General features: G+C 31.8%; 7 protein-coding genes and 2 long non-coding RNA genes across 10 annotated transcripts in view; 6 read left to right on the top strand and 3 right to left on the bottom strand.

Moving 5' to 3' along the window:
- Window positions 1–4,971, bottom strand: part of LOC123653849 (endoplasmic reticulum resident protein 44) — a 5,765-nt gene extending 794 nt beyond the window's left edge. The window contains exons 1-5 of the mRNA XM_045589828.1: window positions 4,962–4,971; window positions 4,641–4,883; window positions 3,258–3,500; window positions 2,207–2,473; window positions 1,576–1,774 (exon numbers count right to left, since the gene is read on the bottom strand). Coding sequence (XP_045445784.1) covers window positions 1,576–1,774; window positions 2,207–2,473; window positions 3,258–3,500; window positions 4,641–4,883; window positions 4,962–4,971 — 962 coding nt within the window. The remainder of the gene's footprint in view (window positions 1–1,575; window positions 1,775–2,206; window positions 2,474–3,257; window positions 3,501–4,640; window positions 4,884–4,961) is intronic.
- Window positions 4,972–7,178: 2,207 nt separating this feature from the next.
- LOC123653608 lies at window positions 7,179–8,575 on the top strand. Its single transcript, XM_045589603.1, has 3 exons — window positions 7,179–7,353; window positions 7,446–7,744; window positions 8,123–8,575. Exons 1-3 carry the CDS (start codon window positions 7,296–7,298, stop codon window positions 8,207–8,209), a joined length of 444 nt encoding a protein of 147 aa, XP_045445559.1. The 5' UTR covers window positions 7,179–7,295; the 3' UTR covers window positions 8,210–8,575.
- A 2,169-nt stretch (window positions 8,576–10,744) lies between these two features.
- On the top strand, window positions 10,745–12,598 carry LOC123653607 (pleckstrin homology domain-containing family A member 3-like). The gene is made up of 5 exons (XM_045589602.1): window positions 10,745–10,888; window positions 10,967–11,083; window positions 11,222–11,371; window positions 11,444–11,568; window positions 11,909–12,598. The coding sequence occupies exons 1-5, from the start codon at window positions 10,849–10,851 to the stop codon at window positions 12,107–12,109; spliced, it is 633 nt and encodes a 210-aa protein (XP_045445558.1). The 5' UTR covers window positions 10,745–10,848; the 3' UTR covers window positions 12,110–12,598.
- Window positions 12,587–15,948, bottom strand: LOC123653606 (DNA polymerase delta catalytic subunit). The gene has a single exon (XM_045589601.1). It carries the CDS (start codon window positions 15,896–15,898, stop codon window positions 12,650–12,652), a length of 3,249 nt encoding a protein of 1,082 aa, XP_045445557.1. The 5' UTR covers window positions 15,899–15,948; the 3' UTR covers window positions 12,587–12,649.
- A 36,780-nt stretch (window positions 15,949–52,728) lies between these two features.
- On the top strand, window positions 52,729–84,191 carry LOC123653604. Its single transcript, XR_006743127.1, has 4 exons — window positions 52,729–53,031; window positions 55,592–55,661; window positions 66,503–66,746; window positions 84,174–84,191. It is a non-coding gene; the product is annotated as an uncharacterized LOC123653604 (long non-coding RNA).
- A 14,360-nt stretch (window positions 84,192–98,551) lies between these two features.
- Window positions 98,552–112,072, top strand: LOC123653848 (BMP-binding endothelial regulator protein; the record flags this gene model as incomplete). The annotated part of the gene is made up of 5 exons (XM_045589826.1): window positions 98,552–98,800; window positions 103,954–104,224; window positions 109,780–109,989; window positions 110,224–110,474; window positions 111,311–112,072. Coding segments are annotated over exons 1-5 (1,743 nt in total), but the record flags the coding sequence as incomplete, so codon positions are not given.
- Window positions 112,073–112,674, top strand: LOC123653605. Its single transcript, XR_006743128.1, has 2 exons — window positions 112,073–112,458; window positions 112,555–112,674. It is a non-coding gene; the product is annotated as an uncharacterized LOC123653605 (long non-coding RNA).
- A 2,184-nt stretch (window positions 112,675–114,858) lies between these two features.
- LOC123653603 (troponin C, isoallergen Bla g 6.0301-like) lies at window positions 114,859–124,799 on the bottom strand. Of its 2 annotated transcripts, XM_045589599.1 has the most exons (6): window positions 124,667–124,799; window positions 122,277–122,307; window positions 116,155–116,298; window positions 115,624–115,743; window positions 115,272–115,403; window positions 114,859–115,130 (listed from the first exon to the last, which is right to left on the bottom strand). In XM_045589599.1, exons 1-6 carry the CDS (start codon window positions 124,688–124,690, stop codon window positions 115,102–115,104), a joined length of 480 nt encoding a protein of 159 aa, XP_045445555.1. In that variant the 5' UTR covers window positions 124,691–124,799; the 3' UTR covers window positions 114,859–115,101. The 2 variants fall into 2 exon arrangements, with proteins under 2 accessions (XP_045445555.1, XP_045445556.1); XM_045589600.1 differs by lacking the exons at window positions 122,277–122,307; window positions 124,667–124,799 and adding an exon at window positions 116,389–116,526.
- Window positions 124,800–136,759: 11,960 nt separating this feature from the next.
- The window catches only part of LOC123653602 (serine/threonine-protein kinase fused), a 17,872-nt gene continuing 10,452 nt past the window's right edge, over window positions 136,760–144,179 (top strand). Inside the window, exons 1-6 of the mRNA XM_045589598.1 lie at window positions 136,760–136,870; window positions 136,951–137,210; window positions 137,475–137,643; window positions 142,289–142,444; window positions 142,718–142,917; window positions 143,783–144,179. The exon at window positions 143,783–144,179 is cut by the window's right edge and continues 445 nt beyond it. Of these exons, the coding sequence (XP_045445554.1) occupies window positions 136,760–136,870; window positions 136,951–137,210; window positions 137,475–137,643; window positions 142,289–142,444; window positions 142,718–142,917; window positions 143,783–144,179 (1,293 nt within the window). The remainder of the gene's footprint in view (window positions 136,871–136,950; window positions 137,211–137,474; window positions 137,644–142,288; window positions 142,445–142,717; window positions 142,918–143,782) is intronic.

The raw sequence follows: 144,179 nt of genomic DNA, 5'->3' as shown, positions 1-144,179 counted from the left end.
GGGTAATATATTATAAATTATAAAAATATTATACAAAATTAAATTAATTTTAAAAAATAAATATATTCTCAGATAATTTAAAAAAAACCCCAGTACAGCCAAAATTTCAAATCTTGTACATTTTTCTGTTACTACAATTCAATTTGAATTATCTTTATTACTGATACTTTATTGAAGAACATTACCATTACAGCCTCTTAAAATTTTTATCTATGTATCAAAATTGTAGATCTATGCAGGATAATACATTTTTATAAAAAAACGTGAACTCATGTGTGTTGCCCATAGTCACCACGCTGGGCAGGCGGATTGGTGACCGTAGGGCTGGCTTTGTCGCTCCTGAGATGCTGCTGCCCGTCTTCGGCCTGTGTGTTTCAAATCTAGCGGTTAGATGGTTATCCCGCCATCGGTCGGCTTCTTAACTTCCAAGTTGGTAGTGGAGCCTTGCTATCCCTTAGTCGCCTCTTACGACACCCACGGGAAGAGAGGGAGTGGCTATATTCTTTGGTGCCGTAGCCACACATGAGTTCACGCATTTTTGGCGCGAACTTCTGGAGGCCTATTTCCAGCAGTGGACTGTAATAGGCTGGAATGATGATGATGATAAAAAAATATTTCATTACAATTCTCTCGATTTTCATAGTCATTTTAATGAACATTTCATTACTCATTAATAAATACAAATTATAATTACAACAACCTCCAAGTATTTAAGATTGTCAAGATAACAGTCACTTATTATACCGCATTACCTATTTTATAAATTAAATATAAATATATGCGCATACTAATTGTTATATAGCTGATATATAACAAAACAGGATTTGGCAAAGATTCAATTATAATTATTTACATATATTCAGTATGTAAATTATATTACTATTATTATTTCTTTGTAAATACAACAAAGGAGTCATTAAATAATGATTGTTATTTACTTTTTTTACTATTTAAATGAAAGTCATGAATATGATTCAGTAAATAGTTTATAACTATCTAATGCCACAAAGAGGATATCTACAATTATGAAATAAACTATGTAAGAAAATGTATCTCTATATTTAATTCTTCAAAAGTAAAACGCAACTATAACTAATTTTAATTAAAAGATGATTATGTTTTCATACAAAATTTCAATCTACATTCAAATTTTCTAATATTATTATGGCTGCAGTCAAGTTTTAATAGAATAGATTTGGCCCCAATGAATCAAATCAATCAGTTATATTACATGTTATGTCCATAGACATACAGATGTTGTAATCTAATTTTGATTCTTATTTTGTATTATAAAATAATATTGTGATAATAATATTGGGGTCTTTACCACATTAATTAGAAGTAAAGACAATAGAAATTTGATAAATTTGACTGATAAAACATCTGTAATGAATACAATGTTCAAAATTAACCCAGAATTTAAGAAACATTTTTTAACTTATTTGTCCAGTTTTGTGCAATGCATTACATAAATGTCTCTAACAGATATCTTTATAAAATATAATATGAAATTAAAAAGTTTTATATTTATATATTATTTTAAATTAAATATTAAATAATAAAAGTTATGGGTACCTGTGTAATTTGCCTGAATAGAGGTCATTTAAAAATTGTTTTAATTTTCCGGGTACTTCCATATCATTATAGTCAGGGAAGAGATACATGTGCCTGAAGGAGTCAATGGCAATCAACGGTAGATCGGACACAGATTTTCCGAGATGATGCAATGGGTGTTCAAAACGTAAACCGTCAGCAGTGAGGAAGTTTATTTTATCTAAAAAATAATTAAGTTAACATTTAAAAAGTAGACAAAGTTTTGTTAAATCTCAATATATTTAGGACTGACTGATTACTGTTCATGCTGCTACAATTTTCAATGACATTTACATTTTTTATTTTAATAAGCTGGAATACCATCACAGTTTCACACATGCTAAATTTTGCTATTTTTTATTTGGTTAAAGGCAATTATAGTGTGTTTAGTATTAATAACTTTAACAAATGTTAAGGTTACAAAAATCTTATGAATTTGTTAGATCATTTTTATATTAAATTATTGCATTTTTTTATTATTACATAGACAAAGATAGACTATGGATGTGGTAATTATGAAAACCTTTGCCTACAATATTAACTTTATTTTCTAGGAACTAAAATGTGTTATAAAAAACTGAGAAATTATTATAAGTTGAGCAGTAAACATTACCTTTCTCATCCACTAACTCTCTGTTAATAATTTCTTTGTACTTTTTCACACTTTCTGTGTCAGTTGGGTGATGGAACAGGATAAGGAATGGCAATCCTTCTTCTGTCAGTTCTTCTGCATTTTCAAATGTTATCTCTCTAACTAGAGGGATACACTTCTGTTGAACCCAATGATATAGCTGATCAAAGTTTAACAAACTTCCAAGGTATGTTTCATCAGGTTCAACAGAAGTCTTCGTGTCAGCTCTAAATACAACTACAGGTTGGCCTGCAATTAAAGAAATAAAAATAAATGTAATAATTGCTCTAACTGTTATACCATATGTTGGCAAATTAGCATGTTATGCTAGTAATTGTTTGAATCCCACCATCAACAAATTGTTTTATCGACAATACTTAAATATGTTTGTTGTGGGGCAGTTGTATGTGGTTCCAGATCTTTGCCCTTTACACAGACAAGGAACAGTAATTAAAACATTTATTATAGAATTATGACTAAATGGTCTCACATTGACTGTTCTAAAATTCACTATTCTCTTATTTTATTTTATTTGTCATAATATTGATAGACATTAGTGAAAAATGTTCATTTTCTGGTTTTAGAATATGCTTTAGAACCACCAAAATATGAAATTTTTAAAATTAGTTAAAAACAAACTGAAGTGCGTTAATAAAAACATTCAACAATTCTTTATACAACAAACAATCCTTCAGTTTTGTAATAATAGTCACTTATGTTACCCAAAAGATCATCATCAAATTTTGTTTTGAATTTAGCCAACAAGACACTGTTAGTGTGCAAATACACTTCATAATATATTCCTTGCCCTATCTTTAACTTTATTGAGGTACAGATAAACAACTACTATATGGTATTTTTTGTTACAGTGGCATGAAGGAAATACTTCAAAACTAAATGTACAATGTATAAGCAAAAAGGTTTTTTACTACTAATTTATGTACTATTAATAAATAATTTTTACATTCATTTTAGAAATTTTTAAGTTTCGAATTTGATGGCACAGATTCTTTATGGATGTTTTTACTCATACCCGGAGGATGCATTTGCTGGGATGCATCACCAAAACCAGCGTGGAATATACATTCATCCTTAAGACTAGCTGCAACTTTTCGAAGCATCTCATATTCAGGTTGATCACGTCTATCCATGTATCCAATAATATGTCTCTTGTCTTCACTCAGTTTCTGTAGCTCCTTCAGAGAGGAAAATGTAATAACTGGGTCAGTTAACTGCTTTTTGATAAATTCAGCAAAGGCTTCTACTGACCGTTGTCCTGAAAAAACATTATAATTAAGTTTATTAATTTTAGTTAGTATATTTTTGCTCTATACTTGAACTAAAATTTTAAACATCAGGCAATGCTGTTCATGAAAGATGTTTAGAAAAATTTAACTATATTGGTATTAAAAAAGGTATGTCCATTTGTTTTTTCTGGAATTTCACTAATCTAAACAAATAAATAAAATTGGAGTGTGTTTGTAATATTAAAATGACCGGTTTTTACTAAATGCATATGGATGTATGCAAGTTTCATATACCAAAACAACATTTTTTACAATTTTTGTCTGTCTATGTTTTTTCAGGCTAATCGCTGAAACGGCTGAAACGATTTTGATGGGACTTTCACTGGCACATAGCTGATGTAATAAGGAGTAACTTAGGCTACTTTTATTTAGAAATTTATTTATTTTATAACTCTGCGATCTGGACACTAACTTTTTTATTAAATTCCACGCGGACGAAATCGGGGGCACAATTATACTACATAAATCAAAATTCAGAGTTCATGATTCCAGCTTTACTAAATTCTGACTTAAAAACTTATGACAGTTTCATCTTTATATACCATTTAAAAATAGCATTATAATTAGCAGAGACATGAACAAAATCTCAAACATCTGTTAAGAGCTATTATTTTGTTTTTATCCCTAGACTAGCTGATCCAACAGAAGTTGTCCTGCTTTGAGAACTGTCAAATACATGTTACAGTTCAAAAATCTCTCAATTTTCTACAAGTTTTAACAATAAGCTAATAGAAAAAAAAAATAGCCAAATTGGTTGAGTCACTTTTGAGTTTTGTGCTTAGTAACACACTTAGCAATTAATTTTTATTTACAGAGAAAATATTAAATATTTATGATGGTTTATTGAAGAATAATTTTAAAAGAAATGGTATTTTTTTCACAATTTGAAACAGTATTGTACTACAATAATATACTTAATTAATAAAAAAACAATCTACATTTAAAAAAGAAAGTATTAGCCTATTGTACAAACACAAAAACTATGGTCAACAAATATATACACATGTATATGGAAAAACTGAATTGCAAATATATTACAAACTAGTTTTTTAATTTACTTTCTGTTTAAAAGTAACAACATATTTCTTATAGAAAATTGTAAAATTTACCTCTATACTCCTTTTTAGCTGGTAAACCATTTCGGAACAATTTAAGAGTGGGATACTTTGAAATATGAAATCTTGTTGCTATGGTAGTTTCTTTGTCACAGTCTACTTTACCCATTACCACTTTACCAGTATCATACCCGGCTTTAGTCACTTCCTCGGCCGCATCATCAAATATAGGCATAAGCATATTGCTGAATTTACACCACTCAGCATAAAAATTTATAAACACAACTTCATTGGAGGCTGTGGGGTAAATATTTATTTTAATATACATAGTGACGAAATAACCCACTTACCAAAAAGAAAACGAAAGCATCTTACCGAGAACCATGTCTATATTACTCTGTGTTATTTGTACAGCACCGCTATCGGTTGGTTTGTAAAAACAATGGCAAATCTATAACAAGGCAAAGGTAAATCAATTTATTACTTTTAACAAGCCATAAAATTATCAAACAGTACGTACGTGTACTGATTGGCTCAAAAATACATTTCTCACGTACCAAAATGATTAATGATATTATTCTGTAACTAAACATGTTTACTAAAATTTTTTTAGCTTCTCATTTAAAATATTTCCTACCACTCAATACTGAGAGATAGCAAAGTTTATATAAATAATAATGCGGTTTAATTTTGAACAAGCTGAATTGTATAATGAAGTACCGCACTAATTCTGACTCGATTTGACGAAGTCAAGGCAGACCACAGAGTACTTTGTATGTGAGAATTGAGGCAGACCATAACTATGGCAGAGACTAGGATTGCCAGCTGCTAAGTGCTCCCGCACCATAGAGCAACACGGAGGGGAGTAGCCATTGCGTTTGTTACCGATACAAAACTGTCTGTCATTTTTTGCGGGGGGAAATTACACACATGTACACTTTATCTAATTCAAACACAAAAATAATCGTCTGCCACTACGAAACTCACACATACTAAATTAAAACACACTTACATTTTTCACACACACATAGATACATTCTGTGTCATTACAGTACAATGATACGCCGCAACTACACTGACAAGTTGCTTACAGCCGTGGTTGTAACAACTGTCGATATGCATTATCGATAAATACAAGTACTCGGTTAGGGAAATAAGTTTTTAAAGTGATACAAAGGTAAGATGTTATTATAAAAATAGACTTAATTTATTATATACTACAAATCAAACATCTTCATGTAAAATAAACGATTATAAAGAGTAAAGATTTGATTGTTTGTTTGTTAGCATTGAATAGGCTCCGAAACTACTGGACCGGTTCAAAAAATTATTTCACCGTTGAAAAACAACACTATCCTTGAGCGACATAGGTTAATACTATATTTTCAAAAATATTAGGGATCCTTACTAAAACTCCAATAATGTAACCCAAGGGATAAAAAAATAACCCAAAAAATTCCTTACATTGCGTGCGCTGCAAAAACTAATGATAATAGAAATATATAATTTAGTAAGACTTTGTAGAACACATCATTATCTACAATAATTATATTTGCTCGCAAACGAAAAAAAAAACCGACTTCAATTCAATCGACAAGTAATACAATATACTTAATATATACGCGTTATCAAAGGTTACTCAAAAAGTTGGTATCAGATCTCGATGAAATTTGAACGCGACCACATGATAAACATCAGCTTTCTATTAAATTAAAAATTATCAAAATCGGTACACCCAGTAAAAAGTTATTGCGGATATTCAAGAGTTTCTTTCGATTTCTCTGGGATCCCTTCATCAGATCCTGATTTCCTTATACTACTAACTAAACTAGGGATATCTCCTTTCCAACAAAAAAATAATTATCAAAATCGGTACATCCAGTAGAAAGTTATGCGGTATAATACAATGTAGGTCGACGAAAAAAGCGTCAAGTAAAAACGCATTATTAGATATAACTCGAAAAATAGTTGTTAGATCTCAAATAAATTTAAATGGGACCAATTGGCACACACCACCTTTCGATTAAAAAAAAATTGTCGAAATCTGTCCACACGGTCAAAAGTTCTGATGTAAAATATATTTAAAAAAAAATATATGTAGTCGAATTACGAACCTCCTCCTTTTTTGGAATTCGGTTAAAAATACAGTCGAATTGCCCCACGACACAGGGAATCCTAGTGTGGGGACCAGAGACATACTGTTCTTCTTGTGACTAAATATAACTGATGTAATATGTGTTAATGTTATGTACTAACGTTTGAAGAAATAAAGATTATTATTATTATTATATTATTATCATTATTATAATTAAGAACCTCCTCCCTTCTTGTTTTTTTGCACCCCGAGACCAGTATGGAGCTGTTCCCCATTTGATTTCCGTTAAACATACACTCTGATAGTATTCACAAGTTTTTATTATTTTAATGCATTTTTCTGAATTGTCCTCTTGAGAATCACAAACGTAGCATTCGAGAGTTCTTACTGAAAAGTATAGATGTAATTGTACAATTACAATCGTTGCGGGGATTTATTAAACGCCGTTAAGTGGAACGTACCCTAAAATATGACTTTGGCGTTGTTGTCAATTCACTTATAAGTTTAAAATTTGTGGATATACTTTACTTTGCCACACCCGCTAGCGCTACTTGTTTAATAAATTTTTGAACTTTTTATTTACGTACTTTATTGTTTTACTTAAGGTAGTCATAATGTTTAAGAAATTCACGTTAATATTAGGATTCTTATTAGTTACCAATGTTTTTCAAGGTATGATCTAGTTTATAAATATTGACTGTTATTTAAAATTTAACTAATATTTAAAAGAAAAGGTATTTTAAACCTTAATTTATACTTTTCAGTAAGAACTCTCGAATGCTACGTTTGTGATTCTCAAGAGGACAATTCAGAAAAATGCATTAAAACAATAAAAACTTGTGAATACTATCAGAGTGTATGTTTAACGGAAATCAAATGGGGAACAGCTCCATACTGGTCTCAGGGTGCAAAAAAACAATATTACATTACAAAGAAATGTTCCAATAAGACAGAATGTGTTAGTACTAGACAGCGAAACATGCCTCTTTGTACTCATATTTGGTACCAAGACTGGGTGTGTTCTGACTGCTGCCAAGGAGACAGATGCAACTATTACATTATAGTAAGCAATTTTTTTACTATCTTGACAATAAATTAATTTTTAAAAATGTTTGCAATATTTGCTTGTCATAATATAATCATTACATAGTATAGAACAGTCACTGCCTGCTGTCTGTATGCTTAGATCTTTAAAACTATGCAACGGAATTTCATGCGGTTTTCTTTAGTAAATAGAGTGGTTCCAGAGGAAGGTATATAGATATAATACATGGATAATATAGTAGAGGAACACTGATGGTTTTAGCAACCGTGCGAAGCCGGGGCAAATCACAAGTTACAAATAAATTGTATTTGTTTATTCTCTCTTCTTTTATAGTTCTGTTTTATATTAATTTTTTTTTTGTTTTCAGACTAAAATTGTTTTATATTTTTTTTACAGAGTGGAATTGGAACAAAAAAACCAGTCTTTGGTATCTTATTAGCAGCTGTCCTATTGCCTATTGTAAGAATTAAGTTTACATATTGAATATATGGATAATATTTTTTGTATTTAGAAATCTGCCAGAATGATAGATTTAAAAAAAAATATCAGAACTTTGTCCTATTTACACTAAAAAATTTATGGTGCAAAATGTACAAATCTTGATATTCATGTTATTTTAAATGACACAGACTTAATGGCATTTTTTTTTTTCATTTAAAATTGCTGTCTTAAAATGATACCGTCCATAACTTACTTCATGCTAATTTTATTTCAATATTTATTTTTTATCAATATTGTTATGACATAGTATAAAGATCTGAATTATTTATGAATATCATTAAGAAGTTATAACTATTTGTTCTTTGACTAGAATTTTTTTATGATTAAAAATAGCAATAGTTAAATATATATTTTTATAGTATAATTTTAGGTTTTATACTGTCTAATGAATTCATATAGCAACTAATAAGTGATGACAACTAAACATGTGAACTAATTTATATACTAAAAAGAACTGAATATAATTTTGAATTTTACATGGCTAATTCAAATAGCAATTCATTTGTAATTCATAGTGGTGTAAAAAGATGAAAGCTTTTTAGAATGCAAGCTTAATAAAAATATTATATAGTTTTAATTGTTAAACATGGTATTATATCAATTATAATTTTACATGTCCAGAATACAAGACAAAACAACTTCAATATTAATTTATTTTAATTGAAGTTTATCATATAAGCAAAATGAACTTTCTTAACATATTTTCGGAGGACTGACTATAATTATACATAGTAGTTTTTATCATTGATATTGTGATTAATAATTGGTTATAATTATTAATTTTGAATCGAGTTTCAAATCCGTCCATATTTTAAGCTTTATATGTATTACATATTAAAAAAAAAAAATTTATAATAAAAATATATTTCAAATAATGTTTTATTTTTTCACATGCCTGTGTTTATAGAAATTTTATCTTATTTATTTATATTCTAAATAGTTTATAAAACTGGCGACTTCTCCCAACTTAGCAGGAGTAATACCTATATTATGTATCTTAGTGACAGAGACGGGCGCAAGGTGATGGTATTTGTATTGGTATCATGCAACCGCGATCATTGATCGTGGTAGCGAGCAACGCGATTTATTTATGCGCGCGTAAATTTGATTATATAACCCTCCATAAGATATTAATTTAAATTATATAGTATAAAGGTATTTTTTTTTTTCTTGTGTACTACGATCTGTCGCCATGCTGGGCATTAATTACATTAAGCAGTGAGTTATTTGATGCAAGTGATTTTTTACTTTAGATAAGGGCATAAGTATGTCCTGGGGCAGTCTCCATTTTAGTCCGCGAATTTCGTGGATTTCTACCGTCAAAACTTTCGCCAAGCTGTTTAGATGGTTAGTGACCCTTTTATTCTAGGAATTAATATAGTGAAAGATTTCCTGCCTGAGAGTATTAACCTGTTGCTGTTCATTTGTGATATCCAAAGAGTGTTAGTCACCATCCTCAGAATTTTATTCTGAAATCTTGGATAATTTCAATATTAGAGCAAGACGCTGTCCCACACAACTGAATGCCGTAGGTCCAGATTAGTTTTAGTATAGCTTTATATAGGTTTACTGCTTAGTGATGTTTGAGGCCTTCGGCCTATGAACCAATAGTTTTCGTGTTTGTAGCGCCAGTGGCTTGCGTTTCCCTCTTATCCACATGTATGCCTGAGTATCTGACAAGGTCTGGTTGGGAATCTCGAGGTTTTTGAGCTTTGCCAGTGGGCATTTACCTTATTCAATGTAAAGGTAACACTGGTAACATTGGCTGATTTCGTTTACGTCATTTTATTACATAGCCTTCAGTCAGACTGAGATGTCATTAAGTCCGCTTTGTAGCATTTTAGATGCCTTTGTTGGTGTTTTATTATGTGCGTATTATGCTGTGTGGTTACAGCATCAAAGAATATAGCCACCCCCTCTTTTCCCGTGGGTGTCGTAAGAGGCGACTAGGGGATAACAAAGTTCCACTACTACCTTGGAACTTAAAAAGCCGACCGATGGCGGGATAACCATCCAACTGCTGGCTTTGAAATACACAGGCTGAAGACGGGCAGCAGCGTCTTCGGTGCGACAAAGCCAGCCCTGCGTCACCAACCCGCCTACCCAGCGTGGTGACCGCGTGAAATTTGGAGTTCCACCGATAAATCGGTAACTTTTACATCACTGGCTCATGGCATGGACGATTACGAAAATAATAAAAATTAAAGACTACGTAATCAATTTTTATCAATACATGTGGGATTCCTCCAACAGCTTTCCCTCGGGAATAATTAATCGAAAGCGATAGTAAAGTCCATTCGATGAAAAGAAAAATACCCCACATTTTTTCGAGAGGTTTGCCATATGAAAAAGAAGGACCAGAATGGTTGAAAAGCGTGAATTCTACCAAAATATACCAAATAATTTTTACCTACTAGATAGTGTTACCGATACCTCGAAATCTACCAAAAAAGTAGAAATCTACTAAATCTGGTCACGCTGGGTGTCAACTAATCAACTGTCAATTGTCACATTACCAATAAACCAATAATGCATTAAATTACAAGAGATTTTAAAAATTTATTCAGTATTAATAACATTGCTTCAATTTACATTTCAAAGGCATATCGTTAAACAACCATATGGAAGGTGTATTATGGAAATGGACTAATTACTGGAATGGTAAAAAAAAAACGGAAATATTTTGTAATGTAAGAAATCGTAATATGTTTAATGTTATGATGTAATTTCTTGTTGTAGGTTGGCAAACCAGATGGTTTGTTTTAGAAAATGGAATATTATCTTATTATAAGTCGCAGGAAGAAGTTAATCAGGGATGCAAAGGTTCTGTAAAGGTGTCAGTCTGTCAGATAAATGGTATTGTTTTTCAAATTATTTTTTATTTGATTAATTAATTATTTAACGTAGTATCTATTACACGTGTTAGTTAAAATAAAATGCAATACTTGATTGTAATAATTAATATAACATTTATAATGAAAGCTTTTGTTACAGTAAATAACATAGACAATACTCGTTTAGATTTAGTTATACCTGGTCAACAACACATGTATTTGAGAGCTCCTTCCCCTCAAGATAGACAGAAGTGGCTTGTAGCATTAGGTAGTGCTAAAGCTTGTGTTGACTCAGTATTGGATTCTAAAGGTATATTACTTTAGATTTTAAGTTTTACTTATAAGATTTTGCATCAACTTTATCTAATGTTTGTTTGAAAAGGATCTGGAATTGAAGACTCTCTAACACATAAGAAATCTGAATTACATTTGTATTGTGATTTACTTATGCAACAAGTGCATGCAATGAAAAGTGCAGCTAACTCTGAAGGAGGTCCAGAGATTCAGGTATAAATGATCATAATTAATTTAAAATATGTAGCTTAAGTTATAATAATAATTAACTAATTTATTATTCTTATTAAAAATATTCCCTTTTTTTATCAATGCAATTAATGTTAAATTGGCGAAAAAGCCTATAGCAACTGTGTTCAAGTTTTTTATTTACTTTTAATTAAATGCAAAAAGCTAAACATTGCACTTGTTCAATTTCTATTACACTGATTATGCTTCAAGAAATGAAAATTTAGTGTTTCTTAAAAAAAAAAAAAAAAACATTTAGTGCTGACATATCCTTTTTTCGAAGTTGTATGCAAACTCTTGATGTTATTTGTTTACACAATTGCAGAAAATTGAAGATGCATCTAGTCTACTGACTGCAACATGTGACACCTTTATAAGAACCCTTGAAGATATAATGAAACTCACTTTAACTACAGGAATCAATCCCACTGTCTATGAAATGCCAGTTCCTAATCTAACAATGACTAAAAATAATTCGAACAAACCAAAGCCAGTTAATAGGTCCTTATCACAAGAAAATAGATAAGGGACAATTGTTACAACTAGAATTTTTATGTTTAATACTGTACTTAAACTCACTTCGATTTGTAAAAAGCTGAAACATTTTTAAGACATGTAAATAGTGAAGTAATATATTAGAATATACGAAATTAATATTTTGTGCAATAATATGAAATTTAAATTAAAAATTTTACTAATATAATTTTACATCAGATGTAAAAATGTAATTTTAAAATAATTGCTTTTGGTTTTCTCTATTATATAGGTAATTGTATCTTATTTTTTTTTAGTTTTAAATTTGAGAAAATATTCTAAAATTTACATAAACTGTATTACTAATAAGATCTGCTTGTTAAAAGAAACCATTCAAGTCTGATAAAATTTGCACTTAATAGCATATTATAAAATTTTACTTTATAAATTGTCAAGTACATTCCAATTTATTCTCTATTTACTATTTTCATTTATCGTATTTGTACTTTTGTGCAGAAAATAAATGTACTATAATATGAAATAATTTTATTATTAATAAAATATTAACACTCATTCATTCAAACAAAATGGATTACCACATTGGCTCTCCAAAACGTGAGACAGTTTTTTCTTGGGAATCTAATTCCATTCCTACTTTTTTTCTCATGTAAAAAATGGTACAATCTCTGTTAGTGCATAATACTTCTTCATGTAGACTTCCCTGACATCTTTGACATTCAGTCCAAAGCCTTGAAAATTTTTCTTGAAGTTGCCTTACTTTAAATACTTCCGCTATATAAAGTTGACCTTCTTTTTCTAAACAGTGGTTACATAATGCTTTTTTCGTGTTGTCAGGCATTACTGTTTTACATCCAATACATTTCTCTTTCTTTTTTGTAAAAGCAGCTAATGCACCAACTTTAGATGTCACCATAGCCTTTGTCCTTGTATGTTCTCCTTTAAGAAGCAGAGATTCTGCCTTCTCTCCAAGAATTGGTTCAAAAATTCTTAGTAAAGGTTTGGACAACTGGTTTTCTAAATAATAGTTAAAGTCAATAGGCACACTATTTTCTAACACATATATAGGATCTTCGGCTTTCATATAGGCAGGTGTATTTTTTGCTGCACAGCATATTACATAAGGCACTCTATCACCTAGCTTTGGAGCTGTACCAGCATCACGTTTTTTCATCTTATTTGCTAGTTCAACGTGAGCTTGCTTAGCAGCATAATCATTTTTTGTAAGTTCTTTAGTGATAACTAGTTGAGATATATCAATTCGATTGCACAGTAAATCAGATATAACTTGTTTAGCATAATTTACTGCTCCATCAGGATCTCTATCTATAAGTAGCTTCTGTAAACAAGTACTCATCATGTTTGAAACTAAGGGACAATTATCACGTCTAACAGTCTCAATACCTTTACAATCCATTTTATCATATTTATCAGGCTTTGTAAAATAGAGGCCTGCATATCTTTTTTTATTAATAAGTAAATATGGGTAATACACTTTCTCAAATTCCAATTTTATTGGCTTAACAAATTTTGAAGTCACATAATTAGCTGCTTCTTTTCCTAATTCCATACTTTCTTCCAAAGTCTTAACACCAAATTTAACCATTACCGAATCAGTATCACCATAAACAACAACAGCATCTTCTTTATAACCATTAGACTTAGTGAATTTTTTTTCTACTTCAGATTTGGTAAATTCTATCATGGTTCGTCCATAGGCGGTGACACTACCAGATATTTCTAAACAGGGAAGCTTTCCCACTTGAGCTCCTGTGAATCCATACACAGAATTTGCACTAATTTTTAATGCTAACTGTCTACCATCAAGTACAGAACGTTTCAAGGGGTCTTTTTCATCTTTTAAATCAGCCTTCGCTTTTTTTCTAGCAGCAAGTAAGGATTCTAAAATTTCTGGTAACAACCCCTTCCGTACATTTGCTTTTACAAATGTATTATTTGAAGGTGTTGTTGTAACATCATGTGGATTTAAATTAAGTTCTTTTTGTAAATTTTGTGGTACTAAAGTTGTATAACATAAATTATGAGCCATCATAATACTTGGATACAAGGAAGCAAAATCTAGAGTTGAAATAGGATCTGCATAATACCCCTTTCTTGGTTCAATTACTGTAGCTCCTTCAAATTGATCATCTGAACCTTGACCATGGTAAGCAGGCATTAAATAACCAGCATCTTTTGCTTTTCGTAATAGTTGACTTACTACTTTTATTTGCTGCCCTCTGGTAAGTAAGCATGATAAAGGTACACCAGTCACCCTAGCCATTTCCATATAATTTATGATACACATTAACTTATTTAAAAGCTTTAGAGGTAAATATGCATCTTTTAGACAATACATGGCTAATCTTCTTCTTGTTTGTTCATTTTCATTTTGTAAGTCAGTTATTATACTGTGATGAACATCTTCTTTTTGTTCTTGAAGAAAATGATAACTCACAGCATTCAATGTATATGACCGTAATTTGTAATCTCTAACTAGAACAAGTAACAGATCAAAGGGGACTCTACCTTCAAAATTTATACTTTTATTCTCTCTTCTACCCATTTGTTTTGATTGTAACACAGAATCCTTAATAACAGATCTAATATTTCTGATACGACCCAGAAAATCAAAGTTATCTACTTTTAAATGTTTTGACCGGTTGATGAGGTAGGGCCAATCAAAATTATTTATATTATAGCCAGTTATTATATCTGGATCTAACTCTCGGAAAAAGTCTGACCATTTACTTAACATTTCTGATTCTGATTGAAAGCTAAAAACTTGTGAGCCTACAATAGGTGCACATGTATTTAATGTAAAAACATTTCTCAGGTATGGCTCAGTCTCACCCTGTCTTATAACCATTGAAGCAATTTGAATGACTGGATCTTTATCTGGTTCTGGAAAAACTCCTTTTCTTCCAGCACACTCAATATCAAAACTTAATATCCTAAAGGGCGCCACTTTAAGCCAGTCTCCTTCAGGTTGATGTGCAATGAATTCATTCCAAGCGACATCGACTTCAATCTGACATCTAGTTTCAGGTTTAATAGCACTATTTTTGGTTCTAATTGACCACTTTCCAGCAGGTAATTCAATCCAGCTACAACCAACAACAGATGTATCAACCATAAAACGAATATCAAAATCAATGTTAGTTTCATAAAAGGATGGATCCATTAAACCAAAAGATGATGGCTGTCTTTCAATAAGTCGCTTTGAAGCTGCTATTAGCTTTGGTAAGGCGACAGATACCCGAGCAAAAGTTATTTCATTGTCCCCTTTGTAATACATAATAGACTTTGCTTTCACTAATTTTACTTCTAAAACTGTTTCTCGTAGATTATCTTTATTTGAGCGGAGATCTTCAAGGATAGCTTTGTTTAAATTGGTTTTCAGTTCATGACATGAAGATTGATTAAAATTTAGTGGTACAGTGACATAAAAATAAGGCGTAAACCCATGCACATGACAGCACACTGAGTTTCCATCCAAAGTAACACCATACATTCTCATAATGGGAACAGGACCTAATTGTGATCCTGGCATACCTCGTAAAGGTTGGCCATTATAATGATCAATATCTATTTGTTGAAAGGTTAAGACATGATTATCGGGTTTTAAATCAGGCGGATTTGGTCGTGACCATTTAGTATCCGTTGTTTGATTTTCAGGGCCTTCTCCGAAAATTTGTATAGACTCCCATTCCATTCCTGCAAGCTGTTCTTCGAAACTGGATGGTACTTCATTTTCATCATCGTCATCGTTCGATTTAAACCTTTTTGTCGGTGGTCCTTTATACTGATTTTTCTTTTCCATTTTAAATGTCTATTAAATTTAGATACAACGTAAGGCACTATGTTATGACAAGACACAAGCCACTTAACTTTCGCGCCAACTTTAGTATATTCTTAGCAGATTATTAATTTTTTTCAATTATAAAAAAGGAAAAAATCTGAATTATAAGTTAAAATAATATTTTTATAGAAAAAGTGATTTAATCTTTAATCTTTTTTATTTTCGAATTGTAAGCTAGTTATAAATTTATGTAGGTAGATTTTCATTGTGTCAGAGCGTGACGAATGAATGAGTGAATTATTCAATTATAGTGTTATAGTAAGATAAAAAGCCATTAAACCAAACAATCAATCAACCCATAATAAGATAATGGTATAAAAGAAAAAAAAGGCTCTCAACTCTTCTATCTTTAATATAATGAAATGCAAAATAATGCTCCCTATTTCGAATTTTTTTAATTGTGCTCACTGCTCAGGCTTGCCAGAAAGTTTTGATTCAAGTCGCTCCATCTATGATCGAAAGTCGCAAAATATTCTTAGCAGTCGCCCAATGAAAGTTTGAAAATACACTATATAGCATCTATACTCCATGCTAGCATCTGTCTGTCAGTTTTTTATGACAGTCTATCATAACAGACTCGAAATAGAAATTATTTAAATATAATATTACTCACATTAAGTACCTACCCCACCCTAGCCCGCAAAATAATGATATTTGTAATAAAAAAAATACTAATTGATAGATTTTGAATTGCTCAATTCAACTACGTTGTCCTTTTAAATTGCTCACCTCAAATTATATAATTAAAAAAAAAAACAAATATTTTCAAACTCCTATATCTTTCGATGTATACAATATTTTAAATTGATCAAAGTGTTAAAAAACTGCTCAAGTTGCATTTATAATTGCTCAAGTATAGTTTGGAACAGATCCACTTCCCTTAATTTTTAAATAAATATAAATAGTTTGCACAAATAAAATATTGATATTTGTAAAAAAAAAAAATACTAATCGATACATTTTCAATAGCTCAATTCGACTACGTTGTCCTTTTAAATTGCTCACCTCAAATTATTGAATTATAAATTAAAAAAGTCGTTGATAAATATTCTTTTATCAATATTTTCAAACTCCTGTATCTTTTGATGTATACAATATTTTAAATTGCTCAACGTGTTAAAACCCTGCTGAAGTTGCATTTATAATTGCTCAAGTACAGATTTGAACAGCTCCACTTTCCTTAATTTTTAAATAAATATATAAAGTTGGAACAAATTTAACGTTTATATCGATAAAGTGAGCGCTGCAGATGCGCATAGACAATGATGGGAAGCCAAAAAAATTGCGGATACTCGTAATTAAAAGATGCTAATCGTTCGATTTTCAATAGCTCAATTCAACTACGTTGGCCTTTTAAATTGCTCACTTCAAATTATTTAATTAAAAATCAAAAAAGTCGTTGAAAAAAATTCATTTATCAATATTTTCAAACTCCTATATCTTTTGATGTATACAATATTTTAAATTGCTCAACGTGTTAAAACCCTGCTGAAGTTGCATTTATAATTGCTCAAGTACAGATTTGAACAGCTCCACTTTCCTTAATTTTTAAATATATATAAATTGTTTGAACAAATAAATTAATGATATTTGTAAAAAAAAATACTAATCGAAACATTTTCAATAGCTCAATTCAACTACGTTATCCTCTTAAATTGCTCACCTCAAATTATTTAATTATAAATCAAAAAAGTCGTTGAAAAAATTCATTTATCAATATTTTCAAACTCCTGTATCTTTTGATGTATACAATATTTTAAATTGCTCAACGTGTTAAAACCCTGCTGAAGTTGCATTTATAATTGCTCAAATACAGTTTTGAACAACTCCGCTTTCCTTAATTTTTAAAAAAATATAAATAGTTTGAACAAACTTATCGTTTATATCATAAGACAGGTGTATATACGCTGCGCGTGCGCATAGACAATGATGGGAAGCCAAAAAATTGCAGATATTCGTAATAAAAAAGATACTAATCGATAGATTTTCAATAGCTCAATTCAACTACGTTGTCCTTTTAAATTGCTCACCTCAAATTATTTAATTATAAATTAAAAAAGTCGTTGAAAAATATTCATTTATCAATATTTTCAAACTCCTGTATCTTTTGATGTATACAATATTTTAAATTGCTCAACGTGTTAAAACCCTGCTGAAGTTGCATTTATAATTGCTCAAGTACAGATTTGAATAGCTCCACTTTCCTTAATTTTTAAGTATATATTTATTTAAAAATTATATATATTTATATTTATTTAAAAATTAAGTAAAGTGGGGCTGTTTCAAACTGAACTTGAGCAATTATAAATGCAACTTGAGCAGTTCTTTAACACTTTGAGCAATTTAAAATATTGTATACATCAAAAAATATAGGAGTTTGAAAATATTGATAAATGAATTTTTTTCAACGACTTTTGATTTTTCATTAAATAATTTGAAGTGAGCAATTTAAAAGGCCAACGTGGTTGAATTGAGCTATTGAAAATCGAACGATTAGCATCTTTTAATTACGAATATCCGCAATTTTTTTGGCTTCCCATCATTGTCTATGCGCATCTGCAGCGCTCACTTTATCGATATAAACGTTAAATTTGTTCCAACTTTATATATTTATTTAAAAATTAAGGAAAGTGGAGCTGTTCAAATCTGTACTTGAGCAATTATAAATGCAACTTCAGCAGGGTTTTAACACGTTGAGCAATTTAAAATATTGTATACATCAAAAGATACAGGAGTTTGAAAATATTGATAAAAGAATATTTTTCAACGACTTTTTTAATTTATAATTAAATAATTTGAGGTGAGCAATTTAAAAGGACAACGTAGTCGAATTGAGCTATTGAAAATGTATCGATTAGTATTTTTTTTTTACAAATATCAATATTTTATTTGTGCAAACTATTTATATTTATTTAAAAATTAAGGGAAGTGGATCTGTTCCAAACTATACTTGAGCAATTATAAATGCAACTTGAGCAGTTTTTTAACACTTTGATCAATTTAAAATATTGTATACATCGAAAGATTGATTGATTGATTGATTGGTTTAATGGCTTTCAGTTGTGCCAAAGTAGCACGGTTGATTCCGCCAATGTCACGTAGAGTGGAGAACACACGAAGGAGATTAATTGGTCGGTGCAGTTGAGATAACAGTCTCTATTTAATTTTGAAAACAGTCAAAATAGTCAGACTTTCATTGTTACACCATAACCTAAAACAACACAAACATTTAATGTTAAACTAAGACTACAGCTGTTAGTAACTAAACTATTACAAAATAATTACACTAGGACAGACACATGATTTATTTACAACTTAATTTTATTTATTTCAAAATATTTACACAAAAATCTACAATAGGGACTAAACACCAACATTAACAAACATTGAACATTTATAGGGCGGGGAATATCATGGGGAAGGATGTCGTATATAGGACGGATGAGTTTGGGACAGGAAAAAAGGATATGGGAAACCGTGCCTTCGTCAAGGCCACATTCACACAATGAGTGGTCACGAACTCTGATTTTGGCCAGATGAACAGGTGTACACGCATGGCCAAGACGTAAGCGACATATGCTAGATGTTACCCAACGACGAGCATGTCTATGAAGAGAAAACCAAGGGCGTCTTGGGATGTCTGGTTGTATATTTGAGTAAAATTTACCCTTTACCAATTTTGATGAACTCCAAGATAAATTCCAGGACTTGTCCATATGGATTTTGGCTAGGGAACGAAGGTCTTGGCAGGAGTTTTTGTAGTGATCAAGGATACCAGTTTGGATTGCAGCTTTAGCACACGAATCTGCTGTCTCATTGCCTGCAATGCCTGAATGGCCTGGAATCCAGACGAGCAGAATATGCAGACCCTTTTGACTGCAAGAGAGCAAAGCCTCTCTAATCTTAAAAACAATAGAAATTTTCAATTTGCTACGAAAGGGATTTTCCTTAATGGCTAAGAGACAACTTAGTGAGTCAGTGAAAATTACTGTCGGTCCTAAGTCATGGGAGAGGGCAAAGAGGATGGCTTCCAGTATAGCAATAGCTTCACCGGTAAACACAGATGTTTCAGGGGGACACTTAAATTGGAGAATGATTTTAAATTTAGGGATCCAGCAGGCAGCACCAACACAGCTGGACGGGGAAAGTTTAGATGCATCGGTATATATATGATGATGATTTAACCAATTTTGATGAAGAATTTCTTGAAATTTTAACTTTATACCAGGATCTCCTTTTTTCAGACCCAAATCTGTGACGATGGGAACATTGAAGGTAAGGGCTTTGAAGGAAGTAGAGAATAAGGGATTGATACAAAAGGTTGAGAGAGGATTTGGGAGGTTTGAAAATTTGGAGTAGCTGATTAAAATGTAGGAACGTGGCCGGTTTGGGTTGCAGAGTTGGGAGAGCTTGTTGAGTTTAGGCCAAAGAGGATGGGAAGACAGCTGTAATGATTTTATGACAAAACGATCGCTTAAAAATTGTCTTCTGATTTGCAAAGGAGGGTCAACACACTCAACCTGTAGGGCATTAGTAGGCGACGATTTCATGGCACCTAGGATAATCCGTAGGCTTTTGTATTGGATTTTATTTAACTTTTGTGATAGTGACTTACTAATAGGGTCTAAAACAAACAGACAATAATCCATATGACTACGTACAAGGGCATGATAAATTATACATCGAAAGATATAAGAGTTTGAAAATATTTGTTTTTTTTTTTTAATTTTTGATTTTTAATTATATAATTTGAGGTGAGCAATTTAAAAGGACAACGTAGTTGAATTGAGCAATTCAAAATCTATCAATTAGTATTTTTTTTATTACAAATATCATTATTTTGCGGGCTGGGGTGGGGTAGGTACATTAAGTCCCAAGATACAAAAGATAAAATAAAAGATACAGATAAAATATATTGACTCAATTTCAAAATTAAAGGAAGCTTATTGGGACATTAAAAAAAACAATATTTTTTTGTAACGGTTTTTGTACTTTTAACTTGTTGCCAACGCTGAGGATTAAAAAGAGCCTTATTTGCGACTTGTCGCCCAAACTTAAAAAAAGGAGCGTATCCATGAAAAAAAATCGCCTAATTCACGACAAATCACCCCATCTGGCAACACTGATTGTGCTTGTCAGAGTTGGAAAACAGAGATAGCTGTGTATCAGATACTTACCCATAGACCCAGAAGATGGCGTTGGAGAGCAGGTATTAAAATTAGTGAAGTTAATGACGTAGATAATTAATACTTATACTTGAAAATATTAAATATATATTGAAAAGAATTTTACTCTGAAAAAGATTTTAATGGCTAACAGAGTGTTTAGTGCGTCGTTTTCGATACATTTTATGTATTTTATAAATGACTAGCATACCCGTCAGATGTCATGTCTTTACTATGAATATTAAATTCGAATTGGTATAATTAAGTAAATTAAAAGATACGGTCACTTGGGGTAACTTTGATTGACAAGGTAACTTTGACAGTCAAACCACAAAATTATTTTTTATTTTTTACGTGGTCCACATTTAGTGCGTGAAATTAAATTTATAAAATTTGTTTACTTAACAAACTTCGTTAATCAACTTTCTGAAAAACAAGAAGCTTTCAAACGAAGTTAATGTCAAAAACATTGCTAAAAGTTCTGCGCGCAATTTTTGTATTTTCTTCAGTGGTAAACTTTTTAGTCGACTGGAAAATTTTGCTACCATCAATATATGTAAAAACATAATACACCCTTTAATATTTTCTACGTGACATTGGCGAAATCATCTGTACTTATTTGGCACTATTGAAAGCCATTAACCCTTAAGAGGAAGGAAGAGGAACCTTTAATATGTATCTTAAAATCTCATCTGTGTCAAAGTTACTAATAAAGGGGTTATAACTTTGACACACAACAAAATGCCAGTTTTTGATGCATATTATGATTTTTATAGACGTTAATTGATAACTTGAGAGTATGAAAACCAACCTGAGAGCACATATTAAATTAACTCTTGTGTCTCATATTTAATATTGTCAAAGTTAGCTAATAAAATATAGTGTTGATCTGAAAAAAGTTACCCCGATTGACTGTAAATATTTTAAAAAATAATAGTACATAAGTATATAAGGTTAGCTACATTAAAAAGTTTATATTTTCCAAAGCGGTTAGCGGTGGTTCTTAAATTTTCCGCGTAGTTTTCGCGATTTTATCTTTCATGAGAACCTTCTCCTAACAATAACAACCACAACAAAATAAAAATAATTAGCGATCGGTCCAGCCGTTCACGCGTCACAAAGGGAAATAGGGATATAAATTAGATAAAAATAAAGAATTACTTCCAAAAATATAATGGTAAATGAGAGTGTTCTATAAAAACCAGCTCGCAATATATGGATGTTGTTTTTGTATCTGATGCATCCTGTACCAGACCAGGACTTTCTATTACGCAAGGATTAAATTTTAAAGGTCTAAAAAATTAGAAAGTTCGACACACCAGCACTGTAAGGCATTTGTAGGTATAGTTTATTTATTTATTGCCATAAATATACTACCGTTACAGGGTTATTACCTAATGCGATAGTACATATAATACTAAAATATTGTAACCAAAACAACCACTAACTATAACATAATAAATAAAGCAGCTCTTGTGAATTCATCTATAGTACAATAGAATATGTCCACCTGATCTGACAGCTGATTCAGAAGGTGTGTGGCGCGAGTGAGAGGCGCCTCTCGCAGCAAGTTAGTGCGCGCGCGGGGCTTCACTTGCAGTTGCGGCCGCCGCCCCCTCTCCACGTAGCGGTCCGGCACATTGAAGGATATCCTTCCGAGCACCTCTGGGTTATTTAGCTGGCCCCTAATAAGATGACACATATAAACAGTTAGGGCCAATTGTCTTCTAACCCTGAGTTCGTTATATCCCATCATACCCAGAATTAACAATGTCGGATACTTTAACGGGTAGAACGGGTACACTCCATACTCACATACATAAGGTACAAATATCTAGTAAATTTATTTTGTATCCGTTCCAACATGAGGCTGTACTTGATCTCATGCGGTGCCCATACGCTTGCGTTGCATTCTAGGTGGCTTCTCACTAATGTATTATACAATGCTATAACTGCCCCTACGTTTTTAAATCCATGTACTCTGCGCAAGATGAAACCCAAATTACGATACGCCTTCTTGCATATTTTTTCGACATGTTCCTTAAAAGATAGTCTTGAAGTGGGTTGAACCCCCAAATCTCTATGTTTACATACTCTGATCATTGAAACTTCTGTAACCTTGTAATTTTTAATTATGGGCTGGTGTGTTCGCGAGAATGTAATCGTAACACATTTAGAGGTATTAAACTGTAAGCCATTGCCATCACTCCTCTATCTATATCTCCCTGCAATTTTTTATAATCCTCTTGATTTCTGACTTCCAAATACAGCTTAAGGTCATCCGCGAACAACAGACATTTTGCTTCTTTCACTACCTATGGTAGATCGTTTATCATCAAAATAAATTCGAAAGGTCCAATTACTGCCTTGACTTACACCCGACCTAGTGTAATATGGTTCTGATACGTAACTAGCATACTCAAGAAACTGCTGCTTGTCTCTCATATAGCTCGCAAAAAATTGTAAATAGTTTTCTTTGTATATGTAGGTAGGTATAGTATAATTCTTAGGTCAAGCAGATATTATTGGATTTTCGCTAATTTTTTCTTTAACTCAGCAGAAGAGACGTTTATTTTTCATTTGACCCTTAGGGACCTATAAATATTAGTCATGATCCAAAAACCATAAGACGCAGTAATATAGAATTTATTGGAAATGTTAAATAAGTGTATGTTATCCACGGAATTTGGTGTTCGGTACAAAACAACGAACATTATTGCACAATAGCTTATTGTAGAATGTTATAGATATTTACGAGTATTATATATAATGTGATAGATAATCGAGATAATATTATATATTTATGATATTAAATATTTCCAATAAATAAAAATATAAAATATCCTGCTAAAAATTTGGAGCAGCCGTCTGGGGAAAGTTCCTTAAGCAGTTAACCGCACAGAAGATCACAGCTAAATATCATTGATCGAGTAATGTTGTGTTCTTGCGATGAGTACTAAGGTAGCAAACTAGCCAGCAACACCACAGAAGCTATGCGCTTGTAATGCTTCTGTGGTGTTGTAGGTATCTATATGCTACGGTAACCGCTTACCCTTAAGTGGTTTCATACATTAGTTATAACTTTTTTGGATTTTACTCCTTAAGAAACAATTATAATATTTGTACCGTCGTCGTATGCACGCTATCTGAAAAAAAAATTAGTATTGAAATCGTGTAAAATAACGGAACAGTGACGCCGCTTTACAGTACTTTTACTGTAGCAAGATATGTATGCGTACAATATTTATCAGCATTTACTACGTCGATACGAATAGCAAGCGTCAATTTTTTGTTTTGATTTTAGAGCTTTTAATTTTAATTAATTATAATTTAATTAATTTAATAGACTATTAATTTTTAAATATTATTAAGGTAATCGTTCTTATGTAAAATTCAATCGCATGTCGTCGGAGCTGACACACACACTTTGTTTTTGTTATAAAAATATACATTTGTATGGATGACGAATTATTAGTTACGATTTGCGGTGACTGTCACGTCTAAGAAGAGATATGAAGGCGCCAGTCGTCCTAAGCTCATTTGAACTTTGTCCGGTGTGCTGAATGTTTATTTTGAAGAAATTCGATTAATTTTTATCATAACTTTTTGCAATTCTTTATTTGATTAATATTTATTTCATTTTAATTTTTTTCCTTTTAGTTTATTGATGTTGACTTTGATGTTTCGCCTTACTTTATATTTTATTTCCCCCTTATTATTTATTCTATTTCTCTCTTTTTTTGTTTTATGCGTAAGTAAATATCTATAAAAAAGGAGAATGAAACATGCATATTAAAACACAAATATTATAAATTTTGCTATGGATTAAGATTTATTTTTGACTACGTACATCTAGTGAATAAGATTAATGACTAAAGGCTATCGTATCGTTTTGGCAAAAATTACGGGAGAAAAAATGAAATAGCTGATCGGTCACCTGGAATAATTCTTGGGCTATCTGACTTAAGGAATAAAATTTTGCTATAATTTATGTATTTTTTTTTATCTATTTTTAAATTGTGAATTATACTATGTTTCTAAGAATTTTTATAATGAGCTTGTGTCATTAATTTTGTGTCTTTATCTTTGTATAAGAATACTAAACAAGAAATATCCACGTTGAGTTAAATTTAAAATTCTGCTTTTAAAAAAATGCACAAAAGCGTTATTCGTTCTTTTTGTAACTTTAAGGAGGTTGTAATTGTTATTAGTTGCCGTTTTGTAATAATGCTGTTTATCCTGGTGCAAGGGGCGCATGTGAATCTCGTCTCTCTTAGTTTTACAAGGTGAAATTCTACTGGATTACACCATGCGTGATTTGCTATTTTTTTTTAATTACTCGAAACAAATAGACATTATACTTACCTATCTATAGAATCATCATCATCATTACAGCCTATACAGTCCACTGCTGGACATAGGCCTCCACAAGTTCACGCCAAAAATAACGTGAACTCATGTGTGTTGCCCATAGTCACCACGCTGGGCAGGCGGGTTGGTGACCGCAGGGCTGGCTTTGTCGCACCGAAGACGCTGCTGCCCGTCTTCGGCCTGTGTATTTCAAAGCCAGCAGTTGGATGGCTATCTCGCCATCGGTCGGCTTCTTAAGTTCCAAGGTGGTTGTGGAACCTTGTTATCCCTTAGTCGCCTCTTACGACACCCACTTATCTATAGAATATAAGACCCATAATATTTACTAAGAAACTTTACGTAGCTATTAGTGCATTCGGCTTGTTCTGTAGCTGCGAATAACGTCTGGCCCAATTTCCGATGATTAGTGTAATAATTAAAGTATGAGCATACGAGTACATATCAAATAAGCGCACTTTAATATACCATACGTAATAAAATTATGGGATCTATGATTGAAAATTCTTCGACACCTACAAAACAAAGACGTGCTCCACAAATCAATCCCTGTTTGAATACCTTTTTGACCAACTGTAAACTTCGAATAGGTGGGACATGCTCAGGATCCTCGCAAAAGTAGTAATGTCGTCTATAACGATAAATATAATAAGTGGTTTCTAAATCTTAGAACAGCTCGTTAACATTCCTCAACAACAACGTAGGATTTTAGCTCTACAATGGTGTGTTTGTAGTCTTTTTCTTTCAATAGTCGAACTACCCCGTACCTGCACTACACCTCGAACTTAATTTCCTCGTAAATTTTGTCCGAAATTGATAATTTTTCTAAAGGTATTTTCAAACATCGTTTACGTATACATTTTACATCAACCGTAGGTAAGGAGGAGGCAAACCGTAGGCAAATCCTCGAGCACAGCCTCAAAATGGCGATCCATAAGCGTGATAAATATTAATGTAATGTATAAAGCATGTAGTGTGTTATAAACAGTAATGCATAGAGCATGTAAGCATGAAAAAAAAACCATAGTCGTTAATACTTATCTTAATTATTAACCTACATATATATATATATATATATATATATATAGGTATATATATCTCTATATTTCTCTATAGTTTGTTATAAAATATATCTGCTTCGTGAGAAATTTTCGTTCAAAGTATAAATTTTTTAAAGTAGCAAATTGAAACTAATCAGCTATGTAATCGTAATTTGTGTTTTTTAACAATGTACAAAAATTGTGCAAACAAAAACGAATTATCTTTTTTAATGTTAATTTTACACTACCTGAAGAATTTAGAAGAAACCAAAATAAATGGAAATCTGAGGGAAAGATCGGTAGGTACATTAGGACTTCCCAGTCGAACACAGAATTTTTATTGAGTGACTAAAGAGGTATGTGGTAGGACGTTGTCGTGATGAAAGATCACACCATATCTTTTGATCAATTCTGGCCGCTTATTCTATATTTCTTGCCTTTTATGTCTCATCAGCTGTTGACAGTAGAAATCTGAATCGATGGTTTTGCTTGGTGGTAAAAGCTCATAATAAATTATACCCTAACAACCCGGGTTTTGCGATAATCTGTGCAGGTTGATCGATTTTGACTACGATCTCTTTCGTACCTACATTCTTATCGTATAGTATCGTGATCCACTTTTCGTCACCAGTGGTCAATGTCTTCAAAAATAGTTCGGCATAATTACGTCTTAAAAGAGAATCGCAAATCAGACAATACACACATTACGGTCCATTAGGTTTCTTTTAATCAGCTCACGTGGCACCCCTATGTCGAGCCTTTTTGTATAGCTAGCCAGAGCTAGCCTTTTTCGAATGGGTCACAACTGTTTTATGGTCAATTTTCAGATCTCAATGTGATGATTACTCAAATGTCAATCTATCTCCACTTTTTAACCGACTTTAAAAAAAGGAGGAGGTTACTCAATTCGACCGTATATATATATATATATATATATATATATATATATATATATATATATATATATATATATATATATATATATATATATATATATGTATGTCGGGGATAACTCCGTCGATTATGAACCGATTTTGATAATTATTCATTTTTTGTTGGAAAGCAAATATCCCTAGTTGGGTACCAAAACAAGGAAACTAGGATCTGATGCTGGGATCACAGAGAAATCGAGGGAAACTCTCGAAAATCCGCATTACTTTTTACTGGGTGTACCGATTTTAATGATTTTTAATTTAATCGAAAACCGATGTTTATCATGTGGTCACATTTAAATTTCATCGAGATCTGATTACAAATTTTGGAGTAATCTTTGATAATGCGTATTTACTTGACTATTTTTTTCGTCTACCTACGTTGTATTACTTGTCGATATAATTGAAGTCGGTTATTCTTCGTTTGCCTGCAAACACAATTATTCAAAAATGTCATCACATTTATCTGTAACTGGGCGACCAAAGCAAAATTTATATTTGACATGAAAATTTCTTGACTGAAAATGCTTAAACCAATTTTGTGGCACTCTTACTGACATTACATTATCACAAATTATTTCATGGCTCGAGTCAAATTTTTCCCTATTTTAAAGTTAAACTTTAAATATACCGATTTTCTTCGTTGAATTCACCCGTTTTGGCGGACAGAAAAAAAAATCAAATGAAAAGTGGCGGGAAACTGTTTTTTGATTTTTTAAATTGCATTTTTAAAATGTCACCTTATCATGGTATCATAAACCAACCAGTTATAAACAATACAAACAAAAAGATTTTATTGCAACTTTTTCTAGAAAATATTTATCTCCATGTATGTATGTGGAAACGTCAAGTAAAATTCGATTCATGTAGTCGTATTTTAAATTGAACAATCTTTACAATTTATTTAACAGTTTTGACGTAATGCCAAGATATAGCTCATAATGAGAGACGAGAAAAACTAAAAAGTTCATTTTTGACTTCAGTTTCGATTAAGGGAGGAGAAAGTCCCTTCCATTTTTTTTTTCACTTAATAAAACATACTTTTCTTCTCAAAGCCAATTTCTACGTGTTTGGTTGCTTCCTAATACACAAAAGTAGGGTTGTTGCGGATATTCGTTTCCGCGGATGTGAGCCTTATCCGCAACTATACCCTTTCACCACTGTAGTACAAACTAGTAAGAGGAGGCCGGGGTTCAAAGTTTCAATTTTGGAGTAGGACACAATATTAATGTAATAGAAAGACTTATATTATATAGTTTCAAATTTTATTGTCAAATTCATTGAAATAAAAATATATTTTGACTCAGGATAATTATTTTGTAACGTTCAGAGGTGAAATTAAATGCGAGTAATTTGAATGACATTAAGTGTTTGCTAGCTTTTATATCATTCTTAGGCTTTATCAGTAACAATAGTGGAAAATTTCCATTTTATAAATGCCAATACTGTTTGTTATTATTTGTGCAGAAAATTTCAACAACAAAAATGCTGCAGTACGTATGAGAAACTTTTATAAATCGGTTATAATTGACCTTACATACTCGTAAATACAATTTTACGACACACAATAAAACTGTTGTTCGAAAAAAATATTGCATTTTGCGACGGTTGCCAACGAACTGCTTGTATAAATTATTATATTCATAAGTAAGATAATCAAATATAAAAGATACTACTACTGCTATTACTAAAGATACTACTCTATACTCTACTTATTTGAACGAAATCAAAAGAAGCGGTTCACTGTTTGCATTCTCTGTAGAACTACTAATCCGATGTGGTTTTCGCTATGATTTATTTTTTTGTAAGAATTTTAGCGGTTAAGAATTCACTAACTGTTAAACTACACTATAGCAGGTAGTTAGTGTCTCATGAATGGTGCTAATATCAGGCTATTTTTAAATTCTGCTATCCATTCATATTACGTTCATTTGTCTGCAGTAGCGGCGTTAGAGTAGGGCGCGGATAAGGGGGCGCCACTGGCTCTGACTGATAGGTAGGTAGATAACTGTTGAAGAATCTTGGATAAAGTTTCCAAAAGTTGTGTTACTATGAAGAATGCTATTATTATATATTTTACTAAACAGTTATGTAATTACATCCATTGCTTTTTTTAAATATGGGATTCAATTCTAATCAGGACGCGCTGTTGAAATCTCGCCCAGAGCGACGATTGTACTAAACTGACACTGTTTGTCTGTCACAGACTATATCTTTACACAGTAAAATATTTTAAGACGAGAATATTTGGGACAAATAGACTCTAATTATGTGTGGATATATATTATTTTGTAACGGTTTCACTGAACTTATTAAAGAACCTTTTCATTATAAATAATTAATAAAACTATAACTTATAGTGAAATAAATAATTCCACGTGAACCCTCGACATAAATCGACTTCTGGTAGTAACGCGTATCTATCAATTTCTCGCAATTAGTAGGAATAAGCTAGACAGGGTCAATTGATTGGCGACAAAAACCCCTCAATTAGTTGATTCACTTTGAACCACTTTAGCACTCATACCCACAAATGATAAATGACTCGAATTAATCATACTGCTACGAGCTTCTTATTTTTGAAAGTATTAAGTTAGTTTGAAAGTATATAGTTATCGGCTGTACGAGATAACCGGAAATGAATGACCGAAGATAACCGTAAAAGAGCTGACTCTAAATATAAATAGAAAAGATTAATAACAGATTTCAAAGATTTTCGTTAAATAATATTTCGATAAAGACTGATTGATAATTATCGTATTAAATCTTTAAAATAATCGATGTTTATAGAAATTTAAGAGTTTTCATACTTTTGCATAAAAATAATAGAAATTATACTAACTCCCTTAGACTAAGTCTAAGAAATTAGACAAAGTCCCGTTTCCGTGTTGCGGCGTATTTATAGTTTGACAGTGGGAGCGAGTAATTTCGGGAATCTTACCTCGTCATTTTTTATTTATCGCTCGCGCAACAAATTATTTGTTTTTCAGATTATAATAGTTAATAATTATAGAATAAAATATAGAAATAAGCTTGATAACTTTCGTAAATAGGGAAATTTTACTAAATAAAGTTATCGGGGGTGGAGCAAGGGTCCGCTGGCCAGCTAAACTGTCCTAAATAAAATTGTGTTTGCTCGCAAACGAAAAAAGAGCTGACTTGAATTACATCGACAAGTAATACGACGTAAGTAGATGAAAAGTAGTAAAGTAAATATGCGTTATAAAAGATTACTCAAAAAGTAGGGAATATTGGGACTTCGAAACAACCATCAGCTTTTGATCAAAACAAAGCTCATCAAACTCGGTATAACCAGTAAAAAGTTCTAAGATAACATACATAAAAAACCATCTGGTGTCCTGGGAAACCAGATAGGTACGAAGTTCCGTGTTATAAAATATCATTATTATTTAATAAAACTAGGTTGATAAAATGTACGTACCGATACCTCGAACAAGAAAGTTCCCGTTTTAACCTAAAGGGCGTGTTTTTAAAGATATAAGGGCTTTTCCAACCCTTCAACTTGGAAATTAAGTGTAGTGGCGCCATCTGTTGTCGAGTATTTGAACTTCATTCAGAACAACGATCATTTGGGTTGCATTTCGAAAGGCGCTGCGAACAATTGCAGCATGTGTAGTAATGGCTCAAAATTTAAAATTCCAATTTCAATAAAGTCTTAAATTACATTTGTTACTATAATAAAGTTATTAATTTTTATGTATATAAACAGCAGTAACAACACAAAGTAATTTCTGAGAAAACTTTTTTAGTCTGAAGTTGATAGTTTTTAATAAATTTAATTGCTTAACGCGTTGGCGCAACGTTAACAGCACTGGTTTGTGGCTGTTGCGCTGACAGATGACAGTCGACCACATGACAAGCATTTGTACCATACTGATGTTTGCCGTGATCTGGGTGTTTGTGCAGTCCTTGTGGGTCTTCCCACCGTGCCTCGGAGAGCACGTTAAGCTATCGGTCCCGGTTGCTATCATGTACTCCTTATAGCAATCGTTATTCATAGTAGGAAATTTATCCACCAATCCAAATTAGAACAGCGTGGTGGAGTAAGCTCTGCTTCTCCTACATGGGGAAAGAGGCTAATGTCCGACAGTGGGATATTACAGGCTGGAGCGTTAATTACGTAAGCTATTATACAATTAAACAATATCTTGCGCAAAAGGCGGACTTAAAGCCAACAGCATTATGTACTTTAAATATACAAAAGTTAAAATAGTATTAAGATAGATGTATACAGTAAAAATATCTATAGCAATAAAAAAAAACCAAGTCAATTGAAAAAACACCGGTGAAAGTATGGGTCAAACTGATAACTACCTAGTCAATTTTCGTCAGTTAAAATTTGTATTCCCTATCAGACACAAGATAAGGGACAATAATACAGAAAAGAACCATTTTATGAAATGTGTGATTTACAGCTAAACTAATCTAGGGTTATCCTTGCACGTATAACTAACTACGTAAATCATTCATCTCTGCGACATTGGTTCTTAGTATCGATAATTGAATAAACTCATTCATTATTATAGAGTGTATAATAAAACCAGCAGCACAAGCGATTTGATTGTGTCGTTTTACGAGTTCGACCAGCTGCATTACAGCTATCTTTATTAGTTGCAATGACCACTGATGTAAGATAAAAGTATTCATTGACCCGGGTGCAAAGACATCAAGAAGAAATGTCCGGATGACAAACGTCATAAAACGGGCTACCGAAGGTGGGCTTAAATAAATAAACTCCATTTTTATGAATTAAAGTCAAAAGTTGCAGTATCGCTCTCATAAAGAGAATAAAATAATATAATGTGTGCATTTCATGACAGGATGTTAGAGGTAAACAACGAAGGTGAGTAATTCGATTGCAATGCGGGTATCTTATCTGGGGAATGTGTCATCCCTCGTAGAACTCGGTAGGTCGCCACTTAGCGCGACACTACAAAGGGAAATAAAAGAAACTTTTGTAACACAAAATCAATATAACTTATCTTACACGTTTTGTTTGTTTAACGGTTATGGTCCTGTCAAAAGTTTCTGACTCATTAATCGTGTAATTTTAAGGTGTAGATATTGGTTTTGCGAACTGTTAAAGGGAATAGGATGAATTCTGTCATACATGATTTTTGCGAAACTTTAACTGTTTACGCAGCGTACGCAGCGGAAGCTCTCAAAAGGAATAAAAAACTTCCCGATTTTTTTACATTCTTCATTGGTGCTCCACTCCTGTAGGTCTTAAATGAGTTATATAACACTGAAAGAGTTTTTCAAATAGGACTAGTAGTTCCTGAGATTAGCGCTTTCAAACAAACAAACAAACAAACTCTTCAGCTTTATAATATTAGTATAGATATTGCTAGACAGTTCGATGAAGCCGTTTTTTTTTTTTTACAATATTTAACATTTACTTTTTGTGTTGTCAGTATAATTGTGAATTACAAAATAAAAAAAAGTAAATGTATGTTATTGGTTTATTATAAACGATTTGAATGGGTCAAATCTATAAGTGTCTAGCAAAGATTGCGTCAACTGGCGCCACTCGCAGATAAGTTCTAACAGCCTCATTGGCAATATATGTTCTGTGAAACTAAAGAGCAAAGGTCGATAAATAAAGGGAATCCTACTTTACCCTTGATACTATAAAATTATTTCTTGCTTAAGCGGAGTTATAAAGTATGTTTATTACAGTTAATATGTTTAGTACTTTTATAAGTTGTTTATTTTAATGACATTATTTTTTTTTTATATTGTAACAAGCACTCTGTGAGACCCTAAATGCTTAAGTAGATTTTGTTAATTTCTCAAAGCCTACGTCAAACTTGAAAACATACGAGTCTTGTAAATATTTTTTTTTTACCGTAGGTTAATTTAGAACAATTTATTCGTTTGTGTAATTTATCAAATGCAGTGGGTTTCTGCATTTATTTTGGTAGAAAATTTTATAACTAATAAATACAAATGATTAATAGCAACGAACGTAAATCGATCTTAGGAGAAGTGGTTATTTATGATGCATTGTTATGTAAATGTAGCGTTTTTACTATCGAGTAGTTGACCTATAGAAATATAAGCATACGGAAACTCATTATTATATTTTAATATTATTTTATTATTTAAACGGAGCGCATGTTATATCAACATATATAATTATTGTAAGTGTTAACTCAACATAATTGCGATTTATGGTAATTTTAATGACGAAAGAGTTATGTTTATTTAATATGGTGCAATAATGTTTTTCATCTTCTTCTATATATTAATACGTGAAGCAAAAACTTTGTACCCCTTTTTACGAAAATTGCGCGAGTATTGCGAGCGTTGCCAGAGAGAAGGAGTGCAGACTGCAAATATATATATATATATATTTAAATTATGCATAAAAATATATTAAATCAATAAAAAACATTACACACAATACCATGTATTTGACACACACGCATATTAACTCTTTTGTTGATTGTCATCATCATCATCATTTCAGCCTATCGGAGTTCACTGCTGGATATAGGCTTCTAGAAGTTCGCGCCAAAAATGCCGTGAACTCATGTGTGTTGCCCATAGTCACCACGCTGGCCAGGCGGGTTGGTGACCGCAGCGCTGGCGTTGTCGCACCGAAGAAGCGGCTGCCCGTCTTAAGCCTGTGTATTTCAAAGCCCGCAATTGGATGGTTATCCCGCTATCGGTCAGCTTTTTAAGTTCCAAGGTGGTAGTGGAACTACAACGGGAAGAGAAGGAGGGGGTGGCTACATTCTTTCATGCCGTAACGACACAGCAGGAGTTGATTGCCAGTTTGTAGTCAAATTGAAAAATTAAAAAAAGGATCTACACCGCGAACACGTCGTGCGCCAGCTCGACCGCCTGCTGCTGCCCGACAAGCTGCAAGTGGGCTCTGTGCTCCGTGCTCTAGCTCCGTGACGTCGCGCTCTACACCACGAACACGTCGTGCACCAGGTTGACCGCCTGCTGCTGCCCCACGAGCTGCACGTGGGCTCCATGCTCTAGCTCCGTCACGTCGTGCTCTACACCGTGAACACGTCGTGCGCCAGCTCGACCGCCTGCTACTGCCCCACGAGCTGCACGTGGGCTCCGTGCTCTAGCTCCGTCACGTCATGCTCTACACCGCGAACACGTCGTGCGCCAGCTCGACCGCCTGCTACTGCCCCACGAGCTGCACGTGGTCTCCGTGCTCTAGCTCCGTCACGTCGTGCTCTACACCGCGAACACGTCGTGCGCCAGCTCGATTGCCTGCTGCTGCCTCACGAGATGCACGTGGACTCCGTGCTCTAGCTCCGTCACGTCGTGCTCTACACCGCGAACACGTCGTGCGCCAGCTCGACCGCCTGCTACTGCCCCACGAGCTGCACGTGGGCTCCGTGCTCTAGCTCCGTCACGGTTTATTTTAAGATTTTTTTTGTAATTTAAAATATTAATTATGGTCGAATTTCGACTACTGGGCAACTGGCTACTTTTAATATATAATACTATTCGTTTTGTGTTTTGATGTAAAGATCGTAACGGTAGCAAAGGTTTCGATAAGCCTCAGTATCTACTGATAGCTTTTATAATTTGCCGGATGTGTCAATATAATAAATATGTACACTACTAATTTACTAAATATTGTAAGAACTAGATAATTGTAACGCTCTGAGTGTTCCAAGTATTGTAAGTCATTCATAAAAAAAAACAACGTCACACATTCCATATATATTTATTATACGTATCAAACTATTAAAATATGACTGATATTAGTACTTGCCGTTTCAAGTCGTAAGGTCATGTTTTAATACATATTTATTTTATGATTTATTTTATCACGTGTACTTATATTGTAACAGTAAATTACTCAATGGGTCTTAAAAACACAGTACGAGCAGATTCTTTACTTGCAGCTTCAATACTTTAAAAAAGAAATAAAATGAAGTTAAAGCTAGAATAGTATTTGGTCTAATTGATTGAAAATCATTTGGGTTTAATTTTCGACTGTGAAGTTTGAACATCGGTAAAACTACAAAATATATATTTCTCAAGGAGGAAAATTGACTTGTGGGTAGTGTATCTCAAGATATTGAGTAAGGTTTAATGGTTTAAAACATTAACTTAAAGTACCAAAAGTACATATTAACGTACAATAAGTTCGATGGCCTTTATACCACGAAACGGATCTAAAGGAAGTGAACGATACTTAACTGACTTATCGAGTCACGACGAGCGGTGACAGAAAAGTCAATGTGACATATCTACTAACATTTGGCCTCTGTATCTTTATTTATTCATTCAAATATTAATTAAACAAAACAATAACTTGTAAAAAAGTAATCATATTATATATATGTTATTCGCATTTTGATGAGTTTTCACATTTACCGTTCGTAATGTATGTATAATTACAATTATTTTGTTTGAAAAAGAGTGCTTTTCGTTTTATTTACTTATTTTTTATAGTTTTGATGCAAAGTACTACCTTATTTTTTCCATTAGGATATTTTTACAAATTGCAAATGCCTCTCATTTAAGCAGTTAATAAATAAACAAACGCCTCATTCTCAAAGGCTCTCAGTGAAATTCATTCTTATGTCAGAGATCTAGAAATACACACAACTCTTATCACAAACGTCTAGAGTCTAGGCCAAGACAAACATCTGCACTGTCTCTTCAAATGTTTGTCATATATAGGAAACGAGCCCGTGACCGCTAGTGCCAAAGCCAGTGCTGTGACCGCTGCGCAAACAAGTTACTACGGATTAAGAGAATAGCCTAATTAAGCAAATAAAACCAAAACTTTATTTTCAGTTTTATGAAAAAGCTTATCATTAAAAATATATAATTTTGCTAGCTGACCCCGCAATTAACCCTCTTAATCCCTTATAACTTAGGAGTATGAAAAATAGATGTTAGCCGATTCTCAGACCTACCCGAGAGGCACACAACATTTTATAAAAATCAGTCCACCCGTTTCAAGTATGGTAACCCAACAAACATTTTTGTCATATAATCAAACAATTATATGACTTTGAGTCTTATTAAAGTTATATTACAGTATTTTTTTTAACTATACGTCATGTAATGGTGCATTATGTGTCCAAATAGACATATAGATTTTTTGTCGTATAACATTGTCGTATAGACGTTATTTCGACATTTCTTTACAATCGTCATATAATAGCGTCTATGAAGACATCTATAAAACTTACATATACAACTTTTCGTCGTGTAAACGTTTTTGTAGTGTAAACGTCATAATACTATTAATTTTGTCATATTACCTTTTAAACGTCTGCTAAACGAATAGTAATTGTTTACACGTAGTACTTGTAACCATTATATATAAGTCGAATAAGTGTACTAGTGTAACTTGTATACATCCTAAAGTATTACAAAAATGATAATGACCACGGCCATTTCAAATGTGCGCATATCATTTCGATGAAGTCCATCTTCGATAAAAACTTATCAACATCCACATAAATATGGATCATAATTTTGGGGTTTACCTAAAAAAAAAAGTATTATTCAGACTTAACTAAGTTATATGTCTCGTAAATTCTTCTGTTCTGAAAATATAAATTATTTGAAATAAGTTAGCTAGGCGTTTTATTATTTTATTATTGATCCCTAAATCAACTGTCATGGCGTACACATTTACAATATGTACGCAGTATATACGTCGGGAAGTTATATAGTTGTCATATAACGCAGTCACTTAATAAATTATTAATAAAAATATACGAAAACATTAAAATTTTAAAAGCGCATGAAAAATTTGTTACAAAGTTACCTCACATTAATCAGTAAATTTGATTGCACAATGGTTTGTAACTGATGAAATGGTTTTATCACCTCAACAAAGTAAAAAATACAATATTTTAACTCAGCTGTCAAAAAAACTGCCAAATTCAATTAGTGTGTATTATGTTTATAATCTGTTACAATTTTTCATTCGTTCAATATAAAAGTATCATCTTTAAATGACAATAATACAACGAATACGTTAGATGAACGTCATATTGTGTGCTATTACTCGACACGAAGTCGAATACACGCCGCGACAGCTATCATTACATGACATGTAGTCAAATCGCCAACGTGTATATGACTCCTATGCGACTATATAGGTATTTATATGACTGTTACACGAAACTCTTAGCGCCTTAAGTTGAATAAAATGGGCCCTAATGCCGTCGAGTAAACGTTCTAATGTCGTTTATACGATTATACTAAATAACATTAAGTTGTCACCAAAACGTCTACTCAACGTCGTAAATGTTTGTTGGGAACTAACACTGTGACACGAGAATTTTATATATAAGATATCTATCACTACACGAGAAATACAAGTAGATGTATGACTACGTCAAAAGCTTGTTATAGATACGGGTTTATCTAAATCACTAGGGAAATTAATAAAGCTTAAATTGTCATCAAAAAAATATTAGATGATGTCTAAAAATGGTTCATGTTTATAAAAGATAGGGATTAATGTTTTTGAAGTGTGTAATAAAAATGTGTGGGCTTGATCGTGCGTCAATTCGCTGTGCAAACTTTCGTCATTGCCCTCAACCGATCTAAGGAATCGTACAAATGTCAAATGCGTTAATAAAAAAAAATGAAAATAAAATAGAATTCGTATATTATGTATGTAAAAATTAGTCACTGAAACGTATAAAAGTGAAGTATTATAGAATTATATCGAAATCATTAAAAGAAATGTATTATATATTTATTTTATATTTCTTGTGAACTGGTGCATAGCTTCGGGAATCTACTATTTTGCAATCTCTTAAAAATTTAATTAATAAGTGTAGTATTTTAAATGGTATAGAGAGGGTATGTAGATGCATATAATAATAATAGATTTCAATTATCATAAACTTAAATTAATTTTTAACGATACGTCGGTCGTAAGTCTTCCGTTTATAACAGCCCTTTACAACTTTTATGTATTATGAGTTCCTTCCATTAAAATTGTTATTTAGTGTGTAGGCTTGGAATTAAGTCTGCGTAATTTTGATTAGTGCTCGATCTATTAAAATTGACTTATTCATTGAACTATAATATTTTTCATGTTTAATGTTTTTTAAGTTAACCATAAATATTCATTATATTTTACCTATAGCGAGTGGCGACAGCTTGATTACTTTTAATATCGCTAAGGTGTCGGTCTACATGTTTTTAAAATATATAAACCAACAAGTTCACCTTGAAAAGTAATTAAATATCAATTATTTAGTAAAACCAAGTATTTAATTATTTAGCGTAGTTTAGAATAACATCAAGATAACAGCTAGATAACGAAATATATGCATAGAAAAGGAATACGACGAAACTTCTTATTAAAACTATTGTGTCTGAGACATGTCATAACTGTAACATTACTAAGCACCGTAAAGTGGTGCCAGACAATTGAAACGTATCAAGGCTTCTCCTCAATTATTATAGGCAGACTGACAAGATCAAGGGGTTAATAAGACCAATCAGCCCTTCATTTTGGTGCGTTGATTACTAACAAGAAGTTTTAATTCTCTATATTTACATACTGATTAATGAACTGCAAAAACACAGTGGTGTGGTTAATTTTAAAAGTGATCATAACGTAGGTTAGGGAAAAATAAATTTATTCTGGCTTGGATACTCATATCGCTTTACTACTCCTATCGCTTTACTTACTCCCTTTCTATTAGTCATATCATGCTGAACAATAAAATGCCACGTTCTTCAATAATCTTGGCTCTCTAGTGTAATATATAATCAGAACAGTCTAGTAGACATATTTTGAGAAAATAGAATCAATGCAAGTGCTTTCAATTTATTTATATTTTATATTAAGACCAAAATGGCATTATACACATTAAAAATAGTTTTAAGATAATTACAGATTATGTAGTATAATGGGCGGACTTATGCCTATTTAGCCATTAGTCATAGTCCATGTTGTATAAGGTCTGTTTTTTTGGAATTGTCCTAATTGGTAAACAAATATGGCGTACTTATGACCACAGACAATTAGAGTATAGTGTAGCTTAGTGAAGTGACACAAAGAGCAAATGAATGAACAATATCAATAAGCCATAGACAAAGTAAAATTAATTTTACATTGAAATATTTAATGATACCATATTGCTGAAATTATTTCAAAAACTAATAATATATTGAATATTTTTGCTAAGAATTAGTAGAGGTACAGAATTACGAAAAAAAATATTAATCGAGCATCGAGCATAAAAGGCAACAAAGGGGACTGTCCATTTTGGCCCAAGGTGAACAGAATTCATACAAAAAAACAAATATACCAATAATTTTCATAAATTAAATCATGTTTATTCGTGAATTGCAGTTTTATCAATATAAACTGATGAAAAGTTTATTTAATAAGTATTTTAATTCATTAATTATATACTTCTAGTTTATTTTCGGTTGGTGATTTGATTACAACACGTTGCCAGTCTTAAACAAACAATTATTATTAACGAACAATCGATTTTAAAATATTTTTAAATCAATTATTTGTTAAAATCGATTAAAAGTATTGTTAAATCGAATTAATAAGAAAAAGTCTAAAAAAAGTCTATAAAAGTGTATTTAGTAAAAAAACATTTAACTTTGGTGAAAAATAAACTATTTTAGAAACATTGTTATTGACTAAATAAAAATCAAGCAATTAATTATATTAAATTCGATTATCGATTTAATCGATTTATTTGTTTATTGAAAATATTATTTATTATGGCAACCCTAAACTACAGACTTTTGCTTCATACATTCATTTGACTTCGATGTTGCTTTCATGGTGATATAGCAACCTACTGTAAGGTTTTCCGTCAACCGAGAATTCATCACGACTGCGACGTAAAATACACAGTAGGCATATTCATAAGTAGGAAAATATATTTTGTATTTATTTTATATGTAAACAATAAAGGTCAGGCAGAGAAGCCATAAAAAAATATTATTGCAACTGCATGGTTGGTCGACGGACCGTAGGTTGTTGTGGCCATGTCATGAAATTATTTGGTTTTTGGGCTGAAAAAGGTTTCAAAATTTTATAAATCTACCTGCCTAGTTTTTAGATAACATTCTGTTAACGTACGAATCCGATTAGTAAAACAAAAATAACAAAACAATGATTTTTTAATTCAGAAACCTTCTTGTAATTATCCACAAAAAAACAAAAAATGAAACACCTGGATACAAAACTATATCATTTTTCTAATTCATACTTGTTAGTACTACTAACTTAATATATAATTATTATTCTCAGTGACTGTCCACTCGGGGCCGAAACCCCCATACAAAGTGGACAGTCCCCTATATATTTCGTTTATGTGATATGGTCGGTAAAAAAAAAGCCAAAAATAAAATTTACAACAAAATAAAGAGGCCGCCTGTGTCTAAAAAAAGTCGACCCTATTAATATTATTGTCACATTATTTGTATTTACTATGAATAAAAAACCTTGCGCCGGCGGCACACTCTCTCTAACATCTAAAAAAAGGACTAATAACATTGTACTCCACGAAGCTCTCATTGGGTAATCTTAAGTCTCATCCTAAAGTCTCAAATTTTTTTCCTGTGAACTACAGTAAACGTTTATGCCGTTGCTATGTGGTATACTTTAATATTATATGGGATAGCATTAAAAATGTTCAGGATGAAATTGATATTCAGAAATATTCATAATATAAAATAAAACCTTTACAATGAACACTTTACCATAAATGATTGACATTTGCAATATTTTGTAAGCATTTTTTTTGTGCGCTCAACATAAAAAAAAAGAAAAAAAAATAATTAATAACAAAATACAAATAAATAACAAATCGCTTTACTGTAATATTATTTAACAAGTTATAATTCGTGAAATTTTAAAATATAGTTAAAGAACATGGCCTATTTTATCGCTCATGCTGTTCATTCACTTATACTCATTCACTTCTAAAAATATTATGACCACATCCCTATTTGCCTTATAAAAAAAGATATTGAAATGTCATATTCGAAAATATTAGTTATCTGTACTCTCGGAATTCGTATTTTGTAGTTTTTATGTGTTTAAAATGATAAATTGATATTTGTTTTTAGTGAAATAAATAGTAAATGGAGTTTTACAAATGTCCGTAAGCTAATATGTTGTGAAAGTGAGTGATAAATGCGGTAAAAACGTGAATTACGATTGACAGCGGTTTGTTTACCAATTAGGACTCTTCCAAAAAAACAAGATATAAAGTAAAAATTGACTAGCCCGTTGGCGCAGTTTGTAGTGACCCTGCTTTCTGCTCCGAGGGTTGTGGGTTCGATTCCCACCCCGAGTCTGGGTGTATTATAAATATTTATTTATATATTTATGTATGTATTATTTATAAGTATGTTTATCGAAAAAAAAAAAATATGTAGCTATATACCAGTCGGCTGTTACCTATAACACAAGCATTAAGTTGCTTACTTTAGGAACAGACGACCGTGTGTGTATTGTGTAGATATTTATTTATTTATTTATTTATTTATTTATTTTGAATTTAGTATTCTGTAATACCTTATTTTACCATTTTCCTGTTGCGTTCCGTTACCTGTAAGTACTTGTAGGTACACCTATACGACGTGAAGTCACCTGTAACATTTTTCTTGATTCACTAAGCATAAAAACTTTGATATATTGACGGCTTATTTGTCGATGTGTGACGACACGTACATAGCAGAGTTATAAGGCAAATACATCTTGTCTTTCTTTTCCCAAAATGGCGTTTACTTTATCGAGAAGTCCTTAAACAACTAAACTACGGAAGTGTTTAATTATTGAGTGTTTTAAGTTTATTGTAAACGAAATTGTATATGTAAAAACTCTTATTATAAGAGTTTGAAAGTAATTGTTACAACCTATATCATTTCTGCCTGTTTTTTTTTTTCTTAAATTATTTCTAACGTTTGTAAAATGATTTTTAGGATTCTGTTATATCACCATCATCACTTCAGCCTATCGCAGTTCACTGCTGGACATAGACCTCCATAAGTTCGCACCGAAATGGCGTGACCTCAAGTGTTTTCCCGTAGTCACCTCACTGGGCAGGCGGGTTGGTGACCGCAGGGCTAGCTTTGTCGCACCGACGTCGCTGTTGCATGTCTTTGGCCTGTGTATTTCAAAGCCAGCTGTTGGATGGTTATCCCGCCATCGGTCGGCTTTTAAGTTCCAAGATGGTAGTGAAATTGTGTTATGCCATAATGGCCTCTTACGACACCCACGGGAAGAGAGAGGATGGCTATATTCCTTACTGCCGTAACCACACAGCAGTTGTATATATTTGTGTATGTTATATACAATAGATTAGAAAGGAAAAACATTCAGTAAAAATTTCCTTGTCGTGTTTATACTGCGTTTATTACTATTTAGGCAAAAATAAACGATATCTTTGTGAATGTACAAGCTCGCAACATAAAAGTTCGTGCTCTCTTGAAGCATGAATCTAGAATGTTGCGAGCTTTTTTTAAATATAAATACGGTCAATATCTGTAGCGGACTAGTTCGCACGAAATCGCGAAAAATGAATAATCAAAATAAAACAAATGTAATATGCTTTAATTTACCAATTGTTGTATAAAATACATATTACGCAAGTGCCTTATAAATACTGACTGGATGGTCACACACTTTTCTCAATTTAATTAGAGATAGTATGGCCATGATAAATAATGTTCAAAATAAATGCAAAAAATAAAACCTAACAACTTTAAAAATACACGCGACCTACATCCACAGCCGCACTTCATCTCGACCTAGTAAAAAAGATTGAATCACAGAAAAACTACGGAGTTAAAGCCGTGGGCATGACAAATTTATTCTGAGATTAATTTTGCCCTATCTTTGACGCCATTCTGTCGCGAAGCCTCCGTCATTATAGGAGCAACATCAAACAAATGAATAAAACAGAGGGACGCCCACGCTTTGCGCACACAATGAAACAAAAGCTCGTATGTTGTACCTACATACCTACTTCAAATCCATTATGGTATTGTCGCTAAAGAGGGACGTCAGTTGAAAAGATAATAAATTGCACATCTATATCCGGAAATTAAGTAAACACACAATAAAATATAACTGTTTATGGACAAAGAGATAATGAAACTTGGTAGTTGATTTACTGCAATTTTGATATATTGTGCATTGTGAAATTATAGATATGCTATAATTTATCACTCATTTTATTTACTTTTTATGTCATTATTTACTTTCATTGAAATGGGTTATCAATAAAAAAACTCATATCAAAAATTTAATAATAATCTTCTTCAATTTGACTTTAAACATTTTAACACTGTTAATGAAAAAACAAATACCTGCATCTGTGCATGAAAGCTTAGCTCTATATATTTTATGAGAATTTATCGAAGCCTTTCCGTCTTGGTCCTGGTTATAGTCTTACTGGGTAAGTATCTGTCTTACAGAACATAACAGCCAAAGAATACTACTATTAAGTAGTGTGGTGACTGTTGGTGTGTAAGATAGAGAAGTTTAAAAGGGAATTTTATCGATAACAGAGGTAAAGTCGGCAACGCGCATGCGATGCATGAGGTAACCGCTTATAGTCAGGAGGACGCGCGCGCTTGTTTGGTATAAAAAACTTGGTAGCATTTTGCGCATGAGGGTAAAATTTTTACGAATGAAACGGCAACGTTTTTGTAGATGGCGCTGGAAAGGAAATCTAAAGCCTTAGATTTGTATAAATATAAACGAGACATAAAAATTAGTTTGCCAAAGAAGTTTCACTTCTGACACGTGTACGCACGCACTTTTTTTAATGTTAATTTTTGTCGTGAACATTTCAGTTTTACTTCTTTAACTTTATATTTACACATTGATACTTTTCATATTTTTAAAAATCTAAATTAAATTAAATGAACATTGTTTACTTATATTTCCTCTATAATCTTTTTTCAGCCAGACTTAAAAAAAGTTATTTTTGTAATTATTTAATTTAATTAATTTCCCCGCACTCTTCTAAATATGTATAGTCGACTTTTAGAAATTTTAAGACTAGTTATTAAGGCTTCTAGATTCTAAAGTTGCGGTAAGTTCCGATGCATGTTAAAAAATAATAATAATAATAATATATGGAATAACAAAAGCACGGGCATAATAAGCCTGTGGATATATCACATAATTAAAAAAAATATGTATAGTATTTAAAAAAAAACGTGTGCGCTTTAGACAATACGAAACGTAACCCTCTCTCTTTCTATCTACACTAATTTATATCTCCCTCTCAACTTCCGTTCACCTCGCCCGATCACACTTTTCATAACGCTCTTGTCATGCATTCACTAGCTTACTCCCCAAGTCAAGCGTGCCTAAAGAAGTTTACTTTATCAACTGTACCCATGTTTTACTGTTACATAAACACCATTTATTCCGACACCCGTGACCCGTTACATTGCCTTGTATGGAATCTCAGTATTTAGTTTACGATATATTGCAGTTAATTGGTGTACTTATTGAATTGTTTCTTTGCTCGAGCGAGATTTGCGAACTCGCACGTCCGCTCTATCATCAGTGAACGTGAGTTCGTCTCTCTTGAATGTGACATGAATATTTCAAAAAAAAAATCGGCTCGGCTTCATAAGAGCCGTAATAATCATCTTTATTTTTTAGCATTTCAAGGCAGTAAAGCGGCGTACATATAAGTACACATTATATCAGTTATTTATATACAAACAAAATTTTTTGTAACGATATTCAAATTGAACTTGTTTATGATAATTGTCCGTAATTAAGATCCTATAAAAAGGCATCAACCAAAGCAGTAGCTAAGAGTCTTAGTCACACAATCCTTATAAGTAAAGATCGATAATATGCAGTTACTTTGAACAATATATTTACGACTGTTTCTTTTTTATATTTGGATGATTGGTTTTGTATTTTTCGATGTGTAATAATCAGTGAAAATGTAACAATCCTATCTGTACGTGAAAAAAATTCGTAAAATTATCAAGTGCATTACCGATAAAGCTGGTCGCGAAATTTACCTATGTATAGATAAACAAGTAAATTAAATAACTTGATTCAACTGATTTGGAATTTTTATAATTTTCAAACTAAGTAAATACGAGTACTTGAATTTCACGACAAGTTTTTTTATCATATAAATTGTCTAATGACGTTATATATTGATAGTAAAAGTTTTATAGGAAAAGTTTATTTTATTCTTTAGCGCCTTTAAAATAGAGCTTGTTTTTTTTTTAAAAGTATTGAATTTATTTTCAAACAAAGTGCAATCTGATGATAAGCTCTTCCAATTTTCAAATATAAACTATTTTACTAGGTCTCAACATCGTTGAATCACATTTTTGCAACGGACAGACAATCGCCTATACGCTCATTACGAGTCTTTCGAGTTTACAATAATTAACTCACAACTCAACAAGAAATAATTGTAATTTTTTTAATGATTTTTAATAATATGTATATATATTTACATAATAAGTGGTTAATTTTTTTGTATACTACTCTTAATTTTTTAATATTAATCTGTACTAATATTATAAAGCTGAAAAGTTTGTTCGTTTGTTTGTTTGCTTGAACGCGCTAATTTCAGGAACTACTGGTCCGATTTGAAAAATTGTTTCAATGTTAGATAGCCATTTATTGAGGAAGGCTTTAGGGTACATCACGCTAAGACTAATAGGAGCGAAGCACTAATGAAAAGTGTTTCTAAATGGGATTTTTTTCCTTTTGAGAGCTTCCCCAATTAGCCTAAAGTAAGTATTCCACGCGAACGAAGTCACGGGCAGAAGCTGGTGATATATAATACTCATTTAAAGAAATAGGATCAATTGACAAAACTCGTAGGAATGTTATAATATGTTCGGGTATATTTCGGCCCGCAATTTATTATTTGGGTCAGATCTGCAGACAGAATATTTACCATTCTACATATTACAGTACGTATGATGATAACCTCTATGTTTAGTTACTTAATCTTCGTGGAAATTTCCATTTTACATATAATATTAGGAATAATTAACAGCGTTCATTAATACTTAGGCTAATGAGTCAGTGAGATCCTAATTGCATCAAGTATGATGAGTCCTTGACATCGTATGCTAAGTACCTAGACGCATTAGAAGTAGTAACTTTTTTAACAATTAAATACTTCTTGGTCGCATGTCATCATTGTCATATTATATATTTTATTGTAATAATTTAATAATCGATAGAATTATACAATTTTTATAATAATTGTAGAATAGTAGAACAATGTAGAATTTGCATATGGTTCTAAAAATTATTATTAACGGGATCGAATAACTTATAAGGGTATCTAGTTATTTACTAACCTTGATACTACGGAAATGATTGCCTTTACGTAATGGACACTTCAACACGATCATTTGCGTTACCATGACGAATACGTATGTACAAAAAGATATCTGGGTTCTGTTTATTCTAACTCCTGTCATCAAGCCTGCGATTTTCTGGCTAATATAGCATCGGCGGCTAACGTTTACTCACCATTATTAGGCATTTTGTATGTGAGACACACGCTAAATAGGTACATTCACGATAACAAAAACGAGCAAAAGCGCTGTATCGGTCTGTGATCATAGTCTACATAGATGGTATGTCTTTTTAAATTTCCTAAATTTCAGATGGTCTTATCAGGTCATACAATAATAGAATAGTAAGTGTAGTAATCATCAAAACATAATATGTACAATGTTCTTAGAATTTGTATGAACATACTGTATCGGAATTGTAATTTTGAAACCTTTAAATTGAGTTGATTAAATTTATGGTTAAAAGTTAAGTAAGTTAAAAGAACGATATGTTAAAAATGTTTATACACTAAACATTTTATATATAACTAAGAAACATTAAAAAGTATTGCTAAAACGCTACAATACAGTCATATTGGTAATCTGATTTCATAAAAAGTTTTCCTATCTCGAAAGTTAATTACTACCGTAAAATTTAAATAACATGAGACGAACGTTTGTCGGCAGCCTAAAATTATATAGTATTTTTCACAGTGGATTAATTTTATTACTTGAGAATCAAAATCAGTAATTACAGCTTATTCAATAATTTATAAAGCAGTCTCGCGATCGAGAAATGTCTTGTTTTGTGATCGGTAGTCGATGATGTATTAGCATAAACGGCCTTTATGCGATGCCGACGGGCCTGGCGCCGTGTCGCGCCGGTCACATTAGATTGAACACGGGAAAATTGCATACCTTGTCTAGATACTTGCAACTAATTATCTATGTACTTCATTATTGTACCAATTTACCTATAACATATCGTAAACATAAGTTTTAGTGTCACCTAAGTCGATTGATTGTGAATGATAATGCGCTATTGATGTTAAAAATAATAAAGTAATTGTGTGTGAACAAAACTTTTACACGAGTAAAGATCTAGGTTGTTGATTAGGTACGACCCATTAGTGCACGTGTAAGATTTACTCAATATACGTACTTGTCTATATGTTATGTTATTATATAATTTGACAAATTACAAGTAATAAGCAAGGCAGTAGATATAAGTAATTGCCGTTACAATTTGTTTTATGTCAGTTTTTACTTTAAAATTATCTTTGATGTTTCGTATGTTCTCCATTCTACGTGATAGTGGCTGAATCTTTCTTACTAAATATTTTGGTACTATTGGAAGCCATTAGTCCAAATGAATGTATGAATGAATGATCTCCGAGGACATTTTAAAGAACTTGATCAGTTTATTACATCGAAGTCAATTTTACAGAAGAAATGAAACAATTTAGTGTATTCTAGTTACTCTAGAGATGTCTCCAAAAGAATATGTTATCCGAAAGGTTGGTTGACAATATAGATATATATCTAAATCATAAAATTGGCCAAGACTACTGATATCTAAATCCTGTAATTGATACAGCTTTGGAAATGTCGGCTGCGTTATTCTGTTACAGCAATGCCCTATAATTACCTCATTCTCCACTTAGTTTCATAGAAATGGTTTTCAAGTTATAATAAATCTCAACAAAAACGAGTAGGCTAAGCATCTTGCCAAACGACTATGTCCTATTTGGCGAATGCTCAATATAAGACACAAAACAATAATGTATATATCGAAAACAAACAACCTAAACAGGATTTAACCTATTTGAACTTTAAATCTAATTATTTATTTATTACTTGATTCTGATACTTTTAATTACTTGTAATTCAATAGGCTTTGCTCGTTTTCATTTGTTCCTTTTAGTTATTTGACATAATCAACGTATTGAGTGTTTTTTTTTTATAATTAGCAATTAAATAAATAAATATCTTATAACATACGTATCATCATCATCACATCATCATCACTTCAGCCTATCTCAGTCCACTGCTGGACATAGGCCTCCACAAGTTCGCGCCAAAAATGGTGTGAACTCATGTGTGTTGCCCATAGTCACCATCCTGGGTAAGCGGGTTGGTGACAGCAGGGCTGGCTTTGTCGCACCGAAAACGCTGCTGCCTGTCTTCGGCCTGTATCTTTCAAAAACAGCAGTTTGAAAGTTATCCCGCCATCGGTCGGCTTTTTAAGTTCCAAGGTGGTAGTGGAACTGTGTTATTCCTTAGTCGCCTCATACGACACCCACGGGAAGAGAGGGGGTGATATATTATTTACTGCTGTAATTACACAGCTGAATAACAATGTACATACGTATATAGTACACACGTATATAGTAATGTAATTGTACGTTAATATAATACATACGTATATAGAACATAGGTATATAGTAATGTAATTGTAAGTTAATATGTTTCTTTTTCAAAAGAGTGTTTCTTTATACTAGTATTTTTAACCGATTAAAACTAGAGAGCCAATATTTCATCCATATTGCAATTTTTTATTCAAAAACTGAGGCCTGCGTCAATAAATAGCATAAAAATACAATTATAATGGTGATAAAGCTAATGTTGACAAGTAATCTATTTGTGATTGATATCATTTCTATGAAATAAACATAATAAAATCGTGTTTAACTTCAATATTTTCCTTATAGGAGTACTTCAGTAATGTAAACATTACTTTAAACCTATTTAATACGCCATGTCCTTAATCCTTACATGTCTACGAAAGTAGTAAATCATGTAGTCATTTCATAGTATGTTTTATAAACGTCACAGAAACAAGATGTTTGTTGTTCTAGTTGATTAATAAATAGTCTGCGTCATTACTCAAAGTACTACAAAGTTTTTCGCTATTACGCTTATAAGTTACTTTTATCATTATACAGAAATACGGTTCTGAATAGTTCCATATTTTTGGCCATTATTTATATAAACTGTCAAACTGCTATGATAGGTATATATGCATAATATTTTAGTTACCAAATACACATTCGCAATAATCAAAATAATATTCTTACTATATAAAACTTATAAAATAACTGTATCATTTTTTATGTCATAAATGTATAAATTGTAAATGTATAAAACTTTTTTTGGACCCCCGACAGAATTATCATTCTACTGAACTACTACTAGCCGTTGAGAGTAAAACGTTAAAAAACTGTCCTAGAAGTTCTTGTCGCTTAATATCAGAAAGGAAAGCTTTTTTGGTGAAATAAGTACTAATCAGCGTTAGAAACTAACGTGTTTCATGAATTGCGTCATAAGTTTATGTCAGATAAGTACATATTTATAATAAGAACCTAACAGGCCCTTTGATTTGCTTCCTTATTTAATATAGACGAAAGAAAAGATCTTTCAATTGTAGTCAAATAGTTTAGAAGCGATAGCAAACAGTAGCTCAGCCTTAAGGATCCCGAATTCTTGTCTTTATATATATATTTATATATATATATATATATATATATATATATATATATATATATATATATATATATATATTTAAATGTATGTTCGGGGATAACTTTGTCGTTTATGAACCGATTTTGATAATTCTTTTTTTGTTAGAAAGACAATATCCCAAGTGATAGTGATCCCATGATAAGGAAACCAGGATCTGATGATGGAATACCAGAGAAATCGAGAGAATCCTTCGAAAATCGTGATGACGACTAGTGTGTTTGTTAATTTTTTTCGTCTACTTACGTTGTATTACTTTTACTAGCCCGTTGGCGCAGTTTATAGTGGCCCTGCTTTTTGTTCCGTGGATTGCGGGTTCGATTCCCGCCCGAGTCTGGATGTAATATATATATATATGTATATTTATAAAAAAAATAGCTATAACAGTCAGCTCTTACCTGTAACACAAGCATTAAGTTGCTTACAATAGGAACAGACGACCGTGTGTGTATGTTATATATTTTTTTTTTCATTATTTATTATTACTTGTCGATGTAATTGAAGTCAGTTTTTTTCGTTTGCAAGCAAACACAATTATCATTTTTGAAAATTATGCAAGTAGCTAATAAATTAGCGTTAAATTAGATTTTGTGTATACACTATTAACTAATTACATAAAAATAGTTATATTAGAATTAACAAAACAAACTCATTTAATTGAATATATTGGTATCAGGATGTAATAATTTTGTAATTGAATGTAGTAATTAATGTAATGTATCCTTCTCATACATGGAGGAAGCCTATGTGCAATAATAATGAGATATTATACTTAATCTTATTTTTAAGCGAATGAATTTCTATTGTGTGATGACTAGTAATAAATGACCGTAATAATTCACAGATTTAGTTGCATTTTCAAACAAAGAACCATCAATCTTCTGCAATACCCTTGATACGCAATATAGATATACTCGTAATCTACACTAATTCTTTAAGGAGAGTCAATTTTTGATTAAGTTGTTGTGTCTATAGTCTGTAGGAAGCTTAATCTCCAACGTCACTGCAGTAAGGTACATATTTCTCGAGGATAACATCCATAGCATGTATATACTTTGATATTAGCTATTTAATACGAGTATGTGAAAATATTGTAAGGCAACGTGTGTGAATCTAAGAAAAACTATTAAAGCTTATTGTATTAGTTCGAAAAGATCATTTTTTTAGACTCTATTATAGTGATTGGCTTACACTGAAGCCAATAATTTTTTTTTTTTATAAAATTAGTGCCTTATTAATATTTAGCAGTACTAGCCCAAGTTTTACCTTGCAACCCTCCGCCTTTCGTAAACGTATAACTGCTAGATTAATTCCACTCGAATTTTTAATTAAATTTATCAACACAATTTAAATCAAAGACCACACAGACACACACACATATATTTATTACATACACATATATTATTCTATACTATTTGAAAAGAATATATATAAGCTATTGAATGATTTAAAAAGTTTACTTTTTTTCATTTATATCTTTATATTTAAAATAATAAAACGCCTCGAATTCAGATAACAGGAATTTGTGTCGATTACCCAAAAACTTTGTAATGCTTTAATTTTCGTAATTATTTTCTTTTAGTTTTAGATTATATTTCATATTAGGTAATAAAGTTTTATGTTATTATGATACGTAAAGCTTTTTCAACCATGGTGGATCATTTGTTACGTATTTAAAAAATGTCGTCACGTACATTTTTTGTTATAAATCAATTTGTAATCAATTTCTTAAAAGAAGAGATTTTTTTTGTGAATTGTATTTGTTTTTGCGATTAAATTTGTTTCACTTTTTAAACTAAATTGTTAAATGAACTAAAAACTGTTTAGATACATATTTCAGAGACATTGTTATAAGTTTTAAAACAATAAATAAAATTATGCAAATTAAGTTAATCAAGATTTTAAGGTATTACTATCGAAAAGTATTTTCAGAATCAATAATTATTCAATTGCCCATTCGTGGCAATTATTTTTGTATTTTACTGTTCTATTTTTTATCCTGATATAATTTATCCTTATATGAACATAAAAAGTCACTTTAATAGTATAATAAATTTATCTAAAAATAACTAAAATACTAAAAAGCGTTTCACACCACAAAATGTATGGAAGGTTTTGGTTATTTTGCTAGCCTGCTCTTGTACTTATCGGTCCACGACCTCCAATGCACATTCTCGCCAACGATCCTATAAAGCAGTCTAATACTATCTCAAATGCATATATTTATGAGTGTCAAAAGTGTAGTCGATAGAGGGACCTAAAAGTTATCGAATTGGTGTGTGGTCCGTGCAGTACTCGGTGCAAGGAAGGCGAGTGGCGAGTGACGGTGTCGTTTTGCAGTGCATGCTGGTTTGAGAATTGAGATAGTGGTGCTTGGAACAGGTCCGGCGCACGCGCGGGGCAGAGTCGCGCGGCGGCCGGCAGCGGAGACCCACCGGCCACGGCCCACCACTCAGTGCACGCGCTGCCTCGCCGCCGCCAGCCTGCGTGGCTCTCGTTACCACGCATTCTCGTACGCCGCAGATCGCAGTCGTATACGTTCGATATACGATCGAAATCTAACTTCTTTTGACTCGAATATATTTTTTTATTAGCGATAACGCTTGTATTTACATATGTACTGGTCATATCGGCATTTGTTTACATTTTCTTATGTGCCATTTTTCGCTCAACTTAACGAACTTTTCCAAGTGTACTGAAAGTGAAGTGTGTATTTGAGTAATTGATAACTGAAGGAAAAGTCCGAACTAATTTTTAAGGTAATGTTTTGATTATTTTATACGAATAGTTGGTAAATTACGTAGTCATCATTAATATATATATTTTTAATTTTATGTGGATACTTACCTGTAATTTTATATTAGAAAGTTGCATATGAGCAACCGACAAGTTGACTTCTTGTACACGTCGGTATTTATGAGTATGGAAGTACCTACTTATTTAAGTTGATGTTACTTCATAGTACGCATACAGTAAGTAAATATAGCAATATATAATAAAAATCTACTCATTTGATACTAAAAGGAATCGTTTTTATATAAAAGATAAACTATCAAATGTAAAAATTAAATTCTAGGAAGACTTGCTCGAATATTTGCTAATTGATTTTGCATATTTTGCCTTAATGTGCGTAAATAGTGTGTATTTTATTCATAACTGCGTAATCTCCCTACTAATAAACCTGTCAATGATTAAGTGATTTTTATATGATTTTAATAAATCTTGTTTTAACATAATTAAGATAAAAAATACTAATAACTATAAGTATTTCGGATATTAAGTGGTTCCGCGTTGATTAACTTTAAAATAAAATGTAGATCATTAAGAAAAGCTTTGAGTTCGAGTTTAATTTTCATTTAAAAAAATCATTTTTTATAATTAAGTAAACATATTTTAAAGTGCAATCGTATCAATGAATTTACTAAAAATAGTACAAAAGGCTTTGCAATAGTTACAATATATCATGTCACGATTAAGAATCTAAATCGAATCTTGTACTATAATTATAGTAATGATATGGCTGCATATTTAGTTTCAGTAAAAACCAAAACAAAGTACCAAAACAAAGGACGGTCGTGTATACTTTGATATCATAATTTTTAAATTTTCGATAGTCGATATCGATACACGAATAATGCTAGATATGAATACTCTATGATATGCTAATGAAAATTCAGATTTTAGAATCTAGGCGACTTCATCTCTCATACTGCTCAAAAACTTCCATAGTAGTCATTTCAGAGTCTTGTGATTTCATAAAAAAAAACAAATGATAAGTGTTCAGTTTTATTTTGCCATATTGATGAATCATTTTTACCGATGTACACACAAACTTCATATAATTTATTATTAGACTTTGATACAATAAATGAAGTGCTAGTGTTAAATGTATTGGATTTTTGACATTTAATAATTTTTTGAATTAACGTCATATTCGTATTGAGTGTTGTGAGTGTTGAGTATTCATGTAACTTTTTTAATGTTAAAAAAATAGACATACATACAAATATAGAGTTTCTGTATAGTTTGTAATCGAATATTCAATGATTAATTTACTTTATACTGCTACTGTATATTACGTAGCATTTTGGAGTTCAATAGCGACTTAGGTGAGAAGTTAGTTTCATAATACACTTTATGGTTTCAAAGTATATTTAGTAGAGTAGTTGCTTACAATTTGTATACTAGAGCAACGTATTAGAAATAAAATCTACACGAGATTAGTTATACACTTTCCTGCAAGGTAAAAAAAAATACAATCATAAAGAAAATTACGAAAAAGTTAAAGTGGTAATTTATAAATTTTAGTGTCCTAAAGAAGTAAAACAACACAAAGTGTAATAAAATAATAAAATTGCAATACTCGTAAAATTAAACATAATTTGCAACATAATGTGCAACATAATTTTAAAAATCAGTACAAAATCTTGAAAATAGTTCAGTGATTCTGATTTGAAAGCCTAAAAAAGGCGCACTGTTTGTTGGTTTTGTAATAGTTTTCATTTTAAGTAAAAGAATTGATACCTTCGTTCGTAAAGATATTATGTTTACTTGTTTCTAATTAGTTACTTTAAAATGTTACCATATATTGTAACAACATTCATTTTTAAGTGTGAAACACAATCTAAACGACATCAATCGATGTTATCAAAAGATAAATGACAAAAAACTTTAATCATTGGCTAGATTTTGTTATTGATTTGAACAAAGAACAGTGCATTCTCTTATTGTAGAAATAGTTGAATCAACCAGACATTCATCGAGTGTCAATGAACATTAACAATTTATATACCTATTACAAACTGAATAAGTAAGAAAATTACTAGTTGTGATTCATCACCCGATCCTAGTAAACACTCGTAGCAAATATGGTTTTTATCAATCATTCCGTATGTTTCATCATATGTGAATGAAAAAATTATGAGAAATTATCTTTGTTGAGATTTCGTAAAAATATTTATAAATCTGTAATCTGTATTCGTATCATATTGCTAAAAATAGAAGTTATAAATCGTAATATAATTTATTAACATATCTAAATAACTGTTATAAAATAACATTTTTATTGAAATAATTTACCTTACAATAATAAGTTTAATTATATAATAATAATACAAATTTAGAAACAATATTATACCAAATATAATTTTTACATTCTTGAATTATATGGCGAATGTAACATTTTTTTTTCTATAGACAATTATTATCAAAATCTCCTCAAACTATTAAAATTTAAGTATCCGATTGTAATATAAGAAATATATGCATTCTACTATGATAAAATATTTAATATATTTTTTTTCTGTCTGAAATAAACAGACGTTTCAGGTAATCTCTGAAAAGGCTAGACCGATTTTGACGGGACGTTCACTGGCAGATGATATTACGAGTAAGTTAGACTACTATTATTTTATCAAAATAAAAGAGGTACACCCCAAGAAATTAATAATATCTACATAGACTCATTTTTAAGTAGCAAATTTTTGAAATATTTTACTTATTTCAATTCTATTAGACTTGCATAAAAGTTAATATTTAACGTTTTTCACACAAGCAATTCTAATTAAAGTAGAATAAAATTAGTAACTTCAAAATATTTATAAAAAATGGAAGTGTACGCCATATTTACTATAAATATATTCTAGAAATACTTCAAAGAGTTGTAAGTAATCATCGTCTCGGAAAATAATATCATACAATGATACTAATGAATCATTCAATTACATAAAATTATGGAGAACATTATTTGAGTCTTCAATAAAATGATAGCTTAAGTAACAAGTGATTCACAAACATTCTTTTCATTACTAAGAAAATGATATCGAAACAATTTGTGATTCGTGAATGGATCGAGCGATTCATAACGTTGGTGTATATATTTGTAATTATGATGTTTTAAAAATCTAAAGCGGATAGAGTCATTTTAAAGTATTTCTGCTTCAGCCTGTAATATCCCACTACTGGGCATTGGCCTCTTTCCCCATGTAGGAGAAGGATCAAAGCTTAATCCACCACGCTGCTCCAATCCGGGTTGGCGGATATATTCCCTACTATGAGTAACGATCGCTATCAGGTGTACATGATAACAACAGGGACCGACGGCTTAACGTGCTCTCCGAGGTACGGTGGGGAGACCCACAAGGACTGCACAAACACCCAGACTACGGTAAACACCTGTATGGCCAATACAAATGTTTGTCATGTGCGGGGATCGAACCCGCAACCGCCAGCGCAACAGGTACAATCCATGGCTAACCTATCCATGGCGTAACCGTTGCGCCAACGCGGCGTCTTAAAGTATTACAAGTCTATTAAAACTACAAAGTGGATCTTTTTCAGCTTTTTTTCACTGATTTTGATGAAATGTAATCTTCTGTCTATATATTGTTTCCGGATTAGATGTACCGCAAGAATTATGGATATGATATATTATGGATATATAGATGCGGTTATGAATAATTACGATTATGAAAATTTAACATGAAATGATGAGTAGGTTTCTGTTACTACATCCAGGTACATCATCTAAATGTGCATAAAACTCCTTAAAGCATTTTTAAAATGTTAAAATACATATTTAGTATTCATCATCAATGCCTAAGGATATAGTTTCATGCTTCTAAAGGATCGTTTTATTTTAATCACGTGATATTTTTTTAGCAATATTCAACCTCTACGTTTGAGACTACCCACCACATCCATAAATTACGTGTAATTTTTGTTACAAATACTATTGAAATTTTTAGAATATAATCTACTCGTATAATTTGATTAAATTTCGGAAAATGAAGTGTTGTGATAAAAGTATTCAGACATTTGTTAAGTTTGAGTTCAATGAAAAATACACACACGTGATAACTCATTACAACACCTCCCTCCTTATAATGTTTCCTGTTTTTTTTCCAATTTCCATACATACTAATTTTAGATCAATAGCCCAAAATAAAAAGTTTACTACCTCTAATATTCCAAAATCGGACGAATATGAAGAACTGTCATACAAACATGTGAGAGCCCTTAGCCCCTTTAATCCGACCCAATCGAAAATCCGCTTTTAGCAGACGCCTATTACCAAATTTCGTTTTTATCTGTCCAGCGGTGCTTGGGATTTCGTGATGAGTCAATGACCGAAACGATTTTGTAAATGTATTTATGAGTAATAACAGTTATATTTAGTAACCAAAATTCAGTTATTCATAGGCTCAATATCTTTCTTAATATTCATCGTTTTCAGCGAAAGATAATGAGTCATAACAGTTGTTCAGGCAGTCCTACCCTTACTCATATAAAATATTACTAATACACCTATCTTATCGCTAAATCCATCCGGAATTCTTACAAAAGCTATTTCAGGACTTAAAAGATCCAACATAGGTATGTATTTTAATTATTAATTTATGATTGATGAATAATACAAGGACTAATTAAGTGCTTTTTACTGTCTGATTTACTTTTGTAATTAAAATAAATAAGAAATGATTTCTAGAGATTATGCAGATAAGACACCAATTCTTTGTGGTTCTTGATAATTTGATGATGCGTTGGCGCAACGGTCACAGTACTGGTTGCGGGTTCGATCGCTGCAAATCGCAAATATTTATGTTTGTTGTGAGTAGATAGTATTGCTACAGTTACAGTTTGGATAATAATCCAACTTAACTATGGATCTCCAATTTGTATCGTAATTCCGTTCTGTGGTTCGATTAGTATTTAGTAATTGTAGTAAAAATTGGGATACCGTTGAGTTGGTAGAGTCTAACTCATTCATATTCGTATCAAAAATTACCTAGATTGCATCATATATAACGTCGGTGATACATACAATTAACTTATATTACATTCAATTATTAATCTAATAAATAATTGTACATACAATAGCATCGATAAAATGATAAGATATCGTTTTGGGCGTGATTCGCATTGTTCCTAAAGCATTCAAAGAACAAAAGACTATTTGGCGACACAAAATACCACTAAACACGTTGAACGATATTTTAGTCTATAATTTGAAACTAGTAAACTCCTACAGACGATAATGTCTCTGTTATTGCGAAAATGTAAATTAGCAACAATTGAATACCGCTTATCGTAGAGCGTCATCAATATGCATGACGTATATATGACTATCACCTTATCTATATATGTAATAATTTAAGGAATTTAGATTTTATCAGATCCTCCTAAAGAAATGATTGTTTTCTTCATTTTTATCTCGATTGCTGCTATTATCGCAACATTCCAATACTTATTACTCAATCATGTGAAATGTCTACAATTCACTTTATTGTGATGTAATATTACAAAATGTCATATCGTTAAACTTTAAAATACTTAAAATATAACTAAGGTTTGATCAAAGTACCAAAGTTGAGAATCATTCGAAAAGTAAAAAAAAATGTATATTACTTACAGGCAGATGCAGTGCGGATGCCAATGAATATCATGACCTACTTATTAGTTACTCGTACTAAAAAGATGACGTCATTCATATTACAGATCAAAGTTATAATTTCATTCTCTTAAATGTTTGGTAAGATACCAGATAAATATTTCTCGGTTGCATATTTCTTGCTCAAAAAAAACATAACAGACAATGGAAGAAAGCTTATAACGTGTAAATAGCTTTTCAAAACATGTTAATGTTAATGTTATTTTAAATTAATGAATAATTAATTAAGTGTAATTAGAACATATTCTAATTAGGCGTCTTATCTGAGCTGTGTATTTATCGCTTTCTGCCCGTCAGAGCGGAATATTTACATGACGTTGTAGGAACTATTATTATATTAAACTTAGTTCAATATCATTGTATTGTTATTATCCGCTGCACTACTGTTATTATATTTAATTCAATTTTTCTTTTTACTTTAAACCAATTTATTTTATAATAAGTTTTTGTTTACAATAAATGTTTAAATATTGAGCAAAGAAAAATGTACTACAAATTTATTATAAATATCATCATCACTTACCATCACTTCAGCCCACATAGTCACCACGCTGGGCAGGCGGGTTGGTGACCGCAGGGTTGGCTTTGTCGCAAGGAAGACGCTGCTACCCGTCTTCGGCCTGTGTATTTCAAAGCCAGCAGTTGGAGGGTTATCTCACCATCGGTAGGCTTTTTAAGTTCGAAGGTGATAAGTGGAACCGTGTTATCCCTAAGTCGCCTCTTACGACACCCACGGGAAGAGAGGGGGGGGGGGGGATATTCTTACAGCCGTAACCACGCAGCAAATATGATATAAGTTATAAATATGATATAAGTAAAATTAAAAATTGAAAAAATTAATATAAATTCTGTACATTATGTGTATATCGGGAAACACGGGACTAAAATAATTTATTAAATTACATTACATTAGTTAATTAATCTGTAGGTAAATCAATTTCAGCCACAATTTGTCAATATAATATAGTCACAATTAGTTAATATCAGTCATAATAACTATGCACTTTTAATTAGCATCATAACGATGCAAATATTGATTTAAATATGTTATATATTTAAATGTAATGTTCCTTTAAATGCACGTATAAAGTTTAGAATGACCGCAGAAAATTATTCATAGTTGTGTCAATTCTTCCGAGTGTAATGAATCAAGTATTGTGAATTGCTGAGACGTAAATCCATTCATTTTATTTAATTATATTTAGAATGAATGAACCCTTCGACCCTCTTATCTAAAAGCGCTCTCTATCCGGGCGTTTTAAGTTTTGCAATATGAGTATAATAATGCAACGTCTACTTTTTACTACCGCGGTATTCTTTTATGGTAGTGCCTTTTTTTAAACGAATAAATTTCAAAAATAAGCCACCACATTAGATTTTATCTTGATAAATGAATTCATCGTCAAAAATGATTTACAATGTAATCTCTTTTAACTATTGTTTTTTATATTTATTATTGTAAACTTATGGTTATATTTTTCGTATACATCTCATTCTTATCATTATCAAGTGGTATGATGTATAATAAGTCAATCACACACGAAATTATAGAATGTAAGTAAACATATTGAACAGGATTGATTTAAAGACCAAAAGATTGTGTTCAGTGTCGGGCGGCCTTCTCTATAGAATCTGCGTTCTGAGCCGATGGTTATCGATGGTAACTTAGTGAAAACTTAAAAGGACATATTTTATTTTTTACTTGAATTAAAATTAGACAACAGCTTGTATGTAAATTTCATGTTCATTTGATTTTCTATCGAAATAATTATACCTACGTGTTTTCTAACACACAACACAACCACACAATGTATTAAAAAAATTGAAGATTTTTTATGAAAAGTCATTTTTTTTATTAAAACGCCAATTACTTTTGTGATAGTGTATTATGAAATAAGTTTTAGTGTTAGCGGAAGATTGGCGCTATAGGTAGGCAGTCTGTATTTTATTACTAGTTAATGGTTGAATGATGAATTAATGAGATAGTCATACTATTTTTTATAAGGTATATTGATTGTGACTATTTTGTATTATATGTACTTTGTTTCACTAATGTTTCATAAAGTTGAGAAGATACAATTGACTTTTTGGCGCCGCGCCGTTGAGAATCTAACCTCAATTAGATACTTTTAGTATTTCAAATATTTATTATTAAGTGAGTAGTGACGTAGTTCGCACGACATCGTAAAGTTCACATTATGCTTTCGTTAACTCTCATTATGTCCTTACATGTTATTTTTGAAGGCTTTATTTATACTATACGTGCTGACAAGACTGTTGTACTATAATTACATGTTTATTATTGGAAAACATCCGTTGCTAATATATTATTATTATCGTATTCATCGACTAACATATATTTTTATAAAAACGTAGGAATGTTAATAGAATCGCATTGGTATAATGTTTACGTGATGTTACAAAAGCAAACATAACCACGATTATATGAAATAACAATATTTAATGTATAAGTAAAGTATATAATTTACAATATTTACTTATACGTTCAAATATTTGTGTCCTGTCTGGGTGTTCGTCCTTGTGGGACACCTCCTACCGTGCCTTCAAGAGCATATGAATCAGTTACTCGTATTAGATGATAGACATATAATATTGATCGTATTTATTAGTAGAAAATATCAGTCATCCCATAATTGAGTAGCTTAGCAAATCAATTTTCAACCATTGTCCTATATAGTTGTGAAGTAGCGATATGGGGTAGTCTTGAAGATTAGTGAAGCGAATGACATGTGTCACGAACTTAATATTGTTAAAATTATGTCACTGCTTCTACGTTATTTGCGTTTTGTAAATTTATAAAACACGCTTTACCCGGGTACTTCAATTCTCTATAGGCAAATTTTAAATTTAGAATATATGAACAAAACACGATACGATTTCAGAGTAAAATTTTAAGAAATTAAATGCTCTAATTAATCCCCGGAATTTCCTTTAATAATAAGGATTTACAGGAAACCTCAAATTTATCAGTTTTTAGTTATTGGAGAATCAATCTTAAGTCTGGGTGTTAGGAACTACTGTTCATCATGGGTGAATGTAAAAAGTGTTGGTTTCGACTTGTTGGCGACAATCAGGCTGCGTGGGCCTATCGGTTGTGGCGAGGTCGCGCCGCTCACCCTGCTATCGCGGCCACGCATCGTGCGTCTCATTATACCTATTAATAAATAATTCATCTCATATCGAACAAGTGCTAATTTTATTTCAGGGCAACAAACACCTATCAATTTTTGACCTATTTATTGCTGTTAATAGTATACCCGATGATTATATGTAAAAACTTTTCGTATCAATCCATTGTTAATTGATATTAAATTTTACTATTTCATTTCATATTTCTAAACAGATAAGGGTATGAATAAATATTTATCTTATAACACACACACACGGTCGTCTGTTACTATGATAAGCAACTTAATGCTTGTGTTACAGGTAACAGCCGACTGTTATAAATATTTTTTTTTGGTAAACATACATAGAAATAATACATATATAAATATATAAATACAAATATTACACCCTGACTCAGGCGGGAATCGAACCCGCAACCCGCGGAACAGAAAGCAGGGCCACTACAAACTGCGCCAACGGGCTAGTCAATGAATGGGTTGATAATTAGATTAAGCTGCTATTGTGACATGATGTAATCGAGTGCTTCCTGGTAATAGATATAGTTCTGAATTTATGTATCTGTACGTATAATCCATAAATCGTTATTGTTTTAAAAAATTTGGCCTCTTCAAGATATACCATTACGAAATAATGTTGGGGCACTGACCTTTTCAGTTCGAGGAGCTGTTTTATCAGTTTTTTTTTAAATATACATTATCAATATTTCAAAAATTCACATTGATAAATATTTTATTGTTTTATTTTTATTGAGAATTTTATCAATAGCACATTTGTATAAGCAAAGAATTGATAATAATCACTTTTATTATTAATTCTTTCAATCTGCAATATGTTACATATATACGATTGCGACCACATGTTGCGAGTCAATACTTTGCGGTGTAGATTTTTCCTTTTCATAGTCTTAATCAAATCGCATTGTATTCTATAAATATTTATTATAGTATAATTAAAATAATAAGGATGTCAACGCATGTAAGTATTAAACAGTCTCCAACAAAACTATATATACACATATGTTTAGATTATTATCGTACTAAAAAATATTCACTTTTTTAGATAAAAAATTTAAAGAAAGACAAAAATGGATATTTAATTCACAATTATTTATTTTTTCAAGTAAGTTGAAGATACCACCGATTCGGAATATGGTAGTAAGGAATTAAGGATCAATTAGAACGACGCCGACGTAGAATTTTCACGGTGTCATTGCAACACCACAAGTCCACAACCCACCTTTTTAATATGGATGTTTTTTACATATATAATTTACTAATATAGCGACTCGACTAAAAGCATTGTAATATCATTTACGTTGTAAAAATAAATTAATATACAAAAAATAATATTGAAATGACATTGAAAGTACAAAGAATAAGGTAAAAAATAAATTAATTAAATAATAAATATCACGTAAATGGGTGTTGACAGATGCATGCTTATTTCGTTGAGCATACAAGATATTTCCTTAATTAATTTATTTATCAACTTAAACTCTAAAAGAGATATCTAACAAATAAATAACTTTATATATCTTGCGCTGTGTCAGATTTCTTTAAAGGGTAAGAATATACATATTTAAAAATTTCTTGTTAGTCATAAAGTAGACATTAGAAGTGATTTAGGGTTAACACGTTTAGAAAATATTCAATGAAGTCTTTCACTTAAAGTTTTACTTTATTGATTAATATATATCCTATTGTTTAGTACTTAAACGGGTTAGCGGTATTTTAGTAACCACGCCTTGTTCAATACATCCTGTGCCACGCCTAATTTACACAGTTACTTGTGTCTAACTCATGCTTAGCCAATCAATTAATAATGTCACTATGCTAATATGGCTACGGGTACAAAAGGCGACTACTTAGTTACAAAAGTTTATTTTTAGAAATAATAATCATAAAACGAGCTTTACAACTACCTAATAATTGTCATCTATTGCCTATTAAAAATATTTTATATGTATAAACAGTAGGCTGATTAGACTGTTTATTAGAATTGATAATTAATGTTAAGGGCCGGCGTTTAAATTTGTTTTTTATTAAGAAAGGTTTGTAGAAGGATGTCTCGTAGAAATGTGTTAGTAATATGAAATAGAAATAAAGTTCGACTTTGTTTCGACTTTTCAACTTCGAATTTCACATTAATTCATTTTCAGATATTTTTTTTTGTACTAGGAGAACTGGATATTGTTTGCATAATCACCTTACATACACGTAATATTATTCAGATATGTATGTTTTTTATGATTATATGTGTTTTTTTATAATGTAAGTAAAGTGTAGAAGCGTCCTTTATTTCACTATTTCCACCGCTGCCCACTTCGTTGACGGTAAAACTTTTATTTCCGTCAAGATCACAGTGGAATATGGTAAAATGAATATCGAAAATGATTTTTTTGCACTTACAAAAAAAGAGTATTCTATGGTGTTAATAATAGTTTGAAAGTCATATTTTAGTATTCTGTACCATAATTTGTAATATATTTAGTGCTAGTCAGTTCTTCAATTACAATTTTCAAACTGAATTTGTTTTAAAACACGTCAAAGGTAGAATACTTATAGAGTGTTGTAAATTTTTAAAAACTTGTCTATTGGATATTTTAAAATAGTAATAAATATTTATAATATTTATTTAAATAAATGTGTATGAAACTTTTAAACATATTATAACATTAGGCAAACGAAAAAAAACGACTTCAATTACATCGACAAGTAATACAAAGTATACAGACGAAAAAATCGTCAAGTAAATAAGCATTATCAAAGACTACTCTAAAAGTTGTAATCAGATCTCGGTGAAATTAATTATTTATGTATCAGTTATATAAAGAAGTGTATGAAAGACATCCTCGTTTGTAGTCGTTCGAATAGTTTCCGAGCACGACACAGGCGAATTTTTTTGTAGCTTATTACGGGATTCTGGGATATTTTCAGAAAGTTATAGTATCCAATTGGTATCACTGCAAATTGGTTTAGTATTAAATCTCCGTAAATTAAAAGTGGATGGCATATAGTAAAAAATATATTAATGCAATTTTATTATCATCAGTCTTTATACTAGACCAGCTTCTGCCCGCGACTTTGTCCGCGTGGACTCTGCTCCTATTAGTCTTAGCGTGATGATATATCTATACAGCCTATAGGCTTCCTCGATAAATAGGCTATTTAACACTGAAATAATTAGCGTGTTCAAGCAAACAAAGAAACAAACTCTTCAGCTTTATATTATAGTATAGAAGACAAGTATTGTAGAAATATGTTTAATTGATTCAATTTTTACTTGTTTACTATGTTTTTTTTTTTGTTACTACGGATCCTACGTTAGAATTTACGGTAACTATATCGAACTGTAAGGAAAACACATGAAACGCAACAAATGAAACTAATATTTTGTGACAATTTTGGTTTGTGTATATACTTAACGTAAGATATAATTTATTATAGGTATTGTACGATATTTTTTAACTTTTTATCGTTATATGATAATAAATTGAATAGCTAATGAATAATAATAATTAGTAAATTTATTTGAGCAAATAACTTTTACGAATCCTCATATAATACTTTATATTAGTGCAAAATTATAACGCTCTATATTTAAAAGCCAATTTTTCCACTGTGCAGCGGTGGCATAATCCACATTGATGTTCTTCTTCCTTTATCCCTTAAACTATGCAACCCAACAACAAACTATTAATTTGAGTCCTAATTTATCTTCGCACAATAGTTTTGATGATGAACTTTTATTTTTTAGGATTAATATCACTTAACAAATATTAATTTTTAACTCAAACTGCCAAATTGTTGCTTATCTAACTGAGAAAGATATACAGTGTCACGGCCTGTTTTACATCTGCTAAATACTAAAATGATTGTATAGTTGATTTGTATTAACGTATTACTTACCATTACCTATATTGAGAAAGAGGCTCATTAGAGGGATGTTACAAGATGAATCAATCAGTAATACCACAACAAAAGCATAAGCTAACAAAGCGGCGTGTGTCTTTTCCTTTTGTATATGTGCTTTTTTTCCCATTTGTCTTACTATAAAAAATAATAAAAATAAATAAATAATAAATAAATATCCTATAACACACACATAACGTAGGTACACACACGGTCGTCTGTTCCTATGGTACGCAACTTAATGCTTTTGTTATAGGTAAAAGCCTACTGTCATAGTTATTTTTTTCTTCGATAAATAAACTTAGAAATAACGCGTACATAAATAAATATAAATAATACTCCTAGATTCGCCGGGGATTGAACCCATAACTTCGGAGCAGAAGGCAGGGCTGCTACAAACTACGTCAACGAGCTATTCAACACAGTTACAGATGCAAAATTTCCTGAGTTCTTACTCATTAATGAAAAAATATAGGTATATTAAGGACAGTAGCATTATACAGGAGAATCATTTTTCAAAATCGATTCAGTAGTTCTCTACATCTCTTCAAACAATCTTATAAACTCTACCTCTTTGTTTCATTAGTATAAGATTGACTGTCTCATAAGTTTATAAAATTTAATAATGTGTTCAATATAAGTGTTAATGTACATTAATATGCGATCCGTTATCTTTCGTATAAAATGTATATTTCTTACTATATAAAATTCAATTTTCAGTAATGAACGGAAGACTCATCCCAACAATAAATGCCATAGACACATACTTGACGGCCCAAGCAGGATGTGAATCCTGTGTCGGTGGTCTAGAAACACAAAAAGCAAAAACTCAAACACCCAGACAAAAGGAAACATCTTTATGGCCAATACAAAACTTTTTCATATACGGAGATCAGAGTCAGTTGCTGTGACCACTGAACAAATGCGTTGTCACTTGGGCATTGAACACAGCATTTGTAATCAGGTATAATATTAATCTTATTTTATAGAATACAAGTTATTATAAAATATAATCCAAAAATGCTTTATAAGGCTAATCTGCAAAAATAAGTTTTTCAGTTTTTAGGTTTATAATAATAATTTAAATATAAAAAAAAGACTATAAATCGTACCAGAAACCGTCGTCAAAGACCATACAAAACACAGTAGATATAGCTATAGTTGTTTATTTTTCGCGGTGTGTGAATGTCCTTTAAAACAAAAAAAAAAAAGATATTGAAACCGGCTTACAATTAACGAAAACTACGAACAAAAAATACAGATACAGTTTTAAATCCTTTTTTAAAGTTAGTAAAAAAAAAGAATTACTATTGTGAAACTGCTTGTTTGTGAGGTTTCGCCGTTTTTTTTCAGTTGCATTCCTAGTTCAATAATAATCGTAAATACCAACAACGATTTAAAAGCTCTTTAAAAATTCGAAACGAGAAATAAGCTAAAAAGTTTTTTTTCATTGAGTCTATAGTTAGTATAGTTTTCACGTAAAGTTCACGTAAAACTTGATTGAAGGTGTCACAATATATAAAGGCAGCTGCACACAGACTATATTACATTCTACATATTTAGTTAACCATGAAATTTCTAATAGTATGTCAATCTAAAATTTATAATTACTTGTGTGTATAAAATTTATAATTACTTCATGACGATTTATTTACCTAAGAGACATGGTCTTTATAATTTTTAAATACGATAACTCAACAGTGTAGTAGCAGTGACATTGTTTTTCCTCGTATTTGTAGAGGTTTAATGGATATCTTGTGTTCAAGCCCGTTGATTGAATTAGCCGGTACCAGTCGACTTTAATCAACGGTATTCGTTGTTTCACGCGTAAAATTTTTAATGTTTTCATCGATTTCATAAAAGGTTCCGGGTTATAATTTAGAGTAATTTATTTTTTGTGATTTGTTTTTAATAAATAAGTCTTAGGCGTTTTAATAATTAATTTTTTAATAACTAACAACTTGTTTACACATTTATCATTGAAGTAAAAAAAGACTTTCAAATAGCATAAATATATGTGGGTCATCATCATCATCATAATCATTACAGCCTATACAGTCCACTGCTGGACATAGGCCTCCACAAGTTTACGTCAAAAATAACGTGAACTCATGTGTTTTGCCCATAGTCACCACGCTGGGCAGGCGGGTTGGTGACCGCAGTACTGGCTTTGTCGCACCGAAGACGCTGCTGCCCGTCTTCGCCCTGTGTATTTCAAAGCCAGCACAGTTCGATGGTTATGCCGCCATCGGTCGGCTTCTTAAGTTCCAAGATGGTTGTGGAACCTTGTTATCCCTTAGTCGCCTCTTACGACACCCACGGGAAGAGAGGGGGTGGCTAAATTCTTTAGTGCCGTAGCCACACAGCACCCGTAGCCACACAGCACTATATATATGTGGGTATCTAAGGCGAAAATTGTAAATTGAAACAATTGAATTGCTCAACGCCGTTGGACAAGAGCAAAAAAATATTAATTCTACATTTTCTGTTCTATAGGAATTACCATTCGCACTCAGATTACGTATTTCCAAATAAATCTCAGATAACAAAAGTAATTACGAGTTTTCCTCCAATATTTGCACAAGATAATTCATTGTACAGTAGTTCGTATAGGATAATCGCTATGTTAATGAGGCCCCGATATCTTAAATTTATTAAACTAACATGAGACTAAAAGACATGATATTTATGAATAAATAATACCTGTGGATCCCAAAGTTAACTATTTCATAAATTAATTTGTCTCGGTGTATACGATTATTACACACTCCGTGGCATATATTTCATTTACAAAAACAAGGAAACAGCCCGCAACACGGAACTACACCCCGAGGTGATCTCGCCCTTGCGGAACGTCGAACTTGCCGAGAAAAAACCCGATCTTGTTTCGCCGCTCGTGTACAGTTAGGTGGAGCATTAAGTAATCGGAGCCGAGAGCATCGAGATAATGTTGCGCACGCGTGAAATATATACGAGAGTTTTTGTTGCGACCGCGTTCCGTTCTGGGACTGGTATGCGCGTGTCACTACGAAGATTCTGACGGCGAGTAGTTTGCCTTACAGCGACCTTGTGCTGCCTTCGCTCCTCTCGACCTCCAGCGCTTCTGTGAAAGTAGGTGATGATTAACGCTGCGCCGGCGCCGTGACAATCTTCTTATTCGAGCCCTATCAAAAAAGCGACTTTCTAAATCTCGTAATCTTCTATCCGAGATGCATATGGAGATGATGGATAGTAAAATTATTAACAGTTATCTCACGCTAGCTCAGCAGCTTTACTTGAATAATTTGTTTACATTTATTAATCTAATAAATGCCGTGAGCCACCTGCAATTGCTTAAGGTTCTCACAGTTAATATTTACTTTCCAGGCAGGTTTATTGATCAAACAACTAATAACTAACAACGTGAATGTTATCCATATTGCCTTGTTATAATTAATTAAACATAGTTAATATTCTTCAATACGACTTCTCATGTGGTTTGGAAGGCTGTAATAATTGTCATTTAAAATTATGTGTCCATAAAACTTTATGTATGTGAGCACAATCATATTTTTAGTACTACGTTATAATTAATAACGATATTATTACGACTATCAATATCAACTTTCATATTGAAATTTATGGATGCCATTCAATAAAATTTATAAACAAATAATCCACTTTTAATTTAAGATCGGGGTCAAGTACCACGAACAGTACAGCATACTGAATAGTTGTCGTAAAAAAGTTATAAAAACAAATTTAGAAAAATATTAAACAGCATCATAAAATGCAGTTAACGGTATTCTTTCGCCGTAGATATTAATTTAGTTTCTCAACCATTAATTAGATCTTAATACGATTTTATTAAGTTATAATATTAGTGAACATGCTTTTCTTCCTCTTTTCTACGTTTGCATTTTCTTTGAATGACTTTTCTGTTCTTCCTAATTTTGGCAATCTTGTCAATACATAGTAATCTATAATATAAAAATGAGTCGCTGAATGTGTTGCTAAGCGCAAAACTCGAGAACGGTTGGACCGATTTCGTTAATTCTTTTTTTAAAATATTCCTTGAAGTACGAGGATGGTTCTTACGGAGAGAAAAATTCTAAAAAAAAAAGTAAAATTTCCTGAAAAAGTATAAAAACAACACTTTGCTATACTCCCATACAAAAGATTTGTGATAATACTTAAAAGTCAATTTGAACTTTAATACCATACGATAAAGTTTGTGTTAGGCGATACAAAGTTCACCGGGTCAGCTAGTTCAAAATAAAATTAATGTAACAAATTGCTACTTACTGCTTGATATTAAAAGACTGTCACATAAGAACTAGAAATCTTAAGGGCAAAAATTGGCCTGGTTAAATATATATTTTGAAAGATTATCGTAGTAAAACATTTAATCGACAGTAATCTGGAGAGGACTTATCACATTCTTTCTTATTCTTCATTTTTATTCATTTTAGTTTAATATACTGTAGCTATATTGTATTAACTCAATGATGATGAATAATATGCTATATTTCGTAAATCTCAAAAGAAAATAAACTATTTCAAATTCTTTCGACTAGAATTGAAATTACCAAATTACATATAGTAAGGGAGACCGAGGAGAGTTGAAACAGTCTGTATCAACTCGTTTGCATTTTACTTTGCATTGGTGTTTTATTTTGCTTGTTATTTTTTTTTTTGTTTGTTACGGTATACTTGGGGTATAGGCTATGCTTATTATTAAAATAAATTATATTACAAGAGTTGTCAAAATTGCCATTAGTAGTAAACGTAAGGATGCAACAGCTTGAGTCCGCCTAATGCTCACGAAGCTTAATAATCATGATTGTTTTAACCTGATGACATTGATTGTTGCACTATTTAAAGTACAGCTCTTAACAACTATTATCTAATTCGAGATTTCCTAAATATAATATTAAAGTCGTAAGATGAACGGTAATTCCAAACCTTTAGTACTATTATTTGAATTCGTTTTTTCGGGATTTATACCATGTACCTTTTTATCTTTGAAGCTCCGATATTTCGGCGCAGTTGCATGCGCCATGGTCACGGAAGAACTGTTCGATTATTGCGGGTAGATGTTATGGGCAGACATATCGGTCTACCCTCCGTCTCAGTCTTCTATTACGCTCGATACCGGTACCACTGTCTGCAAACTCACTACTTACAAATAATGTTAAGAACCTTTAGTACTATTTAAATCTTGGATTAGTAAACTGACTAATTTGACGAAACATAATTGTGTTTGCTCGCAAACGAAAAAAAACCGACTTCAATTACATCGACGAGTAATACAACGTAGATCGACGAAAAAATAGTCAAATAACTGCGCGTTTTTCAAAGATTACTCAAAAAGTAGTTATCAGATCTCAATAAAATTTATATGTGACCACATGACAAACATCAGCTTTCGATTAAATTAAAAATTATTAAAATCTGTACACCCAGTAAAAAGTTAATGCGGATTTTCAAGAGTTTCCCTCGATTTCTCTGGGATCCTATCATCAGATCCTAGTTTTTTTATCATGGTACTAAACTAGGAATATCCCCTTTCCAACAAAAAAAGAATTATCAAAATCGGTACATCCAGTAGAAAGTTATGCCGTATATATACAACGTAGGTCGACGAAAAAAGCGTCAAGTAAAAACGCATTATTAGATATAACTCGAAAAGTAGTTGTTAGATCTCAAATAAATTTAAATGAGACCAATTGACATACACCACCATTTGATTAAAAAAAAATTGTTGAGATCGGTCCACTCGGTCAAAAGTTCTGATGTAACATACATAAAAAAAAATACAGTCGAATTGAGAACCTCCTCCTTTTTTGGAAGTCGGTTAAAAATTGGGGAAAAGTTATTATGAGGATAAAAGCTTAGTTTTTTCGATTTTTTACCTAATATTTTATAATTGCAAAAATATCGATTTTGGCACGTAAACGACTACTGAGAGGGCTAGTGGATTTCGAAAGTGGTAAATTAGCAATAATCGCAAACTCGTCACCGTTTTTATATTGCAAGAAATTGCGCTGTTTCAACTCACCTTCGTTTGAGCACTCCCCGCTCTCGTCTACGTAATAAATACACTTTAAAATTGCTAGCTATTTTCGTCATTAAAATGGTCATAAATTAAAAAAAAAGTAAGATGCAAAAAACTACTTTAGTAAAAAAAACAACATATAACTTGCCTGTATATACAGTAATACAAATAAACTTAGCATTGATCGCTCGCAAAAGTTCACGTGTGTCTCATTTGAAACGGATTATGTTTTATTCAAAAGCCGGTAATTTGTCGTATAGTTAATTTTATCAATGGTTTGCTAAATGCTTTCGCGGAAGTTATGTCGTGGGCGCTAAAATATTCCCATGTGGAAACAAAGCACATTCTTTTAAATGCTTACCGCTGCTTTCCAGGAGATCAAACACGGTGGTCGCTAGACTCTACATAATCTTACTTTTTAGTAGTATTTCGGTGTATTTTGAGTGAGGTTGTTTTGTGTCTCAATACCTATTATGGTAACACACGTTAGTACGAATTTTATGTGTTTCTAATATTCATTTTATTTTTATTTTCATTAACTATATACAGTCAAAGGGTTTTTTATGACTTTTTGCCAAATATAAATATTATGTGTTTATTTAAACAATAGTTTAAAATATATGTGTTTACTTGGAAAAGGAAATAACAAAAGAGGTATATTATTTGTATATATAGTGATATAGATTTTGTTGTAAAACTTCAGCCGTGTAACACTAATCTTACAGAAAAAAAAAAATAGTTGTGGAAATCTTTCAACGCTATAAGATATAAAAAAAAATTATAGGATGTTTTTTGTTCTGGTGTATGTGCGGGTACCATCATTAGCTTTTGCTCTAAATTTAATATAGGTATTTCTTGATGGATTAGAAGAAAGTATTGCAAATTCCACGCGCTCGAGTCCGCACTCAAATATATTGTAAGTACGAGTATATGTACTGAATATAAAAAAATACTAACAAAAACGTGGTAATGGAAAAATTAAACCTTCAGTGTAACATTAGTCATGGAAAACAAAATGATAAGGTTTATAAACTTATTGGCAATGTAAGCTTATTCGTTTTCAAGTATAACATTTTAAGTATTAACATAGTAATACTTATAATAGGGTTGTAATTCGTTCACTGAACCAACAGCTATTAAAAGTTATCTGACTGCAATTCATTTTTACAAGTTCCTTTATTTTTGTAAATAAAAAAAAGGTTGTTCATTGCTTATTGGGAGGGTAACTTATGATTTTTTATTAAAAAAATATTTTTATAAGAATTTTCAAATAAAACTATCAACCTATAAACAATCAACTAATACGTATTTTGACTACACGAATTATGTATGTATTAAAACCTTTTTGAAACATTTTTTTTTATTAATACTTATGAATTGAGTTTAATGAATTAAGTTTATTATATTTTAGAAATCATTAAACTGTATTGTATTTGCTGTTGATTTTACTGACATTGATTGTTTTATAATGCATACAATTAAAGAATATTTTGATATCCCTTGCTTTATATAATAATGGATAGTTAAAGATATAATAATATCATACTTCTTTTCTTACATAGCTACGATTTATTAAGAAACATGTTGTGTACCAGGCATTTTTAATGACAATTATCTGATTGACATGTGGCGCAAAAAAAGTAACAATACTCGTTACCGGATGTGGCTACCGACTTTAATTTAAGAGGCATCTCGTATTGCAACGTATGATAAAAAGTATTTATTTGATGCTGCACATTCATAAACGTTAATAAAATTTATGACTAAAACGAGACATATAATCGATTTTTATTAACTTTTTTTTTGTAAGAGACATTAATAAAACAATCAATTTAAACTATTAATTATTTTGATTATAACTAAGTGTTAATATAATTCTATATATTAATTATATTATGAAATAAAGTAAATATAGCGTTCGCGATATCGCAAAAGAAATAAAAATCGAATGTCAGATTTCATATCCTGGGTGTTGCGTATGATTTATTTGATGTTTATTTGCGTTCTTTAATGAACTTGAGCCACGCAAGCACTAATAATATAAATAGCATTGGTCTACTCGTGTTTCATAAAAAGACTAAGTTGGGCGAATACATAACGAGTTTTTTTGTGGCGTCTAAAAACGCATTACACAGGAGGATCTGAAACCGGAACTAACGTAATTGACAATGTATCAGAGCTAAGATTCTGGCACGCCCAATCTATGACTCTATTATCGAATAGCGTTTGCGATATTTAAAATACATTATATAGTTAAATCAAGTAACTTCTGAACTTATTAAGGTCTAAGATACTTTCATTTCACCTCATTATGTTTTGTTACTTTATATACTTTAAAATGTTATTAATCATTAAGTAAACTTTCGTGCGTACCACTGTGGCGACGTCGTAGCTTATGTTGCTTTCGTCGAATAAACGCACTTAATATGAGCCACTTTTTGCTATCGTCTGTTATTAATAAATAAATTCTATATGTCCGAGTACTTGAGGTCAATGTTCGTGTGGAATGTTGTAAAAAATGGTAAGGACGTTAGTTTGGTATGTATCTACGTACATACAAACATTCTATGTATGATGCAATATTTGATGTTTAGTGATTTTTTTCTATCATTAATTTGAAAATATTTAATAGATTACATACATTTAAACTACTAGCCACTAACACCCGTGATTTCGTTGCTGCTTACTCTCAAAAAAAAAAAATGCAACTAACTTTTAATTATTCATATTTAGGCATGCGAAACGACTTTTGCCTTTTTATTGTAGCAATGGTTAATTTAATGTGCTATTAGATCAGTCCCGAAGCCTTTGAAAATGGTAAATATTAAAAAAAAATTAGAACGAGATGAAACCCATTGCAAAAGTAAGACAAATAACGAAAATAAAAGGAAAAATTATTTACGAGCCATTCGAGGTCGGGAAGTGGGGAAGGGGGGTGATGTTAAGGTTGATAACGGTATATAATTTTACTATTTATTATAATTTTATTATTATAGGTAATAAAAAGATCTTTTGTGCATGCACTTTTTCCAAATAACCTTAAAATTTATGGGATAAACCCAAAAACAACTTTGCAATTTAACTTGTATAGGACTTAGTTTTGCCGTAAATCGTGATAAACAATTTTCGACCTTCAAATCCACTTCCCGACTTCAAATCACCCGTATACCATTTTTCCTTTCATTTTTGTTACATTTTCTTACTTTTGTGATAGGTTTACACCCTGGTTAATTTTTTTGCTCTAAAAAATTATCGACCCTTGTCTACATGCTTATTAAACTGGTTTTTGTTTTTTTTTTTTTAAATTTAAAATTCGTATTAAGGGTTACGCAGAATATAATTAAATGTCAACTTAGTACATAGTGTAAGAGTTCTATAACTTATGCTTTGAGTATCTGAAGCTAAATTCTTGTTTTTTATGCCTATTTGTTATATAATAGTATTGTAATAATATTGCTGAAAATACGTATTTTGCATGAGTAATTTTTATTGATCGGGATTTAGTTTGGTAAATGTGTAATCTTTATTATAATTGATAATGTCATAAATATACGTATCACGCTGGTCTTCAGTGGGTTCTGACGTCGAAAAGGTGAACAACCATTCAATTACTAATCAATATAGCGTTAGACTTTTAGTTTTTATTTGATATAAATTGATCTAATTTATGATTTAGTTACTTTTACTTCACGTGTAATGATTCAAAGTCAATTGATTTTCTTTTCAAAATTTCATTACAACAAAGATGACGAGACAAGAAGTTTACTACAAAAGGAAGCAAGTACTTGTAGTCATTTCATAATCAGGTTAATTCTGAATAGTATTCTAATTTGCAACAAAGGTTCAGACGTCAGTAGTTCTTTTTATACCGTTACACCGTAATGCACACAGATACTTGCGTCATCAGCAACGTTGTTTGAACTATTAATATTATGATGTTAATCGAATCTTTCATTTTTAACAGAAGCTTTGGCGAAATAAATATAACTACACCATAAGTAATAACTTACATTACAAAAAGATGTGTAACGAATGCATTTCATGGAACTGATATTCAGTCGAGAAAGATTTGAAATTGTTTGTGTTTACATATATTATTAATTTTATTATTTAATAAATTAAAGTTTTCATTAAGGTAACCGTACCTAATATACTACTGAGCAGATTTTATCTTGCTACTTAATTTTTTCGTATTGTTCGATCGGTCCCACTGTATCTAGGGCAGATTTTATAAAAATTCGCGTTAAATGAAACACTTATCGCTTGATAATTCTGAGTCCATTGACTCGTCAACGTCCTGACGTCACTGTAACGTTCTCATGTTTTGTAATTTTGACAAATTTTAATTATCATACCCAGTAGAATCAAGGTTTCATAAGCATTTTACGTTTAATAGAGAATTTTACTATATGTATTTTAATTTTTATATGCTTACCATGAGAACGAGAAGTCCACTTTGTTATTTTTCGCTAAATCTGTATAGGTATTATATTAGCCAATATCTCAACTGACATATCAACACCGACCCGAACTACAAATGTTAGAAGTTTGACGTATGTCCTACTCGTAGTTGAGATATTCCTAATTTACTATAAGCGTTATTTTAGAAAGAAAAAAATCATAAAGAGGTAAAATAGGGATGAAGTGTATGAAGCCCCATTATTTTTTATTTTATTATGGTATTTGGACTTTTAATTAATATATAATAATAAAACAAGTGTTAACGGTATTTTTTAAATATTTTTCCTCAAAATGGTAAATAAATTGTCTAATATCAAAATTACTTGTGATAGTAGACAATTTTGGCTTTTCAATACAATTATGTTTCATTGTAAAAGCGACTATTTAAGAAATTTTTGAATCTCTCTCCTTCAGCAGCGTAGAAATAGTTACCGCCCCAAGTGAGGAACTCTATTATTTTTACCTTTAAAACTATGAATTCCGCTATAAAAATGCAAGTTTCTATGAGATGGCATAATATGAGGGATAGCACCACAAGTTCTATGCGAATAAAATCAGCGAAGTAATCATAACTAGTAAATTAGAAATGCAAAATATAATAAATTTTATCAAATATATTATATATAATTACCTATAATGATCTATTTACTTTAAATAACGTGTGAGTAAAAGTGATCAAAATATCACAGCATACAGTTAAATTTACTATTTATACCGTCTTGCATTCACCCAACAAAAGAAGATCAGCGGAAGATAAGCTCTAAACCTTCTCGAGTATTGGAGTAGATTTATTGCTGGCAAAACCATCTTCTCCTTTAAATCAGTAATATAATTGGCATAAATTTTGAAGATATAATTTTTAAACTTAGTTTAAGACCCGAACTAGATACGAGCTTCACCCATCTGCTTAATGGATAAAAATTAAATAATTATCTACTTTAGTGTGTTAAAGATAAATCGTGAAAGTTTTGGGTGGAAAATTCCTGGCCAGGCTATATTATATTCGGCAACCGCCATTCAAACCAGACTTTTAGCAGGCAACCCTATGTCATCGTATGAAACAGAGCTCATTTTGATATATGATTTATTTATTAAACATGTGGGTGAAAGTAACTAGTAGCAATATATATTAATGTTTATACTTGGCAACCCAGTAGTTATGCTAGAAAAATAAAAGACAACCTAACGTTTGCATTTTCTACAGATATTCACATTGTCTCTAGTAGTTATTAAATTTATTCTTTAAGCTCATAGGTGCATCTTATATCTATAAAAATAAAAATGAATGTTGTTAAGCGCATAACTCGAGAATGGCTTGACTAATTCGGCTAGTTTATTTTTTGTATGTTCCTTAAGGCCCACGGAAGGTTTTAATCATAAAAAAAAGAAATTAATAAAAATTAAAAACAATTACATTTATGTTCTTTTTACTTTGTTTTAACTATTGACAGAATGAAGTCTGTCCGGGCTAGTTTTAAATAAAAATAAAATTTTCAATTTTAGAATTAAAAATAATTTGGTCAGAATTTTCCAGTCAATCCTTTCGCGATGATTTTTCTAATACTAAAATAAATATAAAATAATTTTTATCCATTAAGCAGATGGGTGAAGTTCTAGTTTTTTTCATCTCTAGTTTGGATTACCTACTAACTCATTTAATAAAATACAGCCGCATATTATAGGTTCATTTGTTACAATGTAAATAAACATATTAAGAATAACGTGAGCTGGTGTTCTGTCTCGATGTACAAGGGTAATTTGAAATTCCGAGAGCATGCATGCCGTCGTGAGTGTGGTCATGAGCTAATTATACGTAGGAGGTGATTCGAGGAGTTACGTGTGTGTGACGTTGCAGGTGTTGCGCACGAGTCGCGTGGTGCGAGGGTGGGATGCGAGGGGCGCGCAGCGGCGTGCTCCGGCGCCGCGAGTAGCCGCGATCATGCCCGGCCCGCGAACCACACATGCCGTCGCCTGGTTTCTACTGCTCGCCATGTTTTGCGACTTTGTCATCGCTGACGGCACAATCCACGGCGTTATCAGTTAGTAGATCTCAACTTTTCATTTTGTCTATTAAACTCTATATGTATAGATTTATTTTAAAGGTAATGTTATACCATTCAGAAGCAACTATAACAAAAAAAAAAAAAAAAACAGGTGAACAGCTGGATAATGAACACCGGTACTGACTAGTGGGCACGTGTATTGCATCCATTATTTATATCTACGCCGACGTTTAATTGAAACAACTCCAGAGGCAATGTAAATCTAACTGCAACTTGTAGTGATAATTGTGTAGATATCGGACTGATACCGTTTTGTAAGCAACACCAAGTTGTTATAATATTTCGAAACCAACGCTGGCAGTTCTTAAAGCAACAGCTTCAGAGAGGTTATTCGATTTCAGTGATTCGTAAACTCGATATGCGACAAGTAATATTGAGAAAGAGATTATATTTGATTGCGGACGAATGACCCTCGAAAGAGTTACTACATATTTACACATTATTTTTCTTAGCATAATATGTACATTATTTTTCTAATGTGTGCATATGTAATGTAAGTATAATGTTATAGAAACCTTTTCGCAAAATGAATTAATCAATATACCTTTATACCTTAAGCTAGCTTACGATTTATTCTTAAGCTAAGTATTTTCCAGTTTTTTTGAGTAATATTTTACTATCGATTTATTTAGTTTCATCGTCCTTGAAGTTAGTTATAGTAGTGACTTTAATATCCATTTAGACCATTTTTATTGCATTGAAATACGAATGAATCTCTGATTAGCTGGTTAATTGTTGAACTTTGTTTGTTATTATTGTCGACTGCAGCTAATTTAAAGCTTTTTGTCTTGACGTTTCTGTTCGTTAAATTAAATTATAACACAAATTCAGAGCATTGAAAAACGAAATTCTTAGGAAAACAATAGATAAAGCAGTTTTGTTAACACTTTTGACGCAAATTTAAATTGGAATAGATTTGTGATAACAAGAGTATTCGAGAATTACCTGAAGGGCTGTACGTCATTTAATGTGGAATAACTAATTTGTAATCATTACGTCGACTATCTATCAAAAATTGTATCTGACCATATTTAATTATATACTGTATGTATGATTTTAATATTTTTTTAATAATTAAATAATCGATCTTTTTTAATACCTATTGATAATAGTTATATGTAGATTGGATAAATGACAAAGGCTTTAAATTGTTACAATCAGCTCTGTAACCTGTAGGTACAATATGATCGTAGGAAAATCATAACGTAGTAGAGTCTAGACCTTAAAACAATCGTTCAGATAGTGCAATAACTTGGGAATGACTTAATGATTAGGTCACGAACACACAAATCGAGAATTCTCTTTAAATTTTTCATGATACGGTGATGAAAATCTTAGACATGTTTCTGAATAAAATATACAGTACTAGTTTTTTTTTTTGATTCGTCATTAAAAAAGAATTTGTTACATTTCTTAAAACATAAATAACATATTTTTCCTACCGATTGAAATTGAATATTAAAAGGCTCAACGATTTTAACTGATCTCCAACGTAAATAAAAGGGTGCTACCATTTTGATGTATGTATTTGTAATTGTATAAGTTCACCTCCATGTACATATGTAATTTGTTTTTGTCGGTAGTATCGTATATTTGAATGAACTGATTTTAATTTAGTAGTAACTTAGTAGTAACGTAGAAAATGCTAGTCCTAGTTACAAAAGAACAAATTAAAAACCTGGGACACGTTATATTTTTTGTGTGTGTAGGAGCTGTGTAGGGTAGAGAGCTTTTAAAATCATTGATTAGAATCATTTAGAATCATTGATTAATACATAATACACTAATAATTTTTCCCTTTTTTGTTTTTTTTTTATAATCTTTCATTTCATAACATTTTGTCGAAACATTACCATACATTTTGGATATTATCGAATATTAGATACGATTACCGTTGGCCAGCGGACTTTGTAACTCTCGTATACCGGTTAAGTGCGAGGTGGATTCTGTGACAGTCCTAACGCTGCGTAATGTTTATCTAATTTATTGCACAACCATATACGAGATGTATAAAGTACTATATGTAGTTATTTTGGATAAAAGTAAATGTTACTCGAAATTCCATTTGTGTTGAGATTAATTGTTCAACCAGCATAAGGTAACGTTTTGATTCTGTCCTACAAAAAGAATAAATAGCTTTTCATTGGTGAAAGACTTAAAAAAATCGAACAAATAGTTTCTGATCTTTGAACTTCTTGCAACTAAATGATCCAATCAATTTGTTATCACAAATACCCGATAGGGATCGTTACTTATGAGTAGAGAATATATTCGCCAACATGCAGTGGAGCAGCGTGCTGCGTTAAGCTCCGATCCTTCTCCTACATAGAAAAAGAGGCTTTTGCCCAGCAGCGGAATTTTACAGATTGAATCGTGATCTAACCAATAAATCTTTCCTTTGTTATGAATAGTGTAGATAGCCACTGGTCTAGTCACTTTATTATTTCGGCGGTTAAATTAAGGGTGTGTAAGGTAACATTAGAGTAGCTATACATATGACAGTAGTGTAATGTAGAGTACGAGTATATACTCTATGAAGGTAACGTAAGCAGATGGCTAAACTTTAAGAGGCTATATTTCGAAAACGAAGCCGAGTTGTCACCTAGTATTTTGGGGTTTACCTTACCAATCCTACAATCATTGGATTCATATCATCTCCTCGTCACTGTGGGTGCAAAGTTTGTTCTCTATTTTAAATTGGAGGTACTTGTTATTTCTTTCATCATTCATCACCATCATTCCAGCCTATTTCAGTCCACTGCTGGACATAGGCCTCCACAAGTTCGCGCCAAAAATGCGTGAACTCATGTGTGTTGCCCATAGTCACCACGCTGGGCAGGCGGATTGGTGACCGCAGGGCTGGCTTTGTCGCACCTAAGACGTTGCTGCCCGTCTTCGGCCTGTGTGTTTCAAAGCCAGCGGTTAGGCGGTTATCCCGCCATCGGTTGGCTTCGTAGGTTCCAAGGTAGTAGTGGAACTTTGTTATCCCTTAGTCGCCTTTTACGACACCTACGGGAAGAGAGAGAGTGGCTATATTCTTTGGTGCTGTAGCCACACAGCACATGTTATTTCTTTACAGTTTGTCAATGTTGTGAATGATAGTAATTACAAAAGCGACGTAGTAGATCATGCAAGGTTGAAATTGGTTAAATTTTTGACAGCAAACTCAGAAAATAGTCACTTGTATAAAAAGTCTTAGACTATTTTATTTTTATGTTGCAAATTCATAATTTAAGGAAAAATGTACATACCAAAATATGAATTACCTACTAATGCAACAAACTCTGATTTAGAGTTTAATTGTTATTTTTTTTTTTGTACTTAATATAAATTTGTTTGGTACCTTATCCATTTCGAAGTAAATATCTACTGTGATGCAGAAAATAAAAGGGCTTTTTTATTTATTTTTATTTTAACAAACAAACACATCTGACTAATAACCTATTCCTCTTTCCCATTACATAGTATAAAACTAAGTCGCTTTCCGCTGTCTGTATGCTTAGATCTTTAAATCTAGGCAACGGATATTGATGCGGTTTTCTTTAGTAAATAGAGTGACTCCAGAGGAAGGTCTATATGTATAATACGTGCATAATATAGTAGAGGTGCACTGATAGTTTTTGTATCGGTGCGAAGACAGGGTTGCTAGTTTATTATATTATATTAATAATGATCAAAATTAAGCTAAATAAATATTTTAATTTTAATTTTTCTTAATTTAAACTTATGAATAGGTAAATAATCAGTCAGTTGGTTCATTGTGGCACAGCCTTTGCCTATCACAAGAACCAGGGAACTCATTATTGTATGTAAATATTTTTATGAATAAAGCATTATTATTATTATCAGTTTAGCCTATTAATAAATAGATACGCAATATTTTTTTATGCAAGATGTACCTAAAAAATATTAAAAGGAACATTACAAAACATAGGATAAGTTGTACCTAGTAATAAGTAACACATCATCATGTCTTAAATGTAAAAAACGGCATTTTAAAACGTGTTCATGAAATATGTTGAGGTTGTAAATAATAATTAAAGATGGTGCAACCAATTGATAATTAAAACTATTAAATGCAGAGCGTTCCTAATACTATAAAAAATCAAAACGATATAAACATTTGGTAAGGATGTCCGCTTTAATATCTTTATTACACATGTGATGTATTTCGATGGACGAACTTCTATTTCCTTGATTTACTCAATTTTGCGACTACATTTAAATATTCGTTAACCTTGACAAGCTCTTGTTGCTATGAGGCACGGTTTTATAAAATGTAAATAAAACTTGATCACAAAATGAAAATATTTTATTTAAAAATAAAATTTTAAGTTATAATGATAAAATAGATCGGACAATTAATAATTTATATCCATTTTAATCACTAATGTTGTTGCATAAATAGATATCCGCTTAAAATCGCTATACAGCTTTTGCATTAGAAGCGACACCATTAATAATACTCGGCGAATATTTCGCATATTTATAGTCTGCGGAATAATTTCGTAGTGTTTGAGTCGAGCACACATTAATTACCAAAATATTTACGCAGATCTTAGTAACCTGTGGCGCCGAATATTTGGTACGTAGTAAGAATGCGGATCCGTGGCTTTAATCAAGGTAAATCAGCCGGCTGCGACACCAACCATCATGACGGTATCATCTTCGCGGAAATATTGTTCGAAATGTGTTTATTGAAAGTAATGACAAAATCGATATTTCTCATAAAATTATTTTTGTTTTCATTTTCATATTTGTTACAATTTATGTAATAATAGCTGTGGCTGCGACTTCGTTCGCGGTTTGGGCATTTTCATGTTCAACGTGATTCTTTAAATTGGCAACAACTTTTTTATTTATAAACTGATTGACATGAAACAAACACTAAATATTAAACAGTGATAACCACAAAAACAGTGATAAACCACATTTAAATCGCATAAGCCGCGTCTGAGATTTGCGTGCACAAACGCACAAACAAGCAGATAAAAATTCTAACAATCATTGCGTTTGGTACTATTTGAGTTGATAAAGGTCCCAATAATATTTTTTCATATTTTCCACTCACAGACAGGGATCCGTTACATTTTTATTATTTGTATTGATTAAAATATTCGTTATTATCAACAAAATAATTTAGTTATAAATAGAAACGTTTAATTAAATGTTCGCTATTTTTTAAAACATATATTGATATTTACAGATATGTATTTGGTTTTAGTGTAATAAATTTTTTTAATTGTTTTTTATAAGTAAGAATGTTTATGATCGAGAGTAATTAATTTTTTAACCGACTTCAAAAAAAGGAGGAGGTTACTCAATTCGACCTTATATATGTTTTTTTTTATGTATGTTCGGGGATAACTCCGTCTTTTATGAACCGATTTTGATAATTCTTTTTTGTTGGAAAGGAGATATCCCTAATTTGGTACCATGATAAGGAAACCAGGTTCTGATGATGGGATCCCAGATAAATCGAGGGAAACTCTCGAATATCCTCATAACTTTTTACTGGGTGTACCTATTTTTATTATTTTTAATTTAATCGAAAGCCGGTGTTTATCATTTGGTCACATTTAAATTTTCATCGAGATCTGATTACAACTTTTGGAGTAGTTTTTGATAATGCGTATTTGTTTGACTATTTTTTTGTCTACCTACGTTGTATTACTTGTCGATTTAATTGAAGTTGGTTTTTCTTCGTTTGCCTGCAAACACAATTATCATATTATATTTTAATCATGATTTGGAGTTTATTTAATTGTACTATGAAAACATATTAATTTTATTAAATGCGTGCGTAATATGTGATTTTAAATTATTCCAGAAGGCCACCGAGCACCGTGTTCGAATGAAGGCGAGACCGTTCGTCTCCAAGACGCGAGACTTGAGCAGGACTGGAGCAGCTGCTTTCGTTGCATATGCAAGGTATGTTTACTTAAATATGATAATGTCGAAGCGTTGGCGCAGCGGTCACAGCACTGGCTGTGGCACTTGCGGTCGCGAGCTCGATCCCCGTCGATTTGTGTAGGCCATACAAATGTTTGTCGTGGTCTAAGCGTTTGTGCTTGTCTATTTTGTATGTTTCCAGGTCTCGGACACATAGGCTATACATAGGCTGACGGTTTCTATTTTTTAGCCGACTTCCAAAAAAGGAGGAGGTTCTCTTCTTTTTCTTTTTCAGATTAAAATGGCTTTCAATAGTGCCAAATGAGCACAGATGATATCGCCAATGTCACGTAGGTGCTAGATATATTAAATGTAACAATTATTCTACTTGCAACTATCTATGTGAGGAGAGTTATAAAAACATAGTAAAAGTTATGAAAATATAGTAAATTGCACCCCACGTTTTTTACTCTGAATCGAATTATTCTCTTTATAACTTATAATTTTATTTTGACGTAATTAATTATGATTGATTGTTTGCTCTTCTACTACTGTAATATAAAATCTTTGTAATTGTTAAACTATAATTTTTCGTGTACCTACGTTGTATTACTTGTCGTAATTGAAGTCTGTTTTTTTTTTTTCGTTTGCGATCAAACACAATTATTGTACTTTGACGGTTGTTAGTATAGTTTTGAATGAAGTGATGTAATAATTTTAATAACATCGAAAGCCAATTTAGAAGAGCTTGACATTATTACATTTTGAAATAATTTTCTGGAAATCAAAGTACAGTTTACGAAATAGGCGTTGTTCATGTCTTTCTTTACCCATCGACTTATATTAAACACCTAAAATAGTCTTATAAATTTACATTACTCATACATCATAACATTTTTTTTCACAAGAATTTAAATTGTAAAGGAACTGTGCAAAGCGCGGGCTGCTTGATGTGCTTCACAGATATTTCTGTGATCTTTGGATATCAGTGATATCAGTTACCGGGCTGCTGTTTACATTTCTCTAATCGTGATAATTGATCGCACGTTAGTTGGGCGCGCTATTCACACTCAACATTTCACCAGCAGAGTATAGGGGGCCTTTGGAAGACGTATGCTTTTAGCACGTGCCTAATGTGCTTATCAGTCTATCCCCTACCTCCTACTCTTTTGATTAAATAACATATAATATGCTAATAAATATATAGCTCATGCCGACGACGTTGGCATTTACAGGCACGTCCATCAAGCTCCTGACATTGTCAGTGTGTCGTGTTTTACAATGACTTTGTTATTGTTAACACTAGAATACGTATGATAAATGAAAATTCTGGTACGTACGCTTATGTTGATAGGCCAGTAAAAATACCGTTTTATTGGTTAAATTCGCACTAAATTTCCGATCTAACTGTTATAGCAAGATCTCTTACTGAGCATAAAATCACAAAATGTTTACAGATTTAGGTGGAGCTTCAAGCGCCATCTGGAAAAACGTTTTAGGCCGATATATCGGAAACTATGCACTTTAGGGCAAAAGTTATTGAGACCATTATTGTAGAGATTTTTTTTTTCATATTTTATTTCCTATAAACATCTTTTTAAAACTTACCGTTTTCGATTTATCGCCTATTTAATGCACCGGTTTTTCTGTGTCGGCTGATATTTCAACATCATTATATTATTTTACACGTAGTTAGTGATCCTTAATCTTATATAAAAAAAGTGAATCAGAAATTTAGTGCGAACTTAAATTCTATTTTTATTGACTTATGAGCGTAATATTTGTTATGGATGTGCTATAACCACAACCTCTATTTCAATTATTATTAAACAGTAAAATCAATACAATTTGGTAACATATTAAAATAATTACTTTTAATTTTCAAAAGCATTATAAACCCTATGCCGTACTAATTAATATGAAACCTAAACCTAAATTAACAAAATCTAGTCGACTTTTTAAAAGTACGCTTTTAAGATAGTTTGGTTTTAATAGAGATAAGACTCAAATGTACAGGCAAACATTTTATTTAAATATAGCAAATATACCACATATATATTATGTAATATATCTGTTTAAATCTTGAAATGACTTTACAATTCTTTGCTTTTTCAATTATGGTCAATAGTTATTTTTAGCCGTAGGTATGTTTTAAAGCGCTTGTACTCGTATATTAGGTATATAATAATTGTCTTTCAAGTTTTCTTTAAGGACCATTTGTATGCCTACACAACACTAGTTGTCACTAAATAAATTTATTACACTGCTAGTATAGAATAACAATTCTAACTCACACGTGCTACATGCTAACGATTAATCAGTAAGTATTATTTTGATTAGTGGCCTTCTACGTTTCAAAAAGGTTACTACATTTTTTTTTCAATTTATTGTCCAATACATAACAAATACATTATACTTTGCAATTAAGGTACCACGAAAACCTCGCGGGTTTATCTGGGTACAGAGAGTCACTCAGTTAATTACGTTTGTTTTTGTAAAAAATAATTTTTAAAATAATATTTGTTTTTCGTAGTATTCTTATACATTTCTTGCAGTTCTCTGGGAAGTTCGTTAACATATTCAGGTACTGAATAGTCGTCAGTTCTCTTTCCATTATTATTGTTAGTTTTTGGTAAGTGATATTTAAGGCTTGAACCAAGTTGACGTAAGCCTTAGTTTTTTATTTAACAAGTCTTAGTTTTTTATTTAACAAGGTTGTAGTATTAAAAAAAAAATAACTTTTTCAGATATATTCATAACATTACAATGCCGAAAGAGCTGATGATAGTTGTTCTTATTAAGTATGCGTTGAGGTACAATTGTTTTTAATAATCTTTACTGTAAATTGTAAATATTTTCCAAGTTTGATCTGCAGGATTTAGCATAACTACTAACACCATAATCGATAATCGAGTCAGCCAAGGCCACGTATAGGAGCCACATTGTCTGGTATGGTAATTTGGCTTTGAGTATACTTAGTTTTCTTAATCATCATTACAGCCTATACAGTCCACTGCTGGACATAGGCCTCCACAAGTTTACGCCAAAAATAACGTGAACTCATGTGTTTTGCCCATAGTCACCACGCTGGGCAGGCGGGTTGGTGACCGCAGGACTGGCTTTGTCGCACCGAAGACGCTGCTGCCCGTCTTCGGCCTGTGTATTTCAAAGCCAGCAGTTGGATGGGTATCCCGCCATCGGTCGGCTTCTTAAGTTCCAAGGTGGTTGTGGAACCTTGTTATCCCTTAGTCGCCTCTTACGACACCCACGGGAAGAGAGGGGGTGGCTAAATTCTTTAGTGCCGTAGTTTTCTTAATGATGATCTTAATTTTGAGCAAACGTGATCTGAATGCCCCAGGTAAATCTGTCATCGATTATTAAGCCTAGGTACATATGTGTTTTCACTTGTTCAATATCTTCATACGAACAATTCAGACTGCATGAAGAGTACAAACAAGAGTGGCTGTGAGCCACGATGATAGGTCTGATGTATGTCTAGTTGTGCGACGAGTGAATGTGCATAAACTCCGTTTTTGGTGCGTTTACATATTTGTGTCATTTAATACATTTTATATCGAATCATCATCATCATCACAGTCCACTGCTGGACGTCAGCCTCCTTTAGGGTACGTCACAAGACCCGATCATCCGCTTTAGCCATCCACTAACTACCAGCTACCCTTTTCAAGTCGACTGTTCATCTGGCTGGAGGGCGCCCAACATTACGTTTGCCGAGTCACGGCCTTCATTCGAGAACCTACTTGCTCCACTGACCATCGGTTTTACGATTACTTTTAACAATTTGATTTCATTAATAACACTAAAAAAGCATAATATATGTTATACTTATTATTTTCGACAATTTATATTATATATTTAACATAAAAAGTGGTTAATTTTAGAAATAATCTGCTCATTAATGGGATCGTAATCTTAATAATAGTTATACTCGTATGAATTACTTAGCTGTCGCTCGCGTAGAAATAGATTATACTTATTTACTTATTTACTAAAGTAATATCTAATTATTATATTACAATAATTTAGGACTTTTTGTATACCTCAAACAATTAAATCATGTATTTGCCATGTAATTTATTTGTAACTAGCTGTGCCTGCGACTTCATTCGCGTGGAATTTAACAAAAAATTATTGTTCAATTTACAGAGTTACAAAATAAATAAATTTCTTAAATAAAAGTAGCCTAAGTTACTCCTTACTACATCGCCTATCTGCCAGTGAAAGTCCCGTCAAAATCGGACCAACCGTTTCAGAAATTAGCCCTAACAAATAGACAGACAGACAAATAACAACAACAACAGTTCCTTGTATACATCCATATGCATTTAGTAAAAAGCGGTTATTTTAATATTACAAAACAGACACTCCAATTTTATGTATTTGTATAGATATGTTATTGTGTTGATTGGTATTATGTACAGTAAAGAGTATATTATTATCAATATATTAATACGTGAAGCAAAAACTTTGTACCCCTTCTTACAAAAATTACGCGGACAGAGGAGTATGAAATTTCGTACACTTATAGTTTATATAGAGAAGGAGTGCAGAATGCTAATATTTTTCTATAATTATATAAAAAATATTATATTCAATCAATAAAAAAAAAACATTACACAGACTACCATGAATTTGACACACGCATATTATACTATTTTGTTGATTGTCAGTATGTAGTTAAATTGAAAAATTTAAAAAAAATATATTTTCATTATTTGTTGGGTTTTTGTAATTTAAAATTTTAATTAAGAGCGAATTTCGACCGCTGGGCGACCACTAGTTAATTTACGCGGACTTAAATATTATTAACTTTTATTACTAGTGGAAAAAAACCCTATTTTTCTGCAGTTTTATGTTCCGTGCCATTAAATATATTTCAGTTAAAGTAATGTAAGTATGTTGTAAAGTAACTGATATCACAATTACATAATTACGTTAAGATCAAAATTAATCCTGCGGACAGCAATAACGGTACCTGTGTGCGGATGTGAAAGTATGGCCCGCAAGACATAAACATGACGAAATGATAGCTATAGCAGAGATAGTGATTGTTTAGTTATGAGCGGTTATGGACAGCATTATAAGCAGGTGCAGGTGTCGAGCTGGTGTATTTATGTCTATAGTAAATAATAAAGTGTGCTAGGCACGTGCGGGACGCGAGTCTGAGATGAAGGTAATCGTAGCATCGACTCGGGCGCCAGCATCGACTTTCGACGCGGAACCACTTGGGTATTATCTTAAGTACCAGAATTCGTAGCATCTGTTTCTAATGATCCATTAATACTTATCTCTTCCTCCCTGTATAAGGAATGTTTATCGTAGGGACGTATATCACCGACATAAAAATAATCTCCTTTAGGAGTACTTTAGTTATTATTCCGATATTCGAATGATAAAAAACTATTTCTGGTAAAATATAATGAATACGTTATGTTTGCATAGTTGGCACAGACACGACATCAGTATGTATGTAAGTAAGGTTGTACACCTTGGTACGCATATGTGTGTGGTATTTCCCAGTCGATCTCACCTCGTCGGATGACTTGCGCGGAATTCGAAAGCCCATCGCGAGATTTATAGCTTATTTTGTATTAAAATATACATTTGCTTACCTAATGGGCTTTTTTGTCGCGTGCCACATAACGTCGATGGGATGCTATCCCATTGATGGAATTTTTATAATTTATCCATCTCGTGTTTGATAGAAAATAATAATAAAGTGAGATCGAGCAACTCAATGATCGTTTTATTTGCGAGTTTAATTTATTTAGATTGTCATAAGACGTCGGAATATCTCTGCAAAGATTGGTGGCGTCGCTTTGACCCGAGGGTACCATTAGCCTTTTTATGCAGTCCAGTAGCTGCTGATAGCATCTCGAAGCTACCGCGCACCGCTTACTTTAATGAGCCATGTCAATTATTATCGAGTCACGGATTAAACTTTCTGTCTTAAGTTGTTAACATTTTTGTTAATGATTTTTATTTAAACTTTTCAAGTTATATATGAATCGTATAAATAGTAGTAAAGCTTAATGTAGGTATGTATGTAATTAAATTACAACGTGAACTATCTTTGCTCAAATAACTTATTTAATATAGTTTATTTTTATAAAGCGTTTGATAACAAAATCTAGCTCAACTTAATGAGCTAGAAGTAATGAAAAGTTTTTAGCAAAATAATTCTTAATTACCTTATAAAAGCAAAATAGCTGATTGTAATTAACTTAAATTATTTTAGCAAGGTTCCATTTTTTATTTTGCAATTGTCTATAAATATCCCATAAACTGCATTTTATACTTACAAGAAAATTGCTTGGTCGGGGACATAATAGTCGTGCTGCACTTGACTAGCATCCGGGAACTGAGGAATCTAAGACTACTTTCCATATCGTTTATATTTTAGGAAACTCTTCGCCATCTTTATTTATTAATAGCTACATAATTAATATCAAGTTCCAAAAAATGCACACACACCCTCGTTTCTAAGTAAACGAGGACGGCTATTATTAGCTTAAGGGTTTTAATCACACCTAAGGGATGTCATCGAGAACGATAACAGTGAGTGTGGTGTCGATGTGCGATGTCGGTGTCAGTCGAAACGTGAAAGTGGGTGAGTGGAGAGCGCGCTAGCGACGCGGGCGCAGGTGCCGGCAAGGCCTTGCCGCAAGCGCGCGCGCGGTATGCGGTCGCACCGGTTCTTCTAGCAACGTGTATTTTTTTACACACCACACACCAAAGATATTGTTATGTTTTGCTATGATGCAAAAAAAAAAACTTGTTTCCGATATAAGCAATTAATTCAAAGAGACAAAACCTTCAGTCTTATTTTCAAGTAGAAAATTTTCCAAAAGTTCCAAAAGCTTGTAAAATCAAAACGAAGAATACGTACTTATGAAATCCTATTTTTATATCCGCGTAGTAACAAAGTAATCACGAGGCGGATGTGTTCTTGACATTGTTTACTCTGTTTCGTAGTGTCTTAATTAATATACTTATTGGTAAATTTCGATCAAAAAACTTTAAAAATAAACTCCTGATGAAATTTCGAGATCCGTGTGTCGGTTGTTTTTATCAATTTGTTAATTTAAGTTTATGATGTTTTAACTATCAGTTACCTCAGTACCTGGGTGAATGAGCTTAGCTCGGTAATTTTAGTAAATCGTGTATTTTGGGAATCATATTTAAATACGAATTACATATTGATAAAATATGAATAATATTTTTCGATTTTTACCGAAATAGTAATAAAAAATATGAACTGGCTAATTAAATAAAAAAATAACGATTGCAATTAGAAAAAAAAAAGAAAAAATGATAATCGATCGTGGAAACATAAGGATTTGAATTATGATCTTTTCGGTCCATTTCCCCTGAGCTATTATAACTTTCTTGACAGATTCGAAATTTACCTTCGTATTCTAATGATATTGTAGCCATTTTTTCATTGCCTAAAAACAGGGATAAAACGACATTTTCTAAAAATCAATCCTAGCTAGATTTATTTATCTTCTCCGAAATCCCCTGCATACTAAATTTCATGAAAATCGTGGAAGCCGTTTTCGAGATTCAGATTATATATATATACGTATAAGATATATATAATTGAGAGATGTACTGACTGAGAAGTAATTGTATGTATTTTTTTTGAAAAAAGTAGGTATTTGGAAATAGCCAATCCCACCAAAAACATTTTCATGTAAAATGTTGCCTAGACGAGATCATATGGCTCGCACTGTCAAAAAGTTATCAGATCTAGGTAGTACTTTTCGTGTTTTTTTTTTTTTGACTCGTCTTGGAGGTCCCCCAGATTAATACTCCCTAGAATGAAGTTACATTTTTTACTCTCTTTCAAATTTTCGTTTTGTTTTCCAAAGAGCATTCTAATAAAGTTATAATGAAATCGAAAATGTTTGCCTTTGAGATAATTACATTTACCGTCTTATATTCAATTATTTACTTTTCTCAGACACGATTATTATGTTCCTAATAACATTTTTAATTTATCCCGTTCACTTTAAACTTTATTTTCTTACGCTAAACTTGACTAAATTTAACGTATTAACTCAATTCTACTGAATATTGTCAAAAAATTATAAGACTGTCTTTTGAGTGTCTATCACGTTTTTATAATTAAGTGCTGAGCTAATTATATATAAAAATCTGTAGAGATAAAATGATTTTCGAAGAACATAAGCTTGAAATAAAGCACATCTAAAACTTGAATTCATTGAGAATAATTGAATGGGAAGAATTTGTTTGAAGAATCCAACATCAAATAAATAAAATCTATAAGTGTAATTTATATTATTAGGGCCAAAGAATAGCCTGTAAGTCTATTTGAGTTTTTCTCTTATAATTTTACTATACACAAACGACGACAACGATACACAAATATACGATTTAATTGTAAAAAAATAATTTTTATTATTTAATCATTTATATATGTATAGGTAATAATTTTTTATAAGAACGTTCGCTGTAGTTTCTATAATTTGTCCTCTACCTTTTACGTTTGATAAGAGAAACACATTGTTATAAAAAGTATAACGTTAGCAAAAAAACATTTCTATAACTTCCATGTAGCAACAGTTCATCCTAACGATAAATTCTTGTTGCTAATTACATCGTTCAGTAAATAAAGCGGATTTCATAGAATGTAGCGCGTGTCCCACGCAAAAAATGTAAGCTTAAAGGCGCCATGCCGGCATCGCGGTGTAGTACACTGTAAGAGCAGCCTACACTCGGCCTTGCTCTGTCGCCACTCCGGGATCATTTACTCGAATAGATACAATTACTTGTACATACTTCTGTTTAAACCTATATAATTAGCAAATCGTTTTCATTTATAACATTACATATTTACGTTAAAATTATATCTATATTACGTTAAAACTACGCTTATAGTATTGACATTTAATAAGATCGCAATATTAAATGATCATTTAACTATAACATTATGTATAAAATAGCTCTGTAACGTACCTTGGCTGTAGGTTAAAGGTAAATAAAGTCTACATTTAATCTAAAGTATTATTGTATTCAAGGACAATAACTAAGACAATAAAAGAAAAAACGAATATTATATTAACAAACTTTAGTTTCTTATACACGTACGTATGACTTTATTTAATAACTCTTTTCAATTATAATAAAGGAAATAATACGTAACAATTAAATAAGATATTACAGGTATTAGTAAAGCAAGACTAAATTGCATGCAATAATCTTACACCATTATTTACAACTTTAAACATTAGAAGATAATAAGTGAAAAACTTACTTTAATAAGACAACTTAACAAACTTTTCAATCATAAAGTAGTATATATGGTAGTATATAAAATTTTAGTATGAGACAGAAATTAAAAAATGACATCGAGTATCGGCATTATATTATTCTAGGGATGTGTCACCTAAAAACTTAAAACCGAAATAAAACTTTTGTCATTGATTGATGAATTGGAGTTAAACTACCTTTTTTTTTCTTAATTTATTCTACTGGAGTTTTCTAAAATTACTTACGAAATGAAAAACTGTTTTATCATCATCTGTTTCTTTTTTTTTATAAAAACTTTTGAAAAACCTATCCCGAAAAACCCTGAACTACAAACTAATAAATTAAAAGTAAACAACTTTTTATGGTTAAGTTTTAAAGGAAAATTTTATTTTATTCTTTTTAGCAGATTTAAATAAAAGTTTCTTTTTATTAAGTTTTAACTTTTAATTAATTTTTTACTTTAAAAAACATAAACACTTAGTTCTTAGTTTGATAGTAACGTCACTTTGTATTTCGAGTTACTCTCAGCAAGCAATTTCATTTAATATCCATATTATAGAAGAGCATTAAAAATAACTTGTCGGCCATCTTGAGGTTCCGCCATGTTGTATTTAGAATGACATCACACAAATAGATAGGCATTGTCATCCAAACTAATCGTGTATACAAAATTTCATCTTAATCAAATGAAGACATATAGTTCAAAATTCAGTTGCAAGATTACACCCTAACAAAACATACTGTATACATATATCTCAAGTTAAATAAAAGCTTATAAAATATGATAAAGCCCGGACGAATGGCAACCCTAAATTGCCATTAGTGTCATTTAAGTGGCATCCTCGTGCGGCAGCGGTGTCGTACGTCTCCCAGCAGTCTGTAGCTCAATCGATTCTATTATGTAAATTGGGAAATAAAATTATTTTTGAAAGGAATATTATGTTAACGGTAACGATTTATACGACGAATGGGATATTTTTCGCAGGTGATGCGTAAATAACTATAATTATAATATTTCCTAAAATGTCTAAGATTCGACAAATATTTTTACTTTTCGTTTATATTGAGTACATTGTATGAAGAAATAGCAACTTTTTAACCCCCTACCCCCATTGGTGATATGTGGTGAGGTTTTAGATTACCCCCCCCCCCCGTGACATCTCATTACAGCCTCCTTATTATATTTCATGATTTTTATCCGAAACTCCCCTCCCTCTTTTGAGCTTCAAGTGTTGAGTGATGAGAGTAATGAACAATCCTTTACTTGTAGCGACTGACCCATGAGACTTAAGTCTCAGCTCTTGTCTAATTCGAATTATCATATCATCCGGTATTTAGTGTATTTCGAGGGTTCAATTAACATTAACAATAAGTTTTTACAGTATTGATTAAACTTGTGTTGGTGATTTTTGCTATAAAACTTTTAGTTAATATTATCAGCCGGGAAAAAGTTTATTCGTATTTTATAGAGTAATTCAAGGTAAGATTTAACAAAATTTATTTACATATATCGAATACCATTTGGTATCTAGTGTGTGCGACTAAGGGATAAAACAATTCCACTACCATCTTGGAACTTAAAAAGCCAACCGATGGCGGGATAACCATCCAACTGCTGGCTTTCAAATACACAGGCCGAAGACAAGCAGCAGCGTCTTCGGTGCAACAAAAAGCCAGCCCTGCGGTCACCAACCCCCCTAACCAGCGTGGTAACTATGGGCAAACACACGAACGAGTCCACGCCATTTTTGGACTGCGATAGGCTGAAGTGAAGTATTTATATTTTGTTTTTTTCACCTACTTAAAACTTCAAAATGTACTGAATTTCTTCATTGGATTCTCTTATTTTAGCGGGCAAAAAAAAAAAAACAACTGAAAAGTTGTGGGAAACTGTTTTATACTTTTTAATGTAATTTTTAAAATTTCATCTTTTTCTGGTATCAAAATCATCTAGTTACAAACAAGACAAACAAAAAGATTTTGTAGCAAATTTTTACTAGAATATACGAAGACTTTTTTCCCCGACCTAATATATGGACTGAAAACTAAAGTGTAGGGTAAAATGCAGTTTAAAATGTCTCCTTTATTTTGTACATAATATGTTATTTGACAGAAAACGTGAAGTACTTAAATATTAAATAAATTAATTAATCACATTTTCCCGTAATAGTTTAATTCCTCAAAACAGGATATATTGTGTTTAGGAGGAAATTTGCGTAATTGTGATACAAATATTACAATTTGTATGAATTGTTTGAATGAAGGTAGAATAATAGGTACTATACTATAGATTGCGCAAAGCCAGGAAGTGAGGAATTTCGGTTCCACTATCAGCTACGGGATGTGGAGTGACGGTCATGAAATCACTAGAATGATAGCGATTTTAAATTGTTTATAACGTCATAGAAACTACATACATATTTTTTAATTTCAAAGTCCAAAAAACGACCAAATGAGTTCAACGTAAAAAGAAATTAAAAGAAAAAACAAAAGAGTTGTACAACAGATAAATATTTTAAAATGTGGGATTTTTAAGTGTATATAATTATACTTATATTTATTTGGTCATTAAATATACAACTTTTCGTTAGTTTTATACGTAAGTATTACAATGATAAGCTCTTTTGAGTTTTCGTGGCAGGCGCTTATGAATAAGTGTTAAGTAGATATGTGTTTTTTGTATTTTTGAACAAATAAAAAAAAAAACAAACATTAAAATAATTTTACGTATGTATTTAGTATTTACAGATTATATTTTCATATTTTTAATTAGGATACGTGATTTTTATGAAATTTTGTGTTCCATACATCGTAGCATAATAAAAAATATACGAGTAGCTTCGATGAAAATAAGAACCATCAAAATCAGTATACACAGTGAAAAGCTATGCGCTAAAATACAACGTAGGTCAACGAAAAACTATTCAAGTAAATATGCATTATAAGATACAACTCGAAAAGTACTGTTAGATATAAATTAAATTTAAATGGGACCATATGACATGCACCTTTTGATTAAAAAGAAATTCAATATCGGTCGACCCACTCATAAGATTGAGTAAAATACATAAAAAAGTCGAATTGAGAGCCTTTTCCTTTTTTGGAAGTCGGTTAAGAATAGAATGGACCATCAACTGCATGCAATCAAATGCATCCAAACTTTATATTGTAAAAAAAAGTGGAATAATAAATGTTCTGCAGAAGTTTAATTAATTAGGCCATAACTACTCTAAAAAAAAAAAAAAAACGAAATAATAAAAGTTGTGTCGTGTGGTGTCGGCTGAGTAGAATAGCACTACCCCCTTTCTTCCCGTGGGGGTCGTAAAAGGTGACCAAGGGACAAACCTGGCTCAAAATCATCAGGGTCCTGGACAAGGAAAACTTCATTTTAAACGCGGAATGGGGTCTCCGTCAAGTATTCGTGGCATAGCTCTAAAATGCGAAATACTCCTGAAGCCGAACTGGCTCCACACGTATCGACTCGTCGTTCCTGTGGGCTCAGCCAGTGAGGTCGGGAGGGTGGCGCAGAGTTTAGGCAACTCTGCGTTTTCCTGAAGAGTGTCCTAGGCGACAAAGTTTCTGTCTGACACTGTCCAAATCGTCTGCAATAGACGGACTAAGACCAATGAAACTACCTAAATCTATAATATTGTTTTCTCTTTATAATGACAGCGTTTAATTGATTTCGATTGGCTTCGATCACCTTTGCGCCTAGTTGAAGTTATCAAGTGACATTCATATGACAAATCAATATGATACGAGCTCGTTTCGAAACGCTATGGCTTGATAACTATAGTTCCGTAGACAACCAGACAAGCTGATAACATTTTCATTATTCAATTTTACATCTGTTCTTTGTTACATAATAATTCCTATAAAGAAACTGTAATTGATTTTTTAAAGATGACTTTCAATATGAGTATTGAGTAAGGAAAAAATGTACCTACTTCATGGAAATAATATTTGTTATAAATTAATGAATTTACTTTTGTACTAAAACCTTAAATATTTCATTGTCCTTATTATGTAATCAGTTCGTCATATTTCTTTTTGTATCAGTAAAACAATGTGTTAAAATTCTTTAAATATATTAAATTCGTATTTTTATAATCCTGAATGTACTAATGATAGTTTTATTACATCTGTAAAATAATTAAAAGATCACCAATAAAGACAAAAAATTACAGGCACTAACCGAATAATAAAATCTTTAAAGTTGAATGGTCTTGTTATTTTTTTTTCTTACATAACATTTTGCTCGTTGTTTTGTACCTTATAAAAAAAAAGTTGGATAGATGTATTTATTATTGCTTTAACCTTTAAAATTGTACCTAAATTTGCTTTGAAAATAACAGATAAGACTTAAAATATAATTGTATTTTTATCATTAATAAACAATAACAAGACAATCCACAAAACCACAGCGCGGTTTGTTTACTACACATCTACCTTTTTTTTGGTATCGCAGGGGAACCCATTTACGGGTGATATCCAGGACGCTCGGGTAGGCAGTCCTAGACCGTATGTCGGCTTCAGCACTTGGGGGTGCAATACCAACCAAACCCCTGCGGGAGCCTTCAGCCGCTTTAATTGGAGGGTCCCGGAATTGCAGGCAACAGCGACAGGCTCATCATTATCATCATCATTACAGCCTTTCACAGTCCACTGCTGGACATAGGCCTCCACAAGTCTACGCCAAAAATAGCGTGAACTCATGTGTTTTGCCCATAGTCACCACGCTGGGCAGGCGGGTTGGTAACCGCAGGGCTGGCTTTGTCGCACCGAAGACGCTGCTGCCCGTCTTCGACCTGTGTATGTCAAAGCCAGCAGTTGGATGGTTATCCCGCCATCGGTCGGCTTTATAAGTTCCCAGGTGGTAGCGGAACTGTGTTATCCCTTAGTCGCCTCTTACGACACCCACGGGAAGAGAGGGGGTGGCTAGATTCTTTAGTACCGTAGCCACACAGTACAGCGACAGGCTGGCCTCGGCGAAAGGACCAGAAGTCTCCTTCATGGGGAATGTCCAGCTCACCTCTGAACGATCTCTACGACGCCGTGTCTAGCAGGACCGGGTTCCTATCGCGGCCCGACACAGGCACAGGGGCATTTCCACTTGTCATTCTCCTTCTGGGATATTACCATCGCCTTCCAGGACTCGTCGCCGCCGAGCATCGCGCTGATGTTGTCACGCTCGGCAGTGACAAGTCCCCTACGAAGACTGTCATCAGATCACGGCGCAGCGCCACGCATCTCGGGCATAACTCGAGGGTGTGCTAGGCCGAGTCCACCGCTGCGCCACAATCGTGATATCCAGTCGTCGACTCCTTTTGGGCCGTCCGAAACGAGTATTCACCAAAACAGCCGTGCCCGGTGAGAACTTGCGTCAGACGGCAGGTGAGCTTGCGCTTACGGCGCATCCACCGCTCAAGAACCGGGCGCAAGGCAACCGTTACGCGTGTACCATACGGCTACTCCGCCAGGTCCTCCCCCACTTCCGCACTAGTGCTTCTGTACTTGTGTGCTTGTTTACTAACTAATGATAGTGAAAAACGTCTATTATAGAATAAAATCAAAATCAATTTGCACATAGTTTCATCCAAAATCACACGCCGCTCGTTGTAAAATAGACAATTTGGTATACCAATTTAAATGTTAACATTTTTTCCATTCTGTTTGAACCTTAGGTTTTCATCTCGAAACATATATTTATCTACACATTACCTATTCGAGGTCACTTACTACACTTTTATGTTTATTGTTTTTCAGTGCTTTAAACGAATTTCTGAAGCGGCTCTTTGAAGTGAGCGTCTAATAGAGGAATATTTACGTTGGTTAAAAATAAATGTACTTAAATCTGTCGACTGGTCATTATTTATTATAATGTACCGCACATAAAACAGAGCAGATAACCTGCAATCATTTATTAAAATAGAAGCAGAGGTGTGTCTATGAGCGTTTTATATATGTACGATATACATTAATATACGCTATAGTGATTTTATTAAATTAAAATATTATGGTTATGCACATCATCACTTATGATGATAACAAATGATCATTTAGAAATATCAAACACTTAATGTCAAATATTCTTCCAATATTAGAATAGTGTAATTAATAATAATCCGACCTAATGATGACTCTGATTTAAAATCGAATTACATTTATTTATATACCTAACTTAAAAATTAGATAGATTGTCAAAATATAAAATTTCGTTTTGATTTTTTTTTGTCTAGTGCATTTTTTATATTATTTGTGCAATAAAATCTTGTTCTAATAATGCGATAAGATTAGTATTATTATTATTAAGATTACATTGACATTATATTGTAACATGATAACAATTTAAAGTATTATTTAATTTCATATTCATTCAATAATCATAATGAGATATACCTTAAAATTGACATAAATTTATAGTATGAAATTTAAGTAAAATGTTAAGCGATTAACATCGTAAAATAACTTATATATTCAATATTATCCTATATTTATTATTAACAAATAAGCCGACAAAAAATAGTCTAATTTTTATTAACTGCAATATAATTAAGTGCCAATTCTGTTTAGGAGCTAATAAAATTATTTAACCCCAATGCTAGCTCTCGTTTGCAAAGGCCAGACACGCGAACTTATAGAGGTCAGACGATACTAAACTTTTACGGTACATTTTAGGAAGACAGACATATAGTCACGTACATAGCTCGTTACTAACCAAAGCCGAGATCCCATCGACGAGGGGCCACGGACACATACAAATTAGGACATAATGTTTGGTGTTAAAACGTTTGATAGTGTACAGATTTGTGTAAATATTGGCTGCAAATATTGATCATGTCTGACAAACAACGCGTTAATAACCAAAACTTCGTCGTCGGTCAAATACTAGTAATAATCGTTTCCGTGAGAATAATGGAAACCACTGAAGTACTGTTTAATTTTATTCTAAATACTTACAATTTGTTACATAGTGTAAATATTTCTGAAATATTTGCTGCGAATCGAAATCAAATTTACAGTATAGAAACTCGATGGATTTAGTCATACCTATTATGATGTTTGTTATTTGCCTACTGCGTAACGATTTCAAAATTATTTCGGCGTATAGATTGTGTAACTTTGATTTTCATTAATTATTTTGTGTTTTTGTTTCCATTAAATATTCCAATATTTTATGTTATTGTATAATAATGTTTGTTTATATTTAGATGCATTATTCTATTAATTTTTATATTAAAACAAAAGTAGGTATTTGATAATGTATACTAATATTAGAAACATGAAAAGTTTACGTTTGTTTGTTTAATCGCGCTAATCTGGGGAACTACTGGTTAGAATTGAAAAATTATTTTTATTTTGTACAGCCTATTTACCGAGGAAGGCTATAGGCCTATAGGCTTTTTTTTTCTGGAATACTAACGCGCGTGAAATCGTGTGGCACAGCTGGTTCATTTTTAAAATAGTCAATTAGTTCTAATGGTGTAAATATTTAGAGTAATTTGAGAAAAACCTTGTTCTCTCAACGTTTGTTGAGACTGGCGAGAAAACATGAATACGTCGTCGTCACTATATAGGTTCCTAACAGACTGCTGTTTCATTTTGTAGATCACGCACAGTAGGCATACTCATTTGTTATATGTTTAATTATTTTAAATATTTTACAAATGTATTATAATTTTTGTCCTAACATGTTTTCTGTCCTACTTTAAAGTAAAACATTAAAGGAAAAAATATGTAAATGATTATCTTTTATATGTTTATTGTACTTTTGCTTTGTAAGAGTACGACTAGAAATTTTATTGAACAGTGTTAACAAATCTCATAGGAAAATAATTTGGAATCGAATCAATTTTTGTTAAAATTGGGTACTGATTAATAAATCTAGAATGTGATATTGGCTAATTTGACATAAAATGACTAATGTTTTTTTAAAATGTTTAATTAACATTTAATATAACTTAAATTATTTGAAACGGTTCTCGTGAACAAGAACAACATTCGTGATAATGTCGAAATGTCGAGCTCCGCAAAATAAAAATAAAAACATGATAAATGTCCCGTTTTACATAATTTTAGTAATGAAAATAACCACGTTAATTTAAAAAATTATATTGAATATAAGTACCAGATAAACATTTATTCGGTAATTCATTTATGTAAAGATAAAAATATTAATCGAAGCGGTACTCAATTTATTCAAATATTACAAGCTGAGCCTCATTTAGCTAGTATAGTCAGTTTTATGTTTAGCTAACGTTGCGTCAGCGGCTCGGCTAATCGACATTAAGGCATTTGGTTGAATAGTGTTGTTCAGTGAAATGGCTAGACAGTTTAGTGCTACATTTATTTTGCTCCTAATTAAAAATATATATATATATTTATATATAAATAAGATCTTTTTATAAAACGATTATTTATAAAAAGTTACAGTAGGAAATATTATAATTATATTATTAAGTTTAGTGTCATGTTTACTCGCGATAAGTTTATCGCGAATAAATGATACGTTTAATTATTTATTACAAACATAAAGTGAACACGGAAAAAACTAACATAATAATATATCCGCTACGCGTGTACGTTAAGCCCGCTTTAATTATTATTAAGGTTATTAAACAGTTCATAACTTTTTATAACTATTTAAATACAGTGCACTTGGAATGCAATACGAAAAACAGATACAACGATACAAATTAAAGAAAATTAATAATATATTTTACACATACATTGACACAAAATATAATTTAATTTGTATTAGGTATATCTTGGAGGTGAGTGTGTTTTAAAAGTATATAACAACGATTTCGTACTTATTTACCTATGTAAATTGATACAATTTAGCTAATCGTTTTCTTGTTTTTGACAGATTATTTACTACTTATTTTATGTGGTTATATACAGTTTCACTCACACGTAACATATAAGGCTTACAACGGTAATGTTCTGAAACCCCCATACCTATATAAGATACACGAAGACCAAGAATGAAAAATATTTAAATATCATCACTTAAAAAGATGAAAGTTTAGTTCATTTGCAGTGCTGCAATTAGCATTGTATGCGCCCGGTGCGATCTACTACTACTGTGCCTACTATAATGGATAGGTAGTTTGTGTTCTTGCTCTGGCCATTTCTGCGTCTTTCCATGGTCTGCACCTTTTGTGCTTGGGTTCTGTTGGCACCGGCAAAGTTATAGCATTTAAGTTTAAGTTAACTCTGATAACAATAATTTTAACCTTGACAGTATGTAATATTTTTTATTTTATGTTTTACTATTTTAAAGTTATATAGACAATATATTAAATTTATATCATAGTCTAAATTATATTGTCAAAACACTGTTACATAGTAAACATATATAAACAAGCAAGTGAAACCGTAAGATCCGTCGAAGTTTTTAATGTGTATATGTGCAATAAATACCTGTTTACCAGTAATCTTTTATCGAGAATCTTTAACGATTCTTTAACGAAATAAAGCACTACATTGCAAACATCACTAATCTGATTTATTAGATGAACTTAGAGAACGATGTCTTTTAAAAGAAAGCTTGGCGATAATACCTTCTATGGAATACGTATCAAAGATATTTTTTTTTGTAATCGTCGGAATAAAATCAATCGATCTTCAAGCTATAACTAACTGTCCTATATGCTAACTGAAAAAGTTTTGTTTAAACTTAAGCTATAGATTAGCGTATTTAAAGATTCAGCGCCTCGGACCATTTCAATTTTCGCCCTATAAGTTAAGGGAAAAGGTAAAAGCAGCGTATGTATGGATGTGCTAATAAATAATCGATTACTTTCTGTGATCGGTGATATTGCTGTTCTCATTTAGGCCACCGATTTGTAACTCCATAAAATAATCGAGTCAAGGGAAGAAATTGCGAATATAATAATATAATAAATATATTTTTGATTATCGATTAATTTTTCACCACGTATAATTTTACTACGTATGTCGGCTTGCGCCGTCTTTGGCAAAATGATGGTAAATACGCCACTCGATCACTGTAAAATTAGGTTAAGTTAAAACTTTTAAAATTTCTCTTCAAAAATAGCAATACCTAATACAAGCTGTTGTTTATTTAAACTAGAGTTTTCAAAAACGACTTAACAAGTATTGAGATTTAGGGTTTAGCGCTGAGAGCTTGTTATCCAAAGAGCGATGAAAAATGTATAAGATTGTTTCATATCAAAGTAATGAAACTCTGACAATGTCGTCAATGTATCTTTCAGTCAGTTTGATGATTCTATGGGTGATACAAATTGACTGTATCACCCATAGAATACGATAATTTAAGTGAATAATTTTCTTATTTCTTTGTACAACTTTAATTAGCTTGATTAGTTTTCGTACCGAAATGGAGAGTGTTAGGTTTTTTATTTTTAATGTTTGTTTATTCTTTTCTGTTGTAGAATGGTTTCGTTGAGTGTCGAAAAGGTGCAGAGGAGTGTGGATTGATGGAAGACTGTGCGGTTGTGATGCCTCGCGAGGGTTGCTGCGCAAGATGCAAGGGATGTTGGTACAACGGCACAGAGCACGCTTCTCATACCGAGTGGAATGAAGACGGGAGACTGCTTCGCTGTGAAGCCGGGATAGTTACCATATCACGACCGGAATGCTACGCCCCCTGTGACAATCCGAAACATCAGAGGCATACACACTATAATTGCCCCGTTTGTGAAGGTAAATGCTTTTTATAAATATAACTTAATGTTTTATTTCCGTTATTTGTAACGAGTAAGATAGTAAATCGAATTTTTGTAATGAAAGAAAAGTTAAAAACGGTAATTTGTATGTGATATTTGAATATATGAAGCATTTTCGAGTTGGGTAGGTAGAATATATATGGTGATAAATTAATTGATAAGTTAAAAAAAAATCATAACAGTCATTACTTTCATTTAATATTTAAGAATAGACACTGTTTGCCTTAATACTTACATTTTTTTTGCAATAAGTAAAGGAATGTAATTGTTATACCTATAGTTACGATAGAACTTTAATTACAATTCCATTAAAAATCATGTCTTTATGAGGCGTTTCACGGCAACCAATGAATTCCATTGGAATAAGAAATAAGCAAACATAATGACTTAAAAGAATGCACTCCCTATTTCACGCTGCGTTTTCCCACCGCGAGTACGGAGGTACCTACGTCGTGTTCAACGAATATAATTGCCGAGCGACGCTGGCGCAGTCTTGTCTCGGAGTGCGCCCACCCAGACGCACGCGCGGCAAAAAAACTATAATTCCATTCAAAAACAAATATAAGCCGACATGCGAACTTAATAAAACCAAAAAGTCAGGCAATTTACGTCCATTCCTAAACTTTAACAAGTTTATTAATTCAAAATCAAATAATAGTAATTTTCGAGATGACTGCACAGAATTGCTTTTGAAAATGGCCGACACATTCCGACCTATCGTTTTATTGGTTGTATATTTTATTCATTACTCGCTTGCTGGTCAAGAATAAAGAAGGATTCTCGGACTTTAACTCTCTTGAATTATTAAATTATTTTGCGTCTTTTTCTTTTAAATAAAACATGGTCAGTCGGTCGAAATTCTCAAAACATGTTTTTAAAGACCTTTGGTTGTAGCTTTAATACAATATGTGATGGTAGTTAATTATGAGTTTACGATGATGTTTTGTCGTGTGTCTACGTCCACCCTAAAACCTTTGTTCCGAGGTGGCCGCGATTCGCCCACACGCCGAGGTTGACAATGGCATAATATACAAGACGTTGCGCAGTAGCTCAGAGTATCTTCAGACAATGGACTACTCAGCCATAATAATTCGTCCCTCTCAGTTCCATACATAACGCTTCGATGACTATTATCGGACAACAAAGTGACTTATTGATCAGTCTATTATCAATAAAAAGTCAAGAACATTCGTTCCCATTATGTTCACCTTGCTTTATTGGAAACTAATTTGTTATTATTTATATTCAAACAAGCGAGTATACTTTTAAATCGTCGTAAAAACATTGTACTTTTAGTATTTGATTTGTGTATTTAATTTTAACGCACAAGTATCATGTTAATAATGATTCATATACTTACCTACATTTTAGCAATGGTATTTTATTATTAGCTTCATGGACCACCCAAAAGTGTGTGAATGGTCTTTGCTGACCGGAAAATACTTATTACTTAAATAATATAAAGGGAATGATTTCTACCTATGTCTGAATAAAATGAGATCCTATTATGTTCACGGGGGTTCGTTAAAATTATATATATTTGTAATGGTCGGGAAGACTCCCACTGCGTTTGCGTCTCTATTATTGACCATAAATCAAAAAGTTAACAACCTACTTAAAAGGTAGAGGCGGGTGGGTTTTTGTCTGTTACTCAAAGCGACCGACGTCTGCGTGGCTGCGGGAACGCTGAGGTGTGCCCTGTGTTTGTTTGTTTTACGGTCCCAACGGTGCATTAGATTTTTTGCTTCTTTTACGTCTTATTCTTTCACGATTACGACCTTATCAGACTTAGTGTCTTTTTTTTGTTTAGGGACAGACCTAAAAACTCGAGATGTCCATAAATGGGTTGCATGTTTGGACAAAGAATACCAAGTAACACAAGTGACATCTCTATAGTATTTCATTTTATAATAACATTTAAGTAAGGATATTGTAGTTCCCTCATGCAAAATTCGTACAGCCTTTGCTAGAAGACAATATATTGCCCAGACCACTTACGTGTATAACAGAGTCAACAAAATACTTAATATATACCCTATGCAAAGTTATAAATGCAAAGGAAGATTAACTAGATGGTTGCAATCTCTCACTTTTGTTGCGGTTGAAAACCTTATTGCTAAAATAAGTTTATAATAAATTTTTCACTACCGCTGCTATTGGTCACAAATCATACGACGTACAATGATCCCCTACTTAGCTTTACTTAAAAATCATAGATAAGACTGTGTATTCACACACACACATACACACACACATACACACACACACACACACACAGAGAACACTTACACTTAGTTTTAATTTTAAAGTTTAAAATGTTAAAATGCTAAGTGTACTATAGTCTTAGTCGTCCGTAAGGGAGGTAGCGAGTCATTCCCAATACAAGTGTCTCTGACTACTTACTGGGAAGACTCGGTGATGATTTGTACTAAAGATTATAGAAATAAATGATTTTTATTATTTTATTTTAAGTTAAATATGTATGAGTTTTAAATTACCTTCATATTGTCAATATTAATTTATGTTACATTTAAATACTATATGATAGTTAAGTACTGATACTTTTCCTATTTTTGATTCCAATTCGCAAATGTTATGTTTTGCTTTTTAATTATTGGCTTTATTGTAGTTTTTATTACGACAATTAAGATATAAAGCCTGTTTAATTTAAAAAAAAATAAATTATCTATCATTTATATTGTTACTTAACAATATCTAAATATTTTTATTAAATATTATTATATTATCGTGCTGTTGAAGTCTTGTTCTTTTGTACAGATGATACGCTCATACAATTAAAACGTAGCTTCAGCCTGTAATATACCACTGGCCTTTTCACCATGTAAGTGAAGGATCGGAGCTTAATCCACCACACTCCTCCAATGTGGGTTGGCGGATAGTTGTTGTATGTATGTTGTATATTCCCTACAATGAGTAACGATCGCTAGCAGTTATACATGATAACAACCGGGACCGATAGCTTTACGTGCTCTCCGTGGCACGTTGGGGAGACCGACAAGGACTAACGACCAGACCGAAAATAAATATTTCTATAAACACAAATGTCTGCTCCAGATGGGAATCGAACCGGTGAAGTATTTAAATATAAATGTATCATTCTTAATTGCTTCTAATAAAACAATAGTTTATTAAACATTATACATATTTACAATTCACAACTTAAGAACTAAATATTTACAGATATCATCATCATCATTACAGCCTATACAGTCCACTGCTGGACATAGGCCTCCACAAGTTTACGCCAAAAATAACGTGAATTCATGTGTTTTGCCCATAGTCACCACGCTGGGCAGGCGGGTTGATGACCGCAGGGCTGGCTTTGTCGTACCGAAGACGCTGCTGCCCATCTTCGGCCTGTGTATTTCAAAGCCAGCAGTTGGATGGTTATCCCGCCACCGGTCGGCTTTTTAAGTTCCAAGTTGGTAGCGGAACTGTGTTATCCCTTAGTCGCCTCTTACGACACCCACGGGAAGAGAGGGGGTGGCTATATTCTTTAGTACCCTAGCCACACAGTATTTACAGGTAGTTTTGGTATAAATCATGTCCGCGTGGAATTGTGCCAAGAATGCTGGCAGTATTTCACCGTTGAATCGCTATGCCGATTCTCTGGGCAAAAAATGCACCAACCCTCCTGTCACCAGTGGAGGCAATAAGGCGAGGAGTTATCTCATTAAAATTTTTTTTAGCACTGCTACTCCAAGGTCCAAGTGTTTCGACTGCAAACGGCACAAAAATGTAATTTGGAATTAGTGATGAATATTTGTGCCGCTTAGTCGTTTCAGCTTTTTCCGCTGTGGCTCCCACTTTTAAGGCTGTTTCCCTGACATGAGACGGATCAAGTGTGTCAACGCAGGTTGCGTCCCACAAAAGCGCCCGTCCCCTTTCCCAGGGAACCAACTTCAATCCATCAGGTCTCTTGCTATCATTGCGACTAATTCCAGTAGGGTCGATAAGAGCAGAAACGTCGATGGTGACAAGAGCTCTTTTTATGGTATCGTTTAGGGAACCGTGGCGGGAAAACCCACCTGAACTCTTGTTACAGGAAAGGCTGTGTAGTCCGAAAGAATCGACCTCTTTTCCGCACGGACATCTGTGTTCAAAGCACAGTGGAGCTCCCAACCGGAGATCGAGAGCAATTCTAAAACTTTCATTGTCTAAAAGTGTCCCAAGATTTTTTGACGGCATTGCGTGTAACCAATGACCTGACTCTTTATTTGACACAGCTAAAAGCCTGGCACGGTTTTTTGTCACTTGTAATTGCTTTGATTTCTAAATACTTACCTTTAAACGTTTGAGCGTTTAGTTATCAATAGACATAAAAATTCTGAACGAAATTACATGTACTTTATTGTATTGTAAGAAATTCTAAAGCTCCACAAACCTTTTTATCTTTTTAAATATAAACAAAAGCTTACTCATTTAAATTCTTTGAACGTTTCGAGTGCTATCGTTATTATTGGCCATGTCTGCGACGGCTCGAGAAATTAAAATAATTAGCTTGCGATATACGCAAGCTGCGTGTAATGAATATTTTAATTTTTATGGATCTTATATAACTACACTAAAACCGATACTATATGCTCAGAAGTTGTAATTTTTATCGTTGACTTTTTCCATTATACTGTATTATATAACCGACCAATTGACGGTTCATTTATGGTTGCACATTGTGTACAATTAACTACTGCGCCTTTTAAATTGCAGTCACGTACGATGTCAGACCAAAAAAATTGAGTTTTCGCTCCATTCATGATTTCAGTTTCTCCATTAACAAGCAATATGTACGTGAGATAAATAATTCTGGTTTTTACATTAAGTGTTGAATGCTCAAACATCGAGCTGCTTAAACGATGTGTATTGAATTGTATGTCTACAAAAGAACGATGTGTTACTCGTTTTATTGGTTTTATTTTACTTAGGAGTCTTGAGTGTCTTTATTGTGACAATTACATTATGCATCGAGGCAGCACTTTGTGAATATAGCACTTGTAAACTGTCTGACTATTCACTTTAAGCACACAAATAAAGGGTAATGACCGTCATGTTCCATTATATTCTAAACCCTTTTCTTTTTTGATTAAGATTCTTGTATGTTTATCATGTTTATCTACGTGTGAGCATTGTTTTCCAAGTGAGATAATTTATATTTTTTTATAAACATATATAAATTGAACTTACTACGCAAAAACTATTTATCGTGTTCTAAGGATAGGCACTTCGTGTGTGGGGCTAGTTTTCTCATTCATTAAATCCTGGTTGATTCATCGCTCGATTGTATTAATTTATGGAGTGTGCCCTTTGTTGCAGTCTTAGTGGTTCTGTGAAACAATGGCGAAAATATTTTAACTCTTTATTTTTATTTAATTTATATATGACATTATAATATTATACAACATACTTTCTGCTATCATTTCACTTACTTTCTAGTAGCTCTTAATAATTTAATAATGCTGTTCATGATACTTAAAGTTTAAGAATGCTAATCAGTAGGTTTTCTTTTTATTTCAGAATGTGTCGTCAATGGGCAACGTGTTCGTGAAGGTCGGGATGTTCGCATACAAGAGGAGCCATGCTTGTCGTGCCGATGTATGCGTGGCATGTTGTCCTGCACTAAACGCGCCTGCCCAGTTCTTCCTTGCATTATTTCACAGCAGTACACACCACCTGGGGAGTGCTGTCCCAGATGTGCACACCCCACAGCAGATAAAATTCTTCCAAGTATGTTAATATTAATAATATTTTTATTAGACTTTTTTATCATTTAATATGTATTAGGTACTGGATTTATCAACCGAATTGCAGTCACACCTTACAATGTTTTTTGGCGGAATAATCACTGTTATAGAGTCGAGTATGTCTCCGTGGTATGGTTATGATAAAACTAAAAAATTTTACACTGATACAGGTATACATATTTCATAATTTATATAGTTACACAGATTTATTTATCAGTTTCAGGATTTTCTCTTCAAAAACCGTGTATAATTGGAAAGGAATATCACGCTCACTTAAGTCCATTCCGGGTGGATCCTTGTACCGATTGCACGTGTATGAACGGTACAGCAGTATGTACGCGACATACGTGCCCAGTGTTGACGTGTGGAGCTCGTGCCCTGCCTCCTCTTCCTGGTAAATGTTGTCCTGAATGTCCAGAAATAGAGGAAGCCAAGGCAGCCTGTGTTATTGGCGGCAAAACATACCAGGTTTGTAAAATAACTCCATAATAATTGTGTTTGCTCGCAAACGAAAAAAAAATGACTTCAATTATATCGACGAGTAATACAACGTAGATCGACGAAAAAATAGTCAAGTAACTACGCGTTATCAAAGATTACTCAAAAAGTAGTTATCAGATCTCAATAAAATTTATATGTGATCACATGACAAACATCAGCTTTCGATTAAATTAAAAATTATTAAAATCGGTATACCCAGTAAAAAGTTATTGCGGATTTTCAAGAGTTTCCCTCGATTTCTCTAGGATCCCATCATCAGATCCTGGTTTCCTTATCATGATACTAAACTAGGGATATCTTCTTTTCAACAAAAAAAGAATCATCAAAATCGGTACACCCAGTAAAAAGTTATTGCGGATTTTCAAGAGTTTCCCTTGATTTCTCTAGGATGCCATCATCAGATCCTGGTTTTCTTATCATGGTACTAAACTAGGGATATCTCCTTTCCAACGAAAAAAGAATTATTGAAATCGGTACATCCAGTAGAAAGTTATGCGGTATAATATAACGTAGGTCGACGAAAAAAGCGTCAAATAAAAACGCATTATTAGATATAACTCGAAAAGTAGTTGTTAGATCTCAAATAAATTAAAATGGGAGCAATTGACACACACCACCTTTCGATTAAAAAAAATTGTCGAAATCGGTCCACACGGTCAAAAGTTCTGATGTAACATACATAAAAAAAATACAGTCGAATTGAGAACCTCCTCCTTTTTTGGAAAAAAGGTCGGTTAAAAAGTTGTGAAACATTTTGATTTACATGAAAGCTTATACCGATTAATGATTTAAATTCATTTCAGGATGGAGAGATATGGCAATTGGATGCGTGTAAATCATGTGAATGTCACGGAGGAGAACCTCGTTGCGCTATGGAAAGATGTCCTACGTTAACCTGTCCGTCTGATCAAAAACTTCGACAATTACCGGGGCAATGTTGTCCTAAATGTGTTGATACCGACGGTATATGCACTGTATTTGGTGATCCTCATTATAAAACATTTGATGGTAAGTTTTACAGTTTCCAAGGTTCCTGCAAATACCAGTTGGTTTCTGATTGTAAAAATCACACCTTTTCAATAAGAATATCAAATGATGCGAGAAATACCTCACATTCGTCGTGGACACGTACTGCAACCCTTCGCATTGGGTCAACCAAAATAAACATGGGGAAAAAAATGCGAATAAAAGTAAACGGACAAAGGATAACTTTCCCGTACAACATTAAAGGAATTGCAGAAATTAACCGAAGCAATGGGTCCGTTATATTGAAGTCTGAAATAGGTGTTCAGCTTTTGTGGGACGGTGATGGATTTTTAGAAGTGACAGTGTCGAGTTCGTATAAAGACAAGTTGTGCGGATTATGTGGAAACTTTAATTCGTTTGCTAGAGATGATATGAAAACCCGTGACGGAAGACTTGTAAATGATACTTGGAGATTTGGAACTTCATGGCGGGTAGGTGGACATCGCGCTTGTACTCGACGACAGGAGAGACCAAGTAGCATCTCAAGATGTCGACAATCGAAGTTAACAAAAGTGAGAAGGTTATGTCGTGTATTTGAACGTCATGAATCATTTTCGGAATGTGGAGCTAAAGTTAATCCTCATAATTATAAAGAAGCATGTGTTCTGGATGCGTGTGGCTGTTCGGGTTATCGTTGTCATTGTGCGGCTTACAGAGCATATGCAAGAGAATGTACGCGTGTTGGAGCAGAACCTAAAGACTGGTTGCACGCTTCTTGGTGTGAAGGTCCACCACCAAAGTGGCTAAGTCGTCGCCATAATGGTTTTGGTCGCTCGACTAAATCAAAGAAGACAGATTTGTTAACATTGGCACCAATACCTAAGCGAAATAATAGTCGTTCTAGGCCACCTCCTCCCATTCTACAATAACTTCCCAACATCGGCGATACAATTACTAGTCAAACCTGCCAGTGCGGCAATGTGAGGTAATTTTAAATCTGTTCAATCAAGTTCTACAAGTTATACATACGTTTCATTACATGACATCAATTATAATTGTTTTTTTTTTCTTCTCTTTTCAGTATGTAAACGGAATGTCGCGTTGAATTGAACATGAGATGTGCTTGTAAGGTGCGAAAGATTTAGGAAAGAAGATCTATTTACATAAACAGTATTCATAAATCTACTTATAGTTAAGTGAACAAGCTCTATTATATGATATGCAGCTTAGAATCTGTAGCTTACTAGTACCTCGCCAAATTGACCAGCATCTCCATAGTTATTTAAATAAATAATCATTCCTATTTACGGTTGATGAAAGAGGTATTTTCAGTTGAAGCTACTAGCGACTCTTTTTATACATATATTTTACTAAAAAGGGTCACAACATTTTTCAGATTGTAAAATATATATAAAATAATTTTCGGTATACGCCTGAATTCTTACTCCACTGAGAGTAATAAATGTTTTTTTTTTTTTATAAATAGGAACTTTTCAACAAAATGTGATAATTAGCTTTGAATATGACTTCAGGTAGGAGACGTTTGGTTAACATAGTTCAAAATGAGATCTCATCTGTAGTTAGTTTATGAAATCTTAGATCTAGCCGAAGCCAAGAAGCTAACGAGATTACATGGGTCTTGTGTATATACGTTAAATGAAGTCTAATTCGATGTTGTCTCATATAAGGGAGCTCGCTCAATTTATTATCAAAATGTATACGCTAAGAAGAGCGGGTCTGTTATCCTTGTGTAAACGAACAAATAATTTATAAAAGTTATAATTGTAAATATTTTGATCTATTCCACTAAACATAATATGTAATTACGATTACAGAATTAGTTATAGTATTTTTAATAAGACTATTAAAAACTTAGTTGATAAATGCGTTACCAATGAATTTTATTACTGACATTGATTTTTTAACTATAAATGTAACGTGATGCTATATCATGTTTATTGCATTTGTATGTCATTATGTGTTAGTTCACAGAAGTGAATATACTTAGTGCCATTGGATTTTTAGTAGATTTTAAGGTAAGTTGACAGCGTTGGTCTGAGATAAATAAGGAATGCTTTAACAGCTTAATTCTTATAATAATTTCATAGAAATGGTAAATATCTATTTATTGTCGGTTAAGTTGTAAAAGTAAATAAGTATTAAACAGTCTTTTCTGTATAATCCTGCTATACTTTTCTGTAGTATATATAGGAAAGCTCAGGACAGGCCGCCACATTTGTGATAAAATAAACCTGTAAGAATTACTTCATAAGAAAACGAATTACATCAGATAAAGAATAGACAAATTATTTGGATTAGTTTTTTGTAACTGTTTATGGGGCTATGGAATTTAAAGAAACCAGATTAGTATTTCCATTTAAGTCAATGTTAAGACTTCCTATTGCTTACTAGGCATTATTTTATTTTATTAAATTCCTATTTGTATAACCTATCATTTTTATTTGTACTCCCATTATCTAAATTTCTTTTCCTTCTTTAATGAGTCTACGTTTTATGTAGGCTTCTAAGTAAGTTATTTCAGATTGAATATTGTTTTATTATTTGATAATGTAAATGTCGCCATATTATATTGTTAAAACGTTTTTGTAATATTATCATTTCATTCATTATCTACGCAAAATATATTTTGTAATGATTTTTATGTATAATCTATGTGTTGCTCTCTGATTTTTATTTTTTATTTTAATCAGGAAATATTTTAAGAAATGTAATAATATACTATCTATAAATAAGTCATTATGCAAAGACTCCATAAAACAAGAAAATAATGTCAATAAATTGGCCTTGAATGTTAATCGACATACTTAATAAAATAAAGTGGACATTTTGATTATATTATTTCAATGTGTAATATTTGTTTTATTAAATTACCTCTTAATAACACGTTTTGATAAAATATATAATTATTATAATTTATATTTCACTTTAATACGATTATCTGAGTTTTGAGATATTAACAGTTATAAAATAACTTTTATATTGCATAATTTAGAATATTTAATATGTCAACATAGAAATTATTCGATTATCAAATTAATAAATCTAATAGTAAATAAGTTTTGTTCATTTTGTATCAAATATTATAAGAATAAAAATATTCTCCAGTTTATTATCAGGGGAATAGCATTTTAAATAGACCCATTACTTGCTGGCTGGCGATGAGCCAAACTTCTGTATTTTATGCCATCAAAATTATCTAGGACAATTTGGCGTCCCGTTTAAAAACTGTTACTTTATTATTTTTATCACGCTACATCTTTACAATAATATTTCTGGACGATCATTTTATTTTAAGTGTATACACATTTCTTCTACAATTTCTCTGTGCCAAGACACATTTACATTTAAAAATCAAAGATAAGAATAGTGTAGTAAAAGATTTATTAATAAAGTTTATATAATTATTTCTCAGCCACATGCATCAATAGAACGAGTACAAGGGATTATTTTTTACAATACATACACAATACTTTAGTTTACTTGATTACTGCGTATGTTTTAATAAGTTCAACAATTCCAAGACTCGAAAGATTGTAGTATGAAAATGTATGAAATTAAACTTAAAATTAAATCATATTAAAGTATAAAAGCATTGAGATAAATTTAATTATTCCCCAGTCATCATCTCCATGAACTCTGAAACAATAAAAAATTCATATGAAATGTTATGTCTAAATAAAGTTATCCTGTCTTTTTATGCAATTTATTATCGATTTATTGTTATTACTACGTTTATGATATTTATTCGAAAAATGTGTTCTATATTGACATATATACCATCGAAGTCAACAGTGCCGCTGCCGTCCGTGTCAATTTCTTGGATGAGACCATCGAGTTCATCGTCCGTCAGCTGCTCGTCTAACTCGCGAAGGATTTCACGCAAGCTCGACGTGGGAATGTAACCATTGCCTGTAATTTTTCGTTTTATCTTTTACTTATATTAAAACTTTAAGAAAACTTTCTTACATATTACAAATTAATTACTTTTTTATTAAATTTTAAATTGAATTATTAATAATTCACTAAATTAACCGGTAAGTAGTATAAGTACGTATTATGTGTCGTATAGGATGGGTATTTAATAAGCAAATTTAGCTGTTTAAAAATAAACGTTTTTCTTTAAACTCACCTTCTTTGTCATATAATCTGAATGCTTCTCTCAGTTCCTTTTGCATAGCTTCAGCATCTTCTTCAACGATGAATTTGGCAGCGAGTGTTACGAATTCAGGGAATTCAAGGCGACCGGACTCTGAAATATTACACTTGGATATAATTTCAGACAAGACTACTGGTATTTTTAAAGCTGTGATATACATGTATCTATCTATATATATAAAAATCTCGTGTCACGGTGTTTGTTCGGGCTAATCTCCGAAACTACTAGATTGATTTTAATACAATTTTGCACAGATATTTAACTTAGTCCAACTTAAAATATAGTCTATAGTTTATTTCGATTAATGACCGCGAGTGAAACCGCGGGGAACACCTAGTATGAAATAAGTCAATACCGTAAAAAAAGCTAGACTTTGATTTTGTTAAAAATATTACGGACTAAAAGAACTATCAACATCAATTTAAAAATATTCAAGCTTAGCGAAATTTTGAGTTGTAATTTTAATCAGTTACTTGCAACATAATATAAACATAGCCCACTTACTGTCAGCGTCAACTTCTTCAATGAGTTCCTCGAGGATCTTCTTGTTGAAAGGCTGTCCCATCATTCGAAGGATGTCAGCTACGAAGTCACACGGAATACTGCCCGAGCGGTTGTGGTCGAAGCCATCGAAAGCTTTGCGCAGTACTGTAACAAAACCACATCAGGTTAACAAACTCTGATTTGCTGGTTATATAATCAAGACGATGTGAATCCTATGATTATAACTCAACATACCCTCAACGTTTAGTGCACTCATGGCACAATTACGACCAATACTGAATAAATGCTTGATTATTGAAATTGTTGCGCTTAAAGTTACTGTACCGTTGTTTCGCCGGTAATTAAAACAGGCACACTGAACGTTAGACCGGGTGTGGTAAGATTAGGACAGCAGTTCAATGCTCTTAGATGTAGTGCGAATAAGTTGTGCAATACAGTTATTTTGGTGCAGCGGCGTGGTGCATCGCCGATGCGCAGTGCGTGGATAAACGCACGCGTATTTAGGCCAGATAGTTAATTGAAAGGTATACGAGAATATTTAAATAAAACTCTACTATTCAAGTGATCGCAAAAAGTTGATCCTTAAAAGATAAATTATGTGGAAAAAAAAATAAAAAGTTTCGTATCAAATCAAAATTAATCACAATATTCTTTAGTTTATAAAAAGTCTTTGTTGCTTGAAGTTTATGGAATAACTTATTTATCAGATAATATCAAAACGATGTTATATTTAGTCTTTTGATTATGAACGTCTCATAAAAAATTATGCAGATACAGGTGAAAGATATCGCAACTGCAGATGCGTATTCGTATTTTTATTTCAAACTTGCCAACCGGATGAATAAATTACTGAAGAACGTCAACATGAACAAAACGTTACATGCAAGTCTCGTTCATAATATGCACGAAATTCAAATAAAAATCGCAGTAAAAATAACGTAAAATAATTGCACCTAATAGTAAGTAAATAATTTATTGTTATTTATAATGAAAAACTTTAATGTGAAACATATTGGTCGTTTGTAGTTTCCTCAAAAAATAACAAAAAATTATTTTTTACTATTAGGTAAAATAATTGTACCTAATGGTAAATAATAATTTATTGTTATTTATAACTAGCTGACCCGGCGAACTTCGTATCGCCTAACAGTCGATTCTTAATTTATTTATTTTTTTTTAGAATTTTTCTCTCCGTAAGAACCATCCTCGTACTTCAAGGAATATTTTTAAAAAAGAATTAGCGAAATCGGTCCAACCGTTCTCGAGTTTTGCGCTTAGCAACACATTCAGCGACTCATTTTTATATTATAGATGAAAAACTTTAATGTGAAACATATTGGCCCTTTGTAGTTTCCTCAAAAAGAGTGAGTTTTCCAGAAAAAATTACAAATTGAGATTAATGTTTTTAGTTAGAGAATAATGAAATTGAATAAATATTAATCTATCTCAGTATTTATCGATAATTTAATTTGCTATTGAGGCACACTAATCTATAGGACCAATTGGCATAAGTGCTATAAATACGCATAGGGGAAAAATAGCTTATAAAAATATTATTAACAGTATCTAAAGTGAATAATAATTAATATAAAACAGAAACTTACTTCGATTGTGCTAATCTTAGAATACATATATGATTCAGCCTGAACATCCCGGGGCTGGATATAGGCCTCTTTCTTCATGTAGGAGAAGGATTGGAGCTTAATCTACCACGCTGCTCCACTACGGATTGGTGGATATGTTCTCTACTATGAGTAACGATCGTTCTACATGGAGAAAGAGGCTTATGCCCAACAGTGGGATATTATAAGCTGAAGCGTAAAGGTTAGTTTACCCAAAAAATTAACCGTTGGATACCGTCATCCGTCAAACAGCGTTATCTACAACTGATGAAACAGACCCTAAGAGCGTTACATGCAGCTAATATAGTTTAGCGTCTGAAAGCAACACTAGAAAGCGGTTACATATCGGTCTTTATCAATATTTATTTAATTTTCAAAAATAACCTTTTAATAAGTTATAGTACCTAGTTTCACAGTTTGCAGGATTATAAATAATTATTTTATAATAATAATAATTTTGATTAACAATTAATATTTCAACAAATCATAATTTTAAAGTAAGTATTATTGAATTAATCAAATATAACAATTAAGTAACCGAACCGAATATATTTACTCTCATATATATATACACATATATACCTGTAATTAACATCAGTTGAACTTCAAATAAAATTAACCATGTGCAAGTATTTAGTTAGCGTAATTTACTTTGATATACTTACGCCCAGTATTCAGAAATTTGAATAGCGAGAAACAAAATATATTTGCAGTGTCGAACATAATAAAAAAAACTTTAATTTATTTTCAAAGGTCCACTACATGCTGCAAATCTGCAGCTGTTCCACGAATTTTGGCAACTCTACCTATAGTTTTGAGAATATTTTTATTTTCTCTAGATACGAGTTGTTAACTTTCATCATCAAGATATCTTGGCAGTTGTCTCAATGTCCCATACGCTTTATTGCTTTTTTTCATAGGATTTAGCTGTTTATTAATTATTATCATCCGCCCACCATCTCTTTATGGTCTTTCGAAATGAGGACGAGTTATAATTTTATTTCTAAAATTATCAAATATGACATATCAACTAAAAATATTCTTAATAGCAACAAACCACGTTTAAAATCTTAAGAAGTGGACCATCACGACACGCGTCTTCATACTTACTGTGTTACTAATCTGCTAACAAAACAATGAGCTACTAAGCTTGAGGTTGAAATTGACACTATATACGATAGTTTTTGGTTTATATATTTCGACTAAACTAAAGCTATTATTATAGTGATTAACGTGTCAGAAAATCTATATATTAATACGTGAAGCAAAAACTTTGTACCCTTTTTTACGAAAATTGCGCGGACGGAGAGTATGAAATTTCGCACACTTATAGTTTATACTAGCTGTGCCCGCAACTTCGTCCGCGTGGAATTTAACAAAAGTCATTGTTCAGTTCGCAGAGTTATAAAATAAATAAATTTCTAAAATAAAAGTAGCCTAAGTTACTCCTTATTTTATCAGCTATCTGCCAGTGAAAGTCCGACAAAATCGGTCCAGTCGTTTCAGAGATTAGCCAGAACAAAAAGACAGACAGACAGAAAGACAAACAGACAATAATTGTAAAAAATGTTATTTTGGTATATGTTCCTTGTATACATCCATATGCATTTAGTAAAAAGCGGTTATTTTAATATTACAAACAGACATTCCAATTTTATTTATTTGTATGGATAGAGATGGAGTGCAGATTGCTAATATTTTTTTTAAAACTATGCATAAAAATCCATTAAATTATTCAAAAAATAAAAACATACACACACTGACATGTAATTGACAGCCACACGCTTTATGTACTTTTGCTTATCATTAATAGAAGTATAATCTTTATATCTTATTTATAATCTTTATTTATATCATATAATCTTTGACAACAGAACCTTAATAATGTTCAAACTTATAATTTAAATTAATTATGGTCGAATTTCGACCACTGGACGACCACTAGTATAAATAATTATTTTTGATACCTAGAAATTAAAAGTATATTTCAATTTAACTTACAAGAGAATTGCCTACAGATCTGATTCACTAATTACGATGATTTGATCCGTAATTTTTTGTACTTTTGATAAAAAAGCATTTTGAGTTTGCGCTGGATTCTTTTTATAGCAAAATAGCTGCACTTTTAAATAATAAATTTTCATTTGAATTACGTGTCCCTGTTTGTATTTTCTTTAATCTAACTAACAACTACACAGCAGACGTAAAACGTAGATTTCAAACGAAAGCTCTGGTGTTCAATACCGCGACAACGTTGCTGAGATTACACGTGTTTTACATTTCTTTTGTTATTTTCAAGTGTTCAGACTGCGCGTGCATGCAATCAGCCCATGGATAAAAATTATTTCATATAAATCTCATATTACGGTTTTCCCTCATTAAGGAATGTGTAAGGAATACTAGGAAGGGTGCTGTGTGGCTACGGCACTAAAGAATTTAGCCACCCCCTCTCTTCCCGTGGGTGTCGTAAGAGGCGATTAAGGGATAACAAGGTTCCACAACCACCTTGGAACTTAAGAAGCCGACCGATGGCGGGATAACCATCCAACTGCTGGCTTTGAAATACACAGACCGAAGACGGGCAGCAGCGTCTTCGGTGCGACAAAGCCAGTCCTGCGGTCACCAACCCGCCTGCCCAGCGTGGTGACTATGGGCAAAACACATGAGTTCACGTTATTTTTGGCGTAAACTTGTGGAGGCCTATGTCCAGCAGTGGACTGTATAGACTGTAATGATGAAGGAATAAATTTTGTTTAAAAGGTAATTTGCAGGGAATACAAATGTTCTGTTCAAAAAACATCTTTGGGAAAACATTCCTATACTTTGAAATATAAAGTGATAATATTATTTTAGTTAAGAATGTGAAACGAGTGGAGTAGTTAAAAAGGTATTTTTAATCTATTATCTTATAAAATCCCAGTAATGCGAGAAACTTTGAGCGTAGAACGCTTTATCTTACAGCCACGGTCCATTGGCCTCGTTCCAACCGTGTCAACGCTACGGTTGTCGCCCGCCCGAACTTGCCCCTTTTTATAATAACAAACATGAGCTAATGTGTAAACCTATTAATGTAAATTATTAATGTTTAAAAACATTTCTTAGTGGTTATTTGTTTAAGCAATATTGCGGTGTATTTATTTACATAATATATCTTACAATATCCCATAAGCGGTTTTTCACTTGAACGAAATGTTAAAACATACATTTTTGATTCGCTAAATAAAAAAAAAAAACAATTTTAGTGGATTTTAGATATATTTAATTTGGATTAGGTATTCGGATTTAGGTATACAAAAGATAAAAAAAAAAAACTATTGAAATGTAAATATAAATCATTTTATAACCTTATTATCAATAAAGAACAAATATAACAACTATCTGTATTACTATAATATAGAATTTAATTACTAGCTCTTAATTATTCTCATATTGTTAAAAAAAAAACGATCAAGGAGATATGTCTATAGTTTAACACCAATCGTAAGCGTCACGATAGCGCGACAGCTGCTTGTATTGCATTTCCAACGTTCAGTCAGCTTTCAACGAAGGAATTAAATTTCAGTGTTTTTCACACATCACACTGACAAGACGTAAAAGGCTATCGAAATTTCGTGATCATGTTGCTGTTTTGTTTAAGATTATCTCGATCCAACGGGTGTAAAGAACTGTGATATATTTTCGTACCCTCGTTTAGAAACATTATATCATAAAATTTTAGATGCTGAAGATTTTACTTTATTTATATTAATTCTTTTTTTTTACTTTATTTATACTTTCCTATTAGATAACACTTTTTAGGCAATAATATATTTAGTACAAAACCATTCAAAAGTAAAGTTCTCTTAACAAACATTAAACTAATGAATTCTGAAATGAAGAAAATATTTGACACTAATGTTGCAACATAAGGAATATTTGTTTTCAAGTCTTACTTAAACTATGTTTCTTAACGTTTTTCGCAAATATGCGTTCTAAGTTTTTGTTACATTAAATTTCACCTTAAAATACGCTCTTACCAGTAAACCAAATCGATAATAATGTAAAATAATAAGAAATTAGTAAATAAACATAGGTCTTCTAATTAATAAAATAAAAGAATCATTGCTTAAGAATGTAACAATCTGTTTTTTATGATTACAGGTAACTGTTGCTAGTACATCATACATACACAAGCCAAGTTAAAATTATATACAATATGTTATATTGAAGTCAGTTCTCATTATTTAACTTTTTACGAATCACGCCCATTGTAGTTGTTTCAAATGTTATTTCTGTAACATTAATTAAAACCCACACATAATTTTTGAAGAATAAATATATAAAATACGTCTATGTCCGTTAAATTTATGAAGTCAGGCCTCTATTGTGTTTTTGGCTCGATGCCAATACAGAGTTTGCAATTTTTTTATTTCACGAAATAAAGATTATGGTATGTAATATTTTTATATTATCTTTTTTATTACTATGATTTAGTTTTATTATTATTAGACAATAACTTACCAGCGATTTGTTCCGGCGGGAGCTCATCAGCCTGAAACAAATAGAAATTGACGTATAAAATTGACGGTCGTTTATTTTCGTTGACATTGCTAAGTACGAATCCGACGAATTAATTAAAATGATCGCAGTACATTTTGCAATTAATGAAAATTGAAATTATTAAGTACAATAAATGTACTTAAAACGTAATTTTTTTGTTTTATAGAACTCATTTGTTTCTTTTTTATAAATATATTTATGAATAAAAAATCGTAGAGTGAGTTCTAAATGTGAACTTATACTTGGTTTTTTTATTAAATTAGACGTTTGCTGCAAAAAAATTGGTTTTGAAATTCATCATCATCATCACCATTATTTCAGCCTATTACAGTCCACTGCTGGACATAGGCCTCCACAAGTTCGTGCCAAAAAATGGCGTAAACTCATGTGTTTTGCCCATAGTCACCACGCTGGGCAGGCGGGTTGGTGACCGCAAGGCTGGCTTTGTCGCACCGAAGACTCTGCTGCCTGTCATCAACCTGTGTATTTCAAAGCCAGCGGTTGGATGGTTATCCCGCCATCGGTCGGCTTTTTAAGTTGTAGGGTAGTGGAACTGTGTTATCCCTTAGTCGCTTCTTACGACACCCACGGGAAGAGAGGGTGTGGCTATATTCTTTACTACCGTAGCCACACAGCAGGTTTTGAATTCCTTATTACTTAATATAGGTAAAAAAGGTTTTAAAATGTATTAACGAAATAAACCTAAGCTATATAAATTTCTGCAAAAATATAAAGAATAATGATATTTTATCAAGATATTATGCATACTGCTATACTAAACGTATTTCAATATATATATTGCCATATATGTTACCACCTCAATCTTCCCCCTCTGATAACTTAGCGGTATGAAAAATAGATGTTGGCCGATTCTCAGACCTACCCTATATGCACACAAAATTTCATAAAAACCGGTCCAGCCCTGGAGGAGTATGGAAACTAACATTGTGACACGAGAATTTTATATATAAGAAGAAGATATATTTTGGTTAAAAAAATAAATATACACAAAAACACTAAAAATTCAAATCTTACATAAAATATCGTTATAATCTCAATGTACATGAATATAAATGCTAATCATTTTAAAATTTCGAGTATTAAGAATGTAGGTCGTAAAGGCAAGTTTTCGTGGACGCACGTTAGTGGGGCGTAATAAATTTATTTTACGTGCAATTGAAACTAAAATAGAATCATTGGTATTACGTCGGCCACTTCTATAAGCATATTCACATGTTTTCGATAAGATATAAGGTTACTAATATTGTTTGATTTACATTACATGGTTAAGAGTTGATTACAATTTGTAATATTATTTATTTTATTTTTTAAATTCAAAGAAAATAAATACAATTCTGTATAGGGAAATATATCAGACATGTTTTTTTTTAAACGATCAATAAAATAAGATACAGCTTTACAGTAATAGTTCGAAAGTTTTTCAGGTTTACAAATTGACCGTCACATACAGATGTTGAATATCTATACAAGGTATGATATAGGTATTCAACATCTGTATGTGGTAATAATACACAACACCATACCCCGAATATAGGCATACATAATATAATAGTAACTCACTCTACGATTTTTTATTCATAAAAATATTTATAAAATCGTTACGATTTTGTTTTGTAAATGGAAGCCTGTTGTAACTATGTAGTTTACAAAACAATCGTCTGAACTAGTTCTTGTCCCACTTCTGAATAAATACGACTACTATAAATTTCCCCTGGTAGTGGCAATTATCGTATTTGATTCTTAATGTTCATACTTTAAAGTACATTTTTGTATCTGTCATAAACAGACAACACAAATATTAAACAAATTACATTGTCAACAGTCATGTTTTGTCGGTTAATAATACGGCTAGTTGGAGTCAAAACTATTAATTAATAACTTGTTTTTATTTGTAATGCAGTATGTTTTGTTTTATATTATTAAAATTAAACCAAACTATTACACTCTATTCTACCTTCCGTCAAATAAAAGTTATTCAAGGCATTGTAGATATGTTTATTCTTGTACTTCTGATGGATATGTCGTTTAAAAGAAGCAAATTGAGGTTGAAAAAGGACTTTTCGCAATATAACATAAAAACATTAAGTAGACCTGCAACTGTAGCAAATACAACAAACTTTAGGCACATTATCAGAATTAACCTAAGTATGTTAATTTCTGGATAATTTTTAATATTCGAACAAATATTTAATGAAAGTCTAAAAACGAATTCAACACTAAACAGAAACGAGCATTTTTTAATAGAATCGAGCATTCTTTAATCTTGAAACTTTATGAATATAAATATTTTTAATTAATTTTTTTTCTTTAATTTCCTAAAATCCACCTACCCAGTCTTCTGTGTCCAGAACCATGTTTGATGTCACTAGTAAGCACTGTGAGACGCACAACACGACTGACCGCGAGTTTGCTGGTTCCAGCGTCCAGGGTTATTTCTGCTGCTTTACGAGTTTGGCCTTTCGTATACTTTCACATAAAATAAACGGAGGTGCGGGTAAAGGGGAGACGGCGGTCTTTTCGGCAATTCTTCCCTGGTTTCCTGCGTTCGCGCCGACCAATAGCGTGAGCCTCAAACGGCAGGATGCTATCGTATTTTTAGTCGGTAGCGTGGTCAGTAAAAACGTAAACAAGCGGAACAGCGTGTAAGCAAAGAAAACCCGCCTTGCCATCAGTACAAGCTTTTGCCGTATCATTAAACGTGAATAGCGTACGTTTTCGAGTCGTTTGCTGTGTATATAGCCGTTTATTATTTACACAACTTTGTCTGAAATTGTTTAAAATATAAACGCATGCAACGCGATATTTTCGGATGTGGATTGGCAAAGCCGAAACTATTTAGATAAAATCTGAAATTTTATTATTATATTTTTAAGAAATAATTATTTTGAGAATAAAAATAAGAAATGGCTACTTAGCCATAAGTTCACCCATTGTACTTCACTGTCTGTAACTATCTTTATGCTTTGTTTGTAATACATATATTTGTGGTGTACAATAAAGTATAAAATAAAATAATTTTGATAACAGTCGAAAAAAAACTGTATTATAACATTATATGATTTTCATGAAATAAACCTATGATATTAATTTCATATTTGAGTCAGTATTTCAGAGATCTCCAAAAGTTGAGAGCCAAAATCAATATTGGATTTGTAATTTCGTTTTAACCCGCTACACGCACAAAATAAATAATAGAGTTAGAATTTTTATATTGGATTTTTTTTTCATTTTTAGAGAAGAAACTCCTTAAATATTAATAGTTTTGGAGTTATTAACAAAAAAAAAAAACAAAAAAAAACGAAATTCCTTTTTTTGCAACTTTATTTGTTAATAACTTTGGCAATTTTTTGCGTGTAACAAAATCCTTCCAATCCTTTTTTCTAGACTCGAATAAGCTAGGGCTCATATTTTTAGGAGCTTTATTTCTATTTAACACGTTTTTGAACTGTTGACTAAACTATGAGTATATAAAGACTATTTTAATAATGCTCTTTTGATACTAGAATATTTACACATTTCAATTTTGTTTTTCTAAAACAAAATAGTTTGTTAAATTTTCCTTAGATCAAATTATATATATTTTTTAATTTGTATATACATGTACTCAGATCAGCACCTACATTATCTTTTTCATACAACATTTCTATTTATTATTTTAAAATAATGAACTGAAAAATTGGCAAACTGTCAAGTTGTAGCTGTTTATAAACAATATTGAGTAAACAAAAGGTAAATGTTCTACTAATTATGTGTATAGTTATGTACCTAAAACGATTGTCAAATGTAAAAACCTACAGATTGAAATAATGCATCTGGCCGATTTTACAAAAATGCACTAACATCAAAAAAGTTACGGCATATATTAAATTACATTTTCATTGTACATATTAAACGAAAATTTGCGTAGTTTTTTGGAAGCAGGAATAAGAAAAATTGAATAAAAAAGCTTATAAAGTAACACATAAAGCAAAAGCAAGCGTTCATTAAGTGTATTATGATAGACGTCATGGGTGTAGAAAAATGTTGTCAGGTGTTCCACTCTCGAATAAGTGCATGATATTTATTTATTGAATTCCATTCATTAATTTTTGTATAAATTTTTAATACCTAGTAACGTCATTATTGTTATTTTTTTCTAGAATAGGTATAGACGAGTTTAGTTAGAGCTAAGTTTTCCTTCTATTCTGGAGATATGTATAAAAATACATTATTAAACTAACAACGTATTAGTAAGTATGATGTATTTATAGCATAATTGAATACGCTATAAACTCAAAGCTACGTACTTGGATATTTTTATATTAGGTAAAAGATAAAATTTTCCAGAATTTCTGTTTATTTAAATTTTAAAATAACTTTATGTGTCTGCTGCATCATATGTATTTTTGTGCCAAATCTGTCGTAATTAAACTTCATATTTCTTTTGTCTTATATTTAAATACGAACCGCGCGATGTTTGTATCTGACGAAAAATTAATGATTGTTATTTATGCAAATAATGCTATTTCTGTCCGAAGTTTATTGACCTGAGAACTAGTATTTTTAGATGCTTTTTTTGGCTTTAAATTAAGATTATCTTATTAGTCGACTGTAATTTATTTATTTTTTACGTTTGTCTATTAACTGTTCAAGATGATTACTGTAATGTATAAAAACGGGTTAGAGTTAGAACCAATATAAATGCTCAAATCATAAATCAATCAGATTTTTATGAACTCTAACAAGAAAGACAGGTTATTTTCAGCTTCAGTTATGATATACCAGTGCGTAAAGCGGCATCGCTTCAGTAATATCGAATGATTAATTGCTTTGACGTATGACGCTTCACTCGGACATATTAATTGAGTTTTCGAAATTTGCTCTTAGATTTGGTCGTATAGCGTATTATGTTTATTTATTATTATTTTTATTTTAAACCTTTACATCAATATTTAAAGCTTTCAAATGTTCAGTTACGTTATACATTGTTTAATTTTATTTATTTAATGTGTGTGTATCTATACAATATATACCTACTACATACTTATAGGTGAGTCTTCGGTGCGACAAAGCCAGTACTGCGGTCACCAACCCGCCTGCCCAGCGTGGTGACTATGGGCAAAGCACATGAGTTCACGTTATTTTTGGCGTAAACTTGTGGAGGCCTATGTCCAGCAGTGGACTGTATAGGCTGTAATGATGATACTTATAGGTATTTCAGTTTCCCTTTTTAACCGATTTCAAAAAAGGAGGAGGTAAATTTGTTGTTCAAGAACCGATTTTGATAATTCTTTTTTTTGTTGGAAAGGAGATATGCCAAGTATGGTACCATGATAAGGAAACCAGGATCTGATGATGGAATCTCAGAGGAATCGAGGGAAACCCTCGAAAATCCTAGTGACGACTAGTGTGTTTGGTAATTTTTTTCGTCTACGTACGTTGTAGTACTTGTCGATATAATTGAAGTCGGTTTTTTTTTTCATTTGCGAGCAAACACAATTATTAAGAATAAATAATTCTAAAATGTAACTAATAATAGAATTTTTCATTTCCTTAACATTAATATGTATATTTAGTACAACAAGTAAATTTTATTAAAAATTGAAAATCTCACTACGCAAAAAAGACTAGTTTGGTTTCTCTGTAAACTATTCTAGACGCAGCATCAAGTCAACGTAGCCATATCGTAAGATTGTACTGAATCCAAACATAGGTTCTCTGCAAACCAATCTGGTTACAGCATTTGGTCAAGATATCCATAATAATTGTCGTTTTAACTACTATACTGACACATGTGAAGTATTAGCATTATGATGTTTATACGAAAATAAACAATAACTCCATTTTATGTCGAAAATGCCTTACAAACTAGTCGATCGATTTTTGCCAAAACAGCTAAAAACCACCGCAAGGAAACTCGCTTCCAGTTAAAGAAAACTGCATTCAAGTCTTAGATTTACAATTGCGAACTGAAATATCTCAGAAATAAATTGGAATTCAGTTGTGTAAAAGACAAATATATCATAAACATTTATACATGGTATAATCTAATCCGACAAATAGCATTATCTACAACCAGTAAAAAGACCCACAGGCTATTAAATATTTTAAAGTTTTCAGGCTTACAACTCCTTCACAGTAGAACAGATTCACTGAACGTTGAAACTAAGACTTGATTATTACAATAGTTTAATTTTATGAAAAATGTTATAATCGGCTACATCAAGCAACTGTATGTAATTAGCATAAAATATATAACCTTTTCTAATCCACGTACGTCGCCCACGCTCTGTCTCGTTTGTTTACAAACTGTGCACGGCTTGGAAATAATATGTTTAAACGTGAAATAAACGCTTTTATCCAATGGTACAGCCCAGTTGGCGTTTTATTGTGTATGCGATTCGAAGTTTTATCTCGTACAGCTGCTTGCGGGATTATACGGTAAAAATAGACTATAGACAATAAACCATTAACAAATCGCGCTCGGTAGCCCCACAACATTTTGTATGTCGATATTGTGACTCGGCTGGCTGCTTCACGAATGCTTTGAGGATGATTCAATTGAGTTATTTTACATAAAGTGTGAAGCATAAATATTATACTTATTTTTAACATAAGATTTTATTCAGTTGTGTGGGCGAAGTGGAAAAAATATATTTATTTCATATTTATTGTTATTGTTTCATGTCTGTGCACCAGAGTGACCGTTTGTAGTCTGATAACCAGGATTACTGTAACATTTAATAAGTAAAACATCTTTACGCACGCTTGACTTGGGTAGTAAGATGGTGAATGCGTGACGAGAGCGTTACGAAAAGTGTGATCGGACTAAGCGAATGGAGCAAGAGGGAGAGAGGTGCGAGCACACTTTTTCTATCTCTCTTTCTCTCATGGCCAGTTACGTTTCGTATATCTAAGCCACAATGCAAGCCTATTGTGCAGGCCTATTGCTAAAGAAGTTCTACTTCAGTCGTGTGGTCTAAAGCACCCTCGTTTTTTAATTAAACTATATGATTTCGGGGTTGGTGAATTCTGGAGATTATTTTTTCTACACTGTATATTTATAACAGATTTTTAATATAAATGTAGAAGTAATATAGTGTATCTACACTCAAATATAATATGTAGTTCATCATTATTGGCCTTAGTCCGTCTATTGCAGACGATCTAGACAGTGTCAGACAGACACTGTGTCGCCTAGGACACTCATCAGAAAGACGCAGAGTTGTCTAAGCTCTGCGCCACCCTCTCGATCACACTGGCTAGGCCCACAGGGACGACGAGTCGATACGTGTGAAGCCAGTTCGGCTGCAGGAGTCTTTCGCATTTTAGAACTATGCCATGAATACTTGACGGAGACCTCATCCCGGGTTTGAAATGAAGTTTTCCTTCTTCAGGACCGTGATGATTTTAGAGGCAGGTTGATCCCTCGGTCGTCTTTTACGACCCCCACGGGAAGAAAGGGGGTGGTGCTATTCTACTCGGCCGACACCACACGTCATAAATATTAATAATTTTAGTTAAGATGTTTAAAAAATAAGTAGGTACATTGTAAATTATAAATAATTTTAGGTATGTGGAAATGCAAGTTCAAATGAACTACAAACTAGTATTGTAGGCTTGTGGAACACAAGCATATAATTTGTTGATATCATGCTTTTTGGAACTTAAGGCAGGCTTGACATTTGGCTGGGCGACCGAACTGAAAAAAATGTGATACTAAAACCGTAAGAAAAATATATAACGGAAGTGACGTAATATCAGTCACACCACTGTATAATATGACGTTTGTAAAACTAAACTATTATTTATGTAATATAATGAAATGTTTAAATCACCTACCACATCAAAGGCGCACACGAGAATGGTAGCTACTCCTTTTCATTCAGAAAGAAATGAAAAGTTTTTAACAATTATTAGATTCACACATTTAATTATCAGTTTTTAAAGGAACATATAACGAAAATTGTAAAACATATATGAACATGACTACATAATATTTATATACCTACATAGTACCTAGGTACTGAACTGCACCGCTGGGAGTTGCTGTGCAACTTACGTGTCTCAGCCAATCACCGAAGTATCACAATTGTTTTAATATACCTAATAATAATTTTTAAGTAAAAAATATATGCTGTGTGGTTACGGCATTTAAGAGGAAAGGATACTGGCTCTTTCTCCATACAAACGTAGTCGACTGTTTTCTCCATGGATAATGACACTAGATTAAATATTTTTGTAACATAAAACCTTTTACTGTCATGTCATGCCCCTATGTCTTCGTTTTTTTTTCATATTCTTATTATCATAGGAAGTAGGAGCCTTCAAAAACTAGAAATTTTGCCTAATTTTTTGTACATTTTCAGACACATATTAAAAAAATATGCATGTTTTCAAAATAACGAGAGAGCTATTTTTAGCTACGTAAAAAAAAATTGGTATGTTTTGAGGAGAAAATAGTCGACTACGAAATACTGTTTTGGCCAATAATTAACTAACTAGAACGGTCTGAGCTACAGTTGTCCCTTTCTTGCTGTTTGGGGGATAGGTCTGGGGGAGGGAACGGTCAAAGCAATACGTATATACGCCAGCGAAGTGATGCCTCATAGTCGATAATTATATCGATACACTAGTGATGTAATTTTTAGTCGATGCTCGTATTTTCTAAAATTCGTATTAACAAAATTAAATAATATCTCTTTTCATAACTACAATAAAACGGTATTTGGATGCGGTTTTCATTGTAACACTGTGCAAACCTGGGCTAACGAAGGGTTTAGATAACAAATAATAATGATAATTATGGTAAATATTTATGTTGTTTGTTTTTGGCATCAAATTAAAGGGCTCAATACAAGGATTCCAAAAAGGTATATCATGATTATTATTACCGTAATACTAATAAAAAAATACAATAAGAAAGGTTAAGAAATTAGGATTCTGCTCTTTCCCATGCCTCTGCCAAGCAAGCTGCGAGTCGCGTTCCTTCCTCGCCTCCTAGGTGAAAATAAACTTCGGGGCTTACTCTTTCCAATATTTTTTTTTATCAAATTCGGAATACTCTGTAAAAAGTTATGCATGGTCAAACATAAATAATTGTATTTGCTCGCAAACGAAAAAAAAACCGACTTCAATTACATTGACAAGTAATACAACGTAAGTAGACAAAAAAATAGTCAAGTAAATACGCGCTATCAGAGATTACACAAAAAGTAGTCATCGGATCTAGATCAAATTTAAATTAGACTACATGAAAATCGTTAGTTATCAATTAAAGTAAGAATCATCAAAATTGAATAATCCAGTAAAAAGTTATGTGAATATGAATATATATATATATATATATATATATATATATATATATATATATATATATATATATATATATATATATATATATATATATATAATTTGTACACCTAGGCACACCGACACAATACCATCTCCTCTGCCTCTAGGTTGCCTGGAAGAGATCGCTTTTCAGCGATAAGGCCACCCTTTGTACTTACTTATGATACTTTGTTTTAGTCAATCTGATATGTATTATTTCTGTTTTGGTGTATAATAAAGAGTATTGTTATGTCATGTTATGTTAATCAACCACTCTTTTAAATAATTGAATCGATTGCGTAATATGCCTAACTAAAAAGACACAAATAAAATAATAGTTAAAAAATCGCCTACATGATATTTGTAAGTATACAGTACATAATAGTTGATATTGTTGTGATTTATTTAGCTGGCTTTGTGTAATTATTGAATTTTTATCTTGTTCCAGCCTTTTCTGTTGACTTTCTATTAGTTGCTCTTCACGCAGGCTAGTTTTTTTTAATTATTATTTTTAACCATTGTTATATCGTCGCAATTAGTATGTTCATTTTTATTTATATAGATCAATTTCTATTTTTCGAGATAGAGTGGCAAATATAATTATGTTTCTTTGATAATAGACATATGTAATGTCGATTTTAAAGAATGGTAGAAATTTACTTCAATAATATATGTAAGTTCCTATAATTGATTTAGCGATTGTTAAAACCCCACAAGTAACTTTGAGTAAATTTTTCAGGAGAGACTAAAATCTATTTATTTAAATATAATATACTGTATATAAATATTTATAATTGCTATATGTTATAGTTCTTTTATATACTTAGCCATAGCTTACTTTTTTTAAATTTTTAAATTTGTTTCGTATACTAATTTAAAAAAAAAATTTCACTTGTGTTGTTTTTACAATCAACGTGTTACATGTTTTGTTTTAACACACAACTGAAAGAAAAGTTAATGAAACACGGCAGATTACTTATTAATTTTATTGAAATACCTTTAAATTTTGCACATAAACACACTAACAGTTACTCGCAATCACTTTCCATGTCATTTTTACATTCTAAATTAGTAGTGGGCCATTGTAGGAGATCTTCATAAAATTCTTTGTACTTTATAGGAACATAGGGTATTAATTTTCTTACATCCCCAATTTTTTTAAAGTTTATTGGCTTTTTTGTTGAATAAGCAAGGTTGATGGGAAGGGTGAGCTGTTCAGGCAAACAACTTTTTTTGGACATTTTCAAATGGAAGTTTAAAGCATTCATTGTATTGTCAATATATTCTAATGCTTTAATATTTCCCGGATTATCTGCTGTGTGGATGAAATGAGAATACTTTGAGATCAAAAAATTTATCTTTTGAGTTTTGGGCACATTTCTCCCATATGAACATTCTGACAAACAAGATTTTTTAAATCATGTCTTCCACCATATTTTAAAGTTGATTATGTCACTTGGTTGTACAAGATGGACAAGAAATTTTGATGGAGAGCTACTAATAATAATTTTCATGATTTGCCTCAATGAATAGATCCTATCTACTTTTTTTAATTTGTGCACGCGAAATGACGGTGTTGCTAACTTGAGTGTCAAAACAACATATTTGAAAAAGTTATGTTGTTTTAACAATCAACGGCATTTTGACGATCGTTTTTTTGTACTGATTTGACTGCAGTTGTGTTGTTAAAATACTCATCCTAAATTTGACCATAGACAAGGGATTAAAAAATTGCAAAAAAATTAATTTCAAAAAAAGTGTTACTTGTGGGGTTTTAACAATCACCGATTCAATTATAGTTATATGGCGTTAGTGATGATACATTATTACTAGATTACAGAATCATTAAAGATTTCTCTAAATCCAGGTAGCTTCAGTTAGACTAGATATTACTACTAGATAATTACGATTTGACTACAATTACAAGCGTATTAATTTACTATTAATAAGGCTTGTTTCATCAGTTTTGGATATTTGACGGATCACGATACAAATAGACCTTAACAGCGGGAAGTCGAATAAGCCATTAGGACACGTTTCTCCTTAATTAATAAACTACAACTTTAAGATATAATATTTGCAAGAGAAAAATCTCATACTCGTAAGTATAGTAGAATTCGATGGCTACAAAGAAAAAAAAAACTAGTGTGTTTTAGACCACACGACTGAAGTAAAACTTTTAAGCTCCAACTAACTTATATCTTCCACTTAACTTTCGTTCGCCTCGCCCGAACACACTTTTATTAAAGCTCTCGTCACGCAATCACCAGTTTACTCCCCAAGTCAAGCGTGCGTAAAAAAGTTTTACTTCAAAAAATAATAAAAAATTTCCTACAGTCCCATATCGTCATCCATCAAATAGTATATCGATACCTCGGGGCTCAAAGGGCGTAAGCACCAAAACTCGATTTTACAAGAGAGCCAAAAAACTAAAAAAAAAAAATATTTTCGACATAACTTTCTCGATTATTGTCCTAAATAAACCATTCTAGGACCAAAAGTTTTATTTTTTTTGATGCAGAACTTTGTATAATTATATTTCAAATAAATTTAAAAGTAACAAAAATAGCTTGTCTATACGCCTCGGAAAATCGAATGATTGGGGCGTTTACGCCCGAAAAATCAATGGATATTTGATTAGTGATGGTTGTAACCGTATATAAGTGTATAATCTATGGTTGTAACGGTCAATTTTCTCACTATTTCTATCAGTTTGTAGACAGCTGCTTTGTTTTCTTCATTTAGGTAATCGATTTAAGTGCAATTTTTATGAACTTTATTAACTTTTGTATATAATTATGTACTTTTTTAACCTTTTTATAGATTTTATTACCATTTATCGACTCAGATAACTAATTAATTATACAAATACCTAATTATTGATTTTATCTATACTTAATAGCCTAACCTATCTAAAACCTATTCCAAAACTCATTTATTATAAAAAAAAAATGATAAATAAAATTCACTTGTTATTGAAAATATTTTTTATTATACAAAGTAAGAAAAAGACTTATTTTTATATAATTTCAGTTGTAACGAAACATCTTATTAACGTAAAGCAGAATGAACGATTAAAACTAAATTGTACTGAAATGGCAAGTACTTAGGTATCGCTACAAAATTTTGCACTAATGTCTAATCTTCTATTTAAAACGTATAGAAAATACAAGGAACTCTTGAGATCAATTATATATTATTTATGAAGTCTTTTGGTAAAAGTTATTAGGTAATCTTAAGTATTCCTACCTACTAAAACAGCAGACTCATTAAAATTTGACCATCCTTGAATAACGAATGTTTGACAAACATATTGATTATAAACAAATAATCTGTGAGGCTAATAAACCAACTGCTACTATTAAAAATCTATCTTACAATGAGAAAAATAAGTGCCTAAACAAAATAAATTTCTGAATAGGATTCAGGGACAATGATAAATTCAATAATTTTTGCGTCACCTGCGTTACATATTATTTAAACAATTTTAGTCAATAATAGACTGTGGAACCATTAACATTACACATACATTTAATAAAATGACCAAAACTTAGGTACCTGCACTTACAAAACTAGAAATATTAAATTTGGTTAAAAATATTATCACACTATAACGTTTAACTTAAACATTAATGACCCTTAATCAAGAAATCACAATCACAAGCAAAGCTCTCGCAATCACATAATATATAGGTAGATATGGTTGACCAATTAAAGAATAATTGTTAGATGTATGTGTCATTTTATTTTAGAGTACATAAATGTTTAAGGGTGTATCTGGTAAGTTGATTCTTTAGAAATGGTTATGTTCGGGCTTAAGCACCACGTAAGAATATTCGTATCATCTACGGTGTCGTTTACTCCCATCACATTTATGATTATTAACAATGATTGCTGTTACGACACAAAAACTGAAAAAAATATGTTTTATTTTCTACAAAAAATAGGTCACTTTTTGGCAAATAGGAAGACTTTAAATATACAGATCGATAGAGGAGAAAAAAATAAGTAGGGCTGCATCAAAAAGTCAATTTCGCCAAAATGGCGGTTACGCCCTTTGAGCCCCGAGGTATCGATATAATAAACAGGCCCTAGCCTAACAATTTTGAAAATATTTCTTAAATAACACTGAGCTTGGATACTTGGATTTGTTAAAAGGAGCGGTTTTTTTTTTTTCATATCTTTTAAGGGCCTGTTTTGCCGGTTGTGGATAAAGTTTATCCTGCATATAAGTTAGTAGTCGACTTCAAGAGCAGGAGGTAGTATAGACTATTAGAACCTGTTTCGCTTCAATTAAGAAACTAGAACATAATATACCATAAACTTTTATCCATTGGATACCGTCATCCGACAAATAAAGTTATTCATGTTAAACAGGACTTGAGACTGGTGTTTTTAAATTAATTTTTACTTTGATAATTGTTTTTTAAATAAAAGTTCCTCGGACCAATAAAAACCGGTTTTTCGATAAAAATAAATTAGCAAAGAGAAATATTTACCGAACCAGAAATATTTATTTATTATTACACACAAAAAAAGAAAATACATTTTAGAACCATTTGATACAAAAACAAATAATCTATACAACGGCGGCCTATGTAGCTTATAGCGATCTCTTCCAGCCAACCCTTAATAGAAGTAGTATAGGAAAGATATGTCGGTAAAAGTACTCAATCAACAATGCAAGTTTATCACACATAATTGAATCAATTTATAATACTAAACATAGTTTTATATAATACAATATTCATACATTTAAACTGTATATACCTACATAAACATATACATACATATGTAAATACATACGAAATATATTTAAACACAAATAATTTTTTTATTCTCTGGATAGTGCATTTGGGCTTTAGTTCCTAAGTATGTATGTGTATGTCCCTGTTTTATTTATTACACATCTGTATATAAATGTCAAAGAAATAAATTGACATAAATTATTTTTTGTCTGTCTTTTGTCTGTTGCTGGGATGTTTTAATTTTGTTTATTTAGCTACATATATACTAATCTGTGATTTTGATTTTAATACTATGTAAAAAGATCTCCGTTATATATATTTGTTTATAAATGGAATGCTATAAAATAAGTATATCTCTGCAAAATGGATAGCTATATTGTAATCTCGTTTGTTGGGGAAGGATCATTTGGTCGTGTTTTCAAAGCTAAACATAAAGACACCGACGCTGTAGTAGCTTTGAAAGTTATACGAAAGGTTTGCCTAGAATAATGTAATTCGTATAATGTAAGAAAATATATAACGTTTTAGTATAAAATTAAATAAAAAACTTTCAGAAAGGCAGGTCATCAAAAGACTTAAAGAATTTGAGGCAAGAATGCGACATACAAAGGCAGCTAAATCACCCAAACATAATTCGTATGATTGATAGTTTCGATACAGAATCTGAACTAGTAGTTGTGACAGAATATGCTGAAAAAGAATTACACAGCATACTTGCTAAAGAGGGTTGTTTAAATGAAGAGATTGTTAAAAAAATTACCTGGGATTTAGTATCTGCATTATATTATTTGCATTCTCACAGAGTTCTGCACAGGTAAGATTTAACAGCACTAACAGGTAAATTAAATCCTTTAAATCATATTTGCAGCTAGTAGTAAAGTGTCAAAACAATATCAATCATTTAAAATTTCATTACTAATTTGTCTACTTTGAGCCTTCCATTTCTCATTCTGAAATTATTCATGCTATTTTGACACTGTTGGAAAATATACCTATAATAATGAGGTTAAACATTACTTTGTTAGCTCTAGAATATTGTTATTACACATGTATAGTAAATAAATGACTTTTATTTTAGGGATTTAAAACCACAAAATGTATTATTAGATAATACAGGACGAGCTAAGCTGTGTGATTTTGGACTCGCTCGCATTATGACAAATGCAACTCACATCCTCACATCAATCAAAGGAACACCATTATACATGGCTCCGGAATTAATTGATGAGAAACCATATGATCATCAGGTATCAAAAATATTTGTCATTTTAGGAATAACCAATTATGTGAAATTCATGTACATTTTCACAATCACAATGCGTGAGACAATTAATGTTCAGAAATTCTCAAAGGGATCTTTACTGTAATAGTTTTGTTTTTAATATTCAAAGTACAAGCAATAAATATAATATAGTCTCAGGCTAAATTATTAGAAGCACTACAATTGAATAATTAATTGTTTTACACAAGTTTATATGCAATACTTTTATATATCGATACCTTTGGGTAGAAAGGTCGTATAAACCAAAACCCGACTTTTCAGGAGAGCAGAAAAACGATTTTTTTTTTACATAAAAATTCATACTTTTTTTGTTTTTGAACTTATAAAAAAATGATATATGAGAAAGGTTCTTACAATTCTCGAATGAAAACGGTTAAATCATCAAAACCTATCTATCTTCTATAGTTTCAAAGTTAGCTTGGATTTACGTCTAAGAAAAAATCAATTCTTGGTTAATACACCCCATGAAAATGTACTTAAAAAAAACTATATAGGTCGTATATCCATTTTTGCTAAGCTTATGGTCACATTTACTGTCGTAAAAACCCATAGATGTAGTTTTTTTTTGTATTAAAAACCATTTATAATCATAGATCAATTGAATTCTGACTAATAAACAATCATGTTACTCCCAGAATTAGTAATAACTCAATTATTATTATTCTAATACCCAATAATGGTCGATTCAAATAAAATAAAACTACCTGAAATACGAAATCAACATTTATTAGGTATTATAATACCTTCTAAGCAACATTTACTATTAATTCAATAATGGTACAACATATCTAACAGGTTTAACATTTTTAAATTAAAAAAACAATTATAACAACACACTGAAAAGTGAAATAAAAAAATCTACTTAGCCATAAAAAAACAAAAAATATTCAAACTTCTTCTAAATTAAAGTAATCAGGCATTTTAATCATTTTATGAATTATGACTTGATAGTTTTTTTTTTAATTTTTGTACATAATTAACTGTAATTCAATAAATTATTGTATTAAGCCTTTGTTCTAAGGCTTACTTACTAAGTAATTTATTAAATTACAATTAATAAAAATAATTAAAAAACGATCAAGCACTAAACGTGACCAACTTATGTACTAAAAAGTAACTTATTTATTATATAAATTTGTATTCATAATTAGTTTAAAATAACTTATGAATTGTTACTATAAATTATTTTAATTATTATTATAAAATATTTTAAAATAAATTATGAATTGACAAACACATTTTCAAAAAATAAATTTAGGTGACAAAGAATACAATTATTTAACAGTCTTGTTTTTTTTACTAAATAATAATTATTTTGCTGTGAAAAGCTGATGAGTGCTTTGCTGTAAATGTGAAATTACGTAAATACGAAAAGTTATTATTCTTTTATAATAATAAATGTATTATTCAATTAGCTCTTCCTCGTCTTCTTCGTCGGTCAGCGTAAGAGAGTTTTTTTTTTTTTTTTTTTTTTTTTTTTATGTCACTAGGTCGGCAAACAAGCGTACGGCTCACCTGATGGTAAGCGATTACCGTAGCTTATAGACGCCTGCAACCCCAGAAGCATCGCAAGCGCGTTACCGACCCAATCCCCAATCCCCCCAGGAGCTCTGGTCACCTTACTCACCAACAGGAACACAATACTGCTTGAAAACAGTATTATTTAAATGTGATCTTCCATAAGGTCGAGGTACTACCCTAGTCGGGCTGCTCCATATTTTGAGCAGGAAATTCCTGCTGTGCCCTACCTCAGTTAAAGTCAGCCACATTTCCATGGGGTAAGTTAAAATAATCATGGTGGTACCTTTTTGGTATAATTCCATTATCACATAGACGTTTTAAATCCTTATATTTTACGTCTGATATTTGCAATTTGTTTTTGTAAAGTGCAGTTGGGGACATAGTCATTACCTTTTCATGTGTATCATTGCTTACACCTTGTTCGGGTAGTATCGTACGGCTTTTCGATCTTCCTTTACCTCTACCTTTAGATTTTTCTTTATTGCCAGATTTTTTAAATAATATTACTTTATCAGGTGACGTCTCTTCTTTCATTGAGTATTTAACGTACATTTCATTTGGACTCTTTTTCTTCAACGTAATGATTCGGATGTTTCGCATTTTCAGTGTTTTAGAAGTTTCATTTGTAAATGTCGCAGCAGTTATTTCATTCTAATTGAGAAAATCAGAATACTCCATTACATTAACATTATAAGGCCTAGGATTTTTTCTTGCAGCCTCAATGTATGATGGTTACGTTACGTTAGGGCGTATAAGCCATTTACAATTAACGACTATTTTTACGCCCTGAGTTAATATAAATTATGGTCATTACATCACAACAAAACTACAAAAAAAAAACATTCGGCTTTTACATTGAAAATTTACCTTTTTTTAGAGACTATGATCGAAAATTTCTGGGTCGTATTAACCATTTTTGTGCGAATTTCTGCATTTCGTATATACAGATCGATAGAGAAAAAAATTCTGAGAAAAATGGTATATATAACTCAATTTGGCCAAAATGGTTTATACGACCTTTCTACCCAAAGGTATCGATATACTTTTTTACATTTAAACATAAATGTAATAGATTTTAATTCAGGAAATTTATTATATATTTTGTATTAGTATTTATTTTATACATATAGCATTACACTGTTAATTGATTTTTACACAAATGTAACAAGCCTAAGATTACTTCAGGTGCATTCTCGCGTGCTTCAGTTGTGGACGAGTTTCTGTGACTTCATATGCTGTGTTTTTTTTATTTATTTCGTGTGCAATGTTTAAATAATTTGTCTGTACACTTTCATCATGGATAAAAAGGCAGTCTTTTACCAAATAAAAAAGCTGAATTAAAGATCCTTGTGACGACTAAAATATTTTCAAAGTGCAAAATATCTCAAAGATTGAAGGTTTTAAAGCTAGTGTACGATGCATAAAGAAGAAAAATTGAGTGAGGGGACGAATTGAGCCTAATATAATTTAATGAGCGAAAACAATAGAAAAAATGTGACAGAAAGTCTATTTTGACTCGAGGGTCGGAAAGACCTTTAAAGAGAATTTGCCTTAAAAAGTTTGCCAGATTTGTCATCACAAAATTGATAAAATCATAACTCCAAGATATTCATGTGAATGCTGCTAAAAGCAATGGTTGAAGAAAATTAAAATATTTAGGTTTTAAGGCCTGCCGGTCCACTAGAAAGCCTTAATTAACCCCTGCAATTTTCATTGCTTTCGCAAAGCGATTGGGCCAAACAGTGGTGTTATAAAAATGTGGACTGCTGGAAATTGTTAAGTGGATATATTTTCTTTACAAATAATGTATTTATCGATTTGCTATGATTACAGAAAGACCAACACAGATATTAATTTCTTTTTTCTCTTTTTGACACGTCTGCTTTAGTGATGAAAACATCTTTGAAATTTTGCAGAATAATGTCGTCATAATGAAGAAAATATTCATCCTGACGGAGTTGTTCAGACTGTGAAGCGTTCTACAAAAGCCATGATATGGTCATTAGCCGCACGGCTACTGGATGTCTGTATGTGGTCAAAGGTAAAATGCGGTAAGACCAGTACAAAGATGGTTTGAAAAATCGGTTGATTCCGCAGCTCTAAGAATGGTTTCCAAAGGCGGAACAATTCATTTTTATGCAAGTTGATAGCTCCCTGCCATACTGCTTGGTCTGTCAGTTTTTTGGTAGCACAAAATAGCCCCAATATACCACGCAAAATAGGCGCACTAAGTCGTCGAGTTGCGGAGAATAGCCCGTTGAAAATCAATCAATCAATCAATAGCCCCAATATAAACCCAATTGAAAACGTTTGGGAGTGGATGAAAAGAGAAGTGGCTAAAGATGTGATCACACCAAAACGCAGCTTTTAGAAAGAATAATTCAGATGTGGAATCATTATCCTCAAATGCCGCATAATTGAATATTTCGTAGCGGCTGCAAAAATACATAATTGTTACTATAATAATGATGTTTTGTTTTGTACTCGTTTTGGTAGTACATACACTAAAATTCTATATATAATAATACAATACTATGGAAAAAAATCTATTAAAAATAACTTTCATCAAGTATACATAAGAAGCAGCGATCTTAAACACAATTCGTCCATGATTCACATAATTCCTGTTTAAGCTTGGTAATTAGTCAGCAGCTGATAATTATCATCTTTCATAAAATTTTATAGTGCATCTAATAATTTGGCCAGGGACTGTATATCAATTTTTGATGTTTATCAGTTTTTCAATGTAATATTACAATGTGAAACTCAAACTGTCACTGCTTAGATCTTACGTACCATTTATGGTTCAAAACTTTTGCATGTTAGTAAAGAAAAACATTGTCAATGAGGCAGAATAAAATTATCTTTGCTTTAAAGTAGATGTGCCTAGCATTGGAATGTTATAACATACATTTAAATAAAATTAAATTTAGATTGGATTTTAGACTTTTAGTTTAGATTAAGAAATTCGGTTAAACTTTTACTTGTATCAAATGAATGGGTAATAATGTTGTAGAGTCTACAATGTAGACAATGTATATGACATGATGTGTTAATTTCGTATTTTCTAAAATGTTTCTTTACATCAGGCAGATCTGTGGTCGCTGGGGTGTATTGTTTATGAACTAATGGCTGGTCAACCTCCATTCTGCACGATGTCCATCTGGCAACTGGTTAGAATGATAAGACACAAGCCCGTTCAATGGCCTAGTTTTATCAGTCCTGAAGCTAGGTCCTTTCTGCAGGTAAATTTTATGATGATATGGTACTTGTTTTTTTAAAAAAATGATCAAAAATTGATAGCAAATGTGTATTTAATGCTACAATAAAAAAAAAAAAAACAATTTCGAAGTAATATTACCATAGTATAAATTTACGCTCAATCAGAGAAGGAATAAAATTGCAGTAAGTATAAATAATAAAAATAAAAATTCGTAAAACTAAACATATTTAACAATATATTGTTGCTTTTAAAATAAGAATATTAGTTTTAATATTACTTTTAATGTGAATTCAAGGGCTTACTTCACAAAGATCCAGCAAAAAGAATGAGTTGGCCTGAAATACTAGAACATCCGTTTATAGCGGGTCATGTGTTGATACTGCCTGAGGACAAGCAAAGTGACTCGCCCTTCACAAAACCACTCTCCTGCAGCCAACAGGAAGCTAAGTTTTTACAAACTGAGAAAATAAGTAGAAATACAAAGCTTGCTAACAAGTAAGTTAAACTATTGATTTGCATTAATTTTAATATATTAAAATTGCTTAGATGTGTGGTTACAGCAGTAAAGGATATAGCCACCCCCTATCTTCCCGTGAGTATCGTAAGAGGCGACTAAGGGATAACACAATTCCACTACAATCTTGGAACTTAAAAAGCCGACTGATGGCGGGATAACCATCCAACTGCTGACTTTCAAATACGCAGGCCGAAGACGGGACCAAGCGTCTTCGGTGCGACAAAACCAGCCATGCGGTCACCAATCCACCTGCCCAGCGTGGTGACTGGGCAAAACACATGAGTTCGCGCCACTAATGTCTGCCGCGAACTTGTAGAGGTCTATGTCCAGCAGTGGATTGCAATAGGCTGAATGTTTTTTTGATGATTTAATGTATTTTTTAACCGAATTCAAAAAAGGAGGTGTTTTCTCAATTCGACCGTATATATATTTATGTGTGTTCGCGGATAACTTCGTCATTCATGAACCGATTTTACTGATTCTTTTTTTTTTTGGGTGGTTGAAGTCGGTTTTTATCGTTTGCTAGCAAACACAATTATTGTTATTATTATTATTATTATATATATATATATATATATATATATATATATTTATATATATTTTATTCTGCACTCTGTATATAAACTATAAATTTGCGTAATTTCATACTACGCGTACTACTACTTGCGTAATTACATAATTTCCGTAAAAAGGGGTACAAAGTTTTTGCTTCACGTATTAAAATATATATTATTATTTTAACGAACAAATAAATTCTTACTTGTAATTATTATTTCATTTATCTGGAGTATTTACTGGATTTCATTTATAACTCTGATAGTGATGTTTTATTATTTTTGGCAGAAGTATAAGAGTAGAGAATGAAATTAAAGCTGAGAGAAGGGAACACGATTTAAGAAATGTACGTGGTGTCATGCAAGCTATGGAGTTTGTTCCAATGTCAGATGATGACAGTGTAAGAGCGACTAGTGCATTTAGTGTGCGAGACAGTTTAAAAACGGACGATGAAGACCAAACACAACCAATAACAGCTGCAAACGCTAAACTACTGAGGCACGAATTTAGTGTTATGAATAATTCAAATCTAGTTGTTTGCAATCTTGAAAAAAATCTAGCTCAATTAATGGCTAATCCTAAAAACGATTTTAATAAAATGCATAAAATTGATGAAGAAAAACAAGATATACAAAAAGAAATTACAAAAGAAGGTGAAATTGAAACTCGAAGCGAGAAAGAAGAA

Source organism: Melitaea cinxia, chromosome 5, assembly GCF_905220565.1.
Source record: "Melitaea cinxia chromosome 5, ilMelCinx1.1, whole genome shotgun sequence".
NCBI classification, from domain to species: Eukaryota; Metazoa; Arthropoda; class Insecta; order Lepidoptera; family Nymphalidae; genus Melitaea; species Melitaea cinxia.
This window is presented reverse-complemented; position numbering and strand designations above follow the sequence as displayed.

What these genes read in the sequence shown, in the direction of transcription:
- LOC123653608 (XM_045589603.1), top strand. Translation starts at nt 7,296, where the DNA reads ATGTTTAAGAAATTCACGTTAATATTAGGATTCTTATTAGTTACCAAT. An exon ending in AGTTACCAATGTTTTTCAAG is followed by an intron (nt 7,354 to 7,445) that starts GTATGATCTAGT and finishes TATACTTTTCAG; the next exon opens with TAAGAACTCTCGAATGCTAC. An exon ending in GATGCAACTATTACATTATA is followed by an intron (nt 7,745 to 8,122) that starts GTAAGCAATTTT and finishes TTTTTTTTACAG; the next exon opens with AGTGGAATTGGAACAAAAAA.
- LOC123653607 (XM_045589602.1), top strand. Translation starts at nt 10,849, where the DNA reads ATGGAAGGTGTATTATGGAAATGGACTAATTACTGGAATG. An exon ending in ATGGACTAATTACTGGAATG is followed by an intron (nt 10,889 to 10,966) that starts GTAAAAAAAAAA and finishes TTCTTGTTGTAG; the next exon opens with GTTGGCAAACCAGATGGTTT. An exon ending in CTCAGTATTGGATTCTAAAG is followed by an intron (nt 11,372 to 11,443) that starts GTATATTACTTT and finishes TTGTTTGAAAAG; the next exon opens with GATCTGGAATTGAAGACTCT.
- LOC123653606 (XM_045589601.1), bottom strand. Translation starts at nt 15,898, where the DNA reads ATGGAAAAGAAAAATCAGTATAAAGGACCACCGACAAAAAGGTTTAAA.
- LOC123653603 (XM_045589599.1), bottom strand. Translation starts at nt 124,690, where the DNA reads ATGGTTCTGGACACAGAAGACTGG. An exon ending in TGAAGAAGTTGACGCTGACA is followed by an intron (nt 115,744 to 116,154) that starts GTAAGTGGGCTA and finishes GTAATATTTCAG; the next exon opens with AGTCCGGTCGCCTTGAATTC. An exon ending in CAGATTATATGACAAAGAAG is followed by an intron (nt 115,404 to 115,623) that starts GTGAGTTTAAAG and finishes GAAAAATTACAG; the next exon opens with GCAATGGTTACATTCCCACG.